This window comes from Athene noctua, chromosome 7, assembly GCF_965140245.1.
Source record: "Athene noctua chromosome 7, bAthNoc1.hap1.1, whole genome shotgun sequence".
Classification (NCBI taxonomy): domain Eukaryota; kingdom Metazoa; phylum Chordata; class Aves; order Strigiformes; family Strigidae; genus Athene; species Athene noctua.
The window spans coordinates 32962598-33106776 of NC_134043.1; the positions used below are offsets into that span (position 1 = coordinate 32962598).

A 144179-nucleotide genomic window follows, 5' to 3' on the forward strand; every position below is an offset into this window, starting at 1 on the left:
TTTTATATTAAATGCAGTCACTAGAAACTGACCAGGAATATTCTATCTCATGATTATTATAACTTCTGATTAAAAGATGTGTTACGTTAAGACAGCTTTGTTGCAACCTTCCTATGACAGATAAATGAAATATCTTTCAATTCAAGCAGTATACACAGCGTGTCAAGCTGTTGTCTTTCAAAGGAGTGCAAGGAATTGCCTCCTTTCATAATAGTTTTGGTATTCACTGTGAAATGAGCTTTCAATAAACGACTCCTCTAGCAATAGCATGGATGAGAATAGTAAATTAGAAATGTGAAAGTCAGTGAATAGTTTAAGAATGCAACCATTTATCACTTACTTTTATACTTTGGGTAAATTTTCAGCACTGTGTACATATGCCTTTATTATACTAAGGAGATTTGCATTTTAATTCACTGCACATAGTAAACCTTTACAAACCTCTGTCAAAAATAACAAATGTCATAGCCTTGCATGCTCCAATCTACTGTTTAACCAAAAAGGTATGAATGTGTATTATGATCTTAAATCTATCACAATGTTACATACTTTGGTATTAACACAGGAGTTAATGCTGGCAATTATAAGTAAGATGGCACGTCGTTTGGGCATTAAGTCCTTGGACTTGCTTGTCAGGTAAGAAGTAAATATTCAGAAGAATAATGACTTTCTTTATGTGACCTAATGTTTTGCCAACAGCTTTGCACTTGTCTTCACAAATCTTTGTTTCTAAATATCAGATAATGAATCGGGCGCTTGGAGATGTATTTACTGAATTTTGCTTTCATAATTTAGTTTGCAAATGTGTATTACATTTGCAGATAGTGAGATCAGGCCTTGAATTAGCTTTAAAAACACCTATCATGGTAAAATATTTGTCCTTCCAAAATGAAAGAAATTGTTCAGCTGTCAGTGGAACAGATGAGTTCAAAACCTTTTTTTGGCTGGTACTTCTTACTGATAAAATCAGTGTGATATTTACCTGAGGAGATGCTCCATCAGGGATATATCTTGCAGTGAAGTGGAAACAAAGAATTCTAAGACTATTTATGAAGTGCTAATGCTATGAAACAGATTTGAAAGTCCTCAGGAAGTTGCCTCCTTTGATACATGAGAAAACCTGCTCTAATTTATGTAAGTTTTAATGTTTCTCTCTTGTTCTCTTGTCTTCTCTTCAACCTCAATGAACTATAAAGTTAAACTTTTCATGATGCCCCACATAAAAGCTTCTGTTTGTACTAGAATAAGCATCAGCCGCTCCATTAGCTGTGTGAGACTGTCCTGGATTTTACGAACAAATCAATTCTGGTTCAATAAGATTACTACTGGGCTATCAGAAGCTGCCAGTGAAGAGTGTAGCAATAATATGCAAAATTATTTTCAAGGTTTTTTTTTTTAAGAAAACATACATGCTTTGAGTTAAGATTTCTCATGCAGATTTATAGGCTCCAGATTTAGTATTGAAAAGTGTGTGTTTTGTGAAAGTTCATCTAAAGAAGAAAACCTCACCCACTTGGCTGTTATAGCAAGTATACCTCAAATATCATCAAATGCAACTGTTTTGTCCTCCTGGCATGTATGCATTCTTTCACTGTCTTTGGCCCACGATAATTATGATGGTCATATAGCAGTTACGATTTTCGGAAGATGGTAAAGATCTGTGAATCAGTATAATCCTAATATTTCTGCAGCTTTACCTGATAAAGAAGTTCTAGTAGAAAAAAAATGGTGTGGTAATTCATAAAGGAAACTTTCTACTATCATTATATTTTCAATTGCTGAAAAGGTATATGGCATTTAGAAATGCCACTTTCAAAGGAGAAAGGTAGCTTCAGTTTTTTTCCTTTTCAGTGGTTCTTTAGATACTTCCATAAAAAGAGTTTGTCATTATCATTTCAACTTCATGAGTGGAATTCAAAATGCTGATGCTACCGACTTACAGCTTTGTAGAAATAAACGATTTATGTACAACACAGTCCTGGATGTAGAAAGTGTAGACATATATAGATATGTGGTGGCTTGCTGTTTGACAGGATATTTGAAAAAAAATATATTCAGGAGATGCACTGAATTCTCTCAGAACCATTTATTTCATAAGTCTGACCCACAGAAAACTTTCACAAAAGAAAATAAATACTTCCTAATTATTTTATGCTTTTACCTCTATAAGTACTAGATTCAGCTCAGTTTAGATGTGAAACATCAGCCTGTTGTAATATAAATTTTTCATTAGCACAGAACAGTTGAAACTCTCCAACAACTTACAGATACGTTAGCACACAGAGGAAGCATGACTGACGCAAAATGAAAATGTCCAAACACACCTATAACACAAAAAGCTTTTCCTACTTCACAGCCATCTATTTTCAGCTCAAGCTGGTATATATGTATGTCTTTGCAGAGGTTTTTGCACAAGTGTCAGTCCTGGAGGGTGAAAGAAAGCCTGGCTTTTACTCAGGTGAAAGGCAGAATGAACTCTGAAAACTGTTAAAACCACAAGGTTTGTGCTTGGCTAAGAGAAGACAGCAACTCAGCACGAACAAAGCCAGTACAAAAGAGCACCCCCCTCTATAATCAGAATTTAGCACAGGCAATATACTTTAGCGTGCAAGGATCTGCAGCTGTTTTTCTAAGTTTTGATCTCTGTTGCTGAGCTACTGTTGTCTGAAAAGGCAATAAAAGTGACCTTCCCTAGATTTTGCTTCTCATTATTGAGGGTGAAAAATGACAAAGCAAACAAAACAAGTGGTTAGAAATAATACTGTCAAGTCCGATATAACTATTTCATTTGACACTTTTATTGGAATCTGATTCAGAAAATACAACTACAGAGAACTAAGAAACATGAAGAAAGTTAGAAGATACCATATAGTTTTAGGAAGGAAAAAGTAGGTATCTTAAAATTTTTATGTTTTCTTGGATGGGGCATAAGCCATGCTTATGTAGCCACATACTGCTGAGACAGGTGATGATGTGGGTTAGGCTGCTGACGGGGCACCAGTAGAAATCGCAAGGATTAAGGTTTGAAGGCCTGTGGACTGCTGCAATGTGATCAGTGACTAGTGGATTGTGATAAAATGCTGCAAATTACTGTGTGTGAGATTTATAGGGGTTGTCTTCAAGTACTCAAAGTTCAGACCTGGCAGTTGAGTGCATGAAGCAGATGTTTGACTGCTCCTGTGATTTGAGACCAGTAGGTGATAAACAGTCTGACATAAAATGAGCAGCAGTGGATTCGAACAGTGTTCATGGCAGATATATATATATATATATATCTACAGTAACATATTATATGTGGGATGAGCAATTTACTGAAGATTCAGAGCTCGAGTTCTGACACTGAGATATCAATCACATGGGATTTGTATTAAGAGGTGTTTGCTTTCTGCCTACAGATAAAAATCTCCTGTGAATGACTTGAGAGATTTGCATGTAAACCTGCCTACAGTCTAACTGTGAGTCATGGGCTTTTCTTTTCTGTTTCGTCATGAAATGTATATTTAAAATATTTTTGCATACAGTTTGTAAAAAATATTTTTGTATATAGTTTATGTATGCTTATTTGCATAAAAATACATTTAAATCTCAGCTTGGATACATAGGTAGTTATCCTGTTCTTGTACAAAACATAATGAGAATTTTTTTGAATTAAATCTGCTGTTTCTCTAAATATTCCATCTCTAAGATGTACTATTTCAAAGCTCTAGTTATTCTTCCGAGTATATAATATATTCAGATGATATAAGGCATCATGCTTGCTGGACACTGAATCTGTATGCAAAGGACAATAGTCTGTATCCATGTAAAAATCTGATATCAATACACTGAAAATTTGGTAGGATGAAATTGAATGGTTTTCCTTTTGTTCAGGACTATTTCTGCTCAGAACTGATAAAGTATGATTTTCCCTTTCTACATTATTGTGATTCTTAAACTTTCTCTTTGAACCATTGATTTTTTTTTTTTTTTTTTTCAAATGCAGATGACATAATGCATTAGCGGAATACATCTGACTGAAACAGTCAATTGTGCTAGGAATTTCCTAGGTTACACAAAATTCTCATAAAGGTTCAACCCAGAGCTTGAAACACAATTGCACCCTGTTTACCCGCTGAGTAATTCTAAATAATGAAATAGCAGTGATCAAACTTCCATTCACGCCCATCAAAACACTGTGTATGGGAACAAGAATCCACCTGCACAGATCTGATTATTGCATCAGTGCTTGGCCTCATAAACATCATCTGGTGGCATAGCTTTTCTTAACCAGAATTAAGATTCTTTAATTACTTAAATCAATGATGTAATGGCCAAATAAAAAAGAGTTACTATTTAGGTGAAAGATCATAGAATCATAGAATGCTTTGGGATGGAAGGGACCTAAAGATCATCTAGTTCCAACCCCCAATAGATGTATGGTTCAGACTTAAATAAGTTTTAAGTGCTTTGGTTACTATTTGAAATTATAAATAGCTTTTTTTTTTTTTTTTTTTTTTTAAAAAAAAGCTATTTTCGGTAGGCAACCCAGCAATCAGGACAGAACTACAAAATATCAGTTGCTAGAATGATGGATTGATTGCTGAGTTCAGCTCACAATTAAAATAGGGTGGGTTTTCTTCTCAAGATTTCCTTCACACAGAAGGAGATAATGAGAGAAAAGGATGCCAGATATGGGAGTAAATAGGGTAAAAAGTATTTTAGACTTGGAAGACATAACTTCATATGCTAACATTAACCAGTTGATGAAAATGGGATGAACAATGTATCATCATTTATTTGTGGTTTATAATGTTTGTGAAAATTCAAATGAATAGCAATATTTTAAAATGTAGTTTCTGAACTATTGAAAAATATTTTAAAAATGAATTGCAACAATAACAAAAAATCTTAAAGTTTGCAGAACTGGGACTAGGGGCTTTTTTTACATTTTATCTTTTACCTGGCTGACATTATTAGGACATGCTAAAACTAAGGAATAGTATAATAAATAAACAAAATAATAAATAACATAAATAATAAAAATAAATGTATTCTCTCTTTATATTTATAAAAAACTTTGGGAGAGATTTGTGTATCCTTTTCCTCTAAAAGACTTCAGAAAAATTGCTAGAGACATCACAAACGGTTGGTGGACGTTGAATCCGAACAAAAAATAAAGTTCAGATGTTCAGCCTGTCTCTATCCCTGTAATAAACCTGGTATCAACATGCTGAAAGTTTTGGTAGGATGAATTTTTTTTTTTTCTTCAGGGCTATTTCTGCTTAGAACTAATAAAGTATTATTTTTCCATTCTACATTATTATGGTTTGTAAATTTTCTCTTTGAATCATTGATTTTCTGTTTTATGTTTTTATTTTATATTTTATCTGTGTACACATTAGAGCATTTGAAGCACAAGTCATTCTCTTAATGTATTCAGCTGTGGAAAACAGGAGCTATTACATTACTAGATTTGCTGTAAAGAACACTGACATCCATATTGGAGCAAAGATAATAAAAATAAGTTATTCTAAATTGTAAAAGATACAGTAGATTTAATTGACATAAAACCTAGTAATTGACATAGTTATATAATGGCAATTAAAAAGCACTATAAAGAGTAAGGTTTGATTCAAAGACTACCAAGGCTAACTGTACAAGAAAAACAAATGTCCTATGAAAGAGAGATACAGCATAACTAGAAAGAAGAGGCTATTCCATTATTTGATATACAAGCCTGGAGAATGCAGAGCATAAGCAGAGCTTTCTGAAAGCTACGACAACTTGAAACTTACCATGGAGAAATCCGGATGAGCAAGAAAATCTATATACAGATCTAAAATACTAGATTGAAAAGTGTATTTGCTTTCTGCTCTTCCTAGTTCAACACAGTGGATTATGAAAGTCAAAAGCATAGAAGACTACGTGGCTTATTTGATATGAAGATTTCTGTACCTTTTCTTGATCTGTCTCTTAGCACATATTTTTCTAACTGTCCCGATTCCTCTACCTTCTCTTGCAGATGATTAATGAATATGTAACTTTCTTTGAGCTTTCCAACTTTGCTGTAATCTTCAGAGGTCTTTGAATTGAACCCTTCTAGGCATTCCCAAAGGATTTAGGCACTCCAAAGTCCTTTTCATATCTTTATGTGGAGATACTTTATCTCCCTTTTGTTGTTCTAATCTGGTCTATTATTCACACAGAAACTTTATCTGCTCTTGTGCCCAAGAGGTGGAAGATGAATGTAATTTTTCTGCAGCCCCCACTTCCACCTACCCTTATTATCTCTTTAAGACCCTAAAGATTTTGTACTTAATTCTTTTTTCATGTATTGTGATCATTATCTTCACTTCATCCTGTTAATTGCTGCCATACATCTTTATTGAATGTTATTGTCTGAAAAAGAAATGTAGGAAAACATTGTGGGCTTGATCACAAACACATTCAGTTAAATGTAATCTATTTGATTTTCAGTGGATTTACAATTAGGTTATTGTTTCCCTTTGAAAGAAGTTTTCAACTAAAAAAGGTAGCCAGGCCTCCAGAAAAAGTTATTTTCTGGATCAGTCCTGAAGTTCTTTGTTCCAGCAAATCCACGGAGGCTGGATAACTAAAGGAGCTTTGGATTAGCTGTCCGAAGCTAATGGCATTAAATCAATTGCTACAGGAATATATTTAGGCTGAGCGTTAATAATATGGAGGCTGGATGGCATAATGATGGAGCACTAGCCTGGGATTCAGGAGGCCTGGACTGCATTCTTGGCTCAGCCGATAACTTGCTGGGCGACCTCAGGAAAGTCACTTTACTTACTTTTGCCTTATTAAAAAGTTCTATGTGGAAAGTGCTCTGAACTCTTCTGATGTCAAGTGTTATATCACCACCATATATATATTGTAACCACGTAGGTGAAATCTATTAAATGTCAAGCAGAATGAAAGTGGTGAGTGCCTGTGGTTAAAGAACCCTTTATGGAAACTGCTTGTGAGACTCCTGTCAAATCTATATTTCTGTAACAATCTCATACAAAAACTGGACAGAATATGAAGACGTCCAAAGGATTTTTGTCTTACAGATAGCCCTTTACGCTGATAAGAGTGGTTTAATAATGATATATTGTACCATGTAAGAAAAAAGTAGAAGGATGTATCAAGCGGGATTCTGCAGGAGTTTATCCTGGTTATTGCAGCAGTCAGCCTTTTCATTAGGGTACAAAATAAGATGCACCAGGAAGGAATACAGAGAATTTCAGTGATGATGGAGAACGCTGGTCTACTGTTTTAGATAGCAATTTTATTGATAGGTACCACTGAGAAAGCTATTGAACTTCATACCATACTTTTTTTTTACGGATCAGAGTCCAACTGTCAGTAGGAAGATCAGCCTGCATATTACTGGTGGCAAAAAGGCAGGATTTGGGGCTACAGCAGGAGAAGAAATCATCAGAAAAAACTAAACAAGGTTTGATTTTTGAAATTGGCTGGACTCGGTCTCTCTTCACTGGGAAGCTAAGAATGAGGTGGATCAAATGGAGTCATTAAAGGTTATCTTTGAGAAAGTGTGGAGGATTTATTAAGTCCTAGACCCTGGAAAAGGGCAAAAGCAATCCTTATCTTTATAAATGAAAAAAAAGGAGGGCCAGGGAAATTACAGACCAGTCAGCCTTCCCCCCCAAAAAATACTGAAGAAACAATCAAATAATTTCTAAGGAAAAAAACGCCAACCCACACCAAAACAGAAAGAACCCAAGAAAGTGTGAAACAACAAAAGTCTGTCAATACCAAATTATCTGAGTTTCAAACTACCTTTTTTCTATGACAGAATAGAGCAGCTCTAGTAGAAGTAGCCAGTGTTGTGTACTTTGACCTTTATAATCATAACAAGGCAGCTTCAAAAGTAAACTGGGACAAGCATGTCTGTAATTAAACTACCCTAAGGTTGATATAAGACTGTCTGGAAGGCCCTGTTCACAGAGAGATTACTAATGATTCATCGCCAAACCATCAAGCAGGATCTCCTGTACTCTGGTTGCAGTAATACTCAATATTTTCATCAGTAACTTAGATGATGAAATAAAGGCTATGCTTAGTAACTATGCAGACAATACCTTCAGGCTTGTAAAAATAAGAAAAAAATTCAAAATAACTTGATAATTTAGAGGAATGGTCTGAGAAAGGTTGAATAAGGACAAATATGAGGTGCTGAACTTGTACAATAGTAACTAGCTGAGCCAGTTCAGAATAAGCTGGGTATCAGATCTGCAAGGGAAGGTCTAGGATCTTATTGAGCATCGCTAGCAGAGGTACTTAAACACTGTCAAGCTATCGTGTAAAATATAAGCACCCATTGGGTGCATAAGAAGAAACATGCCTTGCGGGGTAAGCAAAGGCACCCTGGTGAAATCCTGTGTCCATTTTCAACACTACGCTTCACAAAGGATCAGACTGAAGAAAGGTAAGTGTAAGGTAACGAGAAAGGCTGTACTAGTGAAGCTTTAATAAACTAGTGTTATTTCATCTGAAGAGAAAAGAAGGCAAAGGTGCTACATTGTAATTGCCTTCAAATTCAGAAGATGCTGCTGCAAAGATCAGGAATAAATTTTCTCTATGTCCAAGTGAATGAGAGACATGAAGTAATGAGCTAAACTCAAAGCAACTGATTTAGATTAGACTTTAAGAAAAAGTCTAACAGTACGGGTAGTTCAGTGTGAGAATAAATTTTGTGCTCTCCCCAGACAATTTCCATAATGGGAAAGTTTTAAAAACAGACTAGACTAAGGTCTGCATGATTGCTGTATAGTTGGCTCAGTCCACAATCCTACTTCTCTTTGAGGAGAGCAGACTAGAAGTTGGAACAGCTACCTAGGATGCACCATTTTGGACTTTCATTCCAGTAATTTTTTATTTTTTTTTCTGGTGCAAGTTCTGTCTTCTACTTCTGTTGCTACCTCGGTGTAATTTATATACAGGTAGTCTATGATAGTTTCATTAGAAGGGCAATGTAAATAAACATGGTGAGAAAAATATATGAATGTTTGTAAAGTACTTTATGAGCCTCAGCTGAAAGGCAGTATGTAAGCACAAACATTATTATGGGAAATCAATGAATAAAGTAATAAACTAAATTCAATAAAAAAAATTTTAAAAACCCAAAGAAGTGCTATAATATGCACATGAAACCCATAAAATATATATTAACCTTAAACAGTAACAGCCCATTTTCAGTTTTTTTAACTTTTTTATTTACCAAATTTTAAACAATTAATCTCAGACCTATGTAATAAAAAAAAAAAAAATTTCTTATTACCTATTCATATTGCAATCCTAGCATTTGAGATGATTACATACTATATATAAACACATACCTACTATGTAATCATTTAAAGTGCTGCAAACAGCATATAGGTAGTTCAAAAAGAGCACCATATGCACAGCACAAAACATTAATAGCATTCTAGAGTGTGTCACGTTATGAGAAACTCCCTGAAATTAATTTGACTTATTCATTAATGAGATTAAAAAAACTGATTACATCCAGTGAACTATTTTCTTTTATATCAAATAAGGGATAATCTTACCCTCAAGATCTTGGTGTTTTGTTTTTTTTTTCCTTGACGAAAAAAACATGTTTCGAAGCACATGGTTTTAAAGCAGCTGCAACCAATCAATCATACTTGAATCCTATGGTACTGTTTTTGTTGGTTTTACTTAATCAGTTAATTTTAAGACGACTTACTTCTACTTCATAGTAAATAAATATGAATTTCCTATTTCTGAAATGGGTGTTGCTTCTCTGATAAATATCCAGCACTCTTTGGATGCTTAAAGAAACAATAAAGATGCAGAAGAGTTAATTGAAGAATTTTTTAGTTGGAAAATTAATGAATATTTCAGGCAACAGAGTTTAAAGGAAAAATGATCATACCTTCAAATGAGCAGATTCATTAATCAGAAAGAAGCTAGACAGATAGTCAACATTTCTTTGCTTATTAATGTTTACAGGATATACAAAAATACATAATAACACAAATAAAAATCCTGTGAACAGCCTGTTCTTTTTCTTTTATAGCCAGGTTATTCAAATTTGCACTTTGTCTAACACTAATCCCAACTGTAACTGGAAACAGATCCAGATGCAACAGCAATTTAAGGAGGACATCAGGAGGGGATCATAGAGGTAGTTTATGAAATGAATTAATGAGAGTTAATTATGTATTCTACATTTACAAGTCCTTTCATCTAAGTCTCTTGGAGCAATTTATAAACATCGCTGCACTGCTGCAACAGAAGAAACAGTTATTGCATAAAATTCTCAGGTGTTTGTAAGTCCTACTGATGCGGTATAGTAACTAGGCATCTAATGACCAAGTCACCTTAGAAAAGAAGACTTTGAGACCTGAATTTTGATGTATTTATAAGCATTTAGATGCTTTCACTGCCTCACAATTTTCTTTATTAAAGAAGATACAAGCACAGAGAGCTTGGTTCTGTTCTGTCACCCAGCTGGGAGCTGTTGGCACCAACAGAACTTAAATGCATGACGTGCTGATTGTCTTCATTAAATAATGAGAAGGAAATGGAGACATCTCATACCTGCAGCATCTTATACGATTTACATGGTCAGAATCAGGCCCAGAAATATGACGTATGGGAAGTCACATAATTGTGACAGAGAATCCAGACTATAACTATGCCTATACTTTCACCACAAAACTTTCCTCCTGCAGTTACAGATTAATAAAACCTAAGGTAGGACTTGGAGAAAAACAACAAACCAGTTAGCTTTTAAGGATAAGTGAAGAAATCTGATACAAAATTTGGGCTATGTAGGCTTTTTCATGCAGAGAAACAACATGACTTGGAATACTTGATCATGTAAAAAGCCAAAAAGATTGAAGCAAAAGTAACATGTGTTGTCAAGAAATAATACTGTTTTCAGTTGTATTGTAAAAGGAAATGAAAAAAGAAGAAAAAGCCAGAATTATTTCCTTTGGTTTCTAACCGTAATTCTGATATAAATAAATTGCAAAATATAGGATAAATTGCATTATTTTGGTGGATTTTGTGGAGAGAGGGTCAAACAAACCATTTTATTTCTTTTGTTTTCTTGTTTCTTAGATACTTGCTGGAGGACTTGAGAACAGTCAGAACTGCTATGAGATGATCTTTTGCCCTCTTGCATGGGAAGAAACAGGTCAGTTGTATGTGTTCATCAAAGCTGAACAATTTTCTTTTAAATGAAAATTCATTTATAAGTCCTGTGGCTGTTGCCTGAAACAAAGGCAGTGCCCCCAGTGAATGCTAGGGGAGGGCAGCCTGGGAAAGGAGAGGTCTGTCAATATTTAGTGAAGAGAAAAAGGAGTAAGTGAAAGGATCCATAGGCATATATGGAGCAAGGTTGTTCTGCATGTGTGGAAGCACTGACCGAACACAAACTGGTTACAGAGCTGTCAGGACTAGGTTCAAGAGCCATTGGCAAACCAAGAGGGGCTGGTGGAACAGCAGGGCGCAAGGCACAGGCAGTGGATGCACTTCACAACACAAACTCTGTAGCAGTTTAAATTATTTTACGGGTGAACTCTCCAAACTTAAGCCTGGATCTTGTTGATATTTGGATCTCAGCAGTCGGAAGTCCATATATGTTTTAGGACAATGACCCAGATATATGCTTCGCATGTAAAACAAACAATGGGAAGTTTTATGATCTTAGATCTGAGTGGTCATTTTATCACAAGTCCTGAACCAGCAGCTGTTACAACTGTCATCTGAAAGTTGAGTTTCTTCAACAGACATCATATCACCTGAGGGAAGAAAAGGAAAATTCTCCCCTGAATGAAGCACAATGACGATTCAAGGGGCTGTTTCTTGAGACTGTACAGAACCATGGTCTGGATCACCACTTTTTGGTTAAAATTTCTTCAAAGTATCATAATCTCTTAAGGAGTGAAAGCAATGAATTGTGGGAGCACAGCTGGGCTCTCAGCTGATGGAAATACTAAGAGGGGGTCCATGCTGTCTGAGGAAGCTTCCTGAATGTCTGGGTTACTTAAAGTGAAATATAGTAAGACTTCTTGGCAGTGTTTTCTGTTGGGCACTGATGTAGAGTACAGCTTCTCAGAACTGATGGTTTTATGGTTTCAAATAGTTCACTGAGATGCAATTTGGCTGGTTCAACAGATCTTGGCTCGGGACTTTACTGTGTTACATCATGTTTGTACCAGTTCCTGCTTTTTGGCATTTAGCTGTAGTTTCTGCCCTCTATCCGGTAAAGGATAGCAGGAAATTGTGAAGATTTAAGTGGTAATGAATCAGCATCATTGTCTGGAAGCTTGAAAGTTGCTGACCACTGCCTCAAACAAGATAGTCTCTTCAAGAGACTGGTTTTCAGATATCTTCACATTTAGGCAGAAGACCAGATTCAAGCTGTCATTTGTCCTGTACGTTAGAGTGGATATGACTCTTGCACTGTTTAGGAAGAAATGTGGGGCAAGGGCTTTGGGACTTCTGCATTTCCTGATTTGCCTCATTGTGAGTCTGAATATGTCATCCTGATTCTGACATAGGTGTTGGTGAATTTCTTTATGATCCCTTGTGATAATCTATAAATGAGCATAAAATCATCTCGATCTGGCTCTGTTTTTACTGTCAGGTGAAAGGATCAGAATTAAATGTCTTAGCTAAGACCTCTTCTGGACTTGATTTATGCAGAGAACACAACCAAAATTGATTGAATATGACAGTGTTAATCAATTCTTCTGATGTTAGACCCTAATCCAAGACCCAGAATTATCTTTCAATCAGTATCAATGAAAAATGGGGGAATACACTGTGATTTCTTAATTGAAAGATGCTATTTACCTGCATGTTCCTTTTGACTCAAACAATGTCCAAGCTCAAAAAAAACAGGAGGCTGTACTTAATATATCTAAGTCAACTACACCACCATCCCTCTGAGGGAAGATAGTTTTACAGTTAAATCAGAATTTTTTTAATGAAGTATCAAACATCCCTGTCAATACACTTTGCCGAACGCTTGCTTTAATTCCCAACAGAGTAAAATAAGGTGTTCCTATTTGATAATATTTGGATCAGACTTACAGTGAATCATAGTACTACAGAACAGACTTTTTTTAAAAAAAATCTTTTATAATTCCCAGTTCCTTTGTAATGTCGACACAGCTACATCTATCCTGAATGCCTCTCAGATAGCCAAGTCCTCTGTCAGGACTTGGTATTTCTAGCACTCAGATGTGATGCTCTTGCTGTTCTCCTGTTGCACTACATCCTAATGCACATTTCCCAGTAAAAGAGGTGCGGAGAGCAGAACAGCCATGCTTTCTCTTACTGCAAGGCAGAACTGAAAAGTAAAGTATCATCCGTGGGCTGGAGGAAAAAAATAGGATTTATAAACATCAGGTTTATTCTGCAGGCTCCTTCCCTACCAATGCAACTGGAGAGCTGTCATTAGTGTGGCACTGACTAGTGCACATATGAAAGATGATCATATACACTTTTTTTTTTTTTTTTTCCCTCTTTTGAGATCCACTCTAAGGATCCACTTCAGCGCGTTTACCGGTAGATGGTGCTAGCAATTGCTCTATTCACGGTGGTGCCATATGGTACTGACATTTGAAAAAAGCAACGTTTTATGACAGCAGCATGGATTACTTCTCTCTGTGAATCTATATTCTGTCAAAGAATTTACGTTAGGCCTTGCTGAAGTGCTGTCATTTTCATTTAAGCTACAGGTCCTCTGCAGCAGTCAGCGCCACAAAGGGTCTCACCTCGTCAACAACAATTTCACACAAGCGTGAGATTAGCAGAGAAACTGCTGAAACAAAAGGTACTTGTTAAATACAGCAAGGGTCAACTACAGCAGGTTGATGCTAGATGCTTCAAAAAACGAGGCTTCAAGGTGCACGGAAGAAGTGCAAACTCTTATTAGGAGTGACTGCTGCCCGTGCTAACTCGTGTGCTCCTCAAACCAGGACCTTGGCAGCGGTGCTCAGCAGCTCCCGCACCGCTCTTCAGTACAGGTGGAGCACAGACGAGAGAGATATACTTAAATCAAAGTTATAGGGCACGAGCCTGCTGATTGTCAAGCTTCCTATTAATAGACCATACGTTTGGGAGGTGAGTTAAAGGCGGCCAAAATCTCTCCCATAAGTCAATCAGCTCGAAGCTCACTGCGACAGAACCTTTCTGTGATGCACTAGGAAGGTGCTCAGCCAGGTCCTTGTGTTAAATTCTCCTCAGTCGTAAGGTCCTAAAACAAACAAAGGAACCAAAGTCCATAGTCACCCTTTCACCAAACCCCACATTATGTCACTTACTGTGTAGGTGGAAGAAGGCAGTATGATGTACTGCCTGGGGGAAAACTACATGTCCAGCTCTGAGGGCTGAGCAGCCAACAGACTGAAGGGAGGGGGAGAGGGAGGGCTAAGGAGATGATGAACTAAGATGGATTCTTCTTCTGATAATTAGGTCTGATTGTTAAGAAGTAGGCATTTAGCACCAGTCTATGTTCCCTAGCACGGTGTTTTATTATTCTGGTATACATTGGAGCTGTGTCTGGGCATATAAAATCCTCAAACATAGTAAAGCAATGGGGTCTTTGGAGACCTGAGTTTAGCAGAAATGGTAGGAAAAACTGTTATTACCATTTTACAGATGAAGTTTGAAAACTTAGGTTGAGAGTTAGGTGGGAAGAAAGTTTTTCTAGACCTCAATTTTAGCACCTAAATCTAAATTATACATTTTTCTTTTCCTCTTGTAAGATAACCACAGCTCTATTCTCCAATTAATAAGAGACTTTTCACCAACTCTATCTTCATGAAAACCTGAAAATGTAATATGCATTTTGCTGGCTTGATTTTTTCAAACTGCATAGCATTCAGCAGTTCTCTGACATTTCTGGGATTATTAGCTGCTCAGCATTACATCAAGCTTCTTATTTAAGTTTCTGAAGTGTGAGGTTAGGATCCTAGTTTTAGACACAAATTTTTGCTTTGCAAATTGTGATCAGCGATTGTATAGACATTAAAAAAATAATTATCCTGACAAGGGAGTTCTCCTCCTGAGTTTTAACCCTGGCAAATTTTTAATTTCTCTTTCCTCCCTCCCAGGGAAAGGATTCACTAAAGATACAAAGAACTGTAAAACTGTCAGATCAAACGCATGATATGTATAATTAATGGTGTAGAACAGTGATAAACTCTACCCTAAAAATTCTAAATACTTTTTTTTTTTTTCCTTGAAGTTGCCTCCTGCTTTCACCCTTCCAATTCCTGTAGGCCTGTGTAATGTGGTTTAGATAAAATCAGTTATTTCAGGGCAAGAAAACAGTGCCAGTGTTTCAGGTTTCATCTGAACAGAAACATTTTTGACCTTGTGAAAGATTCACTGCTAGTGCATGGTTTTCTTTTGGCCCGCATGTCCACTTTCCTCTTTTCAAAAGCTACTTGTTCGAGATGTGTTGAACTGGTGGTGGCTCTGCCATACCACATCAGAAAGGTCACACTTCACTGCACCTAAGTGAGGGGCTCATATCTACGGCACATTTGACAGGTACAACAGCAAATATAGACGTTATGTGTTATTGGGGGATTGCTGAAAAAGCAAAATATGTTTCTGATGCCTACCTCAAAGCCATGTTATAAATGTTTCATCTTTAATTAGCAGGTATTCATATAGAGAATCAGGATACAGACTTTGCATAGTTGATGGTTATATTAATTTAGATTATGTTTTATCAAATCTCAAATGTTTGGAAATCCTTGTTCACCAAGTTGCTTTGTTAGACAAAGGGGAGGTTTTTTGATTCTTCTGGAGAGCTAGAAAAAAATTCTATTTCAGGGTCAGATAATCAGCTCCTGTAATTGCATGTGAAAGTACCACTGGACTTTTATACTTGTTTGGCTTCCTGCTGTTCTTAGCAACTTTCAATAAAATGTAGTAAATAAAGGGCAAAACACACAGAGAAGAATTATCACAAAGAAACTCGCAGAATAATATCCATCAGAGTAATTACTTTAAAATCTTTAAAATTAGCACTCAAGGAGTCAAGGAACCAAGATCCATATGGGGAATCTTAAATTTGCAATGGTCTCTATCTGCTGAATAGTTTCATTCATACAACCCAAATGTGCCTTGCAGGCAGTCCAGGTGTAATAATGGAGATTCAAATGGAGAAGAAAGACACAGATTAAGGCCTGATAAATGCAGAAACATACAACCTGTAGAGGAAAATTCCAGTAGAAAGTACTTCATGTAGCCTACGAGAACCTATTAAGCCTTTAATCATTATACTGTGGGCCCTTACCAGATCACAGAACGATTGAGGCTGGGACAGACCTCTGGATATCATCTTGTCCCTCCCCCCTGCTCAAGCAGGGCCACCTAGAGCTGGCTGCCCAGGACCATGTCCAAATGGCTTGAGTATCTCCAAGGATGGAGACTCTACAGCAGTTACGCTGTGGTGAAACTTTTTGAACCAGATATCAATCATATACTGAAGAAATACTCACTTTTTGCTGACATGGGAGCTGCCAAAAAAGTCTAGTTAGTCGTATACAAGGGCATGGCCTAGCAGAGCTCTCTGGCACAGGAATACAGCTGTGCCTTTGAGTATTCAGGTTCTGTTTGAAAAGACTTTTAAAACTTGTCAGATAGTAATTGTTTAGAGGAATAAAATAAAGAAATCACAATTCTGCTCTTGATCTCCTTCCGGCAGCAGAACATTTTGGCTTTTATTGCTGAGGGAAAATTGGAAAGTTTAAGAACTTAATTTTCAAATGAATAGTTTGAATTTTTCTTTTGGCATTGATAGTAATATAGGTACTATGTGTATGCCAAGTATCCCGCATGTCAGAATATCATCACTAATCTTGGGAAAGAGGGCTTCTTTTCAGAGAAGGACTCTAGGGAGTTAGCTGTCCTTTGAAAATTCTCTGTATTTCAGCAGGTTTGGGTACGATATAGAAGGCCAACAATGACAGAAGCAATTCTAAAGTATGGGATTAATCACCTGTCTGGACCATAGGACCCAAACTCTTGAAAGAAAAAGCACTGTCCCTTCTGTGAAGTACGACTGACTAAAGTTCTTGACCTTGGGAAAGTTCTGAAGCGAGTTATGTAAAGCAGATGCCATTGGCATCCCTTCTTTTCTTACATGGCCTAATTGCATGGTTGAGGCTGACCCAGTGTTAGGTAAAGCTGAAGAACAGTTGTTAAACAGTGCTTGAGGTTTAGTATTTGCCGAATTTGTTTAATGTTTCTGTTGGGTAGTTAATGTACAAAGTAGGGTATGTGAGCCAAAGGGAATGTTTTCTGATGCTTGATTCAGGGACAGTAAGGAAGTCAGAGAAAGTCCACTCTACTCTTAAAATCTCAGTTCATGCACTGTCCTTTTGAAATCCAAGCGGGTTTTGCTAACTCGCTGCGTTTAATCTCAATATCTACTCTGCTATTAAAGCACTGATTTGTTCTTTCTTCTGTACTGAAAATTACACTGTTCTCATGGAAACTGCCATTGCTTCTGCGGAAGACTATATCTAGGCTTCTAAACCTTTATAAGTGGACATTAATGGCATTATACAAATTCATGTAAAATAAACAGGAATGCTTGAAAAAAACATCAGCTTTCACAGACTTGTATTAGACCTGGTATACTGGGAGCCTGGATTTGTGTGGCTGAGGAGACATGTTTTACCTATGTTTTCTGAGGCAAATGTGCAATATAGCCTTATTTCTGCCCAAATATGTTATTGATTTATGGAAACAAGGGCAGAGGAGATCTGGAAAAGTTTTTTTTTTAATGGCTGTAATTCAAGCATCTAAAAAAAATACATCCAGGTTCTTTCTATAGTCTAGTATTTGTGTGTTTTCTTTTTAGTTCTTTCTTGAATGAGCTACTAATTTTTTTCTGTGGTAAGGCTACTATTTCACTATAATTCCGTACATGAAAAAGTACTTAGAAAGATCTTATCTGAATTTGTTTTTTATTTAATTAACAATTAAATGTTTCTTTTTTTTTTTTTTCTGTGAACATAGCAATTTGAATTGACCTCATTTATTCTATTCAAAATTTAAGTATTATAATTACACTACTGCCTTCCTCCTCAGATCATTTTAAGACATCATAGTTTCAATTTGTATAGCCTCTCCTCATACTGTACATACTGCTAATTTGAGGTTCCAGTTTACTAACATCTGTACCACTTTACAGTGCTGCAGGACGCTATTAGACAACCAGGTTAAAATGACAGAATTCATCAGACAGTTTTCCATTTCCTTACCCTTAGAAACTGGGTGCCAGGTACCGGGGAGACATATACCTCCTCATTCTTTCAGACTCTAAGTCTTTTATATTTGGTACTTCATCCTTGTTCCAGACACCAGTATAGCAGACGAGCAAAGTAATTGTAAACTCTTTTTGTACAGGGCTTATCTTCCCTACTTGATGTCTACAGTTTATATCATACATCAATTTGTGGTCATAATCATACAATGTACAAAACAACAGTTTTCCACTGAAAGAAAATAATTCTTGGCTGGATTCAGAGCAGAGCTCAAGCACACCTCTTAGGGTCATAAGCTATAGGCACCCCATGTCTGACAGGACATTGTTTTGCCCTTTCTGCATTTTGGGGGATGCTACGTACCAGGCAGGCTTTCAGAATGGGGGGCCGGAGAGTCCCCATCTTGCAGTGGCACCGGGCCACTTGTGTGCACTGGCAGCGTGCAAAGGGTTACAGCTATCAGGGACAGTAACCTGTTCACTCAGCTGGCAGCTGAGCCCAGCCAGCATCTGTTCCGCTTGTCCTGGCAAATGCATTGAACTCTTCACAGCAAGTTCATCAATTACTACAGAAGAGCTTAAGAGCCCTTCTTCCGCCTAGTTCCTTCATCATCCTCATCCCAGAGTGCCTTTTAGCTACAATGCCTGGAAATTTAGACAAGTAGTTTCACATCTTGTAGGAGATGAGACTGAAGATTTATGGTGTGAGCTATCAAATGATGAAAGAGGTGGTAGTGGTTTCTCCTCCTGCTATTTTGTGAAATCTAATCTTACACTTTGAGAGCGGTCTGTTTTGTTCCAGATCAACCAAAATATTTTGTGTGAAAATGTCCTTTTTGCTTAAGCAAGGAAAACAGATCAATTATATTTGTTTTGGATAACTGTTTTAATTTTTGATTCAGTTTTTGAACTAACCTTGTGGTACTGAGGACAAAATATTAAGCAGTGTAGTAAAGAAGGTTATTCTGAAGTTACAATTCATGCCTGATACAAATGGCTTGATATGAAATACTGGTATGACACATGGAGTATTAGTAACTAGACACCTTTCTACTGACTTGCTGAGCCATTAATTCCATGTTCATGTATGGGTTTCCTAATGCATTAGGTGCTTGGTTCCTTGTCGCATAATTTTTAGGTGCATGATGAAATTAGAGACCTAACAAAAGAGCATGAGAATGTATTTCTGAATATCAGAAAATACAGCTGCAGTAGCAAGCCCTTCTGGGACTATTTATGTACAGTTAAGATTTGCACCCCGTGTGTTCTGCTGGGATTGCTTGTAGAGAAAAAAAAAAAAAATTATACATAATGCAGTAGTGCACAGTTCATGCAAGCAGAAATGCTGGACATTAAACCATGAAAGAAAGTATTTCTTTACCCTATTCTCAGTGGTGTGCTGGGAATATATGGTTTTCTAAGTTATAACTGGACATCTCCAATATGTACATTATTAGATGGTTCATATAGAACTTCACTGGCTGTGCAAAAACCCAGGATGTATCATTACAAATGCAGCTTTTTTAAAACAGCAACATAGTTTTATGCTGCATTATTTTAAATTTATTTTCAGTTTTCAGTATAAATAATAATAATACTAATAATGAGAACGGTGTTTTCTTTAATATCACTTTTCCTTTCTTAGCTCCCTCTTTCAGACAAACAACCAAGCCAGCATCATGGGAACAGGAGTAAAAAATTTTTTTAAAAAAATACTCCTTTCTTGTAAGCACTCTAGTTAGCTATGTACAATACCTTCAGCAGGCTTTCATAGAAGGAAAGTAGATGATACATTTGCCTGCAGAATTATTTTTTTTCTCACAATGAATGCCTGTTTTCAATGAAGACAAGTGAGTTTAAAAAAATGTTTTATTTCTATTCTTTTTCCCAGTATTGATTTAAGAAAAGAAAGACTTGTTACAAAATAAATGCAAATGGTTGGAAAAAAAAGTATCCCAATATGCTGCCATAGAACTAAAATGCATTATCAAGTGGTAAATGAAGGAGATACTTTATCTCTCACTCTCCCTCCGCCTCCCTCATCACAATTAAGTTAGTCATGATGCATGTCAGATTGACAGCCCTGGAGACAAAATGTAACACTGCATGGGCCAAACCAGTATTAGATACCTGCCTGTTAAGATGCTTCAGCTAGAAACAGAAGTGATCACTTTGGAAGTATGTCATCTCAAATCATTGATCAGACCCACACGGCCCATCATTTCCCTTCCAAGTTGTCCAGCACAGACACCTTTCTCTCAGGTACTACACCTGCTGCCATCAAAGGTTTTGTGACGTGAATATATTTTTACTTACAACTGAGCGGAGCTAAATTCCTCTTTTCTAAATTTAATTTCTCTTCCTACTTCGGTTTTTCCATCTTAACATAGAATTAAAGCATAATAATTACAAAAATACCCCTGGCTGTCTATAGCTCTCTAGCTCCCTCTCAGAACACTACCTTAGGACTTCAGAAAGAGAAAATGAAATATTTTTAGATCTGGTTTTTCTGTACCCTACCTGAATATAATGAAAAGTTTATTTCTGATGAAGATTATTTAATCATACTCTATATTTGAGTGTGCCCTTGTGCATATGATCTCTTTTCCCCAATATGATGGAGAACAGAACCATTAATTTAGTAAACCTTTTTTTTTTTTTTTTTTTTTTTCGGTGCCTGAAAAACTGCAGGTAGGATAATCCAGATTTAGTTAATGTTCTGTAAAACTGATAATGGTATGAATTCCATTCTTTCTTTGGAGTGTGCAGTTGCACTCATAGTTATTACTAATTAAGTGGCTTGTTAGTATACAGAAGCTCTTACAAATTATCTCCTCTTTGCTGGCAGCACCAGGTAAATTGGGCGTGACTGGGATTTGCAGGAGCCCTTCCCACACTCCAGCAAGGGTTCAGCCCCCTCCTGCAGTTGGGAGTGGTCCCTTTCTGGGTAGATGATTCATTCTGCAAGTGCCAACAGCTCTGCCAGTGTGCCACAGACACGGACCACCATGTTGAAGGGAGGTTGCTACAAGTATACTTGAAATTGCTAATGTACAGGGACCTGTAAAGTAGGACATTTAGTTTTAACATTAACCATCACTTGTGTTTTACTAGCTTTTCTTTTTCCTGTATTTTACTGCAATGTATGTAATTTCATTTTTACTTTTTCTAACTACCCTCTGTACTCATTACCCACTTGTAAGATGTTTTAAAACCTTTAACTCCTTGCCTAGGAAAGATAAGACAGACCTTGGACAGTCTGAAAAATTCCTGAGTACATCCCTAATAGCAGGAACCTAAAAAACAAGTGTCTAAGAAGACGCCAGTGTCAAGATAAGCAACTGGAAGCTGGTCTAAGTTAACCCTGGAACAAACAGGAGCTGAAGGACAGACGAGGCTGAATCCATACTCAGAAGCTAGTTGAAGCAATGAAGCCATCTGGGGTATTGAAAGATGGGGAAGAGCTGAATCACAGGCTAGTTGTTCTTGGTAAACTGAATAACGTAGTCAAGGAATGGATTTCAGAACTTGGTGAGAGCAAGAATCTTTCCCCTTCAGCAGTAGCTAATGTTGGTGGCAAAATATTTACATTTGGATCTTACCGGCTTGGAGTACACACTAAAGGCAGTTGAAGATGCGGATGTACCAGTTGTCAAGTTTGAATTTGATGGTGTTGAGATTGATCTGGTGTTTGCAAGACCGTCTGTGCAAACTGTTTCTGATAGTCTTGATCTTGGAGATGACTGGCATCTGAGAAGCCTGGATACAAGATGTATATGGAGCTTAGATGATCTGAACAACAAATTGTAAGCTATTGACCCAGTATAGCATAAAATGGACCTGTACCTGTTACTAGGAACTTCTGTACTTCAACTTTTTTCTTAGAGTTACTGATGAAATGCTACATCTAGTGCCAAATTAAGAAAACTTCTGGCTCATGCTCTGTGCAACTAAACCGTGGGCAAAACGACATGGCATTTACTCCAGCCTGCTGGGATTTCTTGGTGGGGTTTCCTGGACAATGCTAGTAGCAAGAACATGTCCACTCTATTCAAATGCTTTGACTTCTGCTCTTGTGAACGAGTTCTTCTTGTTTTGTTTTGTTTTTTTTTTTTCAAAATGTTGAACCCCTCAGACCGATACCGTGTAATGCAGATCCTTGCCCCAGCCTCTCCAGATCAGACCTCTACCCACAAGGGGCAGCTCTGGTGGCAGCCAGCTGGGTGTCCTCATGTCCCAGTGGCATCCCAAGCTCCTCCACTGTGACTGTGTGGAGGTGACCTGGCGTGGGAGGACGAGGAGGAGAGACCTTCTGCTTTTCCAAGACGCCCTTGCTATTGCTAAGTGCAGATGTGGCAGATGTGATGGAGCCATCCCCAATGCTGCCCAGCGCTGCAAATAAATAATACCTGCTTAACAGTTATACTCAGTTCTGACTGTTGAGTGAAGCTCTTTGTTTCAACACTAACATTGCATACAATCTGCTGGAAGTTTTTCAATCGTTCTTCACTTTGTTTTGCTTCCACTGATAGTCTCTCTCCTATCAATATGGGCTGTTAGGCAATGCAAACGTGCTGTTTCAACAGGTGTGTGATAAGATGTGTGGTCCTGATTTTTAGAAAGGACAGACATCTTTAATTTCAACTGAGGTCTGTGGGTGCTACAGAAAATCAGACCCTGCTCAAGCTCAGAAGAGAAAGCAAAGTGCTATTTGGACCTTTCACTCTTTCTTGAGTATTTGCATGGATTCTATGTCTTAGGTCAATGCAACCTTTCCTAACATCTTTTTTTTTCTCTACTTAAAAACAGTCTTTTTAGAACAGTGGGCTTTTTCCTTAGAAAATAACTGTCTTTGTTCCACAAATGTGTTAGCACAGCCATCACTGCTGCACTGGACTAGATATGAAATTGTTCATAGTTCAGTGAAAAGCCATTTCAAAATCAGTCCTGGTTCCACAGATGCTGTAAACATCCATTTTGATCAGTTAAAAAACATAGTTGCTTTTACTAAAAGCAGTGTCTGAGATGATTTTGTTTTGATTGTTCGACACTGTTGGTGTTGAAAATAGGTATGTCAGCATTCAAAAGATGGTCCTAAGGCACTCAGATTTTTTAATAGCAAGCAAAATTCTCATTAACAGGCAATTTTAAAAAGCAATAACATTCATTTTTTGGACTATTAAGCATATAGAGTGTTTATATTTCCAGCAAAGAATGAACTAATGGAAAATAAAATTCTGTCATGCACTAGTGCCACAGCATTGCAACATAATGTATGTGAGGCTGATTACAATTCAGCCTTTCAACAGGATTATACATGATCAAAGCTTCTGGAGTGAGAACTATGTATCTTAAATGATTGAAAACAATTTTAATGTTTAAGTTTGTCTTCTCGCTTTTTCTTTCAAATCAAAGCTTGTGTCTTGTTAATGATGTGTTAAAGTAAAAAAAAAACCCACAACTGTCGGTGTATATACCTTCCTAATTACAGGCAGATATGTTCGGTGTCACATCCATTCAACACACAGCCAACTCAGGATTTTTTGCCTTAGATGTTTGTTGCTGGTAGAATTAACCATAAAATAATCTAAAAATATTTGCCCTTTTTGATGTCTACCAGATCAGTGCCAGGTCACGGAAAGGCAACATGCTGTTCTCCAAAGCCCCAGCAGGTAGGACAGGACTTGCTGCTCCCCCACGGGCAGCTGTAAGTCCACAGAGAAGGAGGGCTGAACTCATCCGTGGGAACCTGACTTTCCATGCTCACCTTTTGCTCACTGTGACTTCTCTGAGAGACTGATAATTCACTCTAGAAGGCCCAGCACCTGAAATTGTCACCCATCACTATCAGCACATTTCAAACCATCAAACACCTCCCATAGGACTCTTTCAGATGTTAGCTTAATGATTTTAAGTCACTAAAATATCTACTGAATTTTTATGTCCATGCATGTACATGGCACAAGCCAATGTACATTTGAAAAAACTATTAATGAGATAATACTGAACCTCTTATTTATTAATTGTTAATAATTATCAAAAAAAGACCCAGCAAATCAAGAGCAGACTTTTGCTTTTGATACAGAACTCATGAAAACAATCTCTCTTGCTTTTCCTAGGACCTGGTTTAAATTTGATATCACTGTTGCAATGTTCAGTATCTAGCCTGGTACATGATGTTGATTAATGCTTTGAACAAAAACAATGGGCTTCACGAGGGTTAGAATACATTCCTTTCTGTGACTACTTTCACAGTCATATCTATTAATTCTTTCAACAAACTAAACTCGCATTTTACTTGCTGGTGCTTTAACTCCTACCACAGCCCTAAAACAGAAATTTCAACTCATCTGTGCCATCCTTGTGCCTTAGTTTATTATTGCTGACCCAGATGTGCTGAGGTTCTTTCAGACTTTACAAGTGCAGTGCTAAGCTCTTGCTGCCTAGCAGCCTGCCCTTCAAAGAGATCACTGACAGGAGAAGGGTCACTGCTCCACCGTACACCATACTTAGAGCTTGGCCATAGAGAATTAATGTGATGTCAGTTTATTGCCTTTCCTCAATGTCACTAATCTTGCACATATGCTTTCACACAGCTGGCAGATGTGGCCGACGAAAGACACAGAATCAAACTCCGTAGGAAATCAGCTTACAAGCAGTATTAATAGAAATACCACATCCAGGAACAATTTAAGTAACTTCACATCCTTGAAGAGACAATATTGCTGTCAGGAAAAATTTCAAAATCAAAAAGCATGATATTGTTAGAGACATGAAAAAATAGTGTCCCCTTCTTTCTTTTCTTCCCCTTCCTTCCCAATTTCATCCACCATTTTGATGGAGGCAAATACAAAGTATTTTTGCCATAATATCCATTGGGCTGTCTGCCCTTTGAGAAACAGACCCCCTTTTTAGAAAAAAAATTTCCACATAAGAAAATTATTTTTTGTTGATGGCCCTCAAGTCTGCCTCAAAATAAATCTAGGCTATACATAGTTAACCAAAATTAAAGAAGAAAAGGACTATTCTGTTTTAGAACTGTTATCAAATGTCTTATCTCAAAATTCTATCACCATCAGAGAGTTTCAGTTGCCTCTTAACAAGAAGTTATGCTTGAAGTATGGAGTAAAGAGACAGGTTCTCTAAATAAACAGTTCAAAGGAGTTGGCTGATATCAAAAGACACATAAGTTGCACTTAACCCATATATTTTTCTGGCTTCTAGATCTTTCTCTGGAAATTTGTGGAAAGTGTTGAACTAGCGACTTTTGATATTGGTATGTTGCAAAATACCTCCACAGCACATTCAAACCCGGATAAGCTTCCAGCCTATTGATATGCATGTTAGAAACAGTAGACTTTGTAATAGTCTCCTGTTTTTTTCGTGAGAGTGCCCTCGAGGCAACTTACATCTGCTGTGAACACATGAAATCCTTCTCTCACTGAAAAGTCAGTTTGCCTCTTGGTTTCACAGAGCCAAGATACCAGACTACCAGACTTGTTCAGGCACAGCTTGAACAGTCAACGGTGTAAAAATCAGCGAGTCAACAAACTTTTGGTATGAGAAAAATGAAAGAATCAAACACAGAAATTAATGCCACAATTTAAAACAAATTATAATAAGAACCCTGGCCCTCAGTGTTGTCACAGCAACATAGAATTTACAGCTAATCAAGCCACAAACCCCAAAGGAACATTAATCAGCCTGCCAGCCCTTGTATCATACACATACTCTTAAAAAATGCATTTAAAGTTGTCCTCATTTCTTTTTCTGAAGACCTCCAAGATCCTAATTATGCTGTTCTGTGAATGCCTATATAACAATTTTTCTAGCTTAAAACAGGCAACGCTATTGAGCAGCCTTTTTTCAGTTTCTTGTACAATAACAATGAATCTTTAGATATGAGTGCTGGTATCACTTTTTTTTTTTTTTTTACTTAAACAATTTTTTTATGTTAGTGAACTGATAAAACTCTTGTTTAGTAAAGTTCTAGGTTAATTATTGTTTGCTAGTTGAGAAACTAGTAATGTGGAAGAACATCCCAATTCTCTCTGTGCTTTTATCTACCAGTTTTGTCATTTTTCTGTTCTGGCTCCACAGTTTGAAGATCTGCCTGAGAAGTAAGACCAGTGCAGTTTTGTTGTACTAATGTGTTCCTCTGAAGCACACAACAGGAAAATACAGTTTAGGACAAGTTTATGACTGAACCACTACATATATTTGGTCCTACTACTGCTAATAGCAAATCACACTCTGGAACTGGTCAATGACCTTAATTTCAATATTAGGCAAATTTGAAAAAAACAAACCTTCAGGATCCATAAACTTTAAATTTAAGAAATTTAAAGAGGATCAAGTAGTGTTTTTCTGTGCTGTAATACAGTGTTTCTTTCTAGTGTCTCCTAGAGCTGCTCTTCATTGTTTCCATTCACAAGCCACTCTTCAGCGCATCATGATTTTTACACAGTTTTGTATTTCCCCGAGTTTATCATATGGCTGACAGATTGAATGGTTATAGGTCTTTATGGCAAGAAAGGGTGTTACAAAAGACACACTGCACACACTGTACCAAGGGGAAAAAAGGAACACTGGAAACCTGTTCCCTTACAGATGTTCCACTTGAGACATAGTCACCATTATTTTAGGAGGGAAAATATCACACACTAAATATGACTAATTATTTGGATCATTTTCAGTTTTGGACAGATTGTGACAATCTTACATGAACATTGGCACCAAGTGTTAGGGCAGTCTGATTTTTGACCCAGATCTGATTATTTTGCAGCACACACAACTGTGCTTCCAGTGGAAGATTCCCCCATGTAAAGTTTCTAAACATGGTAAATAAAGCCATCTGTTGTGGAAGCTGGATTTTTAAATTATATGCCCTGTTAACCACTGTTTTGCACATGGAGTTATTCATGTCTAAAGAAACAACTGTACGCCCTTTTAAAAGCAGCTTTGCTCTTCTGATTTTACACATTTCTGAGCCAGATATCAGATGTCTAAAATAACCTTTATTCTTCTTACATTTACTTGTATCAGACTGATGCCAAATTTTTCCCTTTCCATGGACCTCTTGTGTTTCTTTCCACTTCCTACTTTCTCTTGATCTCTATTATAAATATAAATGCAATGAATGTTTTATGAAAAGTTTAGTTATATGAAACTGGCTAATATTTGAAAATATAAATATGTTATGTAAAGTAATTAAAATATCTCTCAGAAAGAGATTTCATCAACCCTTAGTCTAATGTAAGCATCTTCTCTGTAGAGATGAGCGAGAAGCACTTAATGGAAGTAAGGGGGGATTTCCATGGTAAGAATATACCTGATTTCTTCAAGACCTTTCAATAATTCTTCAAGAAAAACAATTTTTCCTCATTGATAACTGAATTTGAAGCCTGCATTTGTTTAGCTAAATTGTCGTTGAGTCAGCAAGTGATTAAACTGCAATTTCCAGGACTACTCTTCTGCTCTGTGCACTCTCTTCAGTCACAAAGAATACTAGTCCTGGTTAGAAAAGAGGGGAGTGAACAGAAATTTATGCTGCAAATTAGCATATGGAAGGAACACAATGCTGATTCATCAACCACTTTATCACTTATGGGGTACATTTGGGTTACTTTAATAGGGTTTAATATTTGTCCTCTTTTTATTCTTATGAGAACAGACTCAACAAACTAGACACTGATGTCTCCTTAAGGAAACTGGGGCACCATCTGGCTTCATGCCAGCTAAGATTCTGTTCAGATGGCCCACTTTTTATCTAAACCCTAGAGAAGTTCAAAAATATATAGTCAAACATTTAAATTATTTTGCATGGTTTATTATTTGTGGAACAGTGCTGCGGTATTTTCTATGCCAATGTCTTGCCCTGCAAGGCTTCATGGTTCTTGGTGACTTTGGGATTTTGAACTCTGCCAGTCATGATTTGCAAACATGAGGTTAAAGCTACGGAACAGTAGTGTGGATAACACTTAACATGTAAATATACACACATTTAAATAATATATGTGTTTTGCTAATGTAGAAGTCAATGCTGGATCTTGCATTGCAAACTGTAATCTTCAGCAGTTCAAGTGAAGCATTTACTCTGATGACCTTAAAATATCACGTATCTGTAGAGATGGATGAGACATATCGATCATCTTAGATTGGCTTCTATGGATATGGATCATCTTAGCATAAGCTTCTATGTTTACCCTGATATCTCTGTGTTAGAAGTATCAAACACTAATTGAGGCTGGGCAACCTAATTATGTTTTTTTTTGTTGTTGTTACTATTCTCGTAACACACATCTTCCAGCATTGCTTTGAAAATAAAGATATGAATACTCCACAGTTTATTTGAGCTTGTTTGAATGGTCAGTTACCCTTGTTAAAAATTTGTGCTTGCTATCTACACTTACTTTGTTTAAACCTTCACTTTATGTCACATCTATTAATGAAAATACAATTCTAGGTAGAAAATTAGAAACTGGAAAAGCTACAAGAAATAATGAAGAAATGGTCTGGAAGAGACCTGAGGTGAGGCTTAGATATTTTTGAATCTCAGAAATGACAAGAACCAAACCAGCACTTTTCACTTGAACCAAGTAAGTTCAAACATTTCTGAATTTTTCAACCAGGTGAATTAAAAAGGCACAAATTTCTATCTTTAAAGTGGATTGTTTTACACTGCAGCTACCCTCACTGACTTCTATTTTAAATGGAAGATGGTTTCAGGATGAAATACACAGTTTTTGTGACAGTCTAAAAAATTTGTTTCAAATTGATCATTTCAGAGAGGGCAGGTGAAAAAAATCAATGTCTTGATAGAAAATAAAACCAAATGTCCTGATTTAATTAGATATAAATAAGTGGTTGAAATGCAAACATAGAAAAATGGCTAAATTATTTGCCAGCTCCATTTTTTATTCCTTCTCATATTCTTTCTGTAATTTTGCTTGCTTTTTTTGCTAAAGGCTTAATCCTGCTACTTTTAAAATAGTACATCACCCCCAAGATCAAATGAGATCCTGAGGGAAGTATTTAAAAGAAGAAAAATGGGGATATTTATATTTCTTGCCATTTGGCAACTCATTCAAATGTTTAAATTAGAAAAATAGTCTCCCTCAGTTTACCATATGACTAATAAAGAGAGACATTCCAGTAGGCAATCCAAAATCCTAAACTAAGTTCTTGCTATGAATAGTCTTTTGGAGGTCCTACATTTTTTCCCTCAGACTGCATAAATAATATACAGAGGTTAAGTTAATTATTTAAATTCAGGTGTTATTAACACCCCTGAAAAGTACTGGTAGGCTCCTGAACAAATAAATATTAGCTGATACCAAACAGTCCAACATTACGACATATGGACAATTAATCTAGAACTGCTAAGAATTTATTGTGCTGGGTCTTGACAAATAAACTAATCCTAAGTGGATATGGTTCAATAAATAATTTACCCTGTGCACGAGAGACTGGAGGTATTTAAAGAAAAAGTGCCATTTCCACAGAGCTGAGATGGTCTAGATTTAGTTAGATTTTCTGTTTGTTTTTCCCTTTTTGCATCCTCCCTGTTTCTGAGTCACCACTGAATTTAGACTGTTATTGAGCTTTCTGATGAAATATGAAATCTCGTCTTTTGGGTTGTTTTCAGCTGTCTTTTGTTTAGCATTTGCCATGGTTTACTGTAGGCCTGGAAGCTGTCCAGTGGCCACCCAGAGCGCAGATATACCTTCTTTCTTTTAATAAAATGTGCAGCAAAAGGGGCCAACATTTCAGCAGTGGGTGACAGAATGGTAGCTCACAGTTCCATATAAGCTATTAAACTGAAGGCTTTTGTTTGCACACTTACATCAGGAAACCAATTAGGCCCTTAGGCCTTCAACTTTGTATATGTTTAAAGTATTTACTTCCTTTTCCTTCTTCCAGTCTTCTTATTTTCTCTTGTGACAGGTTGCAGCACTCTTCTGAACTTCTGCTTCATGGCAAATATGCCACGAAACCAGCACAGTGACTCAGAAAATAAAGTGAATGACATAATTTATGAAACTTTACAAGGATGGGCTCGTAGAAAACCAGATGTACTTCCCATTGAATCAGTTTTCTAAATACTAGGAATATAGTTATATTGCAAAATTGAATAGTTGCAGTTTAGTAGGTTTAACTGTTTTATTTTCCCTACAGGATAGCAATCAACTTTTTGTTGTTTCTTTATATACTCTTGACCACAATGGTCAAAGATGTAAAGCTCCTAGGTGAAACTGCATGCAAATATTAGTCTCGTGAATGTTAAAGAGTTTGCATCACTGATTGCTGCTGTGTATACTCTAGTTCTTGGAAATTGTGTAAAACAGCATTTGGGCCTAAGCAGACATTTTTTCTAGAGAGAGGACAGATGTAAGAGGTCTTTAACCTCTCCCTTTGTTTCCTATTTTCTTGTCACGGTGATGAAAATTTCCACCATCTTTTGAAAGCTCTGCCACTTCTCTCTTACTTCCAGCCAGTCACATGCACTAACGGAGCAGGAATAAAACTGGTGCACAACACAACAGGCAGGTGAGTGGGTGCGTCTCCCTGCTAAGATCTACCCATATCACCTGGGGGGAGAGGGGGAAGAATTACATCCTCCAGTGTCATGTGACATCTTCATCCTTTTCCTGCAAGGCTGTGCCCCTTTTGAAGGAGTAATTTGATCTAACGCATTTTTCATCATCAAAAGCGTTTTTGCATGGCAGCAGCAAATCCCTTTTGAGAACATCATTTGCAATAGTGTAGAATACCAAGTATTTTCTGCTTTGGATAGATATGTGAAAATCTTGGAAAACTTGGCGAAAGTATTCATGGAACTCATGTCACATTGAATGTTGAACCAGACATGGCTGACTCTCATTTGCCCAGCTGCTGGACATTCACAGCAGCGAAGGAATTGTCCCAGTAAACGTTTACTTCAGATTTGTGGAGCTGTTATCTAGTTTAACTAGGCTTTTCTCTTTGGAATTTCCTAACATTTTAAAAACTGCACAAGAATGAGGTCTGTTTCTCACTTCACAAACTGTGTCAACTTACTTTAAGGCTTGTCTCTCACCCTTCAGGGAAGACCTAGTTTTGCATAATTTACACAATTTTACAATTCAGAAACTTTCTAGATGATATTCCATCATGATGTTCAGCTCTTTTGTTGTACAGATATCTTGTTACTATTTGACACAAACATCAACAAAATCTTGCAATGAGTGATCACCACTAACTTATTCTGGAAAATGTGTTTCACAGAAACAGTCATCACTGTAAAATCAAAAAATACTATGGACATTAAGAGTGAGAACACAGACAGGGCAAAGATGCAGAATTACAGAAATAATAAAGTTCCACTGTGGTCTATTTCTTACTAGAAATATTTCAGTTCATATTAGGAATATTTAAAGGACTCCAAGCTCAAATACAGAAAAATATTAAAGCTAACATTAGCTGTAAAGCTAATATAGCAGAATGTGTGGATTTAAAGAAGAGCTGCTAATATAACTTCTGATTTTCCTTTATCATATCTTTACATCACTTTACCAGATTTTAAATGTAATGCTTATTAAAATTCAAGATATGTCATACATGAAACATATGTCCATGTCCTGAGTGAAAATTTTAACTTTGCTATGTGGTCACATACAATACAGCAGTATGTATATTGTTCCTGTCCACCCACTGGATGTATCTGTTCTGTTCTTTCTCCCATATGTATTCACATCTGCCACAGTGGGAGGTAACCAGTTTAGAACTGGAGAACAGATCCTTGGACTAAATTATGATCTCATTTACATCACTCAGTAACGGAGTTACCAGCCCTCCACGCTGAAAATTCATCATAATTGCTATTTCTAACTCCCCTCTCCCTCAATAAGGATTTATTTTAGTTGGATAATTCACATTATAATATAGTTTGTTCCCCTTCTTGCTTTCATCGAGCAGAGAGCTGCACTGAAATATTCATGACAATTTTGTTCGATTTCAGAGTTGCTACAGTTAACTGAGAATCCTTTTAAATCTTAAAGACCCTGAAAATTGTAGGAAATAGTCTGTATGGACTGGACAGGCTGGTTCTAAGTGTTGGCTTCTTTGGTCCCCACTGGATAGTTTTAACAATGTGGCTCTTTATTTCAGCCTTAACTGTAACTGGAATATTTGCAAAAAATTATTAAAATTGGAGAAGAGTAGTCATATAAAATGAAAAATTACTTCACCAGAAAATGCACGAAAGCATGAACAAATAACTATGTCTGTAGATCCTTTATTATTAAAAATGAGAGAAGGAAGGGGCACTCAATGTGTCAATCAACTTGTACAGAACCTGGATATTGACAGCAGTGGAACAGCAGAAGCCAGAAATAAGGAGCATACCAAAAAAGATTAATTCACAGTGGAAAGGTGATTTTCTCCTAAGAACAACCTTTACACTTGCTGTGAAGTTAAAGAAGAGCACACAGCAGAAAATGATACCTGATAGCAACCACAACTTGGCTGCTCATAAAACTGTTAACTAAGCATACACAGTATTTGCAGCTCAGAAATGTGCAACTTTCCATAAAAAATTCAATCTGTGGGAAACTATGTATATTGAAATTCATAGAAATGCTTACTCACTGCAAAAATGTTCCATGTCCAAATTAGATGCCTTTCATGAGGCAGTAAAGTATTACAAATTCAGTATTTTTACATGCACACTTTCAAGTCAACTGTATACTACACTTGCAATACCAACATTGCCAGACCTCTACCATTAAAAAAACCTAGCATGTGAATACTGAAGTCCATTTTTGAGTTCATGTAGTCAGTCCCAACTGAATCCTGAACGACATCTTTCTGTTGACCATTCTTCCCTTACAGAGGCTGTATCTTTAGATAGATGTCAGTAACACAAATGACAGAGGAGTAGAGTTTTGTCCACAGCTCACATACAGAACTGGGGAAGATTTCGGTCCGTGGAGAATCCCAGAGGCTTTGTAAGATTCCTGGTACTCTCAGGAAGTGTATTGTTTCTGTAAAGGCCAAGAAAGGCACAGCAGAAGGGGTGACTTTCCTTCATATCCCCCCAGTACAGAACAGCTTTTGAAGGCCTAACCCTGATGTGCTTTGCAAGGCGGCTGGGACATTAGGTGAGCCCCAATTACACAGCCAACACCCTGGGAGCACCCAAACTTAATGCTGACATCCCCCAAGTCCTTCCCAGCCCTTCAAGCAAGGTTGGTTATCCCACCACATCCCTTCTACCCCTTGCACCTGGGGCCAGCTGTGTTCCCGCCAGCACCTCGCAGGGCCTGCAGCACCCACCAGCTGGTCCCAATTAACAATGTTAATGCCCAGGTGCTGCTGCAGCAAATCGGAGTGGTCACCCAGCCTCCAAAACCTGAGGTGCAGCGGCACCTCTCTTCTCACTCAGGGCTGGCTTTTACAGGAGTAGGTATGAAGACGACGGAAGCGTGTTTCCTCTCTGAAGGAAGACCAGCAGCTCAACCCGGAGGCAGGTCTGGGCTTTGTTGTGGCTGTTAACTCGTGGTAGTGCCCTGTGTCGCTGCTGACCGGAGTGGGAAGGTTGGCCGGGCAGCTTTGCAGGCGCAGGGTTAGAGCCTTTGGTGTCTGCCCGCCCGCACGCCGCTGTGCCGGTGGGGCGTTGCTGCTTCAGCAGCCAGTGCCTGTAGCAGCTGGGTGAGGCCTGAGCCTGGCCACGGTGGCAACATCTGCATATTTATGTCTGTCCTGGTTTAACAGGCATCTGGACAGAGCCCACGGGGACGGCGTCCGCTGAGCGCTGCGCAGCACACCGCAGCCACCTCCGGCCGCGGCGACGTCCCCGCGGGGCCTGGCGGGCGCGGGCTCCCGCCGCTGGCGCCGAGCTGCGGTCCGGCCCCGCCTGCGGCGCAGAACAGGGTTGCTAGGCGACCGCCTGGTTGCTGGGCCCGCGGGGTGTGCGGGCCTGGGGCTGTGGTGAAGGTAACTTTAAAAAACAAACAACAAACCGGTGCTTGTGGGTGCTTCAAAGGGCCGATGTGTTGCGTTACGGGGCTTGGCAGCGTTTGCCTCGCCCTGAGGGACAGTGTGTGATAGGTCCTGTGCGTGTCCCTCCTGGATGAGGCCTCAGGGTGCTTGGGGGCAGTGCAGCTGGCTTGTAAGGAGTGTCTTGGGCGATTTTTCTTAATAATATTATGAAATAGTTGGCTTTTTAAAAATCGGATGCTTTGGATGCTGAATAGAAAGTTTTGGGCTTGAGTTTTTGAGTGAATAATTGCATAGTGACAAACATAGATATAAATTACACTTCGTTATAAAGGAGTTCAGGAGAACGCTCAAACTTTTTCCCCTAAGGCTCCTCACTTCAGGAGAAAGCTTTTATGACTAATATGCTCACTGGCCACTACAGCTCTGGGTGCCTGAACATTTTATTTCTCTATCTGTGACTAAGTTAAGTTACAGCTGATGCTTTCCTCTTGCCTGCATGGGACTTCAATAAAGTGATACAACTGTGCCACAAAGCAATGCTATTGTGTATTTATCTTGCAAAGTTATGAGTAATTATAAACGAGGGTCTCCGTGCAGCTCTGGATGCGGCTGTTTCTCAGGAGATGGTGATAGCGGTGGGCCTGGTGCGTGTGGGTGGCAGGACTGGGGTGGCCCTGTTCCCAAGGGACTGCACGGTGCTCTAGCCAGGCTGATTACCTGTATTTTTCCTGAATCTCTGACACAAATCAATCTAGTGTGCTGTGACTATTAGAGGACTGACTCAGATGGTCTTTTACATGTAGTACTTGCTGTTATCAAAATGCAAGCTATTTCTACAGGAAAAGTTTGGAATAAATAAGCTTGTGCGTTGCTCTGTGGGGTCATTTAGATTGAAAGAGGTTTCTGGAGCTCATCTAGTCCAGGCTTGTGCTCAGAGCAGGACCAGCTTCAGACTTGGACCATGCTGCTCAGATATTGTGGGTTGATCCTGTGGGTCAGCTAAGCACACCAGCTGCTTCCTTGCTTGGTTCATCCCTGGTGGGATACTTGGAGAAAGGAAGGATAAAAGCAAGAAGACTTGGGTGGGGGAGTGTGTGTCAAGATTGAATAAAATTGTTTGGTAAGTGGAATAATAGGGGAGAATAAAACAAGTGGTTCAGAGGCAATCCCTTGCTACTTCTCGTGGTTAGGCTGATGCCCAGCCAGTTTCTGAGCAAAAGATGACTAACCCTCCTAAAACCCCCTCGTTTCTCTCTTATTGCTGACCATGATGTTATATAATATGGAATATCTATTTAGTTAGTCATCTGCCTGGTTGTGTCCCCTCCCAGCCTACTGCACACCCTCCAATCTCAGTCCACTGATGAGACTGAGTGAGAAACAGAAGGCCTCAATGCTGTGCAAACGCTGTTCAGCAAAAGCTACAACATTACTGTGTTATTGGTACTGTTTTGGTCAAGAATCTAAACCACGTCACCATATGAGCTGCTATGAAGAAAACTAACTCTAGTCAGGCCCTGTACATCCAGGTTTTGTCCAGTTGAGTTTTGAAAATCTTCAGAGGGACACTTCCTCTCTGGGCAGGTGATGCTAGTGCCTATCTACTCCCACTGAAATTCCCCCTTTCTTGTATGTAATTGGAATTTCCTGTGCTGCAACCTGTGATTGTTGCTTCTTGTGCTTTCACTGACTGTCTTGGGGAAGAGTAGAAGTCAGGTCTTCTCTGTATCATGATTTAGGCTGTTGAGCACAGCAGTAAGATCCACCTCATACAAGATTTCTGTTCTCCAGGGTGAATAAACCCTGTTTCTTCAATCTCTTTCTACAGTTCATGAGCTCCAGCCTCCCCTTCAGTGGGCTGTTAGAGGTCTGCCCTGTTTTCGTCTCCATTGAGAACTCCTGCTGGAGTTCTACTGCTAGTATTTCTTAAGTGTGGAGACTCAAAACTAGGCAGACTCTTACAGTTATGGCTTCACAGCTGACAAATAGGGGATAGTCACCCTTTTTTTGACTTTGCTGTGCTCTTGCTGCTCCAGCTACTGGTGACTTATGTTAAAATCGCTGTCCAGATGTGTCCCCCACATTGGTTTGGTTTAGTTTTTGTTAGTTCGGTGGGTTTTTTTCCAAAGCTTATATGTAGACTTTCTCAGGAATATTCTGTCTATGGCACAGGACTCTGCAGTTGTCTACCTATTTTATCAAGTTTTATCTTTCTACTACTTTAAAGCAATAAAGTAGAGCAGCAGTGCAGAACGAGAGCCTCCAATCTTGATATTGGGTGCTATAACTTCCTTACTCTCCCATAGCAGATGCATCCGGAATAGAGTTAGCTTTAAAGTTTTGTGCCTCTTAAAAATAAGGGAGAGATGTCCCTTCTCAAGTGTCTTTCAGAGTACTTTGCAAACTGCAATAAACTACAATGCAAAATCTGAAATATCTGGTTGTATGAGTTCAGGATAATGTGCTAGTCACTGTTATCTGCTGTGCTGAGTGGAATGGAAGGTACATCAGCCTGGCACAGATAATGATTCCCTCATATCAGTTTTGCTGAGGTACTTGGAATATCCACCCTAGTTTCAAAAGACTGTAAAATCTTACAATTTGCAGGTTTACATTCTGAATTTTATCTATTCCCCGGGTCTGCCAGCTATATTGAGGTGATACTGTATTATATATAGGGAAATAGAAAGCTATCATCTCAAAATAGACCATAATATTGCACCTTATTAAAAAATACAAGTGGATTTTCTGCCAGCAACCATGACTTATGATAATGACTGTTATCAATATGCAATTACTTCTGTTACCCTAGAACATATTGACATTCATTTATTTAAAGATAATGTAACACATTTGTATTCATTGAGGTAATCTATGGATATGATTAAATGTGAATGCCCATCTTATACCGAATAGTAAAATGAAAAAAAAAATAGTAATCACACCTTCTGCACTGCTAAAAAAGGCTGTATTAAATTCTGAAAATTGCATTTGAGCTTATTTGAAACACAGTGGCAAACAACCATAAAGAAGCAAAAGCATAACTTGGGTGATTACTAATTCAAACATTCATTCTTTCTGATAATATTGGGGGAACCTGGCAATAAGGAAAAAAACCTTTGAATAAAACTGTAATCCTGTGTCTGGAATGGACTACAGGGTTTGTGATCAATGTGGAGCAGAAGTCCGTTTACATGGTGAATCTCAGTGGAGGTATGTGCTGTGTAGATCTCTTTTGAAGATGCAGAGATTGAATGTAGCAATAGGCATTTAAAGGTACTATTTAGGTTTTGAATCATGATTTTTATCCCACAAATGCTTCTGTTTTGCAGGAAATCCATGGTTTTCAGACTTATAACTAAAACATATATTTATATATAGCATGTGCTGCATAAGAGTGGCTCTCCAGTGACAGGTTGTTACAGTAATAAACACTTTGAGGTCCCCTTTGAAGACACTAAGCAAAGCACTCTCAATATTCTGAACTTTCAAGTACTTCTCTTGATAGTATTGAGAGTGAAGCTGAATGTGTTTGGTTGTCTAGTTACATGGTATAAAGTGCTACATGCATGTCTAAAACTACTTTTTATCTACTATTTATCTAAAATATCTTGGATTTAATAACATTTGAAAGAAGAAAAACCAAAAATGTCCATGATATTGGTTTCTTTCTTGAAAATTAGGGCTATCCCAATGAACTGTTGGATGCCTCATAGAATGATTTGGGTCAGAAGGGGTTGCTAAAGATCATGTAGTCCAACACGCTGGCCATGGGCATTTCACTAGATGAGGTTGCTCAAAGCCCCATCCAGCATGACCTTGAACACTTCCAGGGAGGGGGGCATCTACAGCTTCTTTGGGCAACCTGTGCCAGTGTCTTACCACCCTCACTGTGTGTGTGTGAGAGACAAACAATAAACACCCCACTCAAACAAACAAACAAAAAAAGCCACATAACAAACCAAGCAAAACCCATGCCTTGGTAAAAGTTCCCTTTCTTATAAGCCCCCTTTGTTCACTGAAACACTGCAATAAGGTCTCCTTGGAGCTTTCTCCAGGCTGAACATCCCCAACTCTCTGTCTGTCCTCACAGGAGAGGTGCTCCAGCCCTCTAATAACTTTCTCCCTCCTCTGGACCTGCTCCAACAGGTCTTCGTCTGTCTTGTACTGGGGACCCCAGAGTTGGATGTGGTACTACAGGTGGGGTCTCATGAGAGTGGAGAACCACCTCTTTTGACGTGCTGGCCACACTACTTTTTATGCAGCCCAGGATAAGATGGGCTTTCTGGCCTGCGAGTGCATGTTGCTGGCCTGCGTCCAATTTCTTTTTGTTCCCCAGCATCCCCATTCCTTCTCAGCAGGGTGGCTCTCAATGCAGTCATCCCTCGGTCTATATCAATACTGGAGATGGCTGTGAGCCAGGTTACTGATCAGGTGCAGTTTTCTTTCCGAATAACAAAGCTGTGTTTTTGTTAGGTATTGCTACAAGTTTAGATGCATTGTTAGAATGTTTTTTTGAATGTATGTATACAATATAGGTCTATAATTCTGAATTGTGCTTTGCAGAAAGACATGCTGCCTTAATAGCAATTTGTAGCTCAATATGACTCAAGGAAACTGTCTTCATTCCTTGGATGATTCTGGCAGTAGCTGCAAAACAAACCAGTGATTTCAAAAGTCTATATCCAGAATGTTGTTCTCCAAAGCAAAGAAAAATGAAACTATGTTTCTCAAACACATCTTTTATAACCTGAGCTTACTGGAAGGCAGGGAAGAATTCTCATGGGCACAGTGATTTCAAGCATTTATCAAACTCAGCTTTTTAAGTAAAAAACTCTTGCCTTGACTAGGACCTCAATGCAGTGTTACTAATATTGTTTATCTAAATATCAGTTTACCTCTAGTCTCCTAATGCAGTTCACTAAGTCACTGTAAGCTCTTCTCAATTAGGGGGGAGTTGGCAACCAGTGTGTATCAAACTTAGATGTCTTCTGTTTGATTTGGGGCTAATGTTTTGTTCATCTATTGCTGCAGGAACGTCTATTCCTCTTATGAATAATTCCTTTTGAACTTGCAATCCTTTATCCATGCTGAGAGCTCCTGCTGGAGTTTGCAAATGCTTATGAAGCTTCATCCATCATATTTCATATGTACTCCTGCATAAGTCATGATGTGCTCTGCTCTGTGACCTGACCATAATCTGACGTGAACTTGCTCTTTGTTGGGGACAGCTCATGCAGAGGTTTCAGTCCCCTGGAGTAGCATTCACAGTTCCTTAATATCATCAGGCATGTGGTGCCCCACCACACCACTCCCTGTAGTTCAACCTTTCTAACCTACATCCCTGCATGATATGAAACTGGCATTTCCAACAGGCTGTAGTTAAGAGTTATTGAATACTATTGACTTAATTTGCTGCTTAGACCCTTTCCATTAAAAACCCCAACAATCTTTTATGTTACCCAAGAACAATTCCCTAGGTGTACAAGTGGAGGTGGTAAACTGATGCACAGCTCTGGAGTCAGTACCAGCTAAGCCTTTAGTGCTCCTAATCCCTAGTCCTTTGGACAAAGTCACACAAGATCTCTCATGTGGAGCTTTGCCCGCTACTGTCTCCCAAGTGCTCACTCTGGCCCTTTTGGGGGATTTTCAGCATGCAGACATCTGTTGGGAGGGCAGCACAGTAGTGTGCAAGCAATCCAGGGTTTGCTAGACTGACGTTAGTCAAACATCAAAGCCAAGGTCAGCAGTCAGTCTTGAGACTTAACTGTAACTCTGATTTTGGTGTTAGCCCTGAGCTGGCTTTTTGCAGCTTCCTCTCATCCTTGTTCATAATGTATCTTCTAGTTTTCTCCTCTCTAGAGCCTTTTAAGTCTAACCCTAGTCTAATCCTTCTGTGCACCAGGAATTGCTGCTAAAACGGCCTAATGTAAAGCTAATTAACCTCTGATGTGGGGCAAGCCCAGTAGCAGGTTTGATTTCCCCAGGAGTAAAAGGCACATGCCCCAGTACAGTTCCAAGGGGGCAGTCCATTTCTGGATGATTAGGCTGTTCACTCTTCAGAAACACTTGCTGTAATGCAACTTGGAAAATAGTACAGCTTAAATTAATACTTGTCTTGTGTAATTTCATAATTATGTAATTAAATATTCTTGTAGATTGTCCACATCATACTCTTGAGGGGCAGGGGGGGAAATTATATTAAACTTTTTTTCTGTATTGTAGAAATGGAGGCTTTTAAAATAAAATAGTAACAGTGTCTCCTGCCAGAAACTCTTTTCAAAGGCTCAAATGCTGTAATTTCTTTGAAAGTGGCCAAATCTCTACATATAATTTTTCATAAATTATTGTATAAAACATTTTGGATTTTGAAAAATTGTAGTAGGTTTGACAAGCACTTGACTGACATCATGTTGATTAAATATCATTTCCTCTGACAACCCCAGTGAGACCTCCTACTCGCAGTAAATGCATGAGCTAATTGAATCCTTTTTTTAAACTGCTTTTGCATTTCAAACTATAAAAGTGACACCAGACCCCCTTCTCCCACACAGCTCAAATATATGCCTTTCTGATGGCTCCTTTTGGTATGCCACTTAGGTAACATCCTGATGCATTTACCAAAAGTGCCGATATTTCTATTATGTTCTGAATAAGAAATATGGAAATAGAGGTTTGGGTTTTTTGGTGGGGGAACTGAGTTCAAGCACAGAGCCATCAATTTATAGCTTTGTGCGTGATCAAAGATGTGCAACAGCTCAATTTTCTAAAGACAGAATATCACAAGCTTGGATTGATTCAGCAGTGATCTTTTGTACCAATTTCAGTGAAATAAAATTATATTAATTACAGAGTTGTTTGGGAGGAAATAAGGCTTTACCTACATTTTCTGTAGAACAAGAAAAGATTTCTTATCAAAGCATGATAGGAACAAGTCTCTAGTTCATATTAAAATGTGATTATTTTAATCCCTAAATAGACTTTTATTAAAAAGAAGCAAATCTTTTTTTTTTTTTGAGCCTGTGTTACTGATGCATCCCAGGTGATTTGGCAGAAGCTATCTGGTCACATGTTCTGGATATTGATGAAAGCAGCAAGTCACGTAAGATTGAGGGAGGCACATTTGCCAGCTACATGCATGTATAATGATGTCTGCTTTCTGCTTGTATCTTCTACTTCTGAGAATATACCATCTTAAGCATTTTATACTTTGAAGGCATCTGTCTTAGTCGAAAGCTCATTCAGTATCATTGCAGGCACCTTCTGGAGTCCCTAAATATCTGATATTGCATATGACTAAATGTTATTTCAAATGCCTAAATATCTTTTACCGTATATGGATATAGGTCAAGTAGACCCAAATGTTTTACCATAGACTATATTGACACAATCTAGTTCCATAAATAAAATAGATGCTATAATTAATTATGTGATAACATAGTTGAAAACAATCAAATAATTATATATCAGCCATTATTTCCCTGGCTCCCATGTCATCCTGTTTTGCTGGTTTTGGGTGCTGGTATCTAGTCTGGTGAGTGCCCAATAGGCAGTGTTGTAAAGCACTGTGGGTCAGTTCTGGTGATCTCTTTAGCTCCTGACCAACTTTCTAAAAATTGCTGAAGTCATCAAGTTATTGATGTCTTGAAAGTATTCGGTGGCTTCTAAATGTCCTCCGTGGTTAATTTGGAAAAAAAAATTAAGTCTTGTCACATTAATAGAGTTCTGCATACTGGGGAAAAAGGGTAACAAAGACTGTTTCTTTTCTATTAAGAAATTCAAGCATTACCATGTAATACTGTCAATATTTTGGAAATGCTGGTTTTGCGGTAGAACATTCATTTTTATTTTCTTCAGTTCTGCTGGTTGTATGGTTCTATAAGTACTCATTGAGAAATTTAAGTTTTGCACCCAACAACATTCCTTCTTACTGCATATAACTTAAGACTCTCAGTTCATATTAATCGCTATGATCTCTTGTTTCATTTGTTGTATGCACATGTGATTTCCTTTGGAAACTGAGATGAACTTCTCTAATTTGTATTACCCCCTTCCCAACAAGTTTATAACCCCCAAATCAGCAAAATTAAGTTTCCACATTATACTTGTGTTTTGCCTCACTGTTTCAACTGTGTCAGCTTTTAAATAGCATCAGTGAAATTTTCTGGTAATAACATGTTTCATTGTAGTCTGTTTTAACTTACTACTTTACATGTTTCAATAGATGTGATCTATAGTTTAGATGTCATTATGTATATTAACACTATTTATTAAAAATCATTAAAAATATAAGAATTCTGAGAGAGTAGAAATAATGAAGGTGCATATCTTGTTTTATGATAGTGACTGAGCTTTTTTATGTCTTTCTTTGAAGGGAAACATTTTTAAAAACAAGATGCATTTGTCATTTTGGCTTGCTACATAAGAATAAGTTTTTTAAAATAAGAAACCCAAACAAGCCTCAACCTTCCCCACCTCACCCCACCCCGCCATCCCCCAGAACTAATGGGCTTTGGAGTAGAATATATTTCTATAACAGCTTGATTTACTTCTACTTGCTTTCAGAAGGATATTCCTAGCTGTAAAGATCTTGAAAATAACCCCAAACATCAGGCAAGCACTAATAAAAATACAAAACAAATATTGTATCTGGTTGGATTCAGCAGTTTAAAGGTTGACATTCTGTATTAATTCCACTTTTCTTGACATTGTAATTTTTTTGTAGGTGTTAGTTAACTGTAAAGTGTGTTATCTGGTGGACAAGAGTTAGCATTACTTAATACAAAGCAATTTATATGTAGTGTCATTGTGTGGTATGATAAATCAGGCCTTCCCCATCCCCTTTTTTCTGGGGAGAAAACGAATATATTGTATATTCTGAAAGCGAACAGATGTCTTAATCCAATGGGAGGCCATAAAAGTCCAGTGTTTGGGGGATGTTTGCTGCTTGTGCTTTTGGTAATACAGATTGTGTTTAATTGTTACTACAAATGTTAAAACATTTGATGATGGTTCAGCTCGGGTTTGCTTCTATTGTATGAAGCTTTCCATGTTTTAACATGAGTTGATGCATAAGGATGGATGACGAAAGCTAGCAGTGTTCTTTACAGTGAAGCAGGAGGGATTTTGCTGTGCCTGGATGTGATCCTGGGTTCAGGGTGCGTGAATGGTTGTCTCTGTATGGCCTCTCGGACATTTCTTAAGGGCACTCCTCTGTATTAAGGAAGGTAATGTAATTTAAAGGAAGTGTCTCGGTTTTAGGCAGTTACACTGCTATGTATCTCTATTAAGCATAAATTAAATGACCTTAATGCCTTCCAGCATACAAGATGCATCCAGGAAGGGTCTGTGTGGCATATAGGCTATATGAGACCCCAGTGTATGCCAGTGCCTGTTCTGTATTTGTGCTTTGTACAGAAATAGGCTCTGTCATCACTTAAATCGTACATTACAGCATATTAAACAGAACGTTTAATGAAGGTACATCTTTCTGTTCCAGCTGTGATGATTATAAATTCATTTTATCTTCATCCACACTTATGAGTTTATTGCTTGAACATTAATTGTTATCTGGGGAATAACTAATTGTTGGAAGAGAGCAGGGTGATTTTCCTCTGTTGGCATGGGCATGACACTGAAAGAATTGAGATATAGTTTTTATACATTCTGATAAAAAAACTCTTTGGCAAATAGCAGTAACTAGAAAAAAAAAATATAACCAGGAGTCTATACCAATTTCCAGTTTCCTCTCATAGGAGGAGTGGCATAAACTGCTTTACCACCCTTCAAAGAAAAATGTAAATATGTGCCCTTCACTAACAAGGAAGTGATAAATTTCGCACATTTAAATACGGTGTTTAGAGCCTGAATGAGTAATTCATAATAGCAGATAATTTGCAGTGTGTAAGGAGTTGAGTCATTGTCATCCCTTTCTAGAGATAATCTGTGAGCAGGGTTCTGGGAGTTCAGCGTTAGTGATGAGTAGTTTTCAGTTCATGTTGGGAACACACATGTATGTGTGCACTGGTCTACATAATCTGAAACTCTTCCCAAGTCTTGATCTGTCATGTCTGGGGGATTTAGTCTTTTATAACACAGCAAGAGATGACCAAGCTGTGCAGCAACTGAAAGAAGCGCCACCAAGACTCAATTGCTTGTGAAGACAACTGGTGTTCACTGACATCAAGCCTGTATCTATTCCCCTTTCAAGGACCTAAATAATCCTGTTCAAAGGATCCAGCTAGCTCTCAGTGCTCCCCTAAATTCAGTACATAAAATAGTTCTAACCTGGAGCTAAGCTTAACAAAGACATGTCAAAATGTTGGAGTAGAGACTCAGTAGTCTCTAATTAGAAAATGGATTTTTCTCATGTGTATAAATTCAGATACTTTTTCTCCTAAATAGTATTCAACTCTTCTTTAAAGAAATTGCTGAATGTCCACATTAATCTACTAATATTCAGGAAACTTGGACACATTTTTCGTTAAGATATGCCTAGCTCTAGCATTCAGTGTTTTTTAGAGCAGACTGCTTCTGGAAATAGCTTTCTGTTAAGACATAGTGGATGGAAACTGTTTACAAGAGAGGTTACATCTCTGTGGTTTACTTTTGTGTCAGTCGTTTCCTGTTTTTATTCATCCTTTCCTAGCATTTGACTACAAAAGTTTGTTCATTGCTGAATTTTCCCTGCTCTACTTGCAGGTAAAATTGAGGATAATAATTAATTAACTTGAACTGAAAATTGTATTTATACCCTAATGTAAATTTTGAAATTTTTTGAACTCAAAATTTACAGTAAATTCATGCACACAAAAGTACAGAGGTAGAAATCACAACGAGAGATTAATCATCACATTTTACGATAAGAAAAAATATAGTTGTCAGCATCATCGTTTTGTGATGTTGCTTATGGCTTCTCTTCAGCTAAGAACTCCATTTCTTTAAGTAAATTACATGAATCTCAGCAGATACTTGGTGTAGCTGGTCAATGTTTTAGCTGTCCTGATACTTCAAGTATGAAGAATAGGGATGGCAAGGTTGATATGTGGTAGTATCAGGGTGGAGTAGAAAAAATGGCAGGGGTTTAGACCAGCTTGCAGATGAACAAGACTGCTCCAGGCCAGTTGCTGTCCCCTTATGTTTTCAGGAGACCACACTGCTCTTGTTTAGACAGAAGCAGCTGTAGAGTGTGTCAAATCTTTTTCCTTTGACGTGTGTCTCCAAGGAATTTAAGCAATACACTGGGTCCGTCTTCTCTGGAAGCAAGATCAAAACCAGAGTTGTCCTGAAAATATGAAGGACTTTCTGTGTATGGTGTGTGATGGGTTTTTTACAAAGAAAAAAAAGCAGAACTCTAGAAAGTTTAATTACTAAGTGTGGTACATGTGGCAGATGCAAGGCTTTGGGAGCAAGCTGGCTCAGAAAGATGCCAGACAGAACAGATACGTGACCTCTTCATTACTTTTTACAATATGTTGCTTAGTGTCCTGTAGGACATAGTAATTTCTGATGGGTGACTAATGGGTTTTTCCAACAGCTAACAAATTAGCAGAAGCCTCACTAGCTCAATTCTTCAGGTGAAGAAAGGCTTGCAGTGAGAATAGTTTAAGATGATTGCCCATAAAGAGTATTTGGTATGGGGATTACTGAAACATGAAATGTTATCTTTTAAATATTCTTGCTCAGTACAAGAACAGATGTGCAGACAGCTCCCTTGGACTCACCAGGAACCCCTGGCCTGTACCGCTTGTGGCATAACAGAGCAGCTAGGGCTTAAGTAGTGGCCGTGGCAGTGTCTTGACTCCGTTTATCATGCCACAAGTGTCTTCTCACCAGTGATTTTGCCCAATATAATGGGTTAAATTTGAAACATTTTGAACGCTTGTTCAGTCCTCAGAAAACATAAATGCAAATTCTGAGCTGATGTCAGGCTTGCGAAGGTGGTCAGCCTAAATGGTAAGTTAGAAATGGTTTGAATGCTGGAAGGAGGAAGATGTATCTGAGGGAGGGAGGGTGTTGAGGGGGCAGGTGGGGAGAAACACTCATTCTTGATGCAGACTGGAATTCACGTAGGTGTCTCCTCGCTTCCAGCCCAAGCCCTATATCCTAATCATGCAAATACTTGTAGACAGGAGTGGTTGGCTATACCAGAGCTTCTAGGGGGACAAATAAAACTGATATCCTGAGTAAAAAGCCCACAGAGCTGAATCTACAGACTCAGCTCTGGAAAAAAGTAATGTTTAGACCTGAGCATCTGAAAAGGAGTAATCTCTTTCATACATAAAAGCCAAAATATTCCTGTAGTTTGTACAGACTAGGATGAAGTTTCTGGGATCACTTGCTGGTAAAGCCTGATACTTGCCTGTCAAGAACACAGAGGGAAAGGCTTCACTTTTACTCAGAGTATAATCTTTTGCTATGCTGAGCTGACTCAAAATGTGCTGTTTTAAACCAGCTCCATGAAACAATTTCCTTTATGCCCTGATAGCTCAGACTGCATCTCTGTATACTCCTGTAGGCGAGCACTGGAGGAACACACCTTCTGTCACCAAGTGATGGAGTTTTTCATTTGCCTGAAATTTATCTGATAATCCATTAGTCAGCTAACTGTGTACCAAGAAAAACAATTTGGGTGGCTCTGTTAGGACAGGATAGGGGGATCAAACTGAAAAGCTTCACCATAGACAGTGTGTCATTTTCTGTTGACTTGAATGTTTCAGCATGCTGGCCTGAAAACTCTTAAATTTCTGGAATTTCAAATGGTTTATTTTTGAGATATTTTGACATTTTCAGACTGACATTTCTAATTGTACTGTGAGAGCTTTCTTCAGAAGGGATATGCAGCATTTCGTTCAGCATTTGTTGCAAAAGATTTTTGGATATTTTTAGAGAAGACAATTATCAGTAAGTTCTAGGAAATGATGAATAAGGCTTGAAAATAAAGAATACATTTAACAGATGTAGTTTTAAGTAAGAAGATTGTCTGTTTTCAAAAACTTTTGTATCTCACTTAGTTACTATCACATTTAAAAATAGTTCAATATTATCTATGGGTCAGGTCTTTTATGTTACATTTAGGAATTTGGATTATAAATAAACTTTTAAATGTATGAAGATGTGTTTTAAATTTTAGTTTGGTAGTCAGAGGGTTTTTGTTCTTACATGGAAAGGAGAGACTTGTTGATTAAATAAATTTTAATTAAGATAATGACTGACATTGCTAGCATAATTTCTGTGTATTTCTATTGTATTTCTGTTGATGAAAGACTACAGTTGAAATATTAATTACAGAGGTCATAAGTTACCTAGAAGTTAATGAAGCTAGCAATATGAGTGGATAAAAATCAGTGTTCCAATCTATTTTAGCATTCTTCAGGATAACTACTTCTTTATAACTCAATTTGGACCTTAAAATCTCCCTCTGTCCATTTCTCCAAACCAAAACCTGATTTATCAATTAATTATTTGAAAGATTCCTGTTTTGATTTTGAACAGATCAGAGCTATTTTGTCTTTCTGTGCAGCTTATCTCCCATCTGATCATCCGTTCACCTTGTGGGCCTTTCAACTTCAAATTTTTTTATCACAGGTTTAGTCTTCCTTTCTTTGCATTTCTATTCTTGGCTCCTGTCACTGTTAAACAGAGGTTTGGCTTAAAATCACTTGTCTGTGAAGATCCCACAAAAGTGGAGATTTCCTGGAAACATGGAGCAACTGCTTGTCTCGACTTTCTCTGTGCAGCTGCTATCTTATGCGTTTTTTTCTTGACACTTCCCTTTTGTCATAAAGACTTGCTCTTTTGGTCTGCCTGCTTTCATTCTTATCTTTGTCCTTGTTCCTTACAGACATACTTCTATTTCAGAATAGCCTATATTTTTTTTCTCCTCCAACCCCATATTTTTCTTGTCACATGCCTAGTCTAGTGTGTGATGTATGAAGTTTGCCCATCAGTCTTAATTTCTGGTACTTTCTCATCTTTGAATGCAGTAACTTACACTATTTACTTTGTGTGTGTGGCAATGGTGATTTGGTAGTTGGCTTAGCAGCAGCTGGGACCAGTGAAGATTGTTATGCCTTGACTACAACTTCTGTGTTTGCACTATAAACACTTGCATCTAAAATTAATTTATTGTTAAAAAGAGATTACATTTAAGATAGTGACAAATAACAGGAAGCACAAGGAGAGTTGTCAATGAAGTTGGAGGACTGGTTGATGAACTGGCTTGCAAATGTGTATAGGGCATGCTCCCCTAGTATGAATAGCAATACGTGGTGGGGAAAAAGGACTAACTGGAAATATTATATTAACAAGCGAGTTGGTGAAGATTTGCTCTGTAGTGTTATAAGCAATATTCTAATATTGGCTTTGAATAACAAGTACTGCACATTTGAACTTGTGTGTTGCACCAGTTTTTCAACAAGAGATGTCATGAAGGGTTGTGGAAAAAACCACTTTGATAATGATCCAAACAGTAAATGGGGAATGTGGTGTTTACTGATGCATTTTAAATGTAAAAGTGAAGTAAGGCAGTGTTTCTCTAAGCCATGTTGAGCATATTACAGTAATATAAATGCATTGTGATAAGAATAGTGGTTGTGTAAACTTGTTGCATGGATGGATAGGAAAGCCCAACCTGAAAGACAGCAAGAATAATAATGAATGTTTAACCAGGCATTGGATGGGAGGGAAAGAGTTGACTGTGACATGCAAGCGATGAGCCTGAGTGACAGGGAGCAGAGTACTATTGCCTTGCATGACTGGGAAAAGAGTTAACTTGGGTGGGAAGGTCAGGGCTTTCATTTTTGCCTTGTTGAGCTGTAGCTGAAATATCAACAGCTGTAAGGAGGTGACAGAATAGAAAGATGAGAGATGAATCATTCCCCCAGAAGCAATGATTGCATTTGTATTTCCAGGGAAGACCAGCCAGAAGCACAGTACTGAGGGAGATGAGAATAAGATCAGGTGGAAAGTCCTGTAGCATTCCTGGAATCCTGATTCCCCCTTTACATGGGGAAATATGGAAGGCTGCCTGATACTGAATGAGAAGCATTAAACCTCCGAACAATTACATTTATTATGCTAATTTATCTAGTGCCTTTACAGAGTTTTCTTCCTCACGTGACTTTTTCTGGTTTCTGCAAGTACACTTATATGTTTATCTTTTGAAGAATTATTTTAAAATTTGCCCTGTCAGCATGCATCTATTTTACTTTTAAAACCTTGAGACAAACTCTCTTCCATATATTGCCATTATGGAGAAGTCAAACTGATTCCATTCAGGTGCTGGAATTTAGAGAGAGAAAAAAAAAATAGGTATTCTGTTGTAGTTGTGTTTGCTGTCTGTTTTTCTCTTCACTTGAAGACAAGCAGCTACATTTGGACTGAAAAACTTGATACTGCAGATAAGTGTCTTGACACTGATGGAACAATAGTCATACGGAGCGGTAGATAACACGCTGATGGTTTTCAATTCACCTCTAAGCACAATGTTAAATGAGAGAAGGGCATTTCTATTAAATAAAAAGCTAGGAACTTTATTAGATTTAAATACTGAGTACCTTCAATAATGGTTATTCTGCTGCTTTGAAGCAGAAACTCCTAAATGAGAGGATGCTGCAATCACTTCTCTGTCCTCTCACATGTGGAAACATTGAGTTCAGTCCTGCAGGTTGCTTCTGGTCTCACGTTGTTCTGCAGTAGTTACCTGGGGCCACAGGTATGCTTCTATTCCTGGACAAATCATTTGCCTTTGTTAGATAAAAGAGAAAGCTTTCCACTTTTGTTGCTGTGCCTTATGTTGATAGTAGTGGTATTAGCATACTCCTCCTGAAATATTCGAAGGAGGAAGCTCTAATACAAAATGGGACTAGAAGTGTCTTACTCCTCATTATGTATCCAATATTAAAATGTTAGATACATATATATTGTGATTTGTACTGGTTTCTTAACTAATCTATACCTTGTGTCTTACCTCTCTTGTACTCCTGCAAAGACTCTTCCAAAAAAAGTCTCTGTGTGCTGAGAAATACGAATTTAATCTGCAGATTTCAAAACTCTCAACAGATCTTGTAGACGTTCTCCATTGAATTCTCTACTCCTAAGTGAAACCCCGGCAGAAGGGCACACATACCAGAGTGTTCCTTAACCCCCAGGGCATGAATAAATAGGGCATTTCCAGTATTTGCTCATCTGCATTTCGATTTGCTATTTCACATGCAGATGGACTGACAGTTGGATCTTTCTGTGTTTAAAAAAGGATCTTGCAAAGGTGAGTTCAGACTCAAAGAAAAAAGTAGGAAACCAAGATATTCCGACTTTTTCGCTGTGGTAGCTTAATAAAATAATTCTACTAATGTCCTCGCTGGGTTGAAGCTTTCCATAGTAGAGTTCTGGGGACAGGAAGGTTTTTGAACTCTGGTTCACTTTCTCTATGTAATTCTCAATTTTTGACAAGGTTATATTTTTAAAAAGGCATGGTGTTTGCTTTATTCAGGCACATGTGTGTATGATCACGCACAGCAACTGGGCATAGCATTGCCCAAGTCAGACTCCTAATTCCAACACTGTACTTGGTGTTTGTCTGTGGGACAAGGTGGCACATGTGAAATCACTTTCCACCTGCTATTGAGTGCTGTGCTGAAGACCAAAATTGTTTCTGATCTTGTCTGTGGATACAACAGCTCTCATTTCTCAGCTCTATGAGTAGTAGAATTGGAAATCCTGCCCAACAGAGCACTCTTGTAAGGTAAGTGGGAGATTTAAATAAATTCCTGGTGCATTGCTTCAGGCCATGGTCTGTACTGAATTATTTGTGTAGCAGAATTTGTCATCCAGGGTAGTTACACAAAAGGAAAATGGGCTTGATTCTTAGACTGATGTGATAATCAACTGGAGAGATACAGTAGTCATGCTAGATTTTGATTACTAGTAAAGTGAGTTTAAGTTCATGTGATTAAGTATCATTTATTGCATCTGAGTAGAATTAAGCGTTTTTATTTATCATGCTTTCAAGGAATAAAATTACTTATTCTGAGTTTTAAGCAGGTTAGCTTGCAACAACATTTAATATAAGGTTTATTGTATTAAGTTTGTCCTCTTGATGCTCTTGTGAAATAACTCTAAAATAAATTCAAAGACATTGATATAAGTACCTTCAGCTTTGAAGAGCAGAAGTCTCCATTTAGGGAAAGTGACTGTAATTTTTTTATTAACTGTGTCTGCTTAATCTCTTCAGTCCAGATATATTAATCAGCAGTCTTTTCAATGTATAAAATATTTATGTACTGCAGAGAACTCAGTCAAGCTCACATGTTTTCCCTGGGGAAACAATATTAAAACAGTCTGTTATATGTTAAAAGCCTTTTCATGGTGTCTGTTTGAAATAGCTCAATTGATGACTTGTTGCCATTAGGCAATACATCAAAATATTAGCTCAAAACTATTTTGCTAATAGCTATAGCTACTCTGAAAATGACAGTTTTTACTGTGGAATGATACATAAGAGTAGAAATGGACAGACTGCTGATTATCTTACTAAAAAAATCCATATATACCTCTGCCTTTAAGCAACTTCTAAAATCATAAACTAATTAAAAAGAAAAAAGCCTGTACAGTGTAACAGCAGCCAGCAACAACTCATTACTCTTTAAAAGGTAAATAGGACAATTATATTTATGTAACTGATAAATATAAATGTTTAAGCAACTTGAGTTCAATAGTACTACCATCTAGTCTTCCATTATCTAACTATCATTTTAATGAATCATGTGAGGAATTGTAAATGAATACAAAACCTTATTTCAGAAAAACATAGGCTGCTACCCCTAGTTGGGTTCATGGCTTGCTGTTTTGTTAATAGGCACTGGCTAATTGTAAATGCTTGACTTATCGATTAATCGCTCAGTAATTAACATATAAAATGCATCAGGGACATTGCAAGCATGCCAACAGGCCAAAGCTATGTTTAGGTCTATGTGGATTAAGATATCTTTGTTCTGAGGGCACTTATTTGAAGTATAGCACACAACAGTATAGTATCTCAGCACCTTACTTAATGGAGACCTCTGCCCTGTGCAGTGTTAATCTGCAGTGAAGATCACCCTGGGAAAGAGAGATCCTTTTTTGATATGGGCATATACAGAGAGGTGTGTCATGCATTGGTTTAATGACACACCTGCCATCTTTTTCCATCAATAAATCTTTGCTGCAAAACTGTCTGTCCCTGTATATGTAGAAGCTACAGGCATGATAAAGGGTCAGTTACCAGTTGTAACTGTACAGATGACACCGTGCAGATTTGTCCTTGTGTAGCATGGAGATCGTTGTGCTGGATTTGTTCAGAAATCAAGAAGTGTTAGAAGCATAGTGTGTGCCGTAGAACCTAAGCCATGCACTTGTGCCATGTAGACAAGTTGGCTCTTCAGTGAACCAAGAGCTACACAACAGCATTCCTCTATAGCTCAGAAGCATTAGCAGCCAGTGTACAAAGCTCTTGGGTTTTGCACTTTCTGGTCCTGATCCAGGCTTATGCATGTTTAACTTCATCATCCTGAGATGCCAGTTAGTGGCCAAGTCGGTCAATGCCATGTAGTACTGGAGAACTGGTCTAGCTGGTGTAATTTGTAGTCATTTAAGGAGGGGCTTCAAGGGAGTAAAATGAAAGTGGAAATAACAGAGTTATTGTCTCTGCTACATGAAGTTGATCAGTACTTATTTACTGATGTTAGTCAAATACTATTGACTGAACTTAAATGCAAAGAAAAACTGAAGAAAATAGCATTAACCTATGGCTTGTGTGAATATTTTGCTGGAACATCTGCAAATATTTGGGTTGTATACTTAGTTCACTTCATTTTGCTGTGTTTTACTTGCTACTCATGCCTATAGGTCATAAACCAGAATGAAAAAGAATCACAGCACCAGTTTTGACAATGGTTGAATTTGTAGCACTCTAAGAAAAAGTAATGTGTACAGCTTCTGTCCTTAAACAGCAAAATATTATACATGCTTTTTCACTTCTTGTTTTGTTGCATGCATACCTTCCCAATCTATGCTTTCCTATGTGGCTACAAAGGTAAATTATAGAAACTATATTTCAGCAGTTCTTGCAGGAATCATTATTTAAGTCTGTGTTGAATGAGTGGCTCAGATATGTGATGTCTGTTGTAGCAGACAAAACTAGTAGCAAAGCTGTAACTGAAAAGGAGTATCTATCTATTAGCTGAAAACTCAATTCAACAAGAAAATGAAACGTTTAAGTGTAAAAAAAAAAAAAAAAGGCAAACTCAGAAAAAGTATTTTGGTGCTATGTCTGTTAGAAGTAGTATCTTTTACAAAAACTTTCAACAAACATTTGAGTTGGATAATTGTTGCCAATGAGAAATATTTAGTAGCTGAGAAGTTTAAAGTCATTAAGAGCTCAAACTGAGCTAACAAAGCCCACCTGAAAAGGTGGGGAGGGGGAAACTTCAGACAAGAAAAGGAAAACTAGCTAATAATTTAAACTAAAACCAAACCACCCCTCTTGTTATCGTTCTGTAGTGTCATCACCTCCCTCCAAAAAACCACCAACCAACCAAACACCACCCCCCAAAAAAAAAACCAAACCAAACAAACAACAAAACAACCCAAACCCCAAACAACTGAAATCCAACTAAAAAAAAACACAAAACAACCTGAAAAGCCATGCATGTAGAATTTGGGATAAAAATAAACAAATCCTTAGGAAGTATAAAAAATTAAGTGGCCACAAAGTACCTGTTAAATAACTGAGTGTAATTATTAGAGAATGCTATGCCCACTTAATTATTTGGTTAGACCAAAAGTTAGATTAACACTAATGAATTGGGCAGCAAATACTTACTTTCTCGTAGTACATTAGCATGCTGGAAGTGCCGTGGTGCCCTGGTGCTGCAGTGCCAGCACTGAGAACATTACCAGTTAGTGCATGACACGGCAATGATGCTCATCAGCCTCTGTTGCTGATCAGCCTTTGAATTTCATCTCCTTCAGGTGCTCTTTTGTATCCATGTGTAAGTGGAATGAAAAAAAAGTCAATAGTATATGAGATTCTAACAAAAGACTCCTAAAATCCCTTTTAAATGTCTCTTTAAATTCTCAGATCTACCAGAGACTTTTCTAGTCATCTCTTGTGAATCATTTTAAACTGGTTTGATGCCCTCTTGCAGAAGAGCTCCAAACCCTTTAATGATTACATAATCAAAGATGTTTTCAAAATGCTCTGTGTTTCTTACACAATGAGAAATGGTAATGAGCAGTAACAGAAGTCTTGTCTTTGGAGCAGTTATGGAACAGTAATTGTAGACAGAAATAGAACCTCCCAGTTGCAGGGAGATTGTTGGGCAGTTTTCAGAAGTGAAGCAAGAGTGTACAAGCAAGATCAAAGAATGCTGTGAATGAAAATCAGTTATGAGAAATGAGAAAATCATATGTGGAAACATTGCATTTATGTGCTGGCTGGTCGCTTTGTTACCAGATACGCTGTTTCTTATCTGCTTTTCAGTGTAGAGGGATAACAAGTAATGTTTGAGAGGTAATAACTGCCATGCAACTCTAAGGAAAATTAAAAAAAACAAAACCAAAACAACTTTTATGCAAAGGTAAAGTGACTCTACTTACTATGCTTCCAAAAAAGACTAAAACATGTATGCCTTCTCTTTTAATCATCCCTGTTTCTTCTGCTCTTCATGAAATTTCAAGTTCATCTTCTAATTCTCTCTCAAATTTCTGCAATCCCCATAACTAATGCAGTGTTTATTACATTTTTCAATATTTTTCTTCTTTTTCCCTTTAGATCTATGTTACATTAATATGAATTCACATGAAAGAAAAGGGAACTATAAATAAGTACAGACTTGTAGAGATTTCCCCACTCCTTCTGTCTTTGGTCAGCTAAGTCTTCCATGGTTTACTGATGTAGTATTGCTAAAGTACCATGCAAGGGAAAAATGCAAATTTAGGGAAAATTAAATATAAAACTTCTTTCTGATGTAGCACAGATGAGACCTGGACCAAACTTCGGCGTGTTCAGTATGAAAGCTAATAGGATCTGGTGATTTATTATGAAATTAATGAGTAAAACAGAAGATTAAAAATAGTGGTTTGATGCTGTAGTGCTACTTAACACTTTGTCTTGAAAGTCATATAAAATATTAGACTATTTAAGATAATTAGCAAACTCAGTTTAAACATGTGCAGGTGTTGCTGTTGGATTTCAGTGAACTAAATACAAATAGTAGACTGAAGAACAGCAGTTGTTTCTAATTGGTGTCTCCTAGGAACAGGGGAGATTTCACTGGAATCTCTCAATTTCCTGCTGGAGTCATTGGTCCCAATACTGGTCTGTTATATTGCAAGTGTTTTCCAGCAGGAGATTTCTTACAGCTGGCAAATGTGGTTTGTTTGTGGTGTTTTTTTGTGGTGTTTTTTTTTTTTTTTTTTTAGATACTACAACAGATACTCAGTTTCTCTTCTGTTTCAGATGCCATAATGTTGTTGGTGAGGTAAAAAGTCATTTAAACTTTCTAACTCTGGAGTATGAATGCTTTGCCCATCGCATGTGGAAAACTCAGGTTCAGTGGTATACTTAATTTCCATGCCTAATTAATATATAGCTTCCTAATGAGTGGAAGAACCTGCACAGCATACATCTTTTTGTGTGCTGCAGACAGTGGATGACACAGTTACATGTGAAATGTAATCCTGACATTGCAAGTGTCTCTTGCTCTCAAAAGAATTAAGCATGAGATTTTAGTCACATCTATCTTATAAAGGCATATCTAGAAAAGAGTTGTAGTGAGCTGAAGCAATCCTTGTGTAAAAGATCACTTTTTTCCATACATGCTTATTCTTATAAATGTTTATGAATAAAATGTAGACAGAAATTATGTATTTATGCTAGGAAGCAAATTGGTTTTTATTTCAATTTAAGTAAATAGTCATTCAACTGTTGTGCTTTAAGAATGATCATACCTTAAACCATACTGTTAGAATCAGAGAATGGTTTAGATCAGAGGGGATCTTGAAAGGTTATCTAGCTCCAACCCCCTGCCCTGGGCAGGGACACCTTCCACTAGCCCAGGTTGCTCACAGCCCCGTCCAACCTGGCCTGGAACACTGCCAGGGAGGGGGCAGCCACAGCTGCTCTGGGCAACCTGTGCCAGGGCCTCACCACACTCATTGTTTGTGTGTGTATTCCTTATAGTCAGTCTGAATCTACCCTCTTTCAGTTTAAAACTGTTGCTCTGGGAACCCCAGAGCTGGATGCAATACCCCAGATGGGGAATGGGGTAGAGGTGGGAGAACTGCCTCCTTTGACCTACTAAAGTATTTACTGGCTTTAGATATTTCAGTAAATTTTTGCATTTCAGTTTGAGCTTACTTGTTTCTTATATCTATTATTGGACAAGTAGTAAGGTCTTTTGACACTGATTTTACTGTAGGAACATAAAGGTGATTTCAGTACTAAGATCTTGTCTCAGTGTAGGGTCATTATATTAGCTTCAGTGCCCTGTCTGCTCTTATTTTAATAGTGTGTACAGGCAAAATATTGCTAGTCCTTAAATTGAACTTGTAATGGAAAGTGTTAAATGTTTGTTGTTGTGTTTTTTTAATTAACCTTCTGTAATAAATGCTAATGATTAATGATATATAACTTAAGCATTATAAAACCATACAAGGCTAGAGATTGGTACTGTTCTTATCTATTTGACTTACGTTAAGGTTGCTGATGTAGGATTCACCCAAAAGAATCTCTTCCAAACCAACCACCCCTCTCCACCAACTACCTTGGTGCCAATATTCCATCACCCTACTCTCTTGTGGTGTTACTGTAGAAACTATTCTCAGTAATGGTTTTCAGTTGTGAATAAAAATTCAGCTTTTAAAAATTATGATAATGGTATCACTGTTTAAGGGCAGTGAAGCAATAAAGCAACTGACTCTCAGCAAATCAGTTCTTTGAGCTAAAGAACCAAAATTATCAAAATGGAACTAGAGAAAGCAAAGGGTAGGTAGTAGGGATCTGGAATTGTTGTATTGGTTATTAAACCAAAAATGAAACAAATGCCTGTGCTCACCCACATAATCCTTACAAAAAACACAGGTCCACTTCTGGACAAACCCTGCATTGCATTGCTCCTTGTAGTAGGTAACCATTTTAATAGCATAACTGACTATTTAATTCCAGGATATCTGTTTTTTCATAAAATAAAAATAAACTCTGTTTTTTCTTAAGGTGCTACACAGAATTTTTCACAATGCCTAGGAGTTAAGTAGTCATCTTGAAGTTATTAGGCAGCTTTAGACTACTTATGTCATCTTTACTTAAAGACATAAGGGTTTGTAATTTCAGAACAGTGAGGGAAATGACTATCAGGCTACTCGAATACAGTCATTGGTCCTCCCAATAACGTGGGCCTGGTTGTTCTTCCTGCAATGAATGGTCATTCATAGCAGGTGATTTACTTAACGTTGCCAGTGTGCTTATCTGTCAGGTATGCCTATAGTGATAAGGCAGTAAAAAATGTGCTCTATAACCCACCATACACAATAGGAAAACATCTGCCACAGGACTATTTTAGATGCTGGTGTCAAAAGTAGAAACACAACCCTTAATAAGGGATAAATGAAGGAGGAATAAAACCGAGGCACCAGAAGTGCTCACTCTGTTCCCTCAAAGCTCTTGGTGTGCTGCTTGTCTGTGATTCTCATCTGAAAGTTAGAAATGTGGTTACTTCTCAAATGGGAATTTCTTACCTGTAGTCAAACATAGCATTTGGTGTTCTTGTACTGTAAGGTCAGCAGTTGTTGCTGAAGTACAAGGCACTTCATTTATAGCTAGCTCAGCTTTTTCAGCAGAAGTGATAGGGAAGTAATCACTCTGTAATGCTTTGACTAAGCCATCACTTGGAATTGGTGTCTTGCATTATCTCAGCTTGCAGATTCAATACTCAAACAGGTTTTAAAAGGCTGGAAGCTGCTCTTCACAGACCACCAGCGCGGTAATTGCCACATTCCCAGTCATTACCACATAAATGGTGGTTTGATTTTTTTCTGAAAACATCTATTTCGTAAGAGCTACTTTGTAAAAAGATGTTTCCAGCCAGTTGGTCAGATTCCCAGTGAAAACTATTACTTTTGAATATCCTGTGTTTTTTAATTTGACTAGGGATAAAATTTGATTAAATTACACAAGATAACTTTTCTGAGAACTGCGAAAAATATTACTTGGAAATTCAGCAGCATAGTTTTTTAAGAAATAGGACAAATGTTAATGGTCAATTACTGTATGTGGCACTTCAAAGTCTGATATAATTTCTCTTGCCCTTATTCTAGGAATTCTATGCAAATTTTCCAGATGTATTTAATAATGAATATTTTTATATTGTATTTGGTTGCTTATACAATAGACTTCTGGATCAGTAAGTTATATAAGAATATATCATTAGATCTGAGGAGTTAAAAAATTATAGACATATTTGAACCAATTTTCTTCTCTGTTTATATTTGAAATTTAATTTTGTCTCTTTGTTTTTCTTTTGTAACTAATTTCAGTGTTAAATCTTACAAGGAAGAATAGTAGAAGATCAATAGTGAATTTGCCTCTGTCAGTCTGAAAGAGCAACAGAATCTTTTTAATATCTGGAGACAGAGGTAGTTGCAATCTTAGTGTTGGAGCTCTGTATCAGGCCTAATGGAAGACTAATTTTTTTGCTAAAACAGACATAAACTATGTGATCAGACATAAACTATGAGATGCCATGTAACTAGTAGTGGCCCTCAGCAGTTAAGAATAATGGTGTCAGAAAACCTAGTAGTGCAATAATTAGTTAAGAGTTAGATGACAAAGGAACCAAAAATAAGATTGGATGAAATGTCAGAGCAATAGAAAAAAGTAAACTGTGCAGTTCTTGAAATAATTGAGTATATCCATCAAACTTATAGCAGGAAGTTGTTAGAAAAATAACCTGTTAGATGTCTGTGTAATAGATGAAATGTTAAATAATGTTTTAGCATATACAGCGTTATCGATGGGCATTATAGGGACAACACTAATCTATATTGTGCCTTACCTAAATAGGTTGTTGCAGGAAGCTTAGTAAAAGCTCAAACAATGAGATGTTAGTCTATAAGTGAATACTTATTTTTGTGCTTCTGCATGACTTCTTCGTTTAAATTGTTCTGTTAAGAATGCATAACATGGTTTCTTACCTCTTCATCTCTGATAATCACCAGCCTACTGTAAAACTGACCCTTAGAAAGGGAGGAGGGGGGGAAAAACTAGCCACAGCAGTTTGTCTGTTTGAATGCAATGCAAATCTAGGCTTGCAGTGTGTATGTCTGTGCTCTGTGATGACAAAGATGATGGGCATGCACAGTGTGGTAGCGGGGGGATTGAGTGCTCTGGGCCTGAGAAGTAGCAAGCAGGTAGTGCTTGGGAGTTGCCAGTGTGCAAAAAGGCTGGAAGGAAAAAGTTGAACTGCTGAGTGACTAAAAAGGAAAAAAATGGTTCTGTGTTTCTTAATGCTTAACAAAAGGTCAGAAAAAAATTTCCACACCAGAATATATTCTCTCATGAGCTTTCTTGGAGAAAGCTATTTGGATAATTTTCTCATAATTTTAATATTCAGAGTTGGGGATGTCTTCCCCTTGGTGAATAGTCTATACAGGGAAATGTGATCTGAAACTGTTCATGAATTTAGGTCAAATTCAAAGAGGAAACAAGGTTTCCAATGTAGAATTATAAATGAATACTGGTGTCTTAAGTAGGCCAAGTCCTATAGCAATCATCCAATATTTGAGTGAGCAAGAATGAGTTCCTTGCATTGCCTTAGTACCTGCTAGGTTATTTTTAGGAGAATTATCGTGCACACCATTCTGTGGGGTTTTCTTTGTCTTACATCCTCTCTGTTAACTCTCAACTTCATGTGAATAATCATGCAGGAATAGAAACTAAAATGTAGGTAGTCTACTTCCAGTGCCACTTCAAGCTGTGATGAATGGAAAAACTTTTTGCTATCCTAAAGGTAGGACAGTGGTTAGTTTGTGGAGTTATTCCTAGGCTGTCTTTGACTTAGTGTATTTTGAATTATTCTCAGTACATCTGTTCCATGCCTCTCAGTAGTGCTTATTGATCCTCTATGGAGCTGAGAATCCCATAAACCTGGACAGAGGAGGAAGGGGAATCGATAGCCTTTTTATTGGTGTAGCCAGCAAAATGCCTTTGGACCTTTGAAATGAGTGGAAAAATCACCCCTTGCACCTATTGTCATGCTTTAAAGTTGTTAATCAATGACTGTAGATGTAATTTGGTGATATATGAAAGTCTACATTGGTTTGTTATTTTGTACATAGGATATTCTGCCATGCTGGGGACTAATTAATATTCAGTTCTAAATTAATATTTTTTGTGACATGCCTTGCTGTTTCATAATTACGAACTGACCATAGGAGAGGCATTAGACTTCAATTGCAGCATCTTCAAAAACACTAACTATACAAACACAAACCAAATGTTTCAAGAGACTGGCTGAATACAAGAAAATATTCTCTTATGAGGAACATCCTTGCTTCCTGCCTTTTTCAGTATTCTAACCTTTGTTAGATTTTTTTTTTAGTGACCATTAGAAAAATGAAGGAATACCTCTTGTTTGTCATGATTTGTTCATGAGCTTAGACTGATGACTGTCACTGCAAAATAAGCAAATGAGACATGTTTGTCATTATCATTTTATAATGGTAGAAGAGTAGTTTTCCACAGCATATTATTAATTATTTTAAAGTGTTATTATTTTGTGGTGTACTGTATCACAGAGTAACCTACAAACCTGTTTTGCTCATGTGTACTCTCTAAAATCTAGAAATGCAGTTAGGAGCACAATATATGCTGTTCCCATTAAGTACAGTTGTAAGAGATAAAAAATATAATTTCACCTTCTTCATGGATTTTTTGAACCACCTTGCCCTATGTTGCACTGTGTAAGGGTCTCTTATCTAGGCTGGCTAATATTAAGTTTGCATTTACTCATTTAACTTCCAGACAGGTATTAGTTGACAGCTATTGGTTGACTGAAAAATGATCTCAGAGCTAACTAATACTTGCAAAGCTGGACAGTTCAGAAATACTAACAAAGAGCAGTTTGCATACACTTATTCACTAAGCCTTTCTGCTTTCACTGCAGAAGAAAAGATGAGGCTATGAATAGTTAAAACAAGACTACATGGAATGGCTACAGAAACAGATACTTATATTACAAATATATTCTGCCTTTTATACAAAAGACCAATTAATAAACAGAATATGTTGATTTTTTTTTTTCTGAAAGTAAAATATGGTATATTCACATTCCTTGTGCTTAGGTATTCACTTCCAGTCAATATTCAGCTGGTCAGATTTTACTAATAGAATTTACTAATGGAAATCTCCACTAAAGATTTGCAAACATCAAATTCTGGTCTTCAGCATAGGTCACTTCAGTATTAGAAACTGTAACTGAAACTTAATTCAGTTGCACAACTAGGTTCATATATTGGTTAACTGGAGTGATACAGAAACTAAAGCCAACTACTTTTTGAGCCGTAGGGGCCAGATTTGGGTGAAGCTGAGGGCATGTAATGCTGAAATCTTTATAAATGGCAAGCTACTACATTTAGAATAAAGCTGTTTGCAAATGGTCTGTAGACTGGTAAACTGCTGGAGGGAAGAAGTGTTGATAAATTGAGCTAGTACTGATCAGTAAACATGTTCCGGTAGTGCTGGAATTTTTGTTTAGTATGTACAGCCACAGCAGAGATTTATCTCCTAAATAACTCCTAGGGTAGATTTTCATTTGTCAGATGATTGAACAAAACTGTTGCTTTGAATGTTGACCTAGCCATCTCCTTGCCCCTTAATCAAGATGCTACAGAGAAGAAAAAAACCCACCACTTCTTGGGAAATTAAATTTTTGTTCTATAAAGATTGTATCATGCATCAGTATGTCCTTTTCCCCTTCACATCTCAGTATTTAGACTTGTGGCCAAGGGAGGATTATGTGGTCAAACTTCATGGTATTGAACCATTTCCTCATTTTTGGCTGTTTTAAGTGTAATTTTCCAGCCTTGGAAGCAAAACAGAGGTGTAGAAGTGACGCTGGGGTAGAGGGACAAGGTATTGAATGTACAGGTTGTACTTTGATTTAAATGGGAGGCAAGGGTTTTGGATGCGATGCTGTTGCTGCTAGGAATATGGCTTTACCTGAGGAGGGACTGAAGACTTGAGTGTTATATGGGTTATATAGACCGTCTATGTGAAAAAGGTTGTCCTGAATCATTCTATGTACAGCACCAAGCATAACTGGGTAGTAGAAAAACTCCAATTAATGCTTTTATCAAGTATCTGTGTTTACCAGGAGTGTTTCTCTTCCTAGAGAATTACCCAGGGACATGTAGTAGGTCTTTTTTCATTATTTCTCACTATATGTATAACTTTTGGATAAAAACTATATCTCATGAAGCCTGTTTTATAGTGCAAATTGACAGGGTGACATAGCATCATCTTGGTGATTTTTTTTTTTTTTTTCCTGAGCATCTTTTGTGCACAAGGTGATATGCTGTGCTTTAAAGAATGTGATGGATGGCTTTACAGAGCCTTGCAAATTCAAATGACATATCATCACAGTTGATCTAAGTCTTAAAGAAACTGAATGCAGTAGTCAGGTTTTTTGTGATAGATGAGATATTTGGGTGATTACCTCTTCTCCTGGAGGAAAAAAATCTGATGGACATTAAACTTGCATTCCCTTAATATATTTCAATCAGAGCTATACCTCATACTGGGCACCAGTTTACCTTATCCAAATAGCCTTTGCTATTAAGGAACATTTTTGTTCTGAAATAGATTATCACTTTTCCATATTTCCAGTGATAGATCAAGAGAACCATTTACTGTAGGAAAAGATGGGGTAAAACTGGCTTCATGCAGCTTTCCATTGCAAAAAATGCTAGAAAATTTTCATGAGAGAAAATAACTTTTGTAAGCACAACCATTAGCAGAACTTTTCAGTTATTTCCCTCAAAACTTTGTAATCCATTATGGTTTTGCTGATTATCCATTATGGTTTGTACCCAAACAGTTACTTTTTGATGCAAAATAAGTGTCCCTGTCTCCTTTCCTTGCTTCTACAGAGAAGAAAGGCAAATATATGAGTAACCTTCCCATTTCAGCATAGTCAGTCCTAAAGAAAATATTCAGTTTCTTGAGAGCCTTGATCTAGTCTATTTGTAAAATTCTGCCAGATAAACAGTTACTTGGTAGTGTATGGCCTAACATAATATTCACATTTCACTTCCTTCAGGTGTTTTATTGGGTAATAAACTAGTAATCACGATAGCTATTTCCATATTTTGACTTGTATTCTTTATTTCCTTGAAATTGCTTTCTATAGTTCTTCTTGAAAAAAAAAAAAAAGAATGTTTATCCTTAAGCGCATATTTTAATTCTACAGTAACGGTAGAACAACAATTTGTTATTAAAAAAATTACTGAAAATCAGTTTGACTTTATTAAATCAGTAGTAAGGGGAAAAAACAACATTAATATTAGGATTTTCAATCTGTGAAACTTTAAGCACAAAAAAAGCTTCATTGCTGGCTCTGAATACACTCATTCAAATGAAACATCCTTCTGTCCATTTTGTAAATAAAGTATAGCCTAAAATAAATTGCCACATAGTCTTTGAACCTATGACTATTAAGACACTAATTGCATGGATTATTTATCATATAAGGATTATAATATAAGGATATTTATCATTCTAAGGATCTGTAGTTCTTGTTTAAACCAGTGCAACATCCAATCTTCATTGGAAGGTGTTAATAAAGAGTACTGCCTTTGTTCACTTACTACTAGTGTAATAAAGACATAGATTAAGAGTGAGGTAGCATGGGAAATGGGCCATTAACTGCAATAAAGTGCCAGTAATGTAAGGAGAGATATTAATAACGACAATGGCAATGTCATTGATGATGAAAAATGCAACTTCCACACTTCTATGAAGTTGGGTGTGGGTTTTTTTTTTTTAAATTGCTGTTAATTGCCCTTTCTCTGGTCTCCATTTACAGCTTTGTTTCTCACTACTACTTCTGACTGGGTTATTGTCATGTCCTGTACAGTTATCTTATTTGAAATTAACACAAAGTAACTAAACCTAAAATAGAATAAAAATATCAGCACTATGATGAATAATCTGGTGTGTACTGCAAGCATATTGTCTGCAGGCTATATTAAATCCATTAATAAAAAGCTTTTCTGAGGTATAAAAACATTAATGTCTTACAGATATAAACATCAAGAATTCTATATAAAGTCAATGTTTAGATGGAATATAAATTGCTGCACAACTGGAACTTCATTGTAGTCTATTTTTTAGATGGGTACCTGAAAATCTGACTTCATTGATGGAGAGGGATGGCTCAAAGTCTGTGCAGCAGTTAATTCCACAGTTAAAGGTGAATTCTGCCTGCAGAAGAGTATTCTATAAATTCATAGCTTAAACCCTCGCTCTTTGTGTTAAGAGAAAGTATCCATGTAGTGCTTATTTATGGTCTATAATGCAAGGTTTAGCTAACATGTAGCCCTTCTATGAAGGGAATTGCAGTAGAAAAATACAAATTAATGAAAAATACAATTACAAAAAATTACATACTAAATGGATGTTTGTGCTATTTATTACTGTGTTCATTGTTAATGTTCAACTTCAATAAATATTCAGTTAGTTATATATTAGCATTTCATTAGTGAAAAATGAATCTCTAGTTATAGGAAACTGTTGCCAAGAATATTATGGCTATGCTTTTTGAAATGCTTCCAAAATCGCCTTTGAAGTTTTTCTTGCTGAGATCGAAGTGAAGAGGGCTGTGTGCTGTAGGGCTGAGCATTGCCAGAATGCTGTGGAGCAACATTCATGAGGGAGCAATGCCAAAAAGGGGGTGAACATCTTAAACTGAAACTTGGCTTGGTTAAAAATCTATATTAAACTTACCGTAAGCTTGATCCCTATCTGGAAAATGCAAGGGTTTTGTGCAGCCTGTTACCTCACAATTTCTCGTAACTTAAGCAAAGCTTGAAACATAGTGAACATTAATGCATCTTGAGGTAATCTTGCTGTGTCACTTTTTTCCAGGTGGATTATAATGTAAATTGTGAGCACCACACATCTTTTTTTCAGCTGCAACCCAGGAACACTCCTGTCTCTATCAGACATCTGGGAAGATAGCAAAGCAAATAGTTCAGTGATAGTAACTCCTGCTCTGTTCTTGACAATACTCAGGTGAACACCTCTTCATTTATGTTCCTTTAGAGCTTTTCCTCACCTCAGTTATTGCATTAGGTCTGGCATTGCTGCAGGTAAGCAAGGTGCCTGTTACTCATCTGCAGCTAGAGAGATGGTTTCACTACCTGTCTGAGCTTGGTCATCCAACTGTTTAACCTACCCATCCATCTAGAGTGTAACATCAGAACTTGGATACAAGACTCTTGTTGAATGTCTTACTAAAGACAAAGTAAGAGCTATTTGCTCTTCTCCCCTTGTTCACAAATCTGGTCATTTTATTATAGAAAGTGGTCAGGTTGGTCAGGCATGGTTTCCCTGTGGCAAACCCTTGCTAATTGCTCCTAATTGGTTTTGTTCCTTCATGTGCCTGGAAATGTGTTCCAAGAGCACTGACTTCCTGACTTTAGTCAAGCTTAGTGTGTAACCTAAAATCATGAGACTTCACGTAATAATGACAACATGGTAAATTGTCTGCCTGGTGTTGTATTTAATTAATAGTTCTGTAAAAATGATAAACAGTGCAAGCCATTCTATTTGGGATGGATTTTAATTGGGTAATTAGCAGCATTAGAAAAAGTATATAACTTATAGCATATTGTATATCAGTGAACTTGCAGGAGTAGTTTCTCATACACTGGAAGTTGAGCAGAAATTTGCTTCACAAGTAGTTTACATATATTGTCTCCTTTTTGAATAATAATTTTACATTTTGAGTTAATGAAATCAATGTGTTTATTATCATGGGACAGGGCTGAGAGAATAAGAGTATGAGAACATCTTCATTTAGTTCTTGCAAGGTTCTTAACAGAGCCTTATTTTCAGTCCCTGTAAGAATATGAATTTACATGGATTTGGGAATATTGGTGGAATAATAAGACTATGCTAACTTCTTACAAAAGAAGAAAAAAAATTCTGATCTAAATTGGTTCTCCAGAGTTACTTATAAACCCAATTAATTTCATGACATTAGATCTATATCTTCCCTGAGAGCTTTTGCCTTTCTCTGTAACTGGACTTAGGTTAAAGCTGGATGCATTTTGATTGCACATCTAGGAAACTGAGGGTCCCATAATACGTTTCCTTACCTAAAAATGTAGTCAGGGTTGGATTTTTTTTTTACTTGCTGAATGCTTAGAAGGTACTAGGAACCTCGTACTAGTTTAAACATGACTTTGCCTTGCAGAGTTGTCTGGAAACTCTGGAGAAGGGCATGTATGAGTTCATATTTTTGTACAAAATGAGAATGTAAATAAAGTAACAGCTTTGCTCATTCACCATTTAATTGTGGGTTGAGACAATGTCTGAAGCTCCAGTACTCAACAGTGGGTGAAAAGCACAGGGCAGCATTCAGCTGGGTTCAGTAGTAGCATTCACAGATAATTGAGTTATATTTGAGTTGGATAGAAAAGACTGGTGATGCTACTGTAAAGATATGGCTCCAGAGTTTTGTATTCTAAGTAACTGGAGCTAATGGTGGAAGAAGGCTGCCTTTGAAAGGGGCTCTTAATCCAAAAGATATTGAAGGTACCAAACTTTTTGGGCAAAGAATCATGACTACATGCACTGTGATTTAAAGTAGCATTTGAAAGCCAAAAGGTAGGCATAGAGAAGGTTATATACACCCAACGTTGAAATATAGGCAAGATTGTCTTGGAAGTTAAAATCCAAAAAAGCCCCAATGCTGGCAAATATCTGCAGAGTTATTTTTAGTAGGTTTTTTTCTAAAGGACAAAATTCAAGGGCATCACAAAGAGCTATCATTTCATACACTGCCACTGCAGTCAGTCTGTGTATTCTTAGATTAATTAATCTTTATTGAAAAAGGATACTTTAAGTAATTGCAATAGATTTTCACTAAAACAAATATTTATTTGGCAAAAATCAATGCATTTTAATCTGTGCTGCTACATTGTGCTTGCATATCATGTATGAAGACACGTGCTTTGGGCTGGTGTGGAGGAATATAAAGAAACAAACTGCGTTTTTCATTGGCGCATCCTTTCTGCTTCATCACTTTTTAATGCCTCTACCTCAGTTGTTCCTTCTTTTCAGGCCAATTGCTTTTCTTTTTCAAGAGGATTTTACAAGCCCTTTTCTTAAGTTCTTTGTAGCTGTTCTCTGACTTTATTTCATGTCCAAGATATCTTTGAGGTATAATTAGAAAATTTCTCATACTTTTGCTTGGTGTGTGAGTTCAGAGCACTTTTCAGTGCAGTCTTACTTAGCACAGTGTTTAGACTGAATTGTTTGCTTGAACAGTTTTAGGTAGAGGCTGAACCTGTGACTACTACAGTATTTTGTGCTGATACTGTTGGTCAGACCTAATGACACTGTCTATTCATGCTGTATTAGTCTGAATCTCTGCCTTGTCTCAAGTGTCAAAGCTTGATCAGCTGTCAGTGCTAACTGGTTAAGATTACCTCAAAGTAAAGTGAACATGGATTTATTTCCTTAAGTGTCTGCACCAGTGCCAATTACAGCTATGGCTCAAGTGCATTTTTGGGAAATGAGATTGTTAATGTTCTGTGGCCCTCTGAGGTGTTGAGCACAGGGTAAGACTGATGCCCAATTGCCTGGGAAGCTCCAGAATAGTGCATGCAATGAGTTGTATCCCCTGAAGCAGTAAAACAGGATGGTAATGCTGTATCATCACTGTTCTGATGTATAAATCACAAGCTTTGAAAAAAGCATTTACATTATGGTCCCTTACTTTCAATACAAAAAGTATGCGAATATAGTGAATATATGGATGTATTACAATAATACATAGTGGTAACTGAATTGATGGTATTTATCTACAGTGAGGATGCTTCCTTGGGTTTTAAGCGAGATTAAGCTGCAGATGCCTAAAACAACTAATTAAGGATAAATTACAGCATCACTTAATAATCTATTCTTCCCTGATAGAACAACTTCTTGTTATCTGCCTTAAACACTTGTGTCTTACTGAGAAGGCATATAGCAAATTTATCCCTGAAATAGACATTCCCATTATATGTTCCCTTATGTTTCAAATTGACTAATAGTCGTCTTTCATCCTACAGAAGGGAAGCACTGTGTGTTGCTTAAGGCAAGAGAATGTGAGATGAGATCCATGCTTGCTGGGTTTTGAGGGAACTGTCTGTTTATGGAGGTAGTCACTTTGTTCAGTTGTGATGTTTGCCTGAAAGGAAAGGACAATTCAACTGGTACTCTGCTGGAGGAAATACCAGAAAACTGTTGTGGCTTAGTAACAAAATTCATTTCTTAGGTTGTCTTTGGATGCACGAGGAAGTACTACTCAGGAGGTTGTTTTCTGTTCTAAACTGAAGCCGGGTCTGTATCTGCACCCTGACATTTCTAGAGTAGGTGGTGATGTGGAAGAGGAGAGAAAACCCTAGACTTTTTAGCTCCATGCCTTCTCAAAAGCAAAATGTAATAATCTCTGGGAGGTTGCTCTGAATAACATGAAATCCATTAGCAAGTATCTTATGGGAGTGGGAAGGTGTTTCTAGCACCATGTATACAAAGTAATGAGTTCCAGCCAAAGCTATTGCTGGCTGTCTCTAATCAAGAACAGTGTATACATGGTGCACTTTGTGTTCAGGGTTAGACTTCACTGGTGTGAGGTTTCTCCTGAACTTGAAAAACTTGTCCTCTGCAAGTGACTGGTCTATCGAAGTGCAGAGTTTAAGGTTTTATGTGCAGAGGTAGGGGAAAAAGTTACTTTAAGCATTTCCTTTGAATAATTTCAGGAGTCTTGTCACTTGATATACCTGAAGACAGCTGTCTTAATCGGTAGACTGGTGACTTTCTTCACAGAAAGCTCTTTAGTTCCACTTAAATTTCTAATTTTATATTCCTGCCCCCTTTCTCTAGAGCACTGTTTTCATCTCCTTCCAAAAGAAGTCTGTAGGCAGTTCTCTGTATCCTATCTTCAGCCTTCAGTGTGCCAAACCCCAGGGAAGTATGGACTGGTTGAGTATGAGCTGTTACAGCATTTGCTAGTACTTTGCTACGGACAGTTGGTGGAAATTGCCAGGTTATGGGGAAAACTTGGGTTTTAGATTACATAGTTTATGCTGTCAGTATGTATTTGATATTTTGCACTAATTGGTAGAAGAGTAGGTGAACAAGTGAGCAAATTCTTCCATAAACCATGGGAATATACCTTAATCACTTTATTTTCAGTGCTTTAGAGATTAAATGCAAAGGAATCATAACATTTATGGAAGAGGAATGGTGACTAGTTTGCTTTTGTTTAGTACTTTATACTAGAAAGCATGAGACAACATGCTACAGTAAATATTATAGATTACAGTAAACCAATTTAATTTTCTGTATGAGTCTCAGACTTCTGCTGCAGATGTTTAATGAAGTGAGCTGGTTCCCCACTGACTTTGCATTACCATTTTCAGTAATTTTCCTAACTCGCAGTGTTTTGTATGATCTTGTCAAAGCAAAAACAACAGCTGTCTTGTCTTGAGTTTTTCCTGTGTAGTATTCTGAGGAAATAATCATTTTGGTTCACACAAACAAGTTGATAATAGTGTGGTGGGGGAGAAATCTGAAAACCAGCATTAGGGCTATTAATGATGTGAAAACATCCTGCTTGAAAAGTTTGATTTTTTTCATCAAAATACTGAAAAACCAAACAAATGTATTCTTAAACTACAGTCAAATTTTTGTGGGATAATCCCTTTTTTCAGATTCTCATGGACTGGTTGTACTTCATATATTGTGACTCTCAAGATTTCACATTTAGGAACAGCAGTAAATTTTAGAATTTTCTAATCCAAACAAGGTGTTTAAGTAGCTGTTAATGTAGCTAACCACTGTTAATATTTTGTAATAATGTTAGTAATATATCAAGCATTTGTGGAGTTGATGCTAAGGAAGGAGAATAGTAATTCCAATGGAACTGGAATAAAGGAACAAAAAGACCTTCTGTAAGACCAAATAAAACCAGGAGTTCTTATAGCAGGAGTACTTATACATACTTGGCTGGGTGGACTGTGGACAGAATTTGTGAGATGGGACTGTGCAGGCAGCCAGAGCTATTGTTGCATGTGTACATGCAGAGAGGATGTCAGGAGATGAGCTTCCCTTATGGACGTGACCCATCAGTGTCTGGAGATTCTGACTCTGTCCTGTGGGTGTGGTCCCTGTTGCTTGGTGCAGATGGTGGGTGGACCACTCTGAGTAAAAGGATGTTTTGGTTCTACTTTTAGCAGCTTTATTAACGCAAAAGGTCAAGAGATTCATTATAAAAAGACATTGTTGAAATTTAAGTTTCAAACTTGTGGCTTTCCTAGTACTTTATGTGTTAAGGTATCTTCTCAAAATGTTTTTTCTACTGCTAAAAATAGCTTTCACCATACAAATACATTACTTTTATTTATTGCTTACATAAAGGTTTTATGTTAACCATTTGCTGTAGTGTTCATGTCAACCCTGTTTCGTGTAAAATTATCTTCAATAAAACAAGAGCAGCAGCAAAATGTTCACCTTACCACTCACAGCTGTGTTCATTAAGCTCATGGCCTTGCTTCTAGAAAAATGTACCACTTGCTGTGACATTATACGACTTCTTTATTAAAGCTATTTCTTGCATAGTGGATGAACTCTTTCATCTTCTGTAGCCTCAGTGAGTGGGAGAGAGTGTAAGCAGCATTGACCATGGTGTTAAAGACACTTTTTAGTGGATAAAAAATGTCTGAAAGTATGAAAGGCTGAAAATATGAAAATAAAGGACTGGACTGGATAACATATATTAAGAAAACACTGGCTCTCAAGTATATATTTGAGAGAGGTTGCTGGAATTCTCATTCCTTGGAAGATTCTATCTGTCACATATGTCAGTGCTTGTTCTCCCACCACTGTGTGGTCTGTGTTCTGTAAGGTTTGTGACAGGTAAATATTACATACTTGTAGATTTCAAAAAATCTAGTAATCTGTATATTTTTTGTACCCGATGTTTATGCCAGTCCTTTATCAGTCACACCCTGACTTGCACTTGATAAAATTGCTAAAGCTTGCACAATGTGGAACTTACCTCTTACCACTTGAAGTGTTGCAAGAAAATGGTATGATTGTATGCTACAATCCTTTTAGTCCCAGCTCCTGATTTTTTGACTCAGTCTTCATTAAAATTAAGCTGGAATCTTCTAGGACTTAAAAGTATATTCTATTTTTTTTTTCCCAACCATTTTCTTGTCTTGGAGGTTCCTTGGATGTACCCAGAGGTCTTCTTGCTGACAAGCAGCGGTACACAATCTGTTTTGGTTTTTCTCTGACAATGTTTTGTGCAGAATCTAAGATAACAGCAAAACTGAGGTGTCCCAGCTTCCATGCAGCGCTACCAATTAAATGGTATTGGCTTTCTTAGTTGAAGTTGATTAATTAAAAAATAAGAACTTTCAATGGTGTAAATGTCTTCTATTTGGGAAAGTTAAAGCTCATGTAACCTGTATTTTTAGTGCTATATTTTTACCTCCAGGAAAAACCCCACAAATTTATTCTCTTCTGGGGAAACAACTGTTGAAAGCTCAGCTAGGAGAAACGAAAAATTCTTGGGGAAATATTTTCTGCAAAGAATTTAACTAATTCAGAAACTATTTTGGATAAAATCAAATATATTTTTTGACTGAAAAATACAGTCTTTATATTCATTAGCATATAAAAAGTTACTTAATTATATTTCGGGTGCTTTGTAAGACACTCTGGCATCCTTTGAGGACAATGAGGCTTTAGCAGGATGTGATCTGCTAAAGCAGCTTCTTGGAGCTTTAGGAATGGAAAGCCATCATTTGCAATCCTTTTTCCTCCATGAAATCAGATGTGGTCTGATGTTAAGATGGTTAGTTCTGCTTCTCTAAGGAATATACAGTAATATCTTTAGGTTGGAGGCTAAATCCTAAAAAAGCTGCAAAAGAATTCCGTGCTGTTATCATCTACTACTACCTTATATGTAAGATCTCAATCTTCTCTAAACAATATCAGTTCTCTATTGGTATATGTAAACACAATAGTATATTATAATCTGTTTCCACAGTGTACTTTTCATCCTGTGACCATTCCCTTTACCCACCTCTCCTGTTTGGAGATGATTTAATAATATGTTAAAGTGAAATTGTTTTGGAAGTCACTCTTTCAATATGTTTTCTTGTTCTATCTTATTTTCCGGTAACAAAATAACTGTTTGTCAACTGTATTCACATAAAAACCTGCCTCCAATTTAGTTATGTTCCCTGTAGCTCATTGTCTTGAAAATAAGAAGTTCAAGAGTCAAAAGAATAATTAAATACTAGGCTTGAAGTCTAGGTGAAGATAGCCATGTGCTGCTTCTGGCAACAAATTGGTGCATTTCGAAATAGACTTCAAGTGACTAGCTAGTTCATTAAGGTGCTCAAGTAATTTAATCTTAGAATATCTGATCTCCAAAATGAAATAACATTACTTTTAATTTCACTGTCACTGGGGGTATTTGATCATAATGCTTGAAAGCATGTGCTTTCAAAGTAGACGTGCCTACCCTCAATTATTCTCTCTGAACTTTCTTACTGTTCACTCCTGCTAGACAGATTAAGTTATTTTAATGTGTGTTCATCAGTATTTGTTTAAATGCTGCTTTATTGTAATGCTCTGAACATATTTCTAGAAGTTAGTGTCTAGTAATCATCTTAAATATTTGGTTTTGGTGTAGCATTGAAAAAACAGAGGAGGGCATGAACACTTCAAGGATTTGGTTTTAATTTTCCTCAACAAAAAACCCCCAGCCCTTTTTGAGATCTGTGACTGCTGTGATGTTGCAGACAGGAGGATATTTTTCTGGTTTAACCTAATCCCCACTGGAAAATACAGTCTGAGAGTTGCAGGAGGGATGAGGATCAGACTTGACAATAGATGCTGTTGCTGTCCCCAGCCATTTGCTCCTTCACTTTGGTGGATGTTTCTGTCCCCGAGGCAGGGTTGTCTGCTCAACTCATGAATCAGGTCCTGAAGAGCAGCAGTTTTCAGTCTGGCATAGTATGGTAACTAACTTCTACTTCAGTTTGCCTTACTACAGAGGGCTAGATGTGTAATACAAAGTGATGTGAGAGCGGATTTGCCAGCAGATCAGATGTGGTGTCTCTGGGACAGAGCACAGAGAAGAGCCATACAGGGAGGCAACCACAATCTTAGCGGTGCAGTTCTAGGCTATTGCCGTAAATTTCTCAGTGTATACATGATTGTAAAGCAACTGATGAGGTTACAGTATATTACTTCAGCAGTAAAAACAATGGGTATAACTATTTCTGTGTGGTTTATGAAGAAAGAAAGAACAGGGCAGATTTTGTCTGCAACAATAATAAACTTTTTCCTTCCATTGGAAGACAGACCAGCACCTGGAACTTGTGCAGCCCACAGGATTTTAAGCTTGCTTAATAAAAATCCACAACTTCTTTACAGCTGTAACTGCTGATAACAAAATACATTATCAATTGGCTTGTATGCAATGTCCCCTTGTAGTCCTACAAATTAATCTGTTTGACTACCTGAAGCCTCCAAAACTGACTTGACATTGAAGAAGTACTTTAAACGCCTCTTGTGTATACCTTTTCATCTCCATATACAAAAATATCTAAATGTAGTATATCATAACAACAACTTCATGCATATCTGTAAAGGCTGATCAAGTGGAAGGTGAGGACACACTTCAGGTAGGACACCATCTTTTGAAACTTCTTGGAAAGACCCTGAACATGCCACATTACTTGGTGTCAGAGGCTAGAATTGCAATGCAGAAGAAAAGGGGGCTGGCAGCTGCTGCTGGTCTTATCCTCTTATGGTTTCTCAAGGTTGAGAAGGTACCCCACTGGTAGAAGCACAACAAGGTGCAGTGGTCTGATGTCCTGCACCACGGACTGGGACAGGGTCGAAAAGCGATGAGCATGTGCTGAACTTCTGCCCTGAATACAGTTGAAACTAGTCATGTGCTCTCCTGACTACTTTTGCTCTTAGACCTGAAGCTGATTTTAAAAAAAAATATGAATGACATGGTTTATAATGTGTAATGTCTTCCAGGTAGGATTTATCACATTTTCATATCAGTTACCTCTTCATGTAAAGCTTAGTCTTTCCCTTATTTTCATGGTCTTTTTTTAACTAGATAGCATTCAAATAATCTTGAGTGCTTTTAATAGTTTTCTTGGGTCCTAAGACTTAATGGGAAGTAATAGTTAAGGTAAAAGCAGAGTATGAATTTACTTAAGTATCTTTCTTGTTTGGGAATGACTAATTAGTTGGAGATAATTTTATTCACATTTGCTGCATTTTCTTCTTTGTCTGTAATTTTTCTCATTAGTTTTTTGTCAAAAGCATGAGTAATTGTGCAAAATCCATTTAGAATACAAATCAGGCCATCGGAATAGCGTTCCTAATTGGTGAAGATGATTTAATGAATACTTATGCACTATTTTCTGGCTTTTATGTAAGTAAACCTGTATTATACTTCTAGCCTTTTATGAAGTTTTAAAATTCTGAACATTTTTATTTCACTTGACATGCATACGAGAAAAACCAGCATTAGTTGTGCATGGAAATGAAACCTATAATTTCTTTTGAAATACTCTATTGCAATTCACTGGAATGCTTTTAGGTGATTTGGTGAACTCAGGAGGCCATGGTGGAGACTCCAGATGTCATCCTGTGAATTCTGTGGGATTCATTTTAGCCCTAGCTGCTGCTAATAACCTTTCTATACACCATTAAACATAATTGTTCTATAGGTTTAGTACAGACCCAGCAGGCTTTTCTGCTGGTGTTAAAAAGCACCCCCTGTCTTCAGCCAGACCTCGCTTAGGAGGAATGTACTTTTTCACGCTTCAGCAGCCATCTGCTATGGATGACTCGCAGGCCCATTATATCCCCAAACTGATGGAACGATGCTGCTGCTGTGTTGTACTGTGTGAGACGTCTTTAGAGCTGTCCCCTGCGGGTATCTGCAATAATGAATACCGTGGGCGACTGACAAATGGTGGTGGCAGGGTCAAAAGGGGTATCCCCATGCGAAGGCCTGAAGCTGCTGTGTAACTGGAGCAGTGCAGGGTTTAATTCTTTCAGCAGGTGAATCTTAAATGAGATTGGAGTATGATCTAGATGTCATTAGGGCACTTCAGTCCTCAAAGTTAGATGGGGGGAAAGCGGAAAGCATCACAACCTTGCGTTTTTGACAACAGATATGAGCATTCCTTGTTTCTTCTGCAACCTTTAACAAGTTATATGACCTTTGTGTATAAGGCACACAAAAATTGGATTAAAGTTGAAAGCAGGCCCATCACTTGAAATCCAAGCGCTGTATAAATTCAGTTTTCTTTGTTAGGTTAATTTTTGAGTTACTCTTGCTCAGACTTCAATTTCCCAGGCTGACCTGGAAGGGCCACATCTTCTTAGGCAGAAAATGTTACCAACAAACTAAGCAAGTGTAATGTGGAAGTCTAGGTGGCTGTGGTTCGAAAGATACTCCAGTGCAGTATCTTGCTCTGACAAAGGAAAATAAAATGTGAAGAAGACTTAAGTAAATGTTGCTACCTTTTTCAGTTGGTGCAGTATAGCACATCTGAACATTAAGCAAATTTATGCTACCTTTTACTGACCTTAAATTCAAAAGATTCTATATCATAGGCCGAAATATTGCACTGTGCCTGAATATATACTACAGAGTAGTGTAATGGACCATAATATAACATTGTCTATGAAGTGTAGTACTGGGCTAAAAATGGGAATGTGGGCAGTGTTGGAGCATGTAACTTCCAGGCCGGTGTGTGGATGTGAATCAGAGATGTCTAATTAACCTTTTTGATGATCAAAGTGTGCTGCATTATAAACTGCCCTTGAAGGGATTCAGCTGGGAAACTAAATTATGTCAATTTAGACTCTTCCTTGGTTCTCAATGAGGTGAGAGTTCAGAGCACTGCAATACTGGGGCAGAGTTTTATTGACCTCTAAAATTGTTTCTGGAACCAAAAGCAAGAGGAAGATAGAAAAATGTAGGAAAGCCTGGATAGAAATAATAAAATAAAAATACTGTCGAAAACCCCCACCTTATGAAAGGATGAGATTTACCTAGATCTGCTTATATCTCTGGATTACATTTAGTATGCAGGAAAGAAGTGTGCAGTATTTCAACACCTGAAAATTTGGCAGATAAGTTACTACTGTCTTTTTCCATTGAAAGGAGCTTCAGTTTCCTTAACTACACCACTAGTCTTTATCAACTCTGTTTCAATTCTATTCTATTTACTCAGATGTCACACTGGTTCTTGAATTTAAAGCAAAAGTTTTACTTTTGTTACTGAACGTGCTTTTTCACAAACTGTGAAGGTGCAGAAGCTTTCTCTCTATAGAGCTACCATTTTGTCTCATCTATAGTTAACTATAGAAAATAGGCCTCATCTGATTTGCATACTTTAAATATGAATAGTACATTAGAATACAGAGCGTTACATGAATTGTGGAGGTCTGTGTCACAGTGCTGGAAATCATCTAAGCATCACCAGTAAATGAGACACTGAACTGCACACATGTGCAGTTGCATTTGATGCTGTTCACTCCTCTTGTTCAAATACTCTATTATGCGTTCAGTGAGATGAGTATAGTACATTTTATTAATAATGTTTCTTCATAAAGAGCTTTTCTCACAATGGATAAATTTTTGACTTTAAGTGTTGGTCAAACTTGCTTTGCAACAAAGGTAGCTTTGTGGGCAGAATTAAGCTGAAACGGAGCTCATAACTTTGAATAATCCAAGCAGATTTTTCTCACTTTTAGGTAAAATCTTCTGTTTACTGGTTATTTTGTTGTACACTAAATGAGAGCTTTTGGCAACGAGATGCTGCTTTTATGCTTTATACTATTTGACTCCATCAGTACTGTTGGTGGTGTGGAAAGCTTCTCTGCAGTTTCATGGGTACCATGGTCATGTTACGTGAAATGGCTTGAAGGCATTGGCCTTGGAAAGCCATGCCCTGAGCCACTTCCAGCCCTCCTTTCCTCTGTACTGGTTTATATGGCTTTCTCCATACTGGTGTAACTTGTGCCGTGCAGCTGAGAGGAGGCAATACAACTGGCGCAAGTCTGTAGCCATGTAGTACAGTACCGCTATGGCTGAGAGCAGACCATCGGTTCTGTACCAAGTTTGGCAGGCCTCGAGTGAGGCCTGTTGGGCTTGCTTGGGCTGGACTCTTGACAACCTGTCTGCAGCTTTGTATTATCTGGTTTTGCTGTAACAGAAATTTCTTGTAATTGGCCCGAGCGTCTGTGGCAAATTTGTTTTACTTTCTGTTTATCCTTGTATGGTGTCATTATAGTTTTGTGACTCAGAAATAACATAATATAGAGAAATCCAGGCCTGGTGTGGTAACGGAGGCCTTGAAGAGTGGCAGTACAGGAGATATGATGAGTGACTTGTTTGTGGTTATGCAAAGAAATGCAGAGCACCTGAGCTGGGCAAAACTGGATTTGAGGACAAAACAATTGGTGCCAAACATCCATAGAGGATATCACGTAGTAAATCTGGATGTAACATGGAGCTGCAAACTAATGTAGAAGGAACAAGAGATAAAAATTCTAGCAAACATATATTAAAAAAAAAGCCTGCCCTGAGCTCATCCCAGAATGAGAAAGAAGAAGCCATCAGCATGAACATCTTATTCCCCCTAGCAAAGGACTAGTGATGGTGACAGCTCTCTAACCACACCAGCACTGGAAGGAAACCCCTGACTGAAGGACTCAGAGGAACAGGGAAGGGTGAGCATGAGATCAGAAAGGTAAAAATTTTTATATGCACACAAATTACCTCATTCGTTTTTTAGTGATAGCTAATTTCAACTAAAAATGAGCATGTTGAAATATCAGACTAAGAATAAATTCTTGGGGTATATGTATTTTATATATAAATGTGCTTCCTATTTGCCAATAGAAAGCAAGGTTTGACCATCATAAGGGTAAGGCCTTCTTTCTCAGGGGATAAATTCCTCTAGATTTGAAAGCCTACTGAAATCTCTCTGCTTTCATCCTCAGAAGGGAAGCCAGGATGTGATCCTCTAATTCCATCTTAAAAAAAATCAGATGAATAAGCAATCAGCAATCATGAATATTGTGCCTGAACTGCGTATCGAGTACAAGAGTAGAGATTGATTACTCAGTGCTTCTGCACAGAGGTATTTTGCAGGCAATCTGCATCACAATACATTGCTTCCTATTGGATTGGATTTAATAAAATAAACCAGAGGTTCAGCATTTTTTTATAGATTCCACTTTCAGTGATGGCTAGATATATTTCTCTCTAAAAATAATGTTATTCTGCAGCTGAGGAATAGAGAACATTCTTCCAGTTACTGCAACATCAGCAGAGCTTTGCCATCTATTTTTCTAGCATGTGTGTTAAAATGATCCCTTTTATGAATCTGGCAATGTGTCAGCAGTGTGGCTGAGAATAGCAGGAATAGATGTGAGCCATAAACTAAAAGTTAGACCTGTCTTGGTTTAAGAACAGTATACTTGGACAGGTCAAGATCCTGGCATCATCTACTTCTGACTTTGATACTTTGGCTTCATTTTGAGTAACTAATTTCCTTTATTATGGTGAGAGAAAAGAAATGCCAGGAGATAAGTATCATCCCCTCCCATAGGGGCTGAACAGAACCTGAGGAGAGGTTGCCATTTCAGTTGTGGCTGTCAGCTTGGTTTTGTTCAAGACTGGTAATATGTTTGTCATGTAGTAGCATAACAGCTGTAGATCTGAATCATTCAATGACTGATGCTCAGAGATCAAGAAGAGCAAACATGCACACAAAACCATATCTAGAATTGGGGATGTGTTAGGATGATTGCTTTAACTGGACTCTGAATACCCAAAATATTAAGTCTGCTTTGAATTCTGCAGCTGTGATCCAGTTCTAAGCAAAATGCTACATTACACTGATGATAAAAATTACTTGGACTTCTGTTAGCTCATGCCTCTGATGATACATGTAGAATCACAGAATCGTCTAGGTTGGAAAAGACCTTGAAGATCATCCAGTCCAATCATTAACCTCACACTGACAGTTCCCAACTACATCAGATCCCCCAGCGCTATGTCAGCCCGACTCTTAAACCCCTCCAGGGATGGGGACTCCACCACCTCCCTGGGCAGCCCATTCCATCACCTAACAGCCCCTTCTGTAAAGAAATGCTTCCTAATATCCAGTCTAAGCCTTCCCTGGTGCAACTTGAGGCCATTCCCTCTTGTCCTATCGCTTATTACTTAAACAGACTCATCCCCAGTTCTCTGCAACCTCCTTTCAGGTAGTTGTGGAAGGTGATGAGGTTTCACCTCAGCTTATCACTCTACTCTGATTCAAATCTTTGTTTTTTGCTGCCTCCCTAGAGAGAGCTGTCAAATCTGATCATGAATCAGTTGCTGAATGACTGCTTTTTTTTTAGCTGGTTTACCTAAATATGCTTGTCTGAAACTATTATGGTCCTAGAGCTGACTGAGGAGTAGGTCAAGTGTCCCTGCCAATTGGGATGGAGTTGCCTGTGGAGGTGAGCAGAGGGCAACAGGCGGTAAGTCTCTTGCCCCATGTCTGTCAAAGCACTGAATCCACTGGAGATTTATAACTGTATATATGCACTGGAAAATAACTTATATTCCTTTCATACTGTAGTGAAACCACTGATTTCATCAAAGGTACTACTGATATGCTCTGATTATGCCAAATCAGAACCTAGTCCAGTCTTTTTGTTTTTTCCTCTAGGTTTATGATTATATCTTTCAATACTGTTTTAATGTGTTAAAAAGAAACCTTCACTTTGTAACCTAGCTTGATAGCCCAACTATTATACTATTGGTAGACAACTTTAAGCCTCTTTCCTCGTTGACTGCGTTTTTATGAAGTCTGAAATGCCAATAAACAATAAAATAAACATTTTAACTGAACTTGGCAAAGGAACACCTGAAAAGGTGTTGAGGAGACCATCTGATTTTTGACAAGTTGAGAGTTTCTTAGAGTGGGAGCTTGTAGCACATCTTAAAAAAATAAAAATAAAATCAGTGCCCCTGTATTGTATTTTCTAACAGTTTGTAATGCTGAGAATACATTAGCATTCTTTGTCAGGGAAATATATTCACTATATATAGCAATATACTTCATACACAGTTTATTGTGTTGATGTGTGTAATCAGCTGAAACAAAATATACTAAAAAAGTGCATAAAAATAAACACAACATGTTAGATTTAAATCTGCTAATATTTAATCTACACTTCATCTGACAAGTTGAAGAAAAGGCCCTGGTGATATGGAATTGTAAGAAATGAATAGGTTATTCTGGCACATGTATTCATCTTGCTTCTAATCAGGGAAACAATAACCTGGTCTACAGCTTAGCCTGTCAACAGCTTGTATAAAATATTTGTGACTGTCACTTGTATCATCTTAAATATTAATAAATCAGGAATAATATCTGCAAGCAAAAAGGCAGTAAAGGAGTTATAGAATAGCATGCAGTACATTTTTTTAAACAAAAATAGCATTGCTTATGACCTATTAAATATAACCTATTATGTGCATGCTCCACATATATAGCCTGTGCATGAAAAGTATGGTGGATTATGTGGTAGTTGAAACATGTCACTTTGGATCCACAGTGAATTTCAAAAAGAAAAATAGATTGTCATTATTCAGGAAGAGTACATGCATTATATCTTTATAACAAAGCAGTCTGCATTGAACTATTTTTGAATGACATACAGCAGTAGTCTCTCCTCTGCTTTTGCAGCTGCCATATTGCATAATGAAACATGGAAAGCTTCATGTTTTCTACTTCTGAGGACTCCCCTGAGACTGCTGTGATTGTATGCCAGTGGCCTCAGTTTCTTTAGGAATCCAGGTAACTTCCCACAATAGAGTTTTTGCACAAAAGGGAATAGGGGAGAAATCTGAGTGCCTGTTAACACTGCTTCAGGTAGAAATGATATCAAGGTCACACCAATGGTTTTCCTGATCTTGCAGCTCCAGGTCAATAGCCACACTCAGCTCAAGATGAATTGCTCTGTAAACTGCCAGAATTGACCTTTTAAAAACAGAGCTTACATACTGGTCCTGTTTAAAAAAACAACAAAAAACCCATCAAAAACCCCCCGAAACAAAAAACCAAGCAAACAAAAAAATCCACAATAAAATGCAAAACCAACAAACCCCAGCAGAAACCTACACATTTGGTCCTGTACAAAACAACTATACTAGCTGTGGAAGCAAGGCAGTAGAATCCCATAGAGTTCTTGTCTCCTCTAGACACTATTTTTTTGCCAGGTAGAGCTGTGAAGTTTTTTGAAATTAGTGTAGTATTGAAGTATAAATATTTAATTGGCTCTATCAAAACTCAGCCAGGGACATAAATAACGAGTCTTATCCTACACAGTTGTTCTGTTGTGTTGTCATCAAGGTGCTCTGCTAGTACTTCTGACAGCAGTGACATTGTACTCCTAACTTAGCGATGGTACCTGCTCTGGAGACGGAGTTGTGTTGCTATATTTCTGCAGGAAGAGCTGGATGGGAAGTCTGTTACATGGGAAATGCTTGGTTAGTATTGAGCTCTAAGATTTTTCTGCTCTTGCAATAGTAGAGCACAAAGCCATTCAGTGCATAGCTCTCTATTTGAGGTTTCCTCTTGCCTTGCATGATGCCCTTTTATCTATCTGTCTGACCCCTGGCCTCTAGAGCTTAACAAGGAGCAGCAGGAAATCTCAGGAATTTGTGTGTTAGTGTGATCCCAGTAGGAGTCAGGAGTATGCTGCAAAAAAGATACTTGGAATTATTTTTAAGTTTTCATAATATTTTGGATTTTTTAAAAATGACCCATCTATGTTATGCCACAACAGATTGTTAGTAGCAGAGCAAATGGTATTATTAGCTTTGCTAGATTTCTCCTCCTGAAGGCGAGTGTTCAACTTGGTTTTGTCATATCAGACAATTTGCTAATTTTGGTTTGGCTTGCATTGATTTGTTAGAAACTGCACTGCTCCTTTGCCCACAGCAAAATACAAATGAATGCTTCGACAGAAATTTCCTGTTGAGGTTTTTCAGGTTTAAGACTGTGACCTCAAGGGTACATATAACCTTTTGGTGTATCTACTTGCCTGAAACTTAAAATAATATAATTATCTTTAAAAATCAATGGGAGAAATTATGAAATAGATGTTCCTATATACTGAATTCTGAGACTGAAGTATCAAAGCATTTATGTTGCAAACCTGGAATATTTAAGGAATATCTAATCAGATCTTACTCTGTTCGTTCTTATACCTATTTCCTATTGAGAAACTTGGTTGTAGTATATTTTTGGCACCAAGAAAATCTGGAAAAGAATTGATCCTCTAATGAAAAATGCATTAAAATATATGCCTTAGACCAAGCTCTGGTCTCGGTGTCTTAACACGCCAAATTAACTGGAGTGATGTGGTATTCGCACTGATGGTAGTTTGTAAGGCACAGAACTGGAGGATATGTTAAGGTGGTGTTTAGTGCTGCTTAAAATCTGCTTTATCTGATCATGTAGTTGTTGAATTGACTTAAATGATTCATCTGAAAAAGCAAGCAATAAAAGAGCTTGATAAAAGAGCAAAAGTAATTAACAATCAGTTAATTTGCTAGACATAAAAAATCCTTCTAATACATAGTATGCCATAATATACTCAAAATATCATGTGGAAAAGGTATGAATCGTGATGGCACTCCGAAAGTGCAAGCCTTATTCAAAGTGAATGTAATTTAACCATAGAAATAGCTAACTATCAGGCTGTCAATGACTTTCAAAAAGTAGAGGCATCAGTGTTCAGATAAGAATATGCTTTATACAGAAAGCTGTGCTAACAAAGGCAGATGCTTAGGTATAAATCCTGTCATGTGGGAACTCTGTAGATTAAATTCTTCATCACTGGCTGTAGAGTAAAACTCCAAGGCTGCTGTTGAGGCTAAAGGCTGGTTTATTATGGTGGTTGTGTCTAGCGGCCAATTAAAGTTAGTATGTGTAGTTGCCAAATGCTATATAAATTTACAGTGTTTTCTTGGAGAGTTTATAATCTTAAAAAAAATGGATTAACAACTGGAGGGGCATGGGGTAGAAAAAGACAGGGTTCATGGATACGTCTCTAAATGTATATTCTTAAACTGTTTAGCACTTTTTATTGTGGACTCTGGTAGTAGACTATCTTGGGAAAGGTCTGCAGGAGGATGAGCTTGTTCCGGGAGAATTTCATGCATAGGATAATGATTTATATCTCAAATATGAATAGCATAAACTGAACCTATTTGGGAAGTTTCACAGAAGATTCCTATTGTTTTTGGCTTTTTTTCTCGTTTACCTGGGGCCACAGGTACTGATTCTCTTAGATTGTTTTTCATAGTTTCATACTAGTATGAAGGAAAATATAGTCTTGGGAGAAAGCTGTATATTTTGACCTGCCTTCAGATGTGAAAAGATCTGGTGATAAAAGCAAATAGTTTCTAAGTAATATGATCTCTATGTACTTCTAATTATTATGAGTGTCACCGAAATCCGGGATAAAATAACTTATCAACACCAATTTGATGTAGATAAGCAGACACTCCTTTATTGTCGGCCGGACGTGTAGGGGAGTATCCTCACCAACAACACGTACCAGGCACCAAGATCATACACCTTATATAGAACTTACTTATGTATATTCATTAAGTACACATACATAATTATACAATTTCTAAGTAACCATTAACATATTCTCCTCCTACTTCCGATTCTGCGTAGTAAAGGTTAGAAATGTCCAGAAATGGGTCTGGGGTGTATTGTGAGTAGGTGGCCCATGAGTCGGTGGTCGCGATCTCCCCCTGCCGGAATTACCTTTTGCTTAAGGACACAGTTTTCTTGGCAGGTACTTGCAAGCTGTTACGGTCACTTCCCTCAGTTCCCATTAATCCTAGACCTTGACAACTACTTGCATTCTTCTAGTCCTATGTATGTATTATAAATCAGCTTACAAATCATCTTGTGTTTTGGTTACCTATGTTTTAACTGTTTCTACTAGATAATTGTGGCCAATCCCTTCGGCCTTGGTATGGGGCTGTACAGGGAACATTTAGAGTAGCAGCTGGTTGTTAGGTTCAAAATACAATAAATGTAAAATGATTTTTACTAAAATATCTTTTAGTTCCACACTTATACTAAAATTAAAACACAATCAAACACAATTTGATCAATTAATAATAAAATCAGTAACATGAGGTTAGCAATTACTAGGAGGTTGTTTTATATATTTATGTAATTATATTATGAACTATATAGACCAGAGATAGTGATCACTTACAAGTACTGACAAATTATCAGAAATATGTATTGCTTAAGAAGTAATACTGTTTGAAGTAAATGCATAGTGGTCTTAAACACAAAAATATACATAAGAATGTTACTTAGATTGCTGAGTCAAGCACCAAAATTTAGGAAATAACAAAATTACGATGGCTTAAGTGAGAGCTGCATCTCTTCTTTTGAATTTAAACCACACTGAGGTGGGAATTCTGTAGGAAAAGCTTAATGTGGTTATGCAGTTAAGGACTGTTTCATAATGCATATTCATGGGGAGGAAGGAAAAGGATATTTTTTTTTAAAAAACAAAGCCACTTTGAACATGAGCAGAAATTCACAGCATGAAGAAAAGGTGTCCTTTAGGATGATTCAAGGTGAAGTATCAAAGGGCTGCTCCAAACTATGGAGGTGTAAAATGGTTATTTCTCAGGAGAATCTATTAAAATGGGAATTGTCACTCTATAGTGAAAGGCAAGTGCTGCAATACCTGTAACTATGGTGAAGTTTACCTTTCCACACTGAAAATCCTCATTTTGGCTGCATTCAACTCTTTTGTATGGTGTTTTCTATTCTGGTCATCAGCTCCTGCTGGTTTTTGCACTGAAAGTAGTTCAGCATTTTTTTTCTGGGGTGTTGCAACTATAGCAAAATTGTGTCACAGTGGTTTCAACTAATTTTTGCTGTGGGATAATAAGACTTGGCTTAACCTTATTAAAAGATCGTAGCATGTCACCTAAGAGGGCAAACTAAATTTTAATAGAAGTGACTAAAACTTTGCATGAGGTATTATATTGGCTTGGTAGGAGGATTTTGGGGTGATAAGCAATTTTGCTTGGTGTTTGCGAAGGAGATGTTAAGAGGCAACTGACTATAGAAGAAAGAACAGAGACAAAGAAATATATGGAGACAAAGGTCTGGAGATCTTCTGTGGCTTTAACTTGGCTCTGGGACCTGCAATATCATCAGAGCTTCTCTGAGGCTGCTCTTTGTCCTGGAGTAGAAAATATCTTGCATCACAAATTTATAGAATTAGATTACAGGACAGCCACCTACCAAAGAAAACCAAAAGCCCTCAAACAAAAAAAAACTGGAAAAACCCGCTTTTTTTAACTAGTCCTTTTGGGATTTATCACTGAATCATATTGTGAGGCACTGAACTCTTGCCACTACCAGCAGTAGCTTTTGAAGAGCCTTCAACAAAGGAAACCACGTGTCTACTCACTCCTGTTTAATAACTAGTATATGAATCTGATATTGTTAATTTTTCTCCTGCTTTGTGAGCACTGCTGACTTCCTAAACTGTGATGCCTTTGTCCCACATTGCAGGAGAACTCTAAAGCCTTTCAAATTAATAATTAAATTTGGTTTATTAACAGTGGTACATTGGGACAAAATTTACTTTAAACTTTGGTCATTAAAACATGCTATTGAAGAAGGGACTGATAATTTTAAGGCATATAGGTGAATCAACAGGCAAATACTTTTAGTTTGCTATCAGTTATGAATGCCAAGATTGAAAGTCCAGCTTCAGTAGCTTATGTTCAGCTTTGGAGAAGGAAGAGGCTTTTTATGTGCATGCAAGTAAACAGAATTTTGGTTCCTGGTATTTTAGAGTCTTTTATGGCTATACTTTTAGGGCTACACTACAGTCTTTGTACAAGTGTTGTGCTTGTTGGCATTTTCCTTGCAAAGTGCAGGAAATCTCTTCCTTAGATATTTGCAGTCTTAGCTTATTGACAGATTTTTCTCTGAAACTGCTAGAGAAGCAATACTAGATGTGAAAAGCCACAGTTCATATTTATCATAGCAATTTTTTTTCCCGATCAAATAGTTTTGTGATCTACATTTAGCTGGGAAGAAAAAGTAGGAAACTGTGTAGTACTACTGAAACTTACTCAAATGCAGTGCCCCAGATTTTAAAAATTGCTTCTGGGAACAATTCCAGTTGATAATTACCATTTAAAAAAATTCTTTCAAGCCACTATGCTTAATTACCCATGTAAATATGTATTAGAATTTAAAAATACCATACATGCAGTAAAAATAAAACAGGAATGGGTTTGCTTGTAGATACAATAAAAATGATTTTGTTCTTTGAGTATACAGTGCGAAATAGAATTCTAAATAATAGCACCAGCATTTGAATGACACTTTACAATGCTGTTTTCCCCCCTCCTGGTTCTTGTAGGTCCAGTTTCATGATGAGGATGACACACTGAAAAGCCCCTTCAGTTTCTGTTTTGTGGGCATGTTTTTGAGGCTGCTGAAAGAAGAAGGCTGAAGTGGTAGATGTGTTTAGTGGAATTTTCTTTTCTCCTGTAAGTGGAGTGACATAGGCAGGTGCGTTTAAAAATGTGTAAGTACCAGAAACTTTGAAACAAACATTGTTTACTTAGAGAAATAGATTTTTGAATTGAATGTCTACTAGGTTTAATGTAGACTGAGTTCATTAACAGGGGGCTGCAACTCAGACTGAAGCCTGCCTTGGTCAGATCCTCAAAGCAGAGGAAGGCAGAGGCTACTCATATGGATGTCGTGGTGTGGAGGAGGAAACAAAGCTTGTCATCTAGTGTAACCAGGTCTTCACTGACATACACTTCTTAATTTATCTGGGCTTTCTGACCCAAATTTTCTATACTCTTTTGTTTTTTCATGTTGGTTTTCCTAGTTTACTGTTTTCCACCAGTAACTTCAGAGCAGTTTCTCCCTTGGCTTATGACCACACCTCATTTGAGTTTATGCTGAGATAAAGACCATCAAGTCCAATATTCATGGGGACCTGAAGTAGGCTTACCTGGACCTCCAGTCTACCATATGAATGTGTGTTTTGTGTAGGTTGCTTGTTTTTGTTTTTTATTTTATTTATTTCTAGCAAAAGGTTAATTAGATGGAGGGAAAGTAAGAGGCTCCTGAACTGGATGCTCTTTGTTTGAGGCAAGATGCCAGACATAATGTGAAAGAGAACTGCCGTGTTACAATAAGTTTCTTAGGAATAATTACAACTTGTGTGTAAACAGGCAAAACTTTTATTGCAGCCTTGTCTTTACACTGGCATGTTTCCCTGGTCCTTGTTTTCAATAGTTAGTGTCTTCAGCATCTCTCCTTCAGCTTTTATGTGTTGTAGGTGGCAGATCATCCAGGTTCTCTGGAACACTGATGTGAGGGGGAGCCGTACCCACACTGTACTTGATAAAGGATAAACCTCTGTGGAATACAGAATTTGGAATGTACAGGGGCTTACACTATACTGATTCAAGCCTAAAGATTGCCCTCCAGTGCCAAGTTGAAGTTGTCTAACTTTGATAGGGTGACATCTTGTGTCATCACTGCGACTGTCACCTGCCTGAGGCAAGGAGGAATACTGGTTGAGTTTCCAAGAGGATTATCGTCATAGGAGGGTGAACCTTAGCAACTCTCAGTTCACATTCATCACTAAAAGGTCAAAAAAAAAAATCTTAGTTTGAAACAATTTTAAAAGCATTTTAATAGGTCTTCTGTTACATCAATCCTTAGCAAAGAGGCTGAGCACAGAGACTTCTCTGGTGGGAGAAGGGCAGTGGAGATGCTCTTGCAGCACAACAGCAGCTATGGTGTATTCTCTGTAGCCTCTTCAGCTGCTATGTGAGAGGGGATTTTGGTTAAATTGAAACACCTCAGGTTAAGTAATACTTATTCTGCTTTGTATCTAATTGTTCCAGTACCAGTTATTATCTCTGTGGCTTTCTATGTAGGGTTGCTAAGAACTTGTTCTGCAGTCCACAAGAGCTCACATCCCATGTGAACCTGGTGCATCTCTCCCTTCCCTTTGAACTGATGCTTGTTAGGCTATAAATATTAATAGAAGATGATTAGGGCACAGTTGAATGTTATGTTTGTATTATAACTAAAGAGCAAATTCCCCTTCCCCACATTGTTACTATAAAAAGTTTCAAGATTGGGACAGCCTGTGTATTAATATTAAATGTGCCAAGGGAGTGTTGTCATGGGAGTAACTTATGACCTGGCTGTGTGGACTTCTGCCTTCATAGTTTTATTCCTGTATACTTGCCTGTAATTGAGTCTTAATGAAAACCTTAATGAAAAGAAATGTTTTCCCCAAGATTATTTTGAAATCCTTGGGGAGAAGGAAAACCCACAAGAAATTTTTGAGTGAAACTCATAACCAGAGAGGAGAAAGAAGTGATGGAGAGGCAGAATATGAACAAAATATCCAATAACCTTTCAATCCTTTTGCAAAGTGAAAAAGCAGGTAGCAATAAAGATTTGTAAGTCTGATAAAATACCTCTAGAGGACCTAATTTCTTTGCAATATTGTGGTTTTACTAAATCAAGGTCAGATGAGAACTAGGTTAGCTACATGATTAATGTGTATATTGGGCCTAACATAGCAAAGTTAGCCAGCATACTGAGGACATTTTCATTACAAAGGTCATGCAAATAATCAGTGATGTTTAACAACACGGTTGATTTGACCGAAACAACGAAGTTAATTTCTAAAAAAATTTGCTATTCAGTCACTTCAGCAGAACTTACTTCACAAGAAACATCAGCTTAAATGAAATGGAAGAAAAAAAATCCTAACAGTGCAATGAATGGGCTAAAAACCCTTCAAAGTTGTAAATTATGAATTAACATTTAATGAAACAAATGTTCTGTTTCCAATTTTTTTTCCACTGTAAAGCTTAAAGGCAGGATATATAGCAGGCATGCAAAACCACTTGCTCTGTGTGATGCAGCATTATGCTGCACTGTAAGTTACTCAGATATGTTAGATTTGCTGTGCACACCCAGCAGATCAGGTATGTATGTCCCCTAGGTCTTTGAAAACTATAGTGGTCACATGCAGTTGTATTGACAAACTCCTTAGATAAGCCTCGAAGAGGTGGACTGAGTGAAACTGGGTGTTTCTCCTGGAGCACCAGGACTGCTGATCGCCGGCCATTGTCTAAGCCCGATACTTGGTGGCTCTATTGTATCGCTGATGACTTTGTGCCTTTGGAGGTGACACGAGAGGTGAGTGTTTCTGCCCCAGAAGCTGGATGATTGCTCATGAAGCATGAAGTCAGCAAAAACCTGTGGGACCGGAGGAAAAACTAAAGGTGGGCAGATATGCTAATCAGCTGATAAGATGAACTTATAAGGTGACTGAGAACTTTCCCGTGTGTGCACCCACCGCCGAAGAACTGAAGACTGAGGACCAACAGGATGCTGCTAGATCTGTGGTGGTGGCTATTCTTGCAACTCTACTCTGGATGGTTGCTTGATTTCTGTCTTTTCCTTCCATTCTTTCCTATCGCTACCCCTCTTCACTTCTAATAATAAAAACCTGGTTTGGGTGTAGGGCATTTGACCTCATTTATGTCTTAATCTCACTCTTGAGATCATATTGAAACCTCCTCCAACATCAGAATGGGACACCTGGTGAAAGGGCATTTCTATGGAATCAAGGAATAAAATGAAACTGAAGGGGAGGTTATGGTGCAGTTTATGAGAAAGGAGCTCTGCCTGAAAAGGTCTCATTACAGAGGACTCAAATTCATTACCTCAGCAGGGCTAGGAAGAAAGCTTGATGCCAGCTTCATTTCTGAAAGAGGAAGGAATGCCATTACTCCTTACATCAACTCTGGTGATGTATAAAAATATAAACTGTTGCTAAGATCCATTCTGCTGCTAATATTGTCTACAAACCAGATAACTGTTTTACTGGGTGTTGTACAAACAATCCCTGGAACAGCTATTTAAGTAGATCACAATAACAGAGCTGAGGTGTATCTTGAATACATAGTTTGTATTTTATAGTGGAAAACCACCAAAAGAATCCTTTAAAACAAGAGGAAGAAATCATTTAGTCATCTACTGACACCCCAGAAGAACCCAGAACTTGCCAGCTCAGATCATTTGCATTATTTCCTTTTTAAATACTTTTGAAGAGGAAAATTACAGAACTTGACAGAGCCATTATTAGCTAGTAGCACTTGTAAAGAGACCTGCATTTGTAATGATCTTTGCAGTTGTTCAGTCTGTGCATAACACAATACAGTGCATGATTACTTATATGTAGCATGGACTTACATTTTTACAGAGTCAAGGCAAATCTTGCTGGCATGTAGCTTCAAGTCAATTGACTTGTATAATTTCAGCGGCAATATCCATATTTAGAATAAACAGCACGTTTTTCACTTCTCAACACACATGTTTAAAAGGAATGTGTTGGCAATTATAACCATCCGCCCTTGTCTACGTACTTCTCAAACTGAGTAGGGGAGAGTACTGATAGAGAACAGAGAAATGGAGAGAAAATGGGCAATTCTTCCACCAATGAGGCCATGAACTAAAAATTGAATAGGGTAGGGGAAAAGTGCTTTGGGGTTAGAAGGCTGGCAGTCTGGTTGGGGAAGAGATCCAGATGTTTAAGAAACTGTTCATGTACTCTTATTTTCCCATTACCATTCTAAGCAGTTTTTGAAATGTGAAATGTGTCTGGTACTCATCTGTAGAAGGTACTGGGTGGGGTTTTTTTGTTTGTTTGTTGTAAGAAAAGAAAATGCCCTTGGAGAGAATAGCATAATTTTTCCACTAGAACAAATGACCAGCTTGACCAGATCAGATCACTGTCCATCCAGCCCTATATTTTAAATGGCTACTGGATGATGCTTGGGAAAAAAAAACAGATTAACTAGGCAAGCTTTAAGGGAGATTTTATCAGAGAGGTCTGCCAGATGTTAACAATTTGCAGTTCATGGACTCTTTGACCTAAATATATTTTGGTTTTGTATTTTAAAGTCTGTTACTTTTTATAATTTTTTTCCAGTCACTTTCAAACCATGTAAACTAGTAGGAACTATAGTATCCTATGCTGAGAGGCCCGCAGGTCGCTTAGAAGACTGGTGCAAACCAAGCAAAAATGGGATGTCGACACACTGCATGTTTTGGCTGCTTTGTAAGAAAAAGTGAACAAGTGTATAAACAGAGACCATCATCTCAAGGATATGTTGCTCTCTCTCACTTCCTTACTGACTCTCGTATGGGACAAGACTCCACTTGCTCCAGAGGTGAGTTGTTTCTGATGAACCTAATTAAAGAACCGTGTTTAGATGGTAACTTGAAAACAGCATTAAACAACATTTGGAAATTATCAGAATGATATTAATATAACAGTGGACCCAGTTTGTGAACAAACCCATGAGGAAATAGGATGTTCTGTTCTTTTGAGAAAAGGTGTTTAGGGATTGAAATATTGATATAACTTGTTTTATTAGTCCATTGAACAACTTCCTGGAAATCAACCTTGCTGTCCTCCTATTTCTGGAAGATACTATGACCTTATTGACAGAGACAGGTAGAAAGAGGGAGCTTACCAAGAGAAGAAGCAGGTAGAAATGTCATCTGCATTGAGGTGAGAACATCAAGACAAGCACCTGAAAAACTAAAATTGTGATTCAGTTGTTCACTTTTCTCTTCCTTCCAGCACTGCTGAGAAACTCTTACCAACAAAAAAGTGGAAATAAACAGATGAAGAGCCCAGGAGTGACTGACCAGAACATCTATTCTCTCTGCTTCAAAAGTGGTGTGTCTTGTGCTGTTTCTTCTGTCTCCTTTTGAATGTTGCTTTTTCAGAACAGGATTAAATTTTTAACAGTAGCAATGAGATTCAAACCTCTTCCACTAATGTATTTTCTTCTTTGGCAGAGTAGCTGTTAATACCATCTTTAATATCTAGGACCCTGTCAAGCAAGAGACTTTTATTATAAAATTTGTGATGAAAGGGAAGGAGAAAAGGAATATTATTTAAGTAAAACTTCTGATTTATATTTTAAATATTCATCTGTTTCTACCTCTTCTGTGTATCTTTAGTAAATTTTTACATATCTGCCTTAAGGGTTTGCTATAGCATTAAAAACAAGCGTGCTGAGCCATTTTTAATTGCTTGTAAGGTGTGGGGTCTGTGTAAACACCATTGACTTACAGGTTAAATGTATAAAAATTAAGATTAATCTGCATGTAGGCACTGAATGTTCACTTCTGGAGATATCTTGAAAAGAAGAATTAACCCCAGTGTCACTCCTCCCATTTCTTAAAATATGAGAAAAATGTCAAAATTAAGAATCAGCTTTAAACGTTAAAACTGCTGCACAGAAAATCTGCAAATGTAGGTTACTTATTTTTTAAATAGGAGTTGTAGTTACTTTTAGATATACTTGGATCAGTTTGTACCTGTGATGTGTGAAATTTATGTTGATCACCCATGTGGATCCCAGAAGAAACACCTCTAAAATGACAATGTATGTTGTTTCCCTTGATTTTCCTCAGACTTTCTGACCTAATGATGTAAATCACCAATCAAAATGTGTTACTTGTGGATTCTTAATTGAATTTGGATTCTAGTTCATTGCCTCAGTCCTACGATGTCCGTTGGTCAAGCCTTAGTCATCAGAAAAGCTGTCTTTATTTCCTGTGGCTTTTATGATCCTTGCTGATAGCTAAAGCTGGTGACACCAGTGGTGTTGACCACACCGGGGAAGCTCCCAAGAGGATGTGGAGCTCTTGATGATGATTGAAATGAGGATCCTAGGTGAACTGAGATGAGGTCTAGAATAGAAAATTGATCCATTAATCACTGAATGAGAAGATCACAGGTTCCCTTTGTTTTCAGAACTAAATATCCTCAATATATTCTACACACAATGCATCCGCTCATACAAGTATTCAGTTAGCAAACTAACAAATCTATGAATGATTAAGTGATTTTTGATGCTTTTTGAATAGGATGGAGGTTTGTGTTTTTAAAATTTTCTAGAAATAATATATACAATCTTTGGAAGAAAAGAGAATTTGTCTCGAAGACTGACCATGAGTAGGAGGAATTTCTTTATATTTTAACATTCCAATAATATGAAAATTGCGTTTTTGGTGGTGTTTGGACGGTCAATACCAAGTCAATACCCACGATAACAAGCTATGCAGAAAGTTGTACTGCTCTTGTGAGATAATGCTGGCACAATAAATTAACTCCATCAATCAAACTCAGATCAGGATACTCCAGAAACACGGAGGTGAGTCTGCAAAAACTGATATATATTACTCAACAGAAGTTCTCAAACTGCTAGAGGGATTTCTAAGGAGGTAGTCTTGATAAAACCCATCTGTCTGGAAACAGTTTTTCCCTGGAGCAAGTGCAGTGCAGCTATGCTGTGGTAGGATGGACACATAAAAATTAAATTTTGTTAGTAAACTATAACAATATTTGAGTGCATAAATTCTTATAATACATTCTTATATTAACATGTAATACATATGCAAGTATCATACAAATTTTCATAAATATCTGTTATAGGAGTATGTGCCCACACGTCCTAAGTGTTGTATCCAGCATACAGGTGTGCTTTGAAATGTTCATTCATGTGACAGCAATAACTGAAGTCGAGTTTTGCTTTAAAAGTTTTCTTTTCTACTATGCTCTTTCGAGTTTTCCTCCAAGGTTCATGTATAAGTTTTCAATTAAGAACATAACTGTGTTGTCACGAAGGCTTTCTTTTCTTATCTTACCATTAAAAGTAAATGCATTTCTGAACAGTGCCTTAGGCATTTGTTTAAATTAAATTAGTGCTTGAAGAAGACTGCACTCAAGCACTCTCCTAATTGGTACTTTGAAACAGCGTTTATGCCCAGAATTACAGGGATCTGAACAAGGGCTCAATCCACCATGGAGGAAAACATTTGGCAGTCAAAACCTATTGATGCTTCTGGAAGCTGTGCCCTAACTTTGACATCCAAAAGTTGCTCTTGTGGTGGGGCAAAACCGTTCTTCTTTAAAAGGATGGAGGAGCTTGGCTGCTCCCTGTTGTCAGTATTGAGGTGTCCTTGTGCCAGGGATGTCTGTCTCCTGCAGACACAGCATCCTACACAGCATTCCAGCAAAATGCGACTTCTCACAAAACATAGGTCTGTCTCCCTCTTCTCATGTGTGTGTGTGATCAGAGAAATGTCTGACACTGTTTGTAACAGCTTATAGATTGCAGCCATTACCCATGCAGGGAGAAAGAAAACTGATTTAAATGCTTCTTCTCAGAAGAACTGAAAGCTTTATTTCTTACAAGGGTAGAAGGTGCTGACTTCAAAGCACCCCTCTGAGTCACTGTTGGTTTTGAATTTTCTTTTGACATGTTTAATGCTCTATATGTATAGTATAGGGATTTATGGCTTCAGGGATTGCTGTTGTGGACTGAACACCCAGAACTCAGCATGGCAGACCATAAATACCAGTCTGGATAAAGCCCTGAGCAACTTCATTGAGACCCTTTGAGTAGCAGGTTATATGCTCCTCTAAGGTCTCTTCTAACTAGAATAGATTTATGACATAAGAAAAACCACACACACTTAATCTCAAATAGAAACAGAATTGTAATTTAATATCTACCTGTTTGTTACTTCTGCACGTAGATTAGATCACTTTAGCAGTGTCTGATACAGCCTGACCAAAGATTTGCATTGGTAAATTCTCCTGCTCAGAACTAGAAAAATCAGTGCTTTCTCCTGTCTATTTTCTGCACTTCAGGGCTGAGGTGATAGCATACAGAACAAAGTTGCAATTATCCAGTGAGACTGAGTTGATTAGGTAAGTAGCTAAAAAGTTTGTTGTACAAGAAGCTGCCCTTGTTGGCAGTAATGCTCCAAATACCCCAAGAATCTCCCAAGACTGATGGTATTTGTCTGCCCCTGGACCCCTGTGCTTCCCAGCTCGGTCAACTCTCTCATATCTGGAAATCCCTATTGCCAAAGGGGTTTTTTGAATACCTGAAGCCATTTAAAACTAGCTTGGGCATCTTTATAATGAGTTGTAGTTTAGACGTATTCTGAGCTATAACTTCTACCTTCTATGGTTTGGAAACAGATGAGGAGGAAACTCTGAAGATATTTTTTTATTAATTTTCAGCAGAGTTTTCGGCTCTCATGGGTTTCCATTAGAAGTGGATTACATTGTGCCCCTGGTAATCATTGAATAAATATGTTAAAAAGTTCTCGATCATTTTAGCAAGGAACCCCTTGTGGCTTCTATGGTGCCTTGTTTGAATTTTACAAGATGTTCAACATTTTCTATGCCTTATTGGTTTGACCTTTAAATATTATTTGAAAAGAGAATGTGATATCATCTGCAACTAGCAGATAAAGGCTTAGGAGTTAAAGGACAATATTTTGTTGGAGGATTTGCTATATTTAAGAGTAGTGTGGCCTTTGAAGGTCTTGTGAAACAGCAATGAAATTAGTGTGTTTTCTGATAGAAAAAAGTAAAGGCTATGGTTCAGAACCCAGCTTGGAACTTTCTCTGCCTTATCTGTTTTTTTTTTTATTTTCTATGACATTAGTCACATACTGGACAGTATAAAAGGTGTGTTTATAGCTAAGATGCAGGAATATAAAGGAAAATGTCTTGTTTCACCTTTAATGTAAGCTCACATAGTATATAACTATAAAGTTGTAGGGTACATGTGAAGGATTTGCAGTTTCTTAGAGAAGTCTGGATAAGGAGGACCATGAAGTAAAAGTGAAATATTACTAGGATTGGATGGCATCTAAGTTTCTTGTTCTGTTTTGCCCATGAAAGGCTTATACTTTTGTTGCTGAAACACCCACCTTCACTGAGAAGTTGCATATTGTTTTATTGCGGGGTTCAGAAAACATGATTTTGTATTATCTGATGTGTCTCCCTCTGAGCAGACAAAATAATAAAGACGCAGTGTTGAAGCTGAATTCAAACTATTTTATGAGTTTATAATATTATTAACTAAGCTGTGTACATTCTACAGAAAAGATTACCTTTATATCAATTTCTGCAGGACCTTCTTAAGTGGTTTGAGGAAAGCATTTGATATAATGCTGGCCAGTTCTGCTATATGTGTATTTTTCACGTATGTGTTGGTTTTTTTTCCTGAGCTAGCTTTTCTGTCTGTAAGCCTTGAGCTATGTTTGGCAAAGGAAGGATTTAAAAAGCTGTTTCCAGCAAAAATGGACCAGAATGAGCCCTTCTGCCAGCTGGGACTGCAAATGCATCTATGCGGTGTGGTGTTGCAGTCAGGCTCGACCGACTCTAATTACTCCATTAGGGAGACCACTGAGACTATAAAGAGAGCCTGTGAACAGCATCTCCCTCTCTGACCTTGACCCAGGAGCCGAATGGCAAAAATAATATTGTCTGAAATGTAGACTCTTTTAAACCTGATTGTTTCAATACCCTCCATCAGCCTCTGGTATTTAAAAGTGTAAGCAAAAATAAAAAGCAATAAAAAAGATACCACTGATAATTACCATGTTAAAAAAGAAAGTTACTACTTTGCTGCTTAAACTAAATGGAGAATAACAAAGATTAGTTTAAAAAAACACAAAAAGCCAAAGGACTTTATATGTACTGGGGTCAGTTTTCTGTTTTCAATCTGTTTTGTTCAGTTTGCTTAAAGGGCTGTTGGTAGGAATTCATTTTGTGTTTAACCCTAGGCTTAATCTCTTCCTCTTTGATGGGAATTGAAACCCTTTTGTGCTGAAGTCCGTAAATGCTTGCCAGGTACTAGGTATAATAAAAACAATTTCTGATTATATGAGCATTTTAATTTGAAGGAAAAAAGGAAATGGTAATGAATGACATGAAGAACAATCATTGAAAATATTATAGTTAAGTCTAATTTTGAGTAATAAACTTACATTCCCTTACCTCTTTCTTTTTCTTTTTTTTTTTCCCCCACCAAAAAATTACTAATATGTCTAGGTGTTACACAAACCATTTGTCTGAATATCTTATTAAAAAAGGACTTAAATTACTTAATTTTATACTCCTCCAAATTTGAAACATTTTAGGGATGTTTCATTTTAATACTGAGTTTCTTTTCTCGCTGTTCCCAGAACTGGGACTGCAGAGAACTTTTTCACATGGCTGAAAAAATTACAAATGAAAACTAAAATAATTCAGGACAAGTAACTACTTAATTATCATAAGTGACACAGCTTCTGTAGCTTTTTGCCACTTTGGGCATCCACATGCACAGTTACGTGTGTGTTGCTGAAAACAAGACTTGTTATGGCTATGCATAAAATTATCTGAAAGGGATTAATGAACCTTGAAGAGAGTTGCAGTGGGACTCAATGATCATCTGTAAGGGAAGGACCTCTGTGGACGAGGCTCTAATGATATTTTTTTCTTTTGTGTCAGGATTGTGCTGTATCTGTGCCCCTGAGTGTGTTTTATAGCTATTGCAGACTTCAGTAAACACTCCCTAATGAAAAATATCATGACAAAAGCTGTACTTCTGTAAATAACAGTTCTATTTCAGTATAGTCTTGTATGAATTGCTTGGGATGTACTTAGTAAATCTTGTAGGTGCTAGTGAATACCTATGAATGCGAGATTACCACTGCTTTGTTTAAAACTGGGGTGGGCAAGAGACCAACCATTTCAGTGTTCTGATAGCTGGCAGGGCTGAAGATTTAGTGGAAATTGTATGCCAGAACAGCCCACTATTTCTAGTTCATTCATGCTAGTTAACATTTAATTATGTTTTTATTTATGAATGGCATAATGGAGACTTCAGTGGGTTTGAGATTACCCTGAGTGTAAATGGGTATTAGTCCCTCTCCTCCTCTGTTAGCTTTGCAATATGTAGCAAATTTGTGTGCAATTTATGGGTGTCTAAGGGAGCATTTGTTTGGACATGCTGGTTTACCTCTGGATAAAGATATGATAGACATCTGTGAGCTCAGATTGGCCTGTAAAGGTTTTTGAAAAAGGAAATTGGAATTGTGATTATTAATTTATAATTTAATTCCCCATTTACCTGAAATGAGATTCTAGGAAGCACATATCAACATTAGGCATGAGCAAATACCCAAAAGTTTTGTCTTCTGAAAAGTCACAATGGATTAAATTATAAACAGTTCAGGTGCTGTAAATTTCTGACCCAGTTTTGGGTAGAATATTACATTCAGAGCTTTGCCATCGTCTTGGCATCTGAGCTGTACCCTTCAGTGTAGCAGAGCCTCAGTTAGCACTCTACACAAGCTGTGGTAGAGACTTTGGACAAACCTTGTATCCTCAGGCTGCTTGGAGCACCTTTAATTTAAAATGTGAATACCTGCTTGGGCATTCAGTAATCGCTTAGGAGAGATTGTCATCTTTCATTACTGCATTAACCCTTAGAACTGACAACAGTGTGCCAGCTCACAATAATTGAGCAGAGGTCCACGAAAATTAGTTTCTTACCTTGTGATTGCACATATGGTCAGGTCATTCACTCAATGGAGTTATTTTGCCAATGACATTCCCTTCTCGCTAAATTTAGCTTCAGTTTTTAATTACTGGTTTAGATTGTTATCTTTTTAGAATATCTATCCTACAGCTAGATGTGGAAGAATGGGAGAAACACCTCTGCATCCTTTGAAAACTCATAGCTCATAGCTCTCCCAGCACAGCTTTTATGGAATTTAATGGCACATGGATTTGAAGCAATTCCCATTGCTGTGTTTTGAGGGAAGGAACAAGCGTTTGGGGCATGATGCATTCTGAAATAGAAACTATAATTTTGTGTTTCACACAATCTGTTCCTCCTTGCTTTTGCTCCAACCCGAACACCCCTCATCTAAGCTTAGGCTTTTTTTTTTTTTCCTCCTTTGTGGTATGATATTCAGAAGTCCTAAATTCTCAGCACTTACTGGAAATTAAGCATGTGCAATGTTCATAATAATGGGGTATTGTTCTTAATTAGAAGTAAAACTGTGAGACTGATTGGAAGGCAGAACTCTTCTAGGGATCAATTCTCAGTCAAATTCAGATGATGTACACATAACTGCAAAGTTATATATTTGTAAGTTGCTGTGAACAACTTGAAGTCTGTGTGAACGAAGCCTTAGAGTAGTAATTTTGGATACTGAGCATGTTCCTTGTCTGAACCACGTGTTATTAGAGGCTGTTTTTAAATTAGATAGAAAGCTTTAGATTTCTGCTCTTGAGGGCTGATCTACCATTTTCAGTTATATGTTGTAGCACTTTCTTAATTTCTGATAAAATGTTGGTTAGATTTTTATACTTTAATTTCTATTGCTTTAGGACTTGCCAATAGTAAATCACACCATACTTCACTTCAAAGAAGCTATGTTGAGTATTCATACTAAAAGTACTGAAAATTATGCTGAGAGTAATTTGTTTACAGGACTAATATCTCCCCATATCACTTCCAGTCACTTAGCTGAATCAAGATCAAATGTTATTTTATACAGGTGTGAATTATTTTGTCACTTAAAATTGAGGAATTAGAAAGTTGCATACAATGATTTTTTTCTTAAAAACTACTCTTTGTTTATTATGGTGCTAGTAGATGTCCAAGACACTTAAGGGATAATCAGGCAATTTCCAACATACTTATCAAGTGAATCAGAGACAAGTTGAAGCTGCAGCAGGATGAATTAATTTCTATTAAACTGTTTTGTCTTCAATTAATGAGGTCAAGAGAATACAACTTGTGGCCAAGATTTGTCCCTCATTCAAGCAGAGAGATTAGTGTTTTGACTGCATATGCAAATGTCCCAAAATAACCATTTTAGAATAATTTTTCTGAATAATTGCTTTGATATAAATTTCCCATGCAGGCAGACATACTTTAGAACAAGAATTATGGGATTAATTTAATTTAATGGAAAAGTGTGTTCTTAATCCAAGATGAGTGTGACTGCATGGAATTTTATTCCAAGACAATTCTCCATGTTAATTATCAACTGGCAAGCTTGAGTAGTTGAAGCAGTCTTATAATTTATCTAATGGTTTTATGGAATTTGAGGCAGGAAGGATCTGCAAAATCACCAAGCCTGATGGAGCATGTATCAAAGTCCCTTAAATGTTGTAGTCTTAGTCCTGTAATTTATTGGTCTCACGTATAGCTAACACTATTTTTAAAGTAAAGTTGAATCTTCTACAAAGGTAATCAGCTCTTGTAAATTCAAAATATGAAAAAGTTGCGATGCCGTTACAGTTCATTGCTCTAATAGTCTAAAAATGTTTGCCCTCATTCCTCCCCAAATCTCCCATGGCTTAATTTTCCTGATGGAAGAGATGTGGTGAAGTAGAGAAACACAACTTGCTGCTTTCTTGATGAGAGGTACTTCATTGCAGATTTGTGTAACAAGCAGTTTGATTTCTCATTGTAATCCCTGAAAGTTTTGATGACCATCTTTGTAAATGTGAAACATTGCTTACAGTGAAACCCAGTTTTTCTAGGGATGGAAATATGTGTTTTGACACAATTCTCTGCAGGGTTACTTAAGATGATGTGATATTAACCAATTAAAACTTGTTTGGTTGCTTTGTGATGCCTTATGTAGGTGCTATCTGGAAAAAGCACTTCACAGGAAAATTTTGATGCATATACAGCAGCTGATTATATTCTCAGTTTTTCTGTTGCTAATTTAACTGCTTTCAGTTACATATATTCCTTTCCTAATTCACTATGTGTACTTTTACAAGCCCTCAATCTCTCATGCTTGTTTCCCCAAGATATTTTTGAGAGTTGAAAACAGTTTGAGGACCAAATGCAGTTTTCTCAAGCTTGTAGTAAACATGTTTTTCTATCTTCTGCCAGTGCTTCAGATCTGTCAGTATATATTACAATGCCTATAAATGCAAATATTAATGAAACTTTAACTTCTCCTGGATGATTATGCTAAAGCAGTCTTACTACTTCTGATTAATTAACCACTTAGCTGATACTTCCAATACTTTTGATGAGTATTCTTGGGTTTAGATCAATACTGTGTTTTCCATTTCCCTCTGGGATCTGGACTGTTACATGTGACAGCATGCATGATAGTGCTGAGGATGTCTCTAACCTTTCTTTACAAATTAGCTTTTCTCTCAGTTATATTTAGATGTGTAAGGGATCAGTGAGTATTTGGTATTGTAAGTATCACTGCAAATCCTCAGTTTTCTTTTTATGCTGTAGATTGCAAAAGCAACTCCAAACTACTGAGTTCTTAGTGAGCTTGTGTCTCTTGTCTATCACATATGGCTGTATAAAAGTGAGAAATGATTTGGAGAGTACTCACCTTAACCTCACCAATAACTCTTTCCTACAGAAAATATTTCAAAGTTGTAGAAAGCCAATGAGTGCCAAAGGTTGCATGTTAACATCATCTAATGCTGAACTGCTCAGTATTTGAAAACATCTCGATGTGTGCCATTGATCTGGGAAGTTGTACTCAGATCAAGTGTTTGACAGTGTCTGTATCACACTTCAAGTATTCACTCATGGACTGGCTATGTGAAAGATAGAATATGGGTACAACTAAAACTGAATAGAAAGAGTTCAAAAGTCCTCGGTGGGATGATTTTACTGTGGGTTGTTGTCTTGGTTTGATAACAGGCTTATTGGATGAAACCTTTTCTGATAGCATTTCTGGAAACATAAAAGGAGCCATGGCAAAAGTGTAAGGGTCTAACACAGAGGTCATGATAGGCTGTGAAAAAGTTTCCAGTTTTCATTGACGTTTAAATTTTTGGTGTGACTCATACTTAAGGCAGAGATTAGAAAGTATTAAATTCTAATTAGAAATAAATCTTAAAATAGAAGCCCTTATTTTTAGTCAGGCATAGCTAGGAGTTTGACTACGTTTTCCATGTATTTAAATATGAATTAAATGTCTCTTGAGTCCTGATGCCAAAGTGAAAAACGCCTCTTTCCTGGCTCTTGTCCTGGCACTAGAGTAGTTAACTTTTTTCATGGAAAAAATAAACCAGAAGCTCATCGTGGTCTCTGTTACAGGCTCAGGTATGGACAGGGACTGCTCCTTGAAGCAGTGTACTTTAACTATGCTGAGTAGAAAGTTGGCTCTTATTGAAAAGCAGTTTAATACACACAGTGATTCTAGGTGTTGTCCGTTGCTTCTAATTTTGCTTTCCTAATATTTCTGGTGCAACATAGGATGTATCTAAAAATATATGTATTTCTTAAAGTGGTTTTGTGGTTGTTTTTAAAGCCTTCTGATCAGATGTGAGAAGGATAGTGTGATTCTAGTGTCTGGTGTGTCTCAGTTTAGTGCACACCCATTGTTTGTATATCCTAGTTAGAAAAGGAACATACCTAGAAAGGCTGCAAATGGGATGATATATGTTTATAAAGAAATTTACTTATTTTGAAAAATCTATAGCTATTTGCACACCGGTTCAGTGGCTCCTAATGAGAATCAATTAAAATACCAGTAACTATAATTACGGGGACCTATTTGTCTTGGCATTAGGTGCTAGATGCAGGCAATACATATTCTGTGTTTTACTCTATTTATTTAAATGTAAGAATATTTTGATTTGAGCAGCTATTGAATTTCCACCTTGAATAACTATTGATTGATTGGCGAAGTGGGAATATTTTTGAAAGCAGCAATCTTTCTGCTTTGTGATGGGGTGATGGCATGAGGTTTTCTGTAATTATCATCCCCCATGTACTAGTCAGACAGAAGTTTACATCTTGAAATTTCTTCATGTTGAATTCAATAACTACTACAGTTTAACTATTACCAGACACTGGTACAGTTACTACTTTCTCCTACACATGAACGTAATAGATGAGTAGGACTTTTGTGGGCAAATACTTTTAATCTTTTTTCTGTAGCAGTAAAAAAAGTTTGTCTTTAACATTAAAATAAATCTAACTTTATTAATTACTAATGCCTAAATCATTAAACTACTTCTCATATGGCATTAGTTCTTCAAAAATTTCCCATGGTCTAGGGGCTGTGGAAGCTGTTTTGAATAGTGATGGTGTGTGCTACTCTCTCTTACTTGTCATGGATTTCTGCAGAAAAAGGCACTCGATCATCATTATGAAAATCTATCAATGTTATCATTAATCATAGTGATTTGTGAATTTTAGAAAGAGTGGGGTTACTTAATCTTTAAAAGTCACACTGGTAGAATAGCATCTATCTCAGTTACTTTCAGCTGTCTGAAAGTTGTATCATTAGTTTAAGATAGTTGCCTGGACTCTCTCTGTGTTTAAGGTAGAAAATAAAGCATTTTAAGATGCAGATTCAGCCTACCTAATTAATCTATCTACTGGGCAAAATGTCATCTGGTGTCCATCAGCCTCCACTGAATGTAGAGTGTACTCTTAGTAATTAGCCTTGACTGTACATCTAACCTGATATGACCAGTGTTGCTAGATGTATCCTACTTTTTAGAGTCTTTAGCATCTTCATGTTAATAAATTTTATAATTGTCTATCTTTAGTGAAGTAACTTATTTATTCTATTTTAACTGAAACTACAAAAATAAATACATTCTTATTTCAAACTGGAATGTCACTTTGCCAATCAACCTCACAAAAATTCTATATTTCAGTGTATCAAACAACAACGTTACTCAGATGAAAGCAGAACTTTCTATAAATATTTTCTGCTCAATAAATTGTTTTAAAGTATTTGCTAAAAATTCATAAATTCTGAGCCGATTTTCAGCTTATTGAATTTGTGTATATTTGATCTTTTTAATATGGTTAATACTCACTTTGCTTCAGTATAGAGTTACAGGCATGTGCATACATTATTTATGATAGAAAAATGATCTTGGGGGAATAGGTGGGAGAACTTAAAAAGATACAGAAACACTGAGAAAAATAAAAGAAAAACCTGAGTGGAATGCAATATGGATGAAATGAAGCTTTAGAAGTAGATTATAGACGTCAATCTAGGTATCTCAGTGCAAAAGGATTTTAGCCATAAACTAGATAAAGAAACAAAGCTTATAAAGAATGCTGTAAGTCTGGTCAAGGAGGAAACATAGATTGTGTACGCCTGTTTTGACCAAACAAGAATTCAGTAAAAACCAAAAAGATAATGTGGAAATATTGGGAAAGGAAAGTTGTTTCAGCGTGATGTTAAAATGCATGTTCTGAAGCAGGATATCAGAAATACCTAGATTGCATTTAGGTGTGTGCAAGGATGTGTGATGTATAAGTGTTGTTGGTTTAACCCCAGCCAGCAACTAAGCCCTACCCAGCTGCTTCTTCACTCCCCCCTGGTGGGGTGGGAGAGAGAATCAGAAGGGTAGAAGTGAGAAAACTCCTGGTTTGAGACAAAGACAGGTTAATAGGCAAAGCAAGAGTCGCGCACACAAGCAAAGCAAATCAAGGGATTCATTCACCCTTCCCGTGGGCAGGCGGGTGCTCAGCCATCCCCAGGACAGCCGGGCTCCATCACACGTAACGGTGACTTGGGAAGACAAACGCCATCACTCCAAACGTCCCCCCCTTCCTCCTTCTTCCCCCAGCTGTCTGTGCCGAGCATGACGCCACACGGTCTAGGATATCCCTGGGGTTACCTGTCCCTCTTGAACTATGCCTTTGAAAATATTATTTAAAATGGTCATACTTGACTGTCACATCCCAAAGCAGCTGTGCCTTTGATTATGCCTTTGTTTCTACTATGTTTATTTGCTTTGTATTTGTATTTTGTTGCGTGTGCCAACTAACAGTCTGGTATAGAGCATGAAAAGAAGTCAGAGGCAGTAACTGAATTTCCAGATTGCTCTGGGCATTGGAGGGTGGGGAGGAAGATGCCAATTTTTCACTAATTCTTTGACTTTTCTAAGGTTCACTGCAGACTGTGGATAACTAGGTGTAATGATTCTGTAGCAAACAGCATAAGCGAATGCTACTCATTAATAAAACTTTGTAACTAAATTGAAATAACAATTGAATAATTGAACTATATCAATTGAACTTGCCCAGTTAGTTCTTTATTGGTTTTGTAGATAAGCCATAACAAATTACCTGGTCTACATCTGTCAATAAAAAAAGTAAATTACAACTACCTTTAAAACTTTTGCCATTCTTCACACATAATTTTGTAGCTTCAAAATTATTGAAATAAATACTTTGTTCATTGGAAGCTCACATATGGAGCATGTTTGGCCATGTATATCTTTAAGTTTTCATTTTTAAAAATATTCATAACTGGTGGTTTCATGCAAACATATTTATATCCTGATTGCATTTTAAGTGAAGCAGAAGCCAAGGTGAGTATCTTCTTCCACACATGTTCAGAATAAACAACAATGGTCAACTGGGTCTCAAAGATACTATATAAGTAAAAGCAGTGTTTACTCTCATAATCAAAACCATCTACAACAAGGTGCATAGCAAAGTACACAAAAAAGGTATTAAGGTGGAACAGAAAAGTTTTATTCATCTGAAACATTTAATGTTGACATAATATCACTTTTTAATTTTTACTAAAAATTTACCCATATTGATGTATACATATAAGTATGTAATTATGTGTGAGGATAAGTTTTGGGGGTAGTATTACGTTTTAGCAGAAGTGTGGGACTTTTTAATTAGGAAATGGATGTATAATTGGACCAAAGACCATCAACCAGAGGTTGGATATTTACCTTCGGCTCTGATTATTTTATGATTCGCTTGATGAATTCAGCCAGTTCCTGTACACCTTATTTGCCCCTCTGAAAAAGGAAAATATACAGTTTAACTTCCTAATCATCAGAATGAATAATAAGTTTTCATTGCTGTTGAATATATACACAGGAAAGAAAGCCTTACCCAAGAGACATGCCCAATAACAAAAAAACCTGGAAAATATAGCTTACTGATGAAATGGACAACTTCTAAATTTAGATTAATTCAAAATACCAGTTGTTCTGAAGACGCAACTTGCTGGCCACTAGTCAGATATAATCAAAACATGCTAAAAGGCATTCTGGAACATATGCAATAGCTATTTTAAATCAATTTTGAAGAAATGGATATAACTTTGTTTTTTCTTACACATATGTTCAAATTTATATGAATTAAATCTCTACAATAACTTCCTGCCTGCCTGCTGTTTCTTTTCTATAGTATGAAAAATAACTGGCCAGCAAGTTGTGACTACTGTGTCCAATTAACCTGTAATTATTTGAAAATGGATTCCTTTGGTTTTATGCTGCCTGTTTATGAAATACCTTAGTGGCTTTTTGATTTTCATAACAACTTCCATTATGAAGAAAAGCCCACCTATTTTTGTAAAGTATCTAAATATCAAACAGTACATTTAGGGGCCTGAAAAAAGCTTTTTTTTAGGTTATATTGGACCAAGTCATTACAGATGCCTTGAGCCTTTCTAAAATTAATAATGCTCTGTTGCACTCCTTGACAAAAATATATCACAAAATATAAGTGTACTCTATTGCTTGTGATCTAGAATATCTTGGGTTGCCTTCTCAGACCATACTGAGTATTCTTTCAGGTTTTTTAATTTTGTTTTTAATAGAAATAGTATAGTGTGGATGAAAAGACTAATCAGTTAAAATCTAAACCTGTCATAGTGTGCAATGGAACCATCAGGCAAAATACAGAAACTTTTATTCAAGTCAGTATCTTTTTCAATCTCTCACATAACAAGTGTGACTTGTGGAAGCAAAGGATTTGCCTGTTGTGTGAAACTGTAAATCTCTGTAAAGCTGAGCATCTCAGTCAGAAGGGGAGGTTGTCCTTTAATTTATACAAATGATACACTTTATCATTTAATTATTCCTTTATTTAATGTGCTTTTTTGATCTGTCAAAGCTGATCAGTTATTCACTCAGTGGCAATGGTCTTGTAGTAATGAATTCATTTTCATGTCTGTGAAACAGTAATCACAAGGACCTGTACTTTAATAATTGGTAATTAATATAAGTACATATTCAGTCTTTGCTTTCATCATAATCATTGTGTGACATGGTATAAAAGAAAATATAATGTGGAATAAATTGTATTCAACTTGAAGTGACTCAGGACTAGGAGATGCCCAAGCAGATGTTGGCATAAATGCAAAACAAAAGGTCGCCAGTAAATTATCTATTTAATATCCAGATAATTGTCATAATTTCCTGATTTCTCTACAAGTTTATACTTAGGATACCTTTAACTTTGAAGTCTTTACCAATCTAAGCAAAACAAGTGAGGGAGAGGAGGAGGAAGATAAAAGGGGTTGCTTTGTTAGAAAATTCTGTTTGTAGGGGCGTACCATGAGACCTGAGAAGTACATGTGTGAAAGAGCTCATTATCTAACAATAAATGGAGTTACTCTGGCCTGGAATTATGAAATAACACTAGTGTATTTGTTTCTAGTAATGTCTATAATCTAATAGATGTTTTAAAAACATGTAAAGTCTCCTCTGTTTCCAATACATTTGCACAGAAGTGGAGAATTATTTTTGGCTGTGTGTTCTGTGGGCTTTATTCTCATGTGTATCATAGATATATAATGGCAAAAGCATTGCTATTGCAAAATGTGGTTCAGATCTCAAACTTCTGTAGAGGTGTAAATATAGCAGAAACAAAGATTCAAGGTCATAATTTAGTATATCTCACACTTAGATTTTTCTGCTATCTTTAATCTTGAACTGCAGATGATATCTGACTCTCTTCTCCACGGTGGCTATTTTGGAATGCCACGGTTGACATTCTGCTGTCTTTCTACCTGAGTTTATACAAAAAAGCTGTGACTTACAGCACAATTCCTCACTTCTATATAGCCCATTGCCAGCAAAAATTCTGGAGGCTCTCTCAGCTCAGTGGGATGGCAGTATGACTTCAGGTTTTTATTCATTTAATTAATGCCCTTTGATACCAAGTCATCTAGGCTGATAGATGACTCTGCAGCTGATGGCAGTCATTTGCAGGAGTAGTCAGTCTAAAGAAGACATGGTTTATTTAGTAATCATCTCAGCTGTTTGACTTGTCACTGCCATTAAGCATTAGCCCTAACTAATGTATGTTATGTACTAGGAAATTGCTTGGAGCCAAGTGGATGGTAGTGCTTGGCTGTTATACTGGTATGCAAATACTTCAGGGAAGGAGATGCTTCTCTTCCCTTCTTCCTTTCATGGTCAAATAAAGACAGTCTAGCTTCTGAATTTTCTTCATGAGACAAGTCATCATTGTTGTATAAACCTGGTTCCCATCAGGAATATTTACTGTAGATAGATCCCAAAGGAAAAAAAATCCAGATCTCCAGAGAGCAGCCTCTGTATGAACCACTGATGTGCTAGTTAAAAAAAAAAAAGTTTTCAGGGAACTTATATGGAATTTCCCTGCAGAGGCTTTTTCACAGAGATGCTGCAGATACTCCCACTATTTTATAATAATCCATCCTTACATGACTTGATTCTCTTATTTTGCACTGAACAAATTACCGTGTTTTTATAAGTCCCCTTGGTACACTGTTGTTAAATTCTTGCATTTTTTGTAGTATGCATTATTTGGCATAAACAAACATTAAAACAATTTGCCAGACAATCATAAAATGATTCTGCACTATGCAGTGTTTTAAACTTTGAGAAGCAAATTAATTTGCATATATCCCTGATGCATTATAAAGGATTAGCTAAAGCTATTTCTGTGTAATGTAATTCTTTTAGCTCATTTTCATTTAGGGGCAAATCCAGGCTAAATGTGATGAATAAATTGTTCCCTACAAATAACTTGCTCAAGTCTAGTTGTGGAGACTACTCTTAAAGAATTTTCAATAGCAAACTAATTTTCTTAAAGCACCCAATATAATGTCTAAAGACTTTGTCTATTTACTCTGCTCTGCATATCTTTAATTTCTGTTAAAGTTTATTTCTGCTAAAACTAGTAGGTTTTCATACTTTCTCTTCTCAGAAATAAGCTGGAAGAGAAAGACGGAACCAGATATTTAGAGCTATATATCTTTTTGTTGTTTTGAGTTGGTTGTGACTATTTGATGGTTACTTGTCATAGAAATTTCTCTAATTGACAGGCATAGGGTTACTTTATCAGACAATGGCTTCTTTTATAAAAAAATCTCCAATTGAGAAGTGCGTTTATTACAAATATTGTATATTTTGGGAGCTATTTTCCATTTAAGTACTAATTGCTAATTGGAGTATAACTTTATTTTATTTTTTAACCTTTTGAATTTACAGAGTTTATGATTTGAGGAAAATTAAAGGAAACATATTTCTCTTGTGACCCCATCGACAGATACCCATGTGTAAATAAATGCTGTAAGAATGTTTATGAGTAATTGAAAAGATGAATTGCCAGTACAGCAAGGCAAAACACTATCTCCCAACCTTTTTGGAGCACACATTTTTTCCCTTCCCCTGAATCTCTTCTGCTCATCTCTCCTGCATCTGTGACATATACCTTTGCTGGATGGCAACTGCTGGGAATGAAGCTATGCTGGGAAAGGGCTGCAGTGCCCTACCTCAAAGTGACATCAGGACTTGCTACATCTTGGCACTGATGCAGACAGAGGGGTGGTCAAGGTGCATGAGATGATCTGTTCTGCCTTCCTGCAGAGATAGGTACCATTGTGCTGTGCCTTGTTCCTTGCAGAGCTGTGGAAGTAGAGAGGTGCTATTAATGTCACAGGGAACATACAGAATGACTGAGAGTAAAGGTGAGGAGTAGTCAGGTGGCTGGGAACAAAAAATGAATCCTAGCTGTGAGAAAAGTACTTATTACTTTACAGCTTTAAAGAGTGTGAGGCAAACTGGAGGTGAGAAAGGAAAGAGAGTTAGATGTATGTATTCGTGCCTTTGTACCTATGCCTCCAGTTAAGCTCAATAGTTAAAACAGCCCTGTAGAAATTAAATTTTTCTATATATGACAAATACCTATTTCCAAAGTGAAAGCTTGGGGTATGGTGAGGCACACCCCCCCCCCCAAAAAAAAAAAAAAAAAAAGCCAAACCACCACAATATACCAGACAAGCAAGGCTGCTTGGAACATAGGTTGAAAAAGTGACTAGGAAAAACATTGGTGCTGACAGTTTACAGAGGACAGCCAAAAACATCATCAAACTGTATCCAGGGAATAGTACTGTTTTATCAAGGGCTGCCAAGTGAAGGGAAAGAATTTCAGGGGAGTTCAGTTTTTATTGCAGACTACTGAAATGCCAGTTAGTATCTAGGGTAGATTTAGGCTGTTTCGTACCTATTCTTTCAATAATTTGGTTTCATGATACTTGCGATCTGCTAATTCTTAAGTATTATGAAGGAGATGGTCATGTACATTAGCGTGGCAGTGACTAATTTTCTTTTATTTTGAATTTTAATGTGTCAGTGTTTTAAAGTATTGTAATTTATTTCATATGGAGATAAAAAGTGCCATTTTAGAGCTGGCAGAATTCTCTCTTTTAATTCACATGTTTTCCCACTGGGAAATAAAGTTTATCAAACTTTACTTTTCCAAGTAAAGGGGATGGATTTAATTACAAGTATTTTTTAATAATTACAATGAGACTGTGTTTTGATTCTTCAGTGAAAGTGAAACTTTTACACTTGAGCTGAGATGAATTTAATGATTTCTATCTCCAAACAGTGATATCTTACACATGGGAAGCCAAATTTCAGAATACTGTCAGCATTCCCTGGTAATGCCACCAGCTTAGCCCTTTGGTCTATATCTCCCATAAGGTACAATATCTACAACAGAAAATCTCTGCTTGTTACAGCACTGCTGTGGTCCACCTCTGGGTTCCCAATGTCACTGATGTTCTGACTTTACTAGTTCCGGCCTGTATGATGATCAGTACTGCTGGAAATATATTAGAATGACTAGTAGTCAACAGACTAAGAATTTTAAAGGGGATTGTAGCCTTTAAAGGGGATTGAAGCAGTTGCTTTGACTGGCAGATCTGAAATCGAGCCTTCCCAAAAATGAATTGCCTTGGGATGAAGGTAAAGGACAGAACAAGAGTCAGAGCATCAGAGTGTTTGGAGACAAATAGTTTATTCATATGAATTCTCCCTTTCTGGGGCAGGCAGCTCTGCTACTCTCTAGAGATATTTTTTTTTTTATTGCTGGCTGACATTTTGCTTGAATAAATTGAGAACTGGACTCCATGAACTTGCACTCTGCGTGGCTTGGGAAGCTGTGAACACATTGTAATAGGCTCTGTCTCTTGATAACAAATCCCAGGGAAAACTACTAAGTTTTATAATCTGTTTGCTGAAAAAACAGCCACATGTAGCTCCTAGGTATGCCTCGTCAAATCTCTGTGACATTCAAATCACCATCATAATCACCTGCCGCATTCCCAGTGAGTTGACCAAAATAAATATAATTTGTTCTGCTGTGTGCCTCTACTATGCCTCAAACATAATACTTCATTTCTTCACCAAATGCTTTTTTCCTTTATTGTTCTTAGGCAGTTACTGATACCGTGTGTTTTCTAATTTGCCTTTTTAATTTTTTGCCTTTTACCTTTCCACCAAATATTTTAGCACTTGATTTTCATGAGATACCTTTTAGTTCAGTATCTGATTTTATTCTTTATATTCTGATGTTATCCTTTCCCTGCTTTTCCTTTTGACAAATGTGGAACATCATCTCTGAGCCAGGTGATAGTCATGTAATGACTCAGTGGCAATAACTAACTTTTCAAGAGTAGGTTTAACTGCTTAGCAGCGATGCTTTTCATCTCACTATATGAGTTACCATCCATTCTTTTGTAATTGTCTCGATTCAGCCTTTAAAAGGTGAGTGGCTATCCAAAATATGTGAATGCTTATGTCTCTTCAGTAAGAGGTCTAGTTCTTTCTTTAACTTGCTCTTTCATATACAGTATTTTTTCACTACTTTTTAAATTAACGTTAAACTCAATACAGGTTTTTTCATGTTAAATTGTATAATGCCTCTTCAGGAAACAGCACACAACAGTCAGTCCATAATTCTGAAATGGCTGGTCTTTCACCTGATCAAATGTGCGTTGATTGATGAACTTCAGGATTCATTTCTGCACATTACTTGCAAAGAGAAATCAGGTGCTGTAATGCTTATATGTCCAGATTTGAAGTCTCTTGAAATAACAGATGAAATAAGCAAAAGAAAACGGACTGTTGGACTATGTTGTATAGAGTTACTGCGAAGCATCTATGAAAATCAGCCATAAAACTGATAGTTCTTTCTTACTCCCACTTTATTGATATTTTTAGTAGTAACTTTGAATTCTTTATTCTTTTTTTATTTGACACCATTTTAAGATTACTTAAACATTTTTTGCTTCAACTGTGAAACTCATTATTTTTAGCTGCATATTGACATTTTTCATGTTTGGAGAAATGTGTTCTTGAATGGCTGCCAATAAAACTTTTCTCCTAGATGCCATTTTTGTCATCAGTTATTGTTCCCTCATCACCCCAGACAGAAAAATAACTGTAGTTATCCCATCACCATTTGTGCTGGGGTTTTGACCTACTAATAGAATGTATTTCCTTCAAAAAAATATTCTGGATGTAGCTGATGTATCTTTCTGGAATTTTACAGGGTGTTTTCTCCCTCAGGTTCCACCCCTCCCAATGAGATAGAGATATATATAGAGCAAGCGAGCCAGGGAGCTTGTGACCTGTCTTACTTTAGTGGACCTTCTTTTTAAAAATTATTTATTTATTTTTTTGTCTATTCTATTGATTTAGAGATTTCAACACTTTATTTACTTTCTGTCTTTTTGGAGCATTGGGGAAAGAGAGGAGAACTTACTGCATTCATTGTTCAGACAGTCTATTCTTTATCATTAAAGATGTCTCTAATATTTTCCCTTATGACTGCTTGCCTATGCTCAAGATTGTTTAGGTGCAATGTCTGCTCTGCTTCTGATGTTCTTCTAGTGTGTGATTTCTGATTTTCTTAGTTTGTAACATAGTTGAATATTATCAAGAGCAGTTGAAACATATGTAACATGTCAGAAAAAGGCTGTCAATCACTGTCTTCCTTGTAACCTTTGCTATTTACCAGTTTAATTACTCTGGACATCAATTAAATTATTTTTCATGAAAGTTGTTTCGGTTAATTTCAAGCTGGTGGTTTTTCTTATTCTTCATTCTTTGCTATGACTCACAGCCTGCCTGTCTTTCATGTTACTATAACCACATAGCAAGACATTTAGCAGAAAGTCATGTAGATGCTTCAGTTTTCAATTAATTTTGCACAAGAATTTTGCTATTCCTAATGATCTCACCTCTTTTTTTTTTTTACTTTAAAATTCTCTGGTCAGTTTGTCTTTTATTAGTAATTTTAAATTGTTTTTAATAGGAACAAAATAAGCAAAATGGGGGAGGAAATTCAAAGCATGTCTGATTACTGATAAGGGAAGAAGCTTTGTACAGCAGAAGCTGTTTCTGCATTTGCAAAAAATAAAGGTCTTGGCAGAAATAATTGCAAAAGTGAATGAGTAGGAGTGGTGTTACAGAAATGTTAAATCAGTAATATCAGAGCAAATAGAAATGTTAAACTTGCATACCTCTAAAAATGATGTGTTTTAAAACACCCTTCACACACTTGAGTAAAGGCATGGTAAAGTTTACATCAAATGCTCCTTTCTTTGCGAATGAAACGGTTGGGTAGATTTCCTCCTTTATCCAGGGTCCTAAATGTCACAAGGCCAAACTGAAGATTGAATTTGATATAGACTTCTGTCTTCAGGTCTTTTTAAATGCAATTCATTGCTGAAGCTGGCAAGGAGTTATTTACCCATAAGTTCTTCCTTTTCATAGAGTAAAATATTACTTATATGTGACTGATACTCAAAGTAAGTAATTCTAATAATTCACAGTCCCTCTTTTTTTTTTTTTTTTTCTAACTATGCAGTAATACAGGCAGGCAAGGAATAACAGACTAATTTGGTCAGCTGATGAAGATTATCTTGGCATAGCTGACTCTCTGCTTTGCCTCTGCCATTTTACAGTTGCTATCCTTAGTATGGTTCCACACTATAGGTGTGGTATCCTAAGCAGTATAACTTTCATGTCATTACTGTTGTATTTTCCTTCTAAGGAAAGGAAATTAACTCGATTCACTGAACTTGACCTAATATTTGGTCCTGGAAGTGAAACTTCATGAAGAAATACTGTGCTAATGTGCAAGCAGCAAACCAATCAAGTTTACATTGCCTAGAGGGTAGATTCTAAACGAAATGGGTTTTGTGTGTTCACAGGACATTGTTTAGATACAAGTGCAAGTCAAAATCAAGTGCACATCTGTGCTGTGCTATTTTGTGCTAGCTCTTCATATTTGGTGTAGTTACTGCTGTAGCTGTGAATCACTGAACTCTTACATGTGACTCATCTAATTTATCTTTTTTCTGTTCGTGGACTTTCCTCCTGCAAGAAGGATTGGACCTATGACTGCTTTCCTTGTCAGAAGCAGCTAAAATAGGGCCCTTGGTCTGGCTCTGCATATTAGCTATGTATAACACCTCTTGTTTGGGAAGTTTCTGTTGTACCCAAAACCAAGATATGCAAGTTACAGTTTTTGTCAATGTGACTGGAATAGCTTGTAGATGACCTTGGCTAGCAAAAGACATGTAAAACCTTTGGTTAAGAAGGGCAGCCTATTGATTAGTACTGCTAAATTAATTATAAGAACTAGATATTCCCTCTGGTCCTCTTCTATTCTCAAAGCCATCAAGCTATATATACTGGTGCTCTGAGGGTACCTGTCTATGGGAATGCATTTGTCAGTAACACAATGTGTTCTTGAACTCTGTTGGTGAGGGAAACCCTACTTTACTGTACCATGTCATTCAGTTCCTATTACTATGTGTGTAAGGACATTAGCTTGGCATCCTAAGTTCACAGGAGAACTGAGAGTAGAAGGGTTGAGAGGAGGTAATCTCAGACACTACTATAGTCAAGCATATTTAGCACCATCTCATATTGCTACTTCTCATCTCCTTTTAGAGTGGAATCTCTGAATTAAAGATTTTTTTTTTCTTTCCTTTGCTAGACTTTTCTGAATCTTCTAGGTGTGACTACAATATACATGACAAACAATGCTATATTGCATTTCAGGGTATTTCCAGCTATTCTATTTTCCCTGAGACATTAGAAGAATTGGATCTTAAATTTTCACCGGAATCTCTGATGCTTTAAAGAGTTATCTTTTTCTTTAGTTTCTCCCAGTGAAATATTCTCTGAAGCATCATATATTTGGGTCAGAAGAACCCCAAGCCCAAAGCCTTTAAGCTTCTTATATGGAAAGAAGATTCAAAGAAGCAAAAATGATGGAAATAAAGTAATACTGTTGCACATGTGAAAGTGTCTTGTTCTGTTCTTAAGATAGAGCAATGCAATTGCCTAACGTGAACATACTACTCTTCTTGCCTGGTCTGCTAATAATACTATTTTTTTTTTTATTCTTAATGTGGATTCTATGAACATTTTTCTATCCTTTAAAAAAAATAATTTCAGCTTATCCAAAAGTTTCAGCTCTGTCACTGTCAATCCTGTCAGCATGTTAGTAAGACTACAGAAGTGAGCCCACTGACTCTTTACATTACACATAACCTGCAATACTTCAAAGGGCAATATCTTTAATTTCTTACAAACACAGCAAGCACACTGTTTTGGAGTCCAGCCTATGAATCTCATACTTTAGTTGCATATAGTAAAGAGAGGTCTAAATTGTAAGGCTACTTGTGACCCTAGTAACAAAATTAATTTTCTTTTTTATTACAAGAAAAATTGTTTGATATCTTGATATCAAGGATCAAAGCAACTTAAGCTTAAGGTTGCAGTGCTGCAAGGATCCATGACTGGATTCTTGAGACTGTCTATTTAAATGCTGATGATCCAGTCTCTAATCAGTGCAGATTAGTTACTGAAGAACTTCTGACTAGTATTTCTGAAAGCATGAGCACTTAGTTCCTGAAAATTTAGTCCATTCAGTCTCTGATTTTGCAGTTAGTTTTTTCCTCATATCTTCTCTTGTTTTCTGTTATTTTAAAAATAATTTTAAAGAACCTATTTGGTGTCTGTTGGGCAACTTATTTCACTCCTCTAGTGTATTTTAAAGAATTTGTTGCAGTTTCAGTCTAAGAGGTCTACATAGTTCTGGTAACTTTCTGTTCACCCCTAATCTCATTCCTGAAGTGGATTTTATTTTTTCTTTGAAAATCCAGTCTTAAAAAAAAAAAAATTAGATAGGCCTGAGACTTACAGTAAAACAGAAAGCACACTTCTGAAATAAAACCCAAAGACCTCAAGGATCAAAATAAAATATTATTTTATCATGAAAGATTGGTAAGACTGCTGGATGGCTCTAAATCACACAGCACAATGTACTAAGGTCAGTATTTATGTAATTCTGGACAAGTTGTAAACAATGTGTAAATGACCTGAGTTGTCATGAATTTTGTCAAGCATCAACACAAGAAATCCTGTGTTCTTAGGCATTTGGGAAACAATCCCCCAAAGTCTGCTTTGTTAGCTGAGCTTTTCCTTTCAAATAAAATGAGTACTAATATAAGAGTGCTCGAACATTTTCATTTTTTATTCTGAATTCTGGATGCAAATGCTGATGACTACCTGTTGTCCTATTAATGTATGGTGGAAAAATCTTTACAGAAGAATATATAATGTTCCTACTGAGCTTTAATAGTGGACATAAGAAAACATGGCCAGAACTCAAATACAGCTGTATCTGGTTTCAAGGTCATGAGAGATGGAGTCAGTTACAAATTATTTCAATAAAAAACAAACAAACAAGTTATTCAGGAACTGACCAAGGAAAATGTCTGTCATTGAAAAGTCTTTGAGAAGTTTTCTGTCAGTAATTTCTTGAAACTTCAGATGTTCAAAAAACTGTCCTACTTTTATTCAGCAGTCTTATTCAAATGGAAAACCCATTCATAAATTTCATCAGTAACTGATTTGTGCAGCTTAATTAAAGGGTGAACATATCCTTTTGTAAGCATGGAGAATGGTGTGCATGTGAGAACTTGTGATACTTCTGGTACTCTTGAAGTCATACAAGTTTTGAAGAGGTCTTGGTCTGGTTCTGCCAGACAATGGAGGATTTTGATTATAAACTACAGGAGAGTGCTTACAGCGCTGGGGTCTTAATGCTCGTAAGTGGACGATTGTACGTATTCCTTCTGTATATGAATATATGTACACGCGTCACTTGCTGATGCAGCAGCCCTAATATCAGTGATGGAGCTATAGCTATTTATATAGGTATAGTATATAGCTAGTATAGTTCTTCCAGCTACTAAATAAATTTAGACGCTTACTTATTCTGCTGTGTTTTTCTGGTTTTGATACAGATGTCTTAATTACTTGCTATGCTATAATGTACTCAGTAGTATATATGCACTTTTTGCTTCAGTCTGTTTTCATTTATACTGTGCAGCATTAGTGTAAGCTGAATGTAGAAATTTCCAGCCTCTGTGGCTGGGTTAAAATCCACCTGAGGATGGTGCTTGGAGGTGTACTCTGCTAAAGTTGTGATTTTGTTTCTTCCTGTCATGAAGTTATTTGTAGTAATTTCCTTATTTTATTGAATTTCAGGCTGTTGTTTTGTAAGCTGTGTCACGCACAGTTTCCAGCTCATGAGTTTTAATCCATGCCTGTCTGAGAAATTTTAATTGATCTGACATCTAAAATGTAGGAGAACATTATTTGCTCTGTGTAAATTACTTTGAAATCAGATGTGGCTAATATTGGAGGAGGTTTCCCTTTTGCATCTGGAATACTTTAAGAAATAACAATAAATCCAACAAGCAACTCAATGCTCTTCAACAATGCTTAGTGTGCTTTAGTTTCTGAGCAGTGATTTGAAACTGTGTTGTATTGGTTGCTTATCCAAATGTGGCTTTTAAGTAGCTGCTGTGTCAACAAATAACATCTCTAGAGACTGTTCTAACAGACCTTATAAGTAATTAACACTTCGGACTGCCTTCCCTCTCGCTCTTACTTGTCTGACTCTTGCTTACAAACAAAAAGTACATTAGAAACTAGACTAAAATACTTTGCATACTGAATATGCAATTGGATTGCTTGTTGAATAACAGGTTTTCCTCTACATTCAGATAAGAAAAAACAGCAAATTTTTTTGTATTAAAATTGCTGTCTTTTAAAATACAGTAATGGCAGAATTTTCTAGACTTGCCACAGTTTTCAGCTTGAATCATTAACTACAGGAGGTTGAAAATGTTCCTCTGACCTTCACAAGCCCACCTGGTTCTTGTGCAGTACTGGCTCTGAAAGGCTGCACTGTACACGAGGATCCCAGACAGCATCACGAATGGCACTGCTTTAAAGCTACTTGTAACTGGTGGGCATTGCTGCTAAATAAAAAATGGATGTGTACAAATCTGAAAAATTAACAGAAATCTGCCAACCTGTCAACACCTGTGAATACTCTGCTTAGATAGATGCCCAAGAGGAGGAGAGGGGAGAGCAGGTGAAGAAGGAGCCACTTTGACAAAGAGAAAATATTCAGTTTTTTCTGCATCATGTCAGCTTTGATTTCTTCTTCATCTTTGCCTACATCCCTAAATTATCCGCCATAATTGTGCAAGTGGCTTGAATGGATGACGGGATTGCCAAATTAAATTATGAATGTCTGAAATGCAGGTATACCTTTGATTATCCAAGCAAAATGACAAAATAAAAATAATGTGCAAGTGATTGTTGTGACCTATCAAACCTAAATTGAGCTTGTTGGTTGTCTTACTGGTACTGCTTTAGTTAAAACTGACATCACCCTACATATATGAAACAGCACAAATAATTTTATCTTATATGAGGAATTAATATTTGTAACACACACCTTAATTTTAGTGCCTGATGGTTCAAGGGGGGAGGGTATTTCAACAAAAGTGATACAAATAGTGCTTCCCAGTTCTTGGTGGGTAACTTACATTTGAATATGCAACTTCAAGTAGTCTTGGGCTGGTCGTATCACATTAGATAAATGTATGAAATCAATATGCAAATCATTGATCTTGCTTTCCTTATTCATTGAGCTGAATTTAGAGCTGTTGATGCTGTTGATAACATTTGCCTATGATCAGGATTATTTGTCTTTATATTAAGTTCTGAACAAATGTTCATACGATAGGAGACCGATATTAAACTCATCCCTGTCAATGTACTATTACATGTTACAAAATTGTGTGCTCCTGGTGTAGTTAGTTTTTGTGCAAAATGCATGTATAAGTATTGCTTCATCATGTTTAAATCTCTTTAATGGAGGCAAAGTAACTTGGGTTATTTTAAGGTTATTCATGGAGTAGAATTGCTTTCTTTGTTGTCCTCTTTATGGTACAGGGTATCTACCTAGTAGGGGAGTCAACAAATCAATTTTCTGGGTGAAGGTTTTCAATGCAGTTTTATCAACACGATAAAACTAGCTGCTGAGCTTCCTTCTAAAATCTCTGAGAGCATTTTTCATATCTTCCTCTTTTCCCATATGCCACCATGTTTTCATAAAGTGCTAGTGTGTCCATTTTCTTGTAAGTCTGTTTACCATTCCAACTGCCATCCCACAGCTGTTCTTTCACTTGAAATACACTTTGAATCACATGAACTGTGTGGTGGTTGTTTGGGTGCTCTTACCTGTGCCATGATCTCTGTGCTGGGATTCCCTGCTGCTACTTACGAGTGGTAGATAACATGTTGGACTGATTTACTCAGCGATGACTAAGTGTTTCTAATTTAGGAATCTGCTTAAAAGGGGCTGCTTTTGCCAAGGCAACATAATTCACATGAAAAGGTGTTGCAACTCTTTTCCTGATCCAATTCAACCCTCCCTAAACATTTAGATACTTTAACTAAAAGTGTCTGCAAGCTTTGACCATGAGCTGCTAAGATGCTGAGACAGCAGGACTGAAGACCCAGCATCTCTCAGCTTCAGACATTGAACTTAAATGTGTAAGTCAAACTTCAACCTCTGCCACATGTATCAGGTTATTAGCTGGTTGGATGCTTTGCAAGGGGATTAATTGTTCTGACCTCAGACAAACCAGAAGGATAAAAGTTGGCTTGATTTTAAGGATTATATATTTCTGACTGAAGAGGTTATTTACATTTTATTCACAATTAAATAAGTTTACTTCTAATGACAGAAATGTGTGTGTCTAAAATACATAGCAAAAATAATTAAACACAAGATTAATTAAAATGTTATTGTTTATTTCTTTTCAGAAGGCTCACGTGCAGTACTAAATATGGCTGCATAAACCATAGATGGAGATATTTGGCTTTGTCACGAGCATAGAAATGAAGATCCTTTTGATATTAAAAAAAAAAAAAAAGACAAAGCCCTTCATAACACTGCCTGGAGATGCTTTTCATTTTCTGGACTGAGGAATACAAAGGGAAGCTTTTAAATTCAACTTCAGTAACATAGAACAACTTCTATTGAGTTTAGGTGCAGATGTGGAGGTTTGAGCAAAGTAGTACTACCCAGTTCAGAGTCCCAGTCAGAACAGAATATTCTACTTCCAGTGTAGTCGTGTTTTTTCTTTGATCCATTTTGAAATTATTTCTTAAAAATATGAAATACGACTGAACAAATCAGATTGACAGCATAGGTCCAGGCACAGGCTTTGTATTCAAGCCAAGTATTATCTTTGTCCATGCCAATGCAATTAGAGTAAATGAAATAAAGCAAAGCTGCAGAGACCAGATCATCAAGAATAAATCATTGCAGATCTTTTAACCTAAGAATGCCTACAAGTCTGAACCAAGACAAGTGAAGCTTTTGGACTCCGATCATTCACTGGTATTTTAATTTTACTGAATCTTTAATACTATTTTCTTTTTTGAATAATCAATAGTCAATGGCACTTTGACATTAACAATCCCTTTATTCTCCCAGCACTTTTTTTCTAATTCAAATCAGAACTGGGATCAGGATGAGATCTTTTAAAAATTATTCCATTGTAAATTGTGATAGCTGCTTACCATACATTGTATTGATAGTGTATTTATATAGCTAATGAAAGAAAAGTATTGCTTTTGTTTGGTGTTTTTAAACTCTTTTTTTCTTTATGTAGTGCTCTGTTTGAAAGCTTTTACCACAGATACGTGGGGAATGCAAAGGTGTTTATCTTACTCTTTCTTGTGTTGAATCATATGGATCCCTTGGAGATAGATACATTAAAGCTATAAAAATGTAAAAGTATTTTTTTCTTTTCATAAATGGACTATGTTGGTTATAAATAAAGCATTCATCCTAAAAGGGAAAGAAAACAATTTAAAGTAGATTTCAGTGTAGTTGTGCTTTTCCTCTAAGCATTAGTCAACTCTGACCTAACATTGCATCTAAATGATGTACCTGCTCTGTAGCTGTAAAATTGCAACTTTTTAGTGTAATTCAAAGCTACTGAGCATACATGAGGTATGATTTAAATGACAACATGTGTAATGCTTGGGAATGTGGGATTCTTTTCCATGATTATTCTTATTTAAAAACAAACCTTTAATTATTTAAGATGCACTTAATTTTCTCAGCCCTTATTTGCTCATGCACAAAAAAGGAATCACCATCCTGTTGATTTTGTTCAGAGCAGAGAGAAAAATTGCTTGATGGAAATGAAGCAGTTTAGAAAATGGATTTTTTTCAGTTTAGCTATTGAATTAAAAGAAATGTTAACTCAAACTGGAAAAGTGACTATTTTGTCACTCAGGCTTGAAATGTAACAGACAACTAAGAGCAATTTTGGGTTTTGCTTCCTTTAATATTCCATGGTATATTTAGCAAAATTTAATGTCAGTGACTAATTTTAAAATATCCAGTTGAAATATTTGAGCTTTTCCAGCTTGGCGTTTCCTTTTCTGTGATACCCAAACAAACTTCAGTTTTCAGGGAATAAACTACCAGCAAACGGCTGTGAAACCAAGAGCGGTGCTTCTTTTGTATGTATTTGTATGGAGAAACTGGGAGAAATCACATATCTGCTTCTCCCCATGGAACATACAACGCAATTTTCAAAAATGTGTTTGCCTCAGCTGGTGATAAGGGAGAACTTTGTAGCTGCTCCTTAGCCAGGAAAAAGACTGAATGTTACTGATGTTTGAAAAATAAGTTACAGTTAAACTCTTCTTTTGTGGTTGTGCTCCTCAGGAGCAAAGGTTGCTGATTAGCAAATGGCAATATTAATTTACAAAATCAATATTTAATTCTAGATTTTGCGGTATTTATCTATGAGTTGTGTTTACAATAGCAATGCCAAATGCTTGGTTAGGTGAAATTCATATTCTGTGTAATATAGCACGTAAAATAATGTACAGATAGGAAAAGATGATTTAAAAGGGATTCCATAACAAGTGTTTTTCTAGTCTCTTTTAGCAGAATAATTGAGGTCTGCACCATAGCCCAAGTTTAGCTGGGTTTATCCCTTTCAAAGTTAACTTACTACAAGAAGGTGAGGGTTTTTTCTTTCTTTCTTTTTTTTTTTTAATCCTTTTACCTCCCTTAATTCTTATGCATCAGGAGAGAATTTAATGCTGCATTATGGGACACAGGACTCTAAATCAAAGTCTGTAGCAAAATGGTTAGGGAATCAGTGTTTCCAAGGTTCTGTTTTTTACCCTGATCTCCAACCCCATTGAGAAATCCTCTGTCAAGATGTTAAAACTGAGTTCTTAACATATTCAGAATGTACAAGACTTTCCAACTGTGGAAACAACTCACACATCAGAGCTTTGATGTTTCAACCCTGTGTGTGAAACATGATGCCTAACATATTAAAACAACGTGGTATTTTATGAAATCACATATCATCAAAAAGTAAAAGTGGAGGAAACTTGCAGGAAACCCTCAAAAGTCAAAGGGATAACTGTGGATTTGCATAACTAAGGAAAAAAAAAAGTCCTATACATCTCAAAGAACTACAGGTCTATCTGTTATTGGACTTGCTGCAGTTTAAATAAACTAAAAATAAGATGTGCATAGGGTTTGATTTTAATCAGAGAAATGATAAATTCTTGTTTGTAACAAGATAAAGCTGATATGTGAAAGGATTAAACAGGGTTGTGGCTTACCAGAGAGTAGTCACACTTGGGAGAAGGGTCTGAAAGTAGTAACTTCTATATAAAGATGAGAAATCATAAATATGTTATGCTCTGTCATTCTGCTCTGTACAGGAGGATTATGCACTGTCCAAGGGATTATAGTTGTACAGGTAACAGCAGATGTAGCTATGGTCCAAGAATATTGCTTTAAGTGGTGTGCTGTGCTATTCTACAAACAGCTGTCACAGACAAAGTACAAACTATAGAAACCTGCCTGGTCTTTGTACACCTAGACTCTAAACCAGCAAATAAGTGTGCCTAGATTTAAAGCAAGTTTATTTTCTGTTTTCCTCTGTCTGCAGGCCTTGTAGAGAACTTTCATGGCTACACCCAGAAGTTTGATGGCCAGAATGCACTGGAATGAGCAGAAATCCTTCCTAAGTCCTCAGGATAAGTGAAGTTAAAAAGTGTAAGATTATATTGCTCAAGTGAAAAAAACCTTAGCCCTCTCTCTCGCCCCCCAAAAGTTATTTGTGATGCTTCCATTTCCAGTAAAAGCTAAGTTTGGATGAAGTTTTGTGAGAAAAGTCTAGGTAATTTAAGAACTTAGGTTAATATTTTATTGTCAGAATTAAGCAAACTGTTTTTTAAGAAGTATTATTAAATTGACTATTATGAAGTAAAACAGTTTTTGCCCCACTAAGTGAAGGGCCATGAATTTTGTTTCTAGTTAGTTACTAGAATGGCATAGAAATTTTTTTTGTAAGATATTTTAAAATAATTAGTCTAAAACCTGCTGACTAGTGATGATTAGTGACCAAAGATAAAATATTTATGTCCGATTAATTGGAGACCAATTATACACTACTAGAATTCAATGTTAGTCCTTCCATTGCTGAAGGGAGCAGTTAGATCCCAGCAGTAGCTAATGTCAGATTTGGGATGTAGCTCCTGTCTTTGATAAATTGTTGGGATCCTTGCATGGTTAATAATGTTTAATGTTAACATTACGAAGTTAAGAAGTGAGATGCTAGGTTTTCCAACTTTTAAATGCTTCTTAATGTGGAGGCTATTCTAAAAACCATAGGACATGCAGTTTCTTCTCTTGTATGATTATACCATGAGGTTCTCATTAAATGAGATCATTAGATGGTTGCAACTTCATTACAAATGAGATTGAATAGAAGAGGGGTTTCCTGGATTTGCTCTAAAAATAGATTTAAATATAGGAAGAACTAGAAAGTCTCACATTTAGTCTGAAGGTTCCAATTGCACTAAAAATAACTGTTTAGAAGGGCAGGTAAGGAAACACTAGTACTGTTTTCATGCTTTTACCCTTTTAGTTAATGATCTGTATTTGGGAACTTCAGCATTTATGGGTCTTGTATTATTGCTAGATTTTTCTCAGCAATCTGTTTCCCCCCGGAATTTAAAAATCTAGGTCCACCTACCTGTTCAGTAGCTCATACGCAGGGGTCCATATTGATTTCTCATCAACATGACTTAAGTTATTAGTCTTGCTGTGGTCCCTATTTCAGATATACTCTTAGTGTTGAAGAAGTGATGCATGCAAATAGTTCACTAACAAAAATAATTTAATTATTTTTTTAAAAATTGAATTTCACAAAGATCTTAAGATGTCCTTAAATGTATTTATTATTTGACATCAAGTAGTGTGGACCAAACAGCGTGAAGAACTCGGGTTATAAATTGCTTGTGTATAATTAATTTTAAAACTTGGCATTTGAAATTGTTTAACAGGATGCAGAAATCACACGGAGACTTTTTTTTCCTGTTTCAATGAACCTTTGTGTTAGAATTGTCAGAATACGTATAGGAAGTAACATCTAAAATTTTAGATTTGTATAAACATCCTGTCATCAAAATTTTTGCTAAAATATTTGCATAAAATAAACAACATAGGTGACTGAACAATTAATGTAAATACATTTAAGGATGCAGAAACATATTCATAAATATTTATTTCCATATTCATCTAGATTCAATTGTAAAACTGAGCTTTGGATCCTTCCTGGATATAAGTAAAGTTTCTTTATTTGATTACTATCCTTTCTAATGAAAGAAAAATATGCTGATTTATTAACCTCACTTGAAGCTTTATCACAAACAGTTGGGGGTTACTTTAGCTAGTGTGACATCTGTGCATAATTATGCATCCCATCACTCATCCTTGTGCTACTCTACTCTTCCTATATTAAAAGTGTCAGGACAATACTGCAAGCATGATGGTGCTGGTTTTCAATCAGCATAGACACAGTGAACAACTGTTCATTAGCAAATTTAGAACAAAAAATAGCTTAAAATAGTAATTTCTAAATAAAAAGCTTGTTTTATTAGTTAAATATTCTCAATGTATTCCTTATTCTAGACATATTTTCTGTCTCAGTTGGTAAGGAACTTTTGTCAGTCGAATGAATTCTTTGATTGCTTTCTCATTTTAACTACTAGATATTTTACCTATCTGAAACATGTTCATACACAACTCTGAGTTTCTTCAGAAGAAATTGTTACAGAGAAAGGTCCTTTTTTTTTTTTTTTTTTCCCCTGAAATGGATTATGTCAGTAAAAATGACACATTTGTATTCAAATGTAAAAGAACAATTGAATTTAAAATGTTAGTAACACTCGAGAGTGTCCAGAGAAGGGCAACGGAGCTGGTGCAGGGTCTGGAGCACAGGTCATACGGGGAGCGGCTGAGGGAACTGGGGGGGTTTAGTCTGGAGAAGAGGAGGCTGAGGGGAGACCTCATCGCCCTCTACAGCTCCCTGAAAGGAGGGTGCAGAGAGCTGGGCATGAGTCTCTTGAACCAAGTAACAAGCAACAGGACAAGAGGGAATGGCCTCAAGTTGCGCCAGGGAAAGTTTAGACTGGATGTTAGGAAGCATTTCTTTGGAGAATGGGCTGTTAGGCGTTGGAATGGGCTGCCCAGGGAGGTGGTGGAGTCCCCATCCCTGAAGGGGTTTAAGAGTCGGGCTGACATAGCACTGAGGGATCTGGTGTAGTTGGGAACTGTCAGTGTTGGTTAATGGTTGGACTGGATGATCTTCAAGGTCTTTTCCAACCTAGACGATTCTGTGATTATGTGATATATAATGTTGATCATGTTACTTTTGTTTTGTTTTACATTCTGGAAGCTCATAAAAAATTTTGCACACAGTTAATCTTATTGTGAAGTAGCAAGGAGGGGAACACAGGGGAATTAAATAGAGATAATGATTGCCTAATCTGAAACTCTTCCAGCAGGTGCTGCTTGTCTTGGTGAAAATCAACAGAAATAATATAGAAGAATGAAATATTTGTATAACTGGAGTGATAATCAAAATTGTAAAATGCAGCCATGAAAGCTGGCAGATGAGATCCAATTTCTAGCATAATTGACAGTGCTTACTGGTACGGTGTTTTCTTAGGTGACCATCCTTGTATGATGATTTATTGTCAACTACTTTGCTTCCAGTGAAGTGAGCAAAGGTTTGCAACTTTGTGGTGACACATCCTTGTTTCACTGAGCTTAGAATACTGTAGTCAGTACATAGATGTTTTGTGGTTAGGGTTAAAACCTCAGAGCTCCGTATATAAGCTCAACCTGTGATCCATAGTACTAACCATATAGTTTACCCATAAAGTAAACCCAGGTAAACATAGTATAGTATTTCTTACTATGTATATAGTATATTTTTGAGAGAATGGTATTTTTATGTTTCTTGGTAGCATGTGTGTTGAGTTCTTGAAAGCATTATTTCCAACAGTGACTATAGATTTTGTAAACTCTTTTTTGTAGGAGGTTATTTTCACTTCCACCCAGGAATTAAGGCACTCATCTAGGTGACTTTTATCACTTTATTCTGATTGAGGAGTCTACAGCACTGATCTGTTCACAGTGCCTGTGCTAGAAGGTCTAGAGTTGAATCTGCTTTCATTGTATGCCCAATGTGGTGATTAACATAATATATATGAGTATTTATTATGTCAGAGAAAAGGAGCAAAAGAATGAATCTGTAGTATGGTAGTTACATGAGAGATAAGGGCCCTTTGTCAAATTAACATAATACTGGTTGTTGGGCTGAACAGGTGTTGAGTGTTGGGTGTTGCTTCTGTGGTATTCACTGTCATGTGTATCTACCTATTTAATGAGAATGAGGGGCAAAGTAACTCCATAGTCTCATGGCTGACTCCCATCTGGAGGTAGAATAAATATTTGCAACAGGTATTTCATGATTTTATGCCAAGTGGAAAACCATCAGTGAGAATGTTTTTAGAGGACCTGTTCCGGAGGACCTGACACTGGTTGTTCTGGTGTTCTCCTGGAACATGACTGCTAAGAGTTCAAATCTGTTCATGCAATTTGTCCTCAATACTGAATTACTAGGTAAAAACACGATAGCAGTTCTTCTCTGAATCAACCCCATATCCTCTTCTCTTTCCTCCTTTCCCAAATGGAATCAAATCTAATTTGTGGCTTGGCCAAAACTTCTATTTTCAAAATGGCAGAAGACTTTTTGGTGAAAACCTTATTTTGGAAAGGGGAGGGTGTGAAAAATCATCTAAGGAAATTTAATCCCAGTGGTCTTTGTTGAATAAAGCAGTTACAAAAACACCAAATAATGTAAAACTCCCTATTCACAGTTACCTGAAATGGGGAAGTGTCCTTTAACAATGTAGATCCTCTGTCAAATCTGTTCACTGATACTGAATCACTCTACAAGTTTCTGCCTGTATTCCTTTTATACCAAGAATAGTAAAAGAACGTATCAACTAAGTGGTCCTCAATGGCATCCTCTAGAGAGAAGATGTGGCTCAAACATGTCTCTTCACTCTGTCCCTGTTCTACAAGTTACAGTTTAGTGTAGTAGCTGTGCAGAGGGCAAAATAATTGTATAGAGTATCAGATTGTTTAAAACTTTTCAATAATCACTTAAGATTCAGACACAGATTTTTCACAGACCTTGAAAGAGAAGATGAAACTGTCTGGATGAAGATTGACAGAAAAAGTAAGTAATAAAAAATACTTATGAGTTGGTAGACTAATTTTCTTTACATGACTGTGATGATTTTCAGATACAGTAGGCAAATGCCTGTTTCAGCTTTTGGTTGTAAATTCTGAGCAAGTACTATCCAGTATGTATTTTGAATTTGAAGTGTGATTTACAGCATGCGTGTATGATATCTGTGGGTGTGGAGGGAGATTTTTAAAAAATAAAGATGAAAAATTTTAATACCTCTCTGTAGATAACCAACCTAAATCTATCATGACTTAAAGGTATAGAAACGTATTCCCTGATTTTCAGAGAAACCAGGTAGATTTGCCTAATTTCTGGAAAAAATTGTATTAGCAATATTTAGGGTATTGTACAGAGAGACTGGGGGTGGTGGTGTGTGCAAAAAAATCTTGTGATACAGAACAGATATTGTGAACTCAGCAGTATAAGAGAAGGTATTTCACACTTTGGAGAATGGAGTGTTTTCCTAAGACAGCTCTTACCCACTTGGATATAATGAGTCCTTGGACTGCTTATTCAGATGTACATTTTCTTTTTGTTTCCTACCAGGACTAGAAAGCTAAATAAAATATTGGGGTAAACAGAAGGAATATTTTAAGTCTGTGGTGGTAAACCTCCAACTTGATTTTCAATCAAATGTCAGAACTGCTTTTTTTTTTTTTTTTTTTTTTTTGTCACTACATTGCTGAAAGTAAACTTCAGCTAAATATCCTGCAAGACACATGTACTCTGCAGTGGTCACTTATGTGACACTGTTCAGTTAAAGCTTTCAAAGGTATGTCTACTTATCTCCTATAAAACGTTATCTGCTTTGTCAAGTGATGCATCTTATGATGCTGGTGCTTTGTGGATGTATAATTGAAGTGTTTCCTTCCCCATGAATCTTGTTTCTAACCCTGACAGCAGTTTTAAATGACTTTCAGAGGGTTTTTTTCCCTTCTATTACATATTTCTTAGCATAGATTTCAAAAGCAAAAGCAATGTTATATGTCTCATTTACTTAATTGTTCCAGCCAGCTGGTTGGATTTTACTGGGAGTTGAGTAGGTGAATGCATGGTGTAGTTGACCAACCAATAGTGTGGTGTAAAAATCCTGTATCCTGTTGCTCTTCTCCAGTGCAAACCTTACCTAGCAGAATAAATAGTAGAAAAAACATTACATGCACTGCTTGGCCTGTTGTTTCTCAACTGTAAAGTAAAATTGGCTAAACTGAACATTTGCGAGCACTCCCATGATAAAACAATAAGCTTTTTAGTTATGAACATATATGCAGTTTACCTAGAAATGGACTCAATGTTTAGCATCTGGAAAATTGTTTTTCCTCTTCTCCCTGCCAAGAATTTCCATTTCCTAATGTCAAATTAAGATAAGCACATTGTAGCCTGACTGTTGAATGCTGCGCTGACATTAAGAAACAGGTTTGGGAGACAGTTAGAGAGTCTCTGGAACAGCAGATTTCAGACAGGGATGTTGCAAAGTAGAGGGGGAAAAGCGGTGTGTTGGAGCGTGTCAGGTTTTGATTTTATAAATGTTAAGACAGAATTCCATTCTTTGGCGTGAGTTCATCACAAACATTTGTATTTTATCTCCTGCGTAAGAATAAAGAATGGAGTGCTATTTGGGACAGTGTTGGGGTTTTTTTTAGGTTGCTGATGGCTGTAAGAAATAAATCCTTGTACAGCAACATGTGCTAAATGTGTGCACATCGTGAATTGCAATTTCAGTGAGTTTTTTTCCCAAATAAGTGTAAATTTTGGAGATTATTTAAAATAAGGATATTTCCTTCCTCCTATGTCTGTCTTTAAAAGTAGCACTGAATTCAGTATAGTGACTTAAATCTGTTTTGCCTCAGCTAAGCAGAAAATATTAGAATAAGTACCTTAGGGGGAAGTGGCAAAGTAATAATTTGAAAAAATTCTGGTTAATTTCAGTGGGACGCTCTGTTTATGATCAGACTGAATGATATCGCTCCAGGTAAGGTTTTCCATGTTTTGCCTACTCCTAGCTGCTTATGTTGAGTAAGTGCATTCATTTAAAAAAGTAGAAAATGACATATTATGTTGTATGTCCCATTTACTTCAGTGAAACTTTGATTTTCAAGCAAAATTTTCTATTGACATCAGAAAATTATTGCTAAAGTTTCATTGTCTGAAAACATTTGTGTGTTGTATCAGGCTGCCTTTTTGCCTAGCCAACCTACAGATTCTGTGGTTAACATCAATGCTGTGTAATGCAGATCTCTACCCTGTGCAGATTGCCTTATTAATTCTGCTCAGGCCTTGCCTTCCAAAAATCAGTGCAGTGTTGTTTTCTCATCTCTAACCAAATATTCATCATTAATCTACTCTGGAATACAGCATGGTTTGTGACATGACAGTAATATATCTGACATAAGCAATCGGGTGAAACATTATTGTAAGGCAAGCAGGCCAGAGAAACAATTTTAAAAATTAATAAGGGAATAAAATATGTGCATTTTATATATTTGTTTTTCTTCATACAGTTTAGAAAGAAATTGTTTTCTATTTCGAGAGATCTCCTGCATACTACTTGTAATATAACTGCATCAGTGTGAATTGCCATCATTCTAACAAGGGAGAAATGTTAAAGCTGTGATTTTTAACTTCTTGGAGTACTTTAACTTCTACATGGAGAACTAATCGAGTGGATGATCAAGTGCAGAAATACATATGTTCATCTGTATTGAACATAGTGATGAATTGGGACTCCAATATGAAGTTTAGCATTTTTGCTACCCAGGGATAAACTGCTGATTTAATAATTGATCTTTCTGCCATTTTGAGCAAGTGTTTTTTGGTTAGTGTTTCCCTTTCTTGTTATTTTTCAACTTAAAGTTGATCCTCTTGTCCTTGAAAAGAACGGTTTTTGTGATGTTTTGAACCGTTCTCTCAAGACACAGTTTTAGTGGTCTAGAATAAGAAAGGATAGATTCTACCTTTGGGTACATCTGCAAATTGTCATTTTGGAGTTAGTGTATAAATGAAGTAAACTCAATTGAGAAAAGAAAATGTCAAGTAAATAAGAAATTTGTTGACTGCATCCACAGCAGTGATGATTTCTGGAAAAATATCAAATATCTACTCTAGTGGTTTGGCTGAGAATCAGGTGTATATTATAGCAAAAAGGCAAAGAAAATCTATTACACATTCTTTCTGAGCAGCCTCTTCTGAATCTATTGTGTTTTGATTTTCTTCGCTTATATGTATTACAGTAAACTTTAATTTTCTGAGGAAGAAATCAGTAGCTGTTGAGAGGAAATGACACAGAGATATATTGCTTCTTAAGCTTTTAAAATGTCATTTGTCATACAGGTGTTTTAGAGATCACTTGAAAACTAATGTTTTCCTGTGGGTATCAATGGAAAAGCTATAAGTTTGTTAAGGGCTTCTAAGCAGGGATATTTAAACACCAATTTGAGTATTTTTTTCATTTAATTTTTCTGGCAAAGATTAGTTGACAGTATTTACTTGCTATAATAAACTATTTTCCACTTGCTAATGGACATATTTACCACACAATTGGAGTTTGTTCAGAATGAAGGTTTTTCAGACCAAGTTAATAACAAAATGAACACTGGAAAAAGTGTTTAAAGTTTGTCAAATTTTACATACAGCTACTTTTTATAAGAAAACTCTTAATTTTATTTATGAAGAAATAGCTGTATTTTATCTACATATAGCCATAAATAGATTAATTGGGAAAAGTAATATTAGGACAAACTCATATGATACTCCTGCTCACTCTTTCTTTCAGCCTTATTTTTAGCTAGTAGACTTCCTCAGCCTCATATGGTTATGCTAGGTTTGACATATTATATCAAAGTAATTGATTGCTTGACAAGTATGTTTAGGGGAAAACCCCCTCAAACTAACAACAAAATAACCCTCACAAACAAACGAAAAAACCCAACCCAAAACAAAACCCCCACACATGATAAAAAACCAGAGGTGAGCATCTGGTTCTACAAGCCACAGTGGTTTGTTGTTGAAGAGAATCTTCCTGGTGCAATTTCTGTGGATCACTGTCAAGGGATCCTATTGTTGCCTTTCACCTTCCCCAGTAAAGCCAGATGACTCATCACCCTTTTCCCAGACCCATTAATTTTACCCACAACTCACGGAAGATTAGTTAAAACACCTGGAATGATAAACTATCGGAATTTGTAAGGGCTTGTTTGTGTCTGAAATCTTTGAAGGACTCCTGTAATTGCTGCAGAGCTGTTTACCTCTGCTTCAGCAGAATAGGAAATGTGCCCTGTACATGGTGATGCATCTGGAAGTACTTCTTCAGACAGTGTGTCTTCTGAAAGATGTCTCCTTTTCTATTCCCTCTGTGGAAAGTATGATTCAGTTTGCACAGCAGCTGTGGCTGCAATTTACTTTCGCAAATCAGCAAAACAACACTAAACTACTGTCATTTCTGTCAAGGAGCTGGTGCCTTGCCAGGGCTGTTGTTTCATGTCCCAGTGTTTTGTAAGATCTTGACACATACTGCTTTGAGGATTCAGAAATCATCTTGCCTTTTGGGGGGTCTCATTTGGTAAGTGAGATTGAAGGCTGACCAAAATGAAATATTTTACTCTAAATGTCAGTCATGCTGTATATTCCTGAAGGAAAACATGATGCTTAAACTGGCTGCCCACTGAGATTTAGGTGAGCTATTGGAAGAGAACTGCTTTGGGTGTGAAATAAATGCCAAGTGGGATGTGCACTGGGGAGAGAGGGGTATGTAAGCTTGGCTTTTTGCCCGTTGCTTAGGTTTCTGTGACAAATAAAAGATTTTTTGGAAATGGTGTGATTGCTGAAGGAAGCTAGTCTCAATAAATTCTAGCCTCTGGTCTCTGAACTCATCAGAATTTGGCAACAAGTAGGTTTCCTAAGCTTTATCTTAATGGGCAGAACACTGATTTAAAAAGTAATCTTTGATTAAAAATAGAAGTTTTTGCTTTGTTTATTTTGGTATTTTGAAGATGAAATACACATGATTTCTCAGATCTGTTTCCCCCTTATCCCCACTACTTCAGTTGCTGTTCTCTAGTGTCTAACACCTTGTAGTAAATGCTGTTTTCAAAGATGAAGTATTTTGCTCTTTGATGTTTTGACTTTTCCTGTGTAAAAGTAGACTTTATACACACCCAGAAGCATGTTGAAGTAATCCTGTGTTTATATCTGGTTGAAAAGATAATGCTTTGCAAAACATTTTTTTTTTTTTTTTTTCAGTACTGTTTTCAAATATCAGCAACAATGTTTGAAGTCACTTTCTTGAGTATGAAGCTAGGGGAATTGTGGAAGTGGATATCTAAATTGCTTTTGAAAGTGAGGACTGGTAAATGCAAAAAAAAATGGCATTTGCCATGGCAGCAGGATGAATTTGGTGTGTAAAAGATGTCAGCCCAGTTCCAGGTTCCTTTTTTCCCAGGGGGAAGAAGGACCACTGATTTTTTTTTTTTAAGGGAGGACTTAATACCCCAAATCTCTGTGTATGTTGTAGCAAGATAAATGGGTGAAAAAGGGAGCATATATTTCTGCATATGAATACTTGGAACTGAAAATACATTTTCTCTGTAGGCAGATTGTATCTTGTTCATGATGATGCTTTTTGTACTTGTCTGTTGCACTACTTTGTAGCGGAAACTATATTGTTGCAGATGGTGGGGAGGAATTCCATAGTTCCCCTGTTTTAATCATAATGAAAGGAAAGTGGAAGAAACCATTTGTAACAGTTCATGTGTGGGAGGTTGAGGATATCCAACACTGTTCATTTATGTTCTATCTGGGGAGCCTGTATTACCATATTAGATACTTTGTACTGCTCTTTTGTCCATATTGTAACATTGAGAGAAAACGGGTTTCTCTGTGCTTTTTTTGAGAGTTGACTCTGCAATTATTCTTTTAGCAAAATTTTATTTAGGGAGGCAAGAATATCAGTTGACACTGCATTTCTCTGGAGAGACTTGCATATACCAGTTATTTATTGCCCTCTTAATGTATACTTGAACATGAATAAGTGTTATTATGTGACTGATTATTTCTTTTGCCGTATTTGTTGTCTTCCTTATAATATTTAGCTAGAATAATATGATTATTTTAGTGAATAGCAATGAAAACAAGTACCACTTGAAATGGGAAGCTAGAGAAATGTGGGAAGATGTTTTGGTGTACATACCTATATATTTTACTAGGATGTGTGAATCTTCATCTTTACCAGACTTGTGTGATACCTTTTTTTTTAATTTTTTTTTTCATATTAGCCACTGTTGAATGCAGAAAAACAGTAGGATACATTTTGTGATGGATTTAGACTTACCCCTATGAAAGGGTGGATTATGGGCATTAAATAACTGTCCAAATGCCTGTAATCTTATGACAAAAAAAGGGTGTTTTCTCTCTATAAAAGAGAATTATAAATTGTGAGATCACTCCCAATTTTCTGCAGAGTTCTCTACAAAGAAATTCTGTTCATCTTCCTTCCTTTATATGATTATTGTACTTCTTTAAGATGTTCTTTGCCTTATTTCTATATTAGCAAGTCTGTGTTTGTCCTCCAGTGAGGTGAACTGTTTCCATTTCAGCTTTTTTTTTTCTGCTAGAAGTCTAAATCTGCTTCATGACTTTCTCTGGCTCTGTCAATAAGAGGAAGTTTGATATATATTGCTATATTGATCTTTTTTTTTTTTTTTTTTTCTGACATTAACACAACGGAACTGAAAAACAATCATGAGGAAAAAACAAACGGAAGTGCTTTTCTCCTATGAAAGTATATGATTAAAGAAAAAAACCACCTTTAAAAATTGTTGGTTTTTTTCTTCAGACCCCTTGTTTTGAAATAAAATACATTTTATATTTATGTGAAATATATCTCAGTCCTATTTTCTACTCTCTACTACTATGATGAATGCACCCCTCCATTAATTCATTTGAATCGAGTGTTGTGCTTTTATGTATAAGCATGATCCTCTGATAAAAGTTGATTCTACAGTAGTATTCTATTATTACTGAATTGTGCCATTTTATAAAAAGAAACATTACAGTCATACTATATATCTCTGCAAAGAAAGATTACATGTGAGTTTATGCTTTAAGATGTTTGTTTTATTTAATTGTCCTGTGTGCCTCTTACACCAGTTCTCTTTTGGTTGCCCAGAGTTTCAAGGATACATATAGTTGGTCTTTTTTTTTTTTTTGGTTAGTTTTCTTATTTTTAAATTAATGATACTTTAGGATTTTGTATTGTTGAATTTAATGTTAGGAAGTGTAACAATTAAACATTTGACTAAAGTACTTAGGAGTTTCTGGAAGTGCTTAAAGGTTAGAAAAATATGTTGCAGGAATGGGTTGAGTATAGATGGTATCTATCTTGGGAACCCAAATGGAGTAGGTGACTTCTTGACCTCTTCTAGGCATTTTGGCTATGATTCTGTTTAAACTAATGTGAAGAATTTTTGCAATTATATTCACATTAAGGTATCTTGTTACTACGGGAGTCCTTTTATATGTTCACATGAATTATCCTCCATTTTAAAAAATACAGAAATCTCATTTAATTTCAGCATACCATAGTGCAGATGAGCAATCTTAATGGAGGGAGAATGGCATCCATACTCTGGGCATCGAGATACAGGATCAGGCCCCGCTGCTGAGTTTTGTTCACCAAGATCATGAAGTCCTTTCAACATATTACAGCTTTTCTACCTATGAGTCCCTCTAGAACTGTCACAGACTTCCATGGATATATTAATTAATTATCACTAATTCAGTCATATAACAAAATAAGATACCTGTGGGTATACTCCAGTCACAAGAAAATAGCTAACTAGTATTGAATTATATTGGAATAATTGTATTGAAACACAGTATATATCTGCTCATTAAATGTAATAGTGTAAAATGAATAAGTCAATTCACCAACTACACCTTAATCCATTGATTTCAGTCCTTCACATATTTTCAGTGATTAGATAAATAACATGCAAATGTCTATTTAAAATAGTAATATAACTTTCAAGTAGTCTTTAAAATGGTATTTAAAATTATCTTACTTCAGATATGAGAGAGAAGTTCAATGCTTCTCTGAGGAATTCTGAATGTGATAAAAATGCCATAGAGGAAAGACTCAGATTTGATCTTAAAAAGGCAAAGTATAATTAGAATTTACCTGTGAAGTGTATAGAGATATAATATAAACATCACTCTCATTTGTTCTGTAAGCATGCAGCGTCAACCCTATTCAGTCATGTGGCATATACCTTAATACAAATTACTTGTTTTTAATATAAAATAAATTCATATACCCAGCACAGAAATTTCATAACATATCTTAGGACAGAAATACCAACCCTACAATGAATGGTCTAATTCTGCCTATTCTGGTTTTATTTCTAGAATTTTGTATCATTTCTCTGCAAACTGTGAAATTCCCCCTTCACAAGCATTTAAACTCTGGAAATCCTGCTTAAGTATAGAATATAGGATTCTGTTTAATTAGGTCTTTGGTAAACAAAGGAATAAGAGTGAGCTCCTTTTACATAGGATGATGTTTTGTAGGATTGTTTCCGGAACAGAGCTACAATCACTGTGTAACGTGTGTGATGTAGTATGGAGGTGTTTTGGAGTTGTATGTAGTATGGAGGTGGTATGGAGACATCTTTAAATAAGCAGCCGATCCATATCAACACTGATTCTTTTAGTTGGTGCTTCCACTCTTTTTTACTACCCTTCTCAAACAAGCATATAGCAGTAGACCTGCAAGCATAAATCCATATGGAGGAATGTATCAAGGTCAAAATGCTTCAATCACTCTACAAAATGCTCATTTTGTGTTAACAATCGTGCTGCTTGAACAATTTGCAAGTTCAGGTTGAGGCAAAAGCATGCCATTTATTTTGTCAAAGGTGAGCTAATGTGATGCTCTGGAAAGGCAGGGTAACCTGGAGAAGAGATCTAATTATAACTGCGGTAACAGTGGTGGCAACTGTCACTTTTAGAATAATGATGAGTTATGTTTTTGTTTCTTGCTCATAATATCTGGGAACGTATTTGCTTACTGTAGCAAATTAAATTATGTCCCTTTCATAATCTGGGACCACCAAGGAGAGTACTATTAGCCTGTGTGTCCTACCCAGGGACTCGAGGCAGTCATTTTCCCATCAGGGTATCTAATCAGCTGTAAGTCTTTTCTCTTTCCTCTTTTGTAGGCATGGGAGATTACTTAAAAATTTTGGACAGTTACAATTAAAATCTCAAATGTTTTGGAGCAAACCAAATATTTTTATTGAACTCAATGCTTTGTATGACAAGGCAAAAATAAATACCACATTGCTTAAACTGAAATAAATTATAAATTTAGTGGGGAAAAAAAGTTCTAGTGTAAAAATCCCTATAATTCCAGGGAGGCTCTTATTTTACCTACTGTCTCCAGAAAACTTTTTTTCTTTTGTACCATTCGTAACAATAAATGCTGTTTTGCTAAAGACTGAGAACTAGTCAGAAGGGAGGAGTTTAGATAGTAAATATTTGTAAAGTGTATGGGGTTTCTTGTGCATTGTTAGTTAAAATGTGTGCTGTTTTAGATTAAAATAAAATATAGGCTCTGCACTGGGAAAAGCTATTTAAAGAAAGCTCATTTTTTCTATGATATTAAGGGTGTAGAAGTAGGTGAAGACTGATCAAGAATAATTGGTTATGAATATTTTACCCATGAAGGAGTTTTCAGTGTAAAAATAAGATGACAGAGGCAGAAATGGATGAAAATAGCATTGGGGCATTAGGAAAATGAAAAAAAAAAAATAATCCCTTCCTTCAAATTTTCATTGTGGAAAGAGAAATTGGAGATGATGCTATAGGTTAGGAAAATACGCGCTTTAACATCTGTGCAGAGTCTGCATATATTTCAGGTTCTGCATTTTCCCGCTCTCTAAATGAGGATTGTTTTATCTGTTGGTCACTGCACATGATAAAGATAGATATAGAAAAACATCCAGCAGAGGGGAATGGTATCTAATTCTCTAGATATAACTTCATCTTCCTTTTTCAGATGACTTTTTCTTCCTTTTCCTACTGGTCCACTGGATGGCTCTCTGAACATTTATATGCTGTACCCAGGCATTTCTCTGTAGTGTGATTATTTGCTTAATATTGTACCAATACCTTTGCTTCTCAGTGTTGAAGGCAAATACTACTAATTTCAGCAGCTGCAACAATTAATCAAACAGAATTTCTATATCCAACAATGACATATAGAAGGGCATAGCTAGGGTTGCTTTGAAGGGCTAAGCCTCTGTCCCTCCTGGGCAGCTGTTTTATACTGTATTGAAATTTCTTTGAGTAGCAGCACAAACAGGTGAAAAAAGGAATTTATAGGGTTTATAGGATGCAGCATTATTCAGAATGGGTCTAGTTTATGTATACATCGGGGTTGATGGGTGAGAATGTTTCTGCTCATCTTTTCAAGTAGGGTTTTCTACTTGGATCTGAGCATCCTAGTGAACCAGAACAGTATGTAATTTTTCTGTTTGGGATAAAAATATCCTATACTTTTTGAGACAATGCTTCACTGATGTTAATGTCAGTATTAAACAGTTTGCCTGACAAGACTTGTTTGCAGGCTTGGCCTCATGCCTTGGCATGTAGTCTTGGCCTACATACACATGTGTGTATAGATATAGATGATTATCTATCTATACATAGACATATATATAGATATCATCAGTGTTAGGTGTATCTCAGTGTCTACAGTGTGATGATCCGCAGTTTAGGTGGGAAATGTTAATACTAGAGAAATGCCTTCCCAGGCAGGTTCGGTCCAGGCTGGGACAGACATGACTCTGGTTTCTACATTCTTGTTATTTGTGTTCTTGAGGTTTTCTCTTAAGAGAGAAATGGAAAAACAAACAGCTGCAGTCTAATCTGCACTCTGCAAAATGCATGTTGTAGTTTAAAAAGATGTCTAGAGGGGAAGTAAATCCAAAAGGCCAATGATGCTCTAGTCGATTAAAACTGAAAAAAGTGAGAGCTTTTCATAGCTGTCTTTTCCTATAAATCACCGATTTCCTCTTCTTGGGAGATTGCCAGTGTAAAATACAAGAATTTCTTGGCATTACTGAAATCAGAGAAGACCTAGTTTATATTCCCAGGACTGTGCAGAACAGAGCTTGGAAGTGTTTCATTTCTGCACCAAAGCAGAATAAGCCTCTTTAAAAAAAAAAAAAATAAAAAAATCATGTACATTCACAAATTAGTATAGCATTATGTAGTGGCACTACTATAAATTGTATCACAGAGGACTGCTGCTTTAGCGCAGTCTCTTTAGAAAAAGACTTAGTGCATAACAAATCCTTCATTTCTATCTGGTTTTACTTCTCTGGGAAACTTGAGCTGTGTCTGCACTCTTAGCAAGATCAGAGAGCACGTAAACGGTACCCTGATCACCTGCATTACCTAACGATAAGATCAGGTTTTTGGCTTTGTTTTGGATCACTTCTAGTTCTTGCCAGAATAAAGATCAGGAACAGTCCAGGGGATATGGTGCTCCAAGAACCTCTCCCTAAACACTGTGTGGCTGAGATGCTATTGGGTTTGTGTTCTTCCAGCACTGACTTGAAGGTTTTGTGCCTTGAGCTCTACCACATCAGTGGGCCGATGTGAGGGTTTTTTTGTTAACTGTGCCTTCCTCTGCTTTTAATTCTACTCTGAATATTTTCCTGTATAAAACTTTTTGCCTACAAGACTGAAGAGGAGCAAATTTATAGAGTTCGTCTATGTGAAAGTGAAGGAAGCTGGGCTAGTGGAACCATGCAGCTGCCATGCAGTAGATGAATTATTTAATAATATAATGCAGTCTAGTAGTCTATTTATAACTTTTTGAGAAGCATTCCGTAGCTTTCCCTAATTGCTAAACAGCCTGAAAATAGTTCCAAGGTCTTCTAATTAGCAATATGATATCTCTCCTTGGCTCAGCAAAACTCACGTCAGGTTTCTGTTAGATTCTTAGCACCACAGTGTGCTGCAAAAAAGATTTCCCAGAAATTGGCAATGTTTTGGAAGCTATTTTTAAAAACAAAAAAATGAGCCCAAGAGGGAATTCATGTTAGAGCTGACATGAATAACACTTCTGACTGCATGTGTGGAGTTATTGTAATACCTGGGCCTAGATCTTTCCTTATTTGAGTTAAAGGGATTTAGCTCAGCTTCTTAAATAATGTAATTCATTTTTTGGTACCTGTTGGAGAAAAGCTAGTCATATGTGAGTGACCAAATAATTTGCCATAAGTCTGTTTATTGCTTACATTTTTTCATTCCCTGGAGAGGCAGACAGAAGTATTGACTGGTGGGGTGGAGACTGTATAGTCTATTAAGTTTGCTGAAAAAGCTCCATCTCTCCAGTTCCTCTTATAGCTTTATGCTTAGAGCATCAGTTTGCTGCTCAGGAAGATATTCTGCTCTTCTACTGTACAGCACCTGCTTGTCTGCTGAGTGCTCTCCAGAAAACACATGAAAACGGCAGGTAATATATTGCACTCATTCTCACATGAAGATAGGTTAGCATTAGCCACAAGAATATTTCTGCCTTAGGAATAGCTTACATACTTTCTTCAAGACAAAATCCAACTCCATTTCCCAGGTTTGACAAACGCTTTGGATGAACTGTTTTCTTCCCTCTCTTTCGTGATATGTCTCCACTGTTTCTCACTGTTAGAAAAACTTTAAATTGCTGACTGAAAGATGAATGTACTGTAGCTCTAAACTAAGCTCAGAAACAGAAGTGATGATTAAAAGATACATATTAGTTTGCTATCTAAGTACTTGAATTTTTGATGCATTCATTCACTGAAGAAGTAAAAGACTTTTCTGTTTCTGGAAGAAATAATCACAAGTGATGTACATTCTCTGTCTTCAAGTATTTTGTCTAAGGTTCATGAAGGAGATGAAAAATAAGAAGGGTAAAACATTTTCTTATCTGGGACTAAAGACATGACCATAACAACTTTAGAAATACAAAATTATAATTTTCTTCCTTAGTTGCATTTTAATAATTTAATATTTGTTAAGTATTATCTTTGAGCTGGTACCTTATCTCATAATACTCTGGCAGTGGTACTCTAAACTGGAAGACATTTTCAATTAAATAATATATTACTTATAACTTTTTAGACTGCTAAGCAAAACAAGAATAAGATTATTATGGATGGGTTTTAAATTATGAAAGCATAAAACTATAGAAAACCATTAATATGAAAGAAATTAGGACAGTATTGTACCTATGTGCCATAATTGGCAATGAGACCAATTACAACTCTTCTAGCTTGCTAATAAAAATTTTAGGGGGCATGTCTGTACATGGTAATAAATAGGTGCTTTTACTGGTTGATATTATACACACATGCATACAGCTATGCCTACATTTTTTTCCACATGTATATATCTATACTTATGCATACACACATCTTTTAATTGTACATGTAGGAAATACACATACACATCCCTGACTATTATTTGTTTGTGTATGATTGTTTTATTCTTTCTCTACTCTATTAGACAGGAATCATTCTATTTCTATTTGTACCTGGTTTTGCACTGCTTAGGGAGCAATCTGATTTTGCCCTAGTGACATAATTCAGTTTCATATATTGCTGCTTTAAATGCTTTTCTCCCACAAAATCTAGATCTTTGTTTCTGTCTTCTAATAGGAGATATTAAAGTACATTTTTCACACTTACACATCCGCTGCTTTCACTGTATGTGAACTCAACTGGTCAGGATAACAAGAAAGTGCAAAATGGAAGGAATAAAGAATTTTGGAATTTTTTACCGAAGGGAATATTTAAAATAAAGGAGAAAAAGTTAGTTTGGTAAGATACTTATACTGGATATATTTCTTATGATGGGTGGTTTATGAAATATTATAGCAGTCTTAAATGACTTTAAAACTTCTTAATCTGAGAAGATCTAAATGCTTTATTTTCTTTAAATTAGCTCTAGGTATTTAAGGTTTTTTTATATTAAAGTATATGGGAAGTGATGGATTCAAACTCTAATTCCAGATTTTTAGGAAGAATACTTGTTGAAATGTTCAGAGCTATGTTCTCATAGCTCTGAGGGCTACCTGAGTGAGGAAGAGAATCCTGAAGCAAGGGAGGTCAGAGATTTCTATATCATACAAAGGAAGAAATTTTATTAAAGTTTTAACTTCAAAAAGCTTTCCAGGGCAGCAAGTCATTCTTTGTAGTGGAGGGAAAAGAAATAAGCAAGAGAGGAAGAATAAAAGGTAAATTGATAATCCCAGCTAACCTCAGAGGCAGTGAGGTTTCCATAGCCAAGCCATAACACAGAAGTATTCTTCATAACAGATAGAGGAGATTTTTAACTTAGTCATCAAGAAGTTAAGGCTTGACTCTAATAAGCTCTTGGTTTTCATTTGAAGCTTATGTAATATTTATAACACAACTTTGGTGTCCTCATTTTTCCAGACTAAGAAAGAATAGAAGATGATGAGGTCTCAAGTTTACTCCTGTAACCTTAATACCTATATTGAGTCTCAGCGCAGCTTTGTAAATCAGGTTTGCAGAGTGCTTTGGCACTGATTGCTATGCTGGTGTATGAAAAGTCAAATGACCAGTACTTGGGGATTATTTCTCTTTCTTTTCCGTGGTTAATTTTCTTCAGAACATCAGTCTGCTTCATGCTGACATTTGAATAATACTGTTGAGGTCTGAGAACTTCTGCTAGCTCCTAGAACTAGCCACTGTGCAGAAACTCATTATGTATGATTTAATGATAAAATTTGGAATTCTATTAACCTGAAAAAATTTGCAAGCTCTCAGGATTATTTTCATATCTTCATGTCTGAACTGCAGAACTAAGCAATTAAGTCAGCTTTAGAAACAGTGGCTTTTTTTATCTTGTCTGACCTGCATGTGCTCTATTTTTTTTAAGAAAGAGACTTCTTTTGAACTGTAGGGTCTAAAAAGATGTGGTGGGTTGACCTTGTCTGGATGCCAGGTGCCCACCAAAGCTCCTCTATCACTTCTCCTCCTGAGCTGCACAGGGGAGAGAAAATACAACAAATGACTTGTAGGGTTGAGATAAGGACAGGGAGAGATCATTCCCCGATTACTGTCATGGGCAAAACAGACTTGACTTGGGAAAAGTAAAAATTTATTGCCAATCAGGGTAGGGTAATGAGAAATAAAACAAATGATAAAACACCTTCCCCCCCCCCCCCACCTTCTTCCCGGGCTTAACTTTGCTCCTGATTTCTCTCCCTCCTCCCCATCAGTGCAGGGGGACAGGGAATGGGAGTTGCAGGCAGTTCATCACCCATTGTCGCTGCCGCTCCTTCCTCCTTGGGGAAAGGACTCCTCACACTCTTCCCTTGCTCCAGCATGGGGCCCTTCCTATGGGAGACAGTCTTCCATGAACTTCTTCAATG

At 36.9% G+C, this 144179-nt stretch overlaps 1 pseudogene; it reads left to right on the forward strand.

Annotated features, from left to right (window-relative positions):
- The first annotated feature begins 20419 nt into the window (after positions 1-20419).
- LOC141962645 (poly(A) polymerase gamma-like) lies at positions 20420-75641 on the forward strand (annotated as a pseudogene).
- Positions 75642-144179: the final 68538 nt, after the last annotated feature.